General features: G+C 39.1%; 3 protein-coding genes and 2 long non-coding RNA genes across 10 annotated transcripts in view; 3 read left to right on the forward strand and 2 right to left on the reverse strand.

The window, feature by feature from the left end:
- Positions 1-5826: 5826 nt before the first annotated feature.
- Positions 5827-65791, reverse strand: LOC124879420 (ectonucleotide pyrophosphatase/phosphodiesterase family member 2). The gene is made up of 25 exons (XM_047383986.1): positions 65482-65791; positions 56528-56630; positions 56006-56155; positions 55366-55491; positions 55210-55270; positions 53546-53643; positions 53355-53434; positions 52932-53051; positions 47793-47848; positions 46607-46672; positions 46052-46124; positions 45845-45953; positions 41147-41272; positions 41024-41055; positions 39903-40030; positions 39580-39658; positions 39190-39277; positions 38639-38811; positions 38454-38514; positions 37348-37487; positions 36276-36417; positions 36054-36131; positions 32416-32548; positions 31540-31693; positions 5827-8088 (listed from the first exon to the last, which is right to left on the reverse strand). The coding sequence occupies exons 1-25, from the start codon at positions 65497-65499 to the stop codon at positions 7918-7920; spliced, it is 2565 nt and encodes an 854-aa protein (XP_047239942.1). The 5' UTR covers positions 65500-65791; the 3' UTR covers positions 5827-7917.
- A 13094-nt stretch (positions 65792-78885) lies between these two features.
- LOC124878895 lies at positions 78886-87719 on the forward strand. The gene is made up of 4 exons (XR_007040886.1): positions 78886-78945; positions 79098-79206; positions 84628-84768; positions 87456-87719. It is a non-coding gene; the product is annotated as an uncharacterized LOC124878895 (long non-coding RNA).
- A 2969-nt stretch (positions 87720-90688) lies between these two features.
- LOC124878894 (DEP domain-containing mTOR-interacting protein-like) lies at positions 90689-95203 on the forward strand. The gene is made up of 5 exons (XM_047383076.1): positions 90689-90901; positions 92307-92462; positions 92736-92806; positions 93079-93183; positions 93311-95203. The coding sequence occupies exons 1-5, from the start codon at positions 90883-90885 to the stop codon at positions 93437-93439; spliced, it is 480 nt and encodes a 159-aa protein (XP_047239032.1). The 5' UTR covers positions 90689-90882; the 3' UTR covers positions 93440-95203.
- On the reverse strand, positions 95194-97588 carry LOC124878896. Its single transcript, XR_007040887.1, has 3 exons — positions 97477-97588; positions 96017-96118; positions 95194-95563 (listed from the first exon to the last, which is right to left on the reverse strand). It is a non-coding gene; the product is annotated as an uncharacterized LOC124878896 (long non-coding RNA).
- An 11522-nt stretch (positions 97589-109110) lies between these two features.
- LOC124879176 (collagen alpha-1(XIV) chain-like) overlaps positions 109111-144179 on the forward strand; it is a 262372-nt gene continuing 227303 nt past the window's right edge. For 3 of the 6 annotated variants that reach the window (XM_047383584.1, XM_047383586.1, XM_047383587.1), the window contains exons 1-5: positions 109111-109232; positions 112016-112108; positions 120430-120546; positions 130374-130517; positions 133469-133552. In XM_047383584.1, the coding sequence (XP_047239540.1) occupies positions 112027-112108; positions 120430-120546; positions 130374-130517; positions 133469-133552 (427 nt within the window). In that variant the 5' untranslated portion in view covers positions 109111-109232; positions 112016-112026. Of the gene's footprint in view, positions 109233-111993; positions 112109-120429; positions 120547-130373; positions 130518-133468; positions 133553-144179 lie in introns of all 6 variants that reach the window. The other 3 variants (XM_047383585.1, XM_047383590.1, XM_047383588.1) reach the window with 3 other exon arrangements.

Here is a 144179-nt window from a genome sequence, read left to right on the forward strand (position 1 = left end):
TATTTATTCTTCAAATAAATTTTATTTAATCAACAATTTATTGTTTTCCTGACTTTTATTGCTATATAAATTTTTTATGTTACTCTTGTCAGTTGGTGGTTACCATAGCAACCAGTAACCGTCAGCTCTTCCCCTTTTTCTGTTGCTGTCTGTTACTGTGGTATGTATTAGGATCAGCTCTGTGTTTTCTTAACAAATATGATTTTTTTACATATATTTTAGATTAATTTAATTATATACATTTTTTCATATTCGATTTTGCCATATTTTGTAAATGTTTTAAACTGTTATCGTAATTCATGTTGTGTATTTCAGCTGTGTTTAATGTTACAACTGCTAACTGTTTTATCAACTGTTCATTTGATTACTCAGTAGTTTGTCTAGAGTTATTTATCATATTTTATTTAATGTATAGAGGCAGAAGCTGCTGGAGCTGCTAACCACCAACTTGTTTATTTGTCTCTTGTTAGGTATGTTTTACTTTTTGATACAAAGTAACAATTCAGTTGCCAATTGTACGATAGTCTTTGAATGTTAAATATTTGTGTGTACTCTGTTTCTTTTACCACAATATATGTATTAATTGCTAACTGTGTTAAATATAATGTAGAAAATTGATGTAAATTTATGTTAAAACCACTATACGATCACAGTCAGCTCTCCCCCTTTTTCTGTTGATGTCTGTTACTGTGGGGCAGAAGCTGCTGGAGCTGCTAACCACCAACTTGTTTATAGAATAAATACAGAGAACCAGAATGTGTCTGTCGTGAAGTCAACCTGCTGGATCAGAACAAACAAGATGGGTTACATATACACAGAACTCAATGATGAGTAAAGTCAAAAACAGAAGGTATTTGATTTTGTTTGTGAATTCCTTGAAAATGAAAGCCATGAACAAACATCCACCTCAAGACATTAAAAATGTTAGCTGAAGCTACATTTCAGTATAAGCATTCCAGATTGTTTCTCTGAGGGCATGTCTTCCAGGGAAGGGATTACACTGCAAGAATTCGTTTCTTGTAATTTGTCCTTATATAGTTTATTCTGTTTTGTGCTGCAGTTTTTCTGTAAAATATACTGAGGAAAACAGTTTGGAAATGGCATGCCTTTAAATGGGCATGTTAGCATAATCCATACTGTATAATTACTAAGGTTTGCTGTGAATAACAGGATTCACAAGTAAAATCTGGATGCAGATGATAGCACAATGAGAAAAGTTTCAGCAGTTTCCTGCAATGTGACATTGCTGTTTAAATAAGAACATTTTATTCACTGCCCAAAAAGGTATATTATTGAACTGTCAGTAAAATCATAAAAACTGAAATATTTTCTTTTTCTTCTTTTGTAGAAAAAATACTTATCTAGTAATCAGTTTTTTTCTATAGACATACATTGGAAAATGTACTAATGTCCAGTTAGCCTGTTTATTCATTTTGACAACATAAATGGCGTTTCATTGGGTTGATGATCATTCTACACAAGTCCAACCCCTCCTTCTTATTCCTTGGTAAATAATGAAAGAATCTGACTTCCAGGTATGTATCGTTCAGAAATGAGCTAGATGCATAAATTCCTGGTGTTTTACAATGTTTTATTGTAGAATGTCTTTTGTGATCTGCAAAACTCATTAAGCTAGCTTCGGTTTCTTTATATCCTGCTCTAAAGGAGCCAAACTTTTTGGTAGTCAGATAAAATGAGACTGGAGGAAAAAATCTCTACCATTTACAGGAAATTATTGACCATTAGCACTTTATAATTCAATTGATATATTACATACAACAACTCCTTCTCAGGTACACCAGTCCAATTGCTTGTTACGCCTAGAGACTCAAATCAAATGGAAGTAACTGACTACATCTAGGAATTTATGTTCGGTGAAGAGGAAGTTTCGGAATTCAAATTGAGCATCGAAACTGTGAATAAAGAGGATAAAGTAATTTGGTGTGTGACATTGATGCTGGTGCCAAACAGGCTGTTCTGAGTATTTCAGAAACTGCTGATCTCCAGGGATTTTCATACACAACCATCCCTTAAATTTACTGGTCCAAAAAATACAAAATATCCAGGTAACTGTACTTTTGTGAGCAAAAATTGTTTGTTGTTAGAGGTCAGAGGATGAGCAGAGTGGTTTGAGATGATTGAAAAGCAACAGTAGCTTAAACAACCACTCATTTAATTCAAATCATTTCAGTATTATTTATATAGCACCAAATCACAACAAATGTCCTCTCAAGGAATCTCTCAAAGTCAATCCAATTCAGTTCAAAGACTACAAGTCAGGTACATATATTCCAGTTAATTCCAACTATCAAGCAGTCGAATTCAGTTTATTATTCAAATTGGTTAAACGTTTTTTTACCTAAGGAAACCCAGCAGACTGCATCAGTCAGTGACTTGCAGTATTTAGTCCTCCTGGATGAGCATGTAGAGACAGTGGACAGTCACTTGCACTGACTTTGCAGCAATCCCTCAAACTTACCATGCATGTGGTGACAGTGGAGAAGAAAACTCCCTTTTAACTGTAAGAAACCTCCTCTTGTTGCAGACTTTGTTCACCCTTTTGTGGTTATGGTAGTTCCTGACAAGCAGGATAATGTTCCCTACCTCAAAGCAAAAAAGATTCAGGAATAGTTCAGGAAGCACAACAGCAGGTTTAAGGTGGTTAATTGGCTTCCAAAGTATCGTAATGTAAATCTGATCGAATATCTATAATCTACAGAATAAACAAGGCGCCTATTCACAAGTTACAGGACTTTAAGGATCTGCTGTAAACAGATCCTGCTGTTAACATCTTGGAGCCAGATACCACAGCACCCCTTCATGGTTCAGGGCTGCTTTGGCACTTATTGTGAAGTTTACGGTAAAAACATGATTTATACAAAGACCAGGAACTTGACTAATTTCTGACTAATTTCTGACACTTCTGACACTTGCTTGTTGAGGAATAAAGCTCCGGGGTGTGGCTTTTGTACACTAAGTGCCATCAGTTCAATGTATCATTTAGACAAAAGGTTACTAATGTTGTCAGACAGATTAAAGATGTTTACAATGAAATGCAGCTTCTGCATCCTCTGTGATAATCTACGGTAAATAAACAACTTGTCATTTCTTTATATTTAGCTTCCAGGCACCAAAGTTTCTGGTCTCTTTAGAAGCTAAGGGACAATTGTAAAGTAGCCCTTGGCAAAAGACATTGCAGATTCATTGCGAAAAGATTGTGCTTATGTGTTGTATTTTAAATGACATTACATACATAGCATTATATTTATACAAATGTTATATTAATTGTACAGACGAGTCATGGTTGAGCCCAGATGCAACCCAGATCTCATACATACATTTCCATAGCATATGTTAGAATTTAATTTTGAACTGTATGCCTTGGGTCAAAGGTTTTGGGTCTCCTTCCAAACACTTCCCATAATAGCTTGCAGGAATTTTGGGCCATTCATCCTGTCAGAACTGGTAACTCAGTCGGGTTTGCCAGCTGCCTTTCTCCCTCTCAACATTTCAGCTCTGGCTCTGAATTTAGTATGGAATTGAGATCAGGGGTTTGTGATTGCCACTCAACAAGACTGAATTTGTTGTCATTAATCCACTTTGTAACTAATTTACCAGTTATCTTCTAATTTAAGGTTATTTCCCTTTGAAAGACCAACTTGTACCCAAGCTTTAAGCTGCTGGCTGATGTCTTGAGATGTTTATCAGTATTTTCACATTATGCAGTTTATTTTGTGAAGTGCAGTGGTTTTCTTCAGTCTTGCAAGCTTCCACCCTTTTTACTTCAAAGGTAAGATTGGTGATTATGTACAGACTCTTGAATTTTGGTTTCATCAAACCACAGGGCATGTCTCCATATAAAGATCTTGATCACTGAATGCATTTGCAAACTGTAATTGGAGTAATTGTTTCTTCCTCTTTTAGATGACTTTCAGCCCTTGTTGGGACAGGACTTGTTTTACTGTGGATAATGAAATTCTCTTACCAGTTTTGTTCATCTTTACAAGATCCTTTGCTATTTTCCTGTGTTGAGACACATTTTTTTTTACCAGAAGCATTTATCTCCGGGACACAGAGATGAACAGTATGTTTGCTGGACATTCCCATGTTGTTGAACAGAGCAACATGACACCTTCGGAGATCTTTGTTTTAGAAATTATTTCTAAAGACAAACAAGACCTGCGGAGGACCACAATTCCATAAATGATCTCATTTTCCATGATGTCAAACAAAGAGGCATTGTCTTTGAAGTGTGCCTCAAATGAACACAAAATATGTGTATTGGCCAACAGCATACAAAGCCATGACATCATAATCTAAGATTTTCCAAATTGTTTAAAGTGTAGCATCCATCAATTGTCTATTTCCGCTTGTCCTTGTAGGGTCGTTGGTGTTGTCTCCAGAAGTCATTAGGCGAGAGGCAGCATACACCCTGGACAGTTCGACAGTACATCACATGGCAACAGAAATACACAGGACAGACAGCCATGCACACACACATTCATTGCTAAAGGCATTTTAGAGCATTCAGTTGACCTAACAGTCATGTTTATGGACTGTGGGAGGAAGCGGAAAAACCCGGGGAGAACCCACACATTCATAAGGAGAACATGGCAACTTTATGCAAAAAGACCAGAACCTTATTGCTGCAAGGTAACAGTGCTACAAGTGGCAGCACTACCAATCTTAGTGTATGTAAACTTCATAATTTGAAGAAGTAATAAAAAAATCTGTTATTATTCTTACACAAAAGGTACTCATCACAAAAGGTCTCCCCGTCGAAATCCACAGGAGAAGTGGACCCATTATTCCCCCCTCCCCCCAAACCCAGACCCAGACCAACCCCCCTCACCCCCGACCCTGACCCAGAACGCACAGAACTCTCCCATCTCCCCACTGAGCCCGCTTTTTGCTTTACTGGATTCTGATAACATGAAAGGAGCTCTTAAGATCGGGACCCAAATGGCTCTGACATCTTCTCCATTCAACACACCCAGTGGCCGAGGCCCTGCTACCAAACCAACATCTTCCAAATGCCGCAGATTCCCACCACCTCCTAATCTATCTCCTCCTAATCAGGACATTCAAATCACTTCTCTGTGATACAGTCTGGGACCCAGTGGTAACTCTATCAGGAATGAGCATGTCCAGGAAAAACTTGGGCCCCTAATAGGAGATAGTTGTAAAATCTCTGTGCTTATACGTGACAGAAAGAACAAAGCCAAAAGGATAAGAGACAGTGAAAAACAATTAAAAAAAAGCCATAAACTGTCAGATACAATCAGACACAGAGTTAATATCAACAACTAAGTTATATACAATGGCTTTACTGAACATTAGATCTCTGTCAGGAAAATCATTTTTAATTAATGACTTCATTACTGACCACGATCTTGATGTTATGTTTTTAACAGACACATCGTTACATGAATTTAATGAAGCTCCCATTCTGATAGAGTCGACGCCTCCGAACTACAATTTTCTTTGTGAGAGCAGACAGCAAAGAAAAGGTGGAGGAGTGGCCACTTTGTTTAAAGATTCACTAAAGTGTAAAAAAGTATTTCTGGGCAAATTTGACTCTTTTGAATATTTGGCTTTCCAGGTAAAGAACCTGGTCCGAACAATGTTCTTGAATATTTACAGGCCTCCTAAGTCCAAAACAAACTTTTTCAGTGATTTTAATGAGGAAATGATAGTAACACTGGAAGAACATGGGACCGTTGTATCAGTATCAGTATGTCACGTGGGTCCATAGCACAATGTACAATCCTACCTGGGAAAAAAGATGGTCACTGCATAGAAGGACAAAAAGCCCACTCACTGGAATTTGTTCTAATCTACATGGCTTTTATTTAAAAGACTAGAGGAATAAAAACTGGTTTGACTTTAACTTGACAAGCGTTCAAAGTCAAGTTTTTCTATTCTACTGATTATGTATGTTAGCAACATTAACTCAACAATAGAATACTATGAAAATAAATGAAAGAAATGCAAACAGAAGAGTTGTGACTATCTATACACAGTATGAATGCTGGCAGTTTAATAAAGCCAAAAAAAAAAAAAACAGGCAAAAAATGCAACACCAAACAAGTGCTTTTGATGCTTAAAACTTTTTACTACTTGGTTCAAAGACTAAGCAATCTTTTTTCTAAGGCAGACAGAATCTGAACCCAACAGGACACCGCTGAACCCCAGTTCAAATAATAGTCAACAAATGTTCTGACTGAAGTTTCTTAGTATTGAGGTGTTCGTTGCATGGCGTCCAAACATCTGAGTTTGAAATGTTTACATTTTAGAATTTATGGATTCTTTATCTAGATGGAGGCAACAAAAAGAAAAAAAGTTCATAATTTTAATTGATGTGAATGATGTTTGAGACATTTTTTTAAATAAAAAATATACCCATTCATTTAAAATAATTACTAGTAAAGTGGTTTCATTGACTGTGCTGTGTGCTGTCTAACCCAAAATATATATATGTTTACCCAAACATCTCTTTTCATAAAATAATGTCTTGGTGGAGGAAAAAGGTTTGCATTTGAATCTTTTTGAAGCTAAATGGGGTAACGAAGTTCCGCTGAATTATTTGTTTCACTGGGTGCTATTACTGCTGTGATGCTAAAAACTACTGTGTAAAACTAAATAATTTTTTTAACCCAAAAAGGAGAAAAAAATAAACAACTGCAACACATTTTCTGTGTTCAGAGCTCTTTTTCACACCAAAGCTGTTACAGTTGTTTACAGATTTTTTACATGTTTACAGTAAGGCATTCTTTGGGTAGATGTGTAAATGTTTTGGTTTATTTTGCATTTACTAATGACGCAGATAAAGATTTGACTATATTTATACATGTTAAACTCGAAGAGAAAGACGTCGTTGTTAGCTTTGATTCACTCAGAAAACTGCAGTTAGCCACCAAGCTATCTATTTTATGAAGTTAGCTTAATTATTAGCTTTGAATTATGTGTATAAACTTTAAGCATTTCAAATGAGGTGGACATCAGTTTATGCTTCTGCAGATTTAAATTTTATAGTATTTTTACAAGAGGTGGCTAACTTTGGTTAACACAAACACTCGATAAGTAAGGCGTAATCGAGTTGGCTATGTCCTTCCTTTTGGTAGCTACAAAAAGGTCCTTTTTAATTGTATGCAGATCACAGGGGTTGTTTTCCTATTTCCGGTAATATGCGTAATCAGTAGCTATCATTTTTTGTCCATATTTACCATACAGTCTGCATAAATGATAAAATCTCTTTTGGGGCTTTGCTTTGCTTATCTTTGCTCATATCTAACTTCCTTCAGCTTCTTATTTCATGTTAGAGAACAGTTAATCATATTCAGAATAACTGATATGACACACAACTTTAAGCTATGTATTTCTAAATATTTCAGTTTTTTTTTAAAGAATTGTTTTATCACACTACTAATTATTTAGTTTAGCCTGCAAATTATGAACACTACTACTTTGCTTTATAATTTCATGTCCATATATTTTATTTCACTTTACAGTTTGTTATTTCAGGTTTATGTTGCATTAAATGAGCTACAGATTCTTTAAAGCAAAAGCTATTAAATATTTTCTAAGATCTGAATGCATGGGAACTTTAGGTAATGATTATTTATACTTACAGAGCCACGCTGTTATAGTGCTTTATGCGTGTTGGAGAATGTAGCTATATTTTTTAAATCTGCATCTCAGCTAGAGCTGTTTTCCTGAACTTTTTAACGGTATTCAAGAATCTCTAATAAAGTTCTTTTAATTTTTTTTTAATTATCAAAATGTATCCCATTGTTAAAGCTCTTCTTAGGCAGTTCCTTTGGAGCAAAATATCTACACATCATCTGCCCAGCGAGCATGCAGAGATATTACAGGGCTTTCATGACATCCTGTGCATGTGTGTCTGTGTCTGTTCAACTAGTCGTCACTCTCGAAGGTGTTCAAGTAGGTTTTGAGGCTCAGAGTGGTGGTGTAGGTAAGGTTAGTGGATCTGTACAGGTCCAGGCCCGTCAAGATCTCCACATCTCGAACTCGGGCCGTGTGGTGCTTCAGCAGGTCTTCAACCCACTGGGACTCATCCTCAGCACTCTGCAAATAAAAGCAGGAAAAGGGTTATTAACTGCAGATACAAACTTACCATAATGACTTCCATTTCATTGGAAAGGAATTTTTCATAACACAATTAATACCCCTTGGTGGTTTTCAACCAAAACTTTCCAGGATAGCAAAATTGTATAAAGCTCAGATTCTTTGACGCATTTACATATCATTTGACACATTTACATACCAGAAACCAGCTGTGAAAAAATTCACACAGAAATTAACCTGGAACAACTGGAGAGCTGAAACAATCAGAAAAAAAACAAGGGCCGAATGACCGCAAGATGTTTGATTACCATCGTAGTCATTTAGATCATAGAATACATAGTTGCCTAAACAGAAGGTTATCATGAGGTTTTCTTAACTGCTAGCCTCCATATAATGTTACCTAAACAGAATTAAAATAAGTGAAATATGTTGAAAAAATAACAGGAAAGGAAGTTACTCTATGAAAAAGAATAATGCAGAAAGCAGTGAACTGGTAAGTCGCTGAACTGAAAATGAAGTAATACAAAAGACAGTTTTAAGGTGAGTCTATAAAGCAAAGAGATCAAATTTTTATATCTAAGTAGACAAGCTGGATTCAGCAGAGAGAAGCCAAAAATTGAAAGCTCTACCCCCTGTCTAAGAGGGAGGCTGCTTCTTAGGTAAGCCATTTAAAGGTGAAGGTGATGGTTTAGCTCTAGGACTTTTACAAAAGCCTAATGTACAATGGACAACAATTTATCATAAGTGTAAATATAACTAATAATTGGGTGGACACTTCTGAGATTATTATGGATCTTTTCTAATTTACACAGGGTATTGTCCAAGCTACCGCACCCTGTTGGCGGTCAGACGCCTCGAAGCTCCTCCGGCCCTTGGTCCCCAGAAGCAATCACACACTTTATCTAAAGATTCTTAAATGAACGACTCTCATACAGTTTCTAACTTTTAGCTCCTTTAATCTAAATTAGGCAGAGGAATGATTCAGAGATCAGCGCTGAGGCTCCCCTCTCCGACCGTTGCCGTCTGTAAGAGGATGACGAAGAGCCTCAATAGAAGGTCACATGTAGTTTAATATCTGGCACTTCAATGCAATGGATGTGCTCAGTGTTTATCAGCAGACTATGTGTCACCATTGTGGTGTCTGTCTGTTGTGTAGTAGCGAGTGTCTACGTGTGCTGTGGCTTTCTAATCAAACCAGTTATTCCAGCTGCTCCACTATCAAACCCAGTGCCCCAGCCTCAGGTTGTTCATGACAAACCTTGGGAACATTTATCCATGGAATGTGTGTCGATGAGCATTCTTATCCTATTCTAACAAAAGGGAAACATTAGAACTTATGCTATCACTATGGTATAAATGGGAAAAACAGCTATGAGTGATATTAATAAAGGTTATTCCTAACAGTATACAGGCTTAGATATCTACAAACAAATACCACATGTCCCTTTATTGCAAGTTTCACCTTGACCACAGGCTTTCAGCAATCTTCTAGCATAAACGTGGCTGGTTTGGTCAGTTAACTTGGACTTGAACTTTGGTTTCCTGTCATGGATCCAGCTTTTAAACGTAAACCTTAAAGTTTGAATAGGTTTCAGTCCAGGGCATTGAAAAGGACACAACCTTAATGTTAATGCAAGCTCCAGCAAAACAATATCAGAGATGTGTGGACAGGGATGAAGAAGATCACAGGCTTCAAGCAGAAGGATGATCAGACCGATGGACGTCTGGACAGAGCCAATGAACTGAACGTATTCTTCAATAGGTTCAGTTCAGAAAGAAGCTCAGCATCCTCCTCTCCTGCTCACAGCCAAACAGACATCCCACCCTCCTTTGACCCACAAGACCCACAGCTGTCCAGTAACACCTCACATTTTTTATGTTCCACCTCAGCCCTAGACCCTTCTACATGTTTGCCATCAACCATATCAGAAGATGCTGATGCTTCCTTTGCTTCCCCCTTCCACCTGTGTGTCTCACGAAGTCAGGTGAAGAGACAACTGGAGAGACTGAATAGGAATAAGGCTGCAGGTCCAGATCATGTCAGCCCTAGAGTCCTGAAGGCCTGTGCAGAGCAGCTCTGTGGGATTCTGCAGCACCTCTTCAACCTTAGCCTGGCCCAGAAGAAGGTTCCGGTGTTGTGGAAGACCTCCTGTCTTGTTCCGGTACCAAAGAAAACTCACCCATCAGTCCTCAATGACTATAGACCTGTTGCCCTGACATCTCACATCATGAAGGTCCTAGAGAGACTCCTGTTGGCCCACCTGAGTAAGCAAACAGTAAACCATCAGGACCCCCTTCAGTTTGCTTATCGCTGTGGAGTTGGAGTTGAAGATGCCATCATACACCTGCTTCAACAAACCCACTGTCATCTGGACAAAGCCAGCAGCACTGTGAGGATCATGTTCTTTGATTTCTCCAGTGCATTTAATACAATCCAACCTGATTTGCTTTGTCAGAAACTCCAGAAGACTCAGGTGGAGGCCTCAACAATCTCCTGGATTAAAGACTACCTGACAAACAGACCACAGTTTGTGAGACTGAAGGGTTGTGTGTCTAACCAGGTAGTCAGCAGCACAGGAGCACCACAGGGGACTGTACTCTCACCATTCCTTTTCACTCTGAACACCTCAGACTTCCAGTACAAGACAGACTCCTGTCATCTATAGAAATACTCGGATGATTCTGTAGTCGTGGGGTGGATCAGAGATGGACAAGAAGCTGAGTACAGGATGGTGGTGGACCGCTTTGTGGCATGGTGTGGAAACAATCATCTCATTTTGAACGTGACTAAAACAAAGGAGATGAATGTAGATTTTAAGAGAAACAGGAATAAGTCAAACACTATTTCTATAATGGGAGAAGAAGTGGAGGTGGTGGAGGAGTATTAATACCTCGGTGTTCACCTGGACAACAGACTAGAGTGGAGATGCAACTGTGAAGCCATCTACAAGAAGGGACAGAGCAGACTGTACTTATTGAGGAAGCTTAGGTCATTTGGTGTTTGCAGCAAGATGCTGCATATCTTCTATAAGTCTGTTGTGGAAAGTGTGATCTCTTCTACCATCATCTCCTGGGGAAGCAGCATCAGAACCAGGGACTTAAAAAAGCTCAACAAGCTGATAAAAAAGGCTGGCTCTGTTCTGGGGACTCCTCTGGAACCTCTGGAGATCATTGTGGAAAGACGGATTCTTCATAAAATGAAGAACATTATGGAGAACTCTGAGCATCCTCTTCATGAGACTGTCCTACAGCAACAGAGTGTCTTCAATCAGAGGCTTCTTCAGATCTGATGTAAGACGGAGCGCTACAGGAGATCCTTCCTGCCCACAGCCATCAGCATCTACAACGGCTCTTTGAAGAAACCTACATAGTATGAGCTATAACAACATTTAATTTCCCTTTGGGATTAATAAAGTATTTTTGAATTGAATTGAATTGAATAACCATTCTACTTCCTTTCCAAAATGAGTTTCAATGTCTGTTTGGGATCATTATTTTGTTGGAGCACCCACATATTTGCAGGGCTCAAACATCAAACATCATTTTAGATAAAGTTAGGGAATCTAGAGGTAGCCTTTCTTCTTTGTTATTCAAAACAGTTGTTGAAATGCACTAGCCCCTCTTGAAATGACATAGCCCCACAGCATTATACTGCCACTGCTATACTGGTATAGATAGTTCTTAGCTTTGAAAGCCTCACCTTTATTCCTTTAAACACATTCTTGTTCCCAAATAGCTCAGTCTTTTTCTCCACAACCTTGTTGCCCTAATGTTGCCATAGTTTTATTTATTCTTTTTATTTCTTTGATTCATTAATTTAGCAGTGATTGAGTGGCCTTTGCTTTTATGTTTGATGTGGAGACGACTTATCCAAGGAGCGGAACCAGCTGGCTATTGATTTCTCCCGACAGGAGCTTTTAGAACTAGATGAAATTTCCAAACATGTCGGGATGAGACACAATATTCTGTTGAATTTGCAACAAAGGAGATGTCGGAAAATGCAAGTGGGGGCAAAAAGAAACAAGAGGCAGAGAGCAAGACCATGGAGAGAGACTTATTACCTGCCTTTTTCATCTATTGTTATGGGTAACATTCGTCGCATGAAGAATAAGATGGAGAAGCTTCAGACTCTCAGCAGGAACCAGAAAGTCTCTCAGAAGAGACAGAAGAGGAGCCTAATGTGTTTCACAAAGACGTGGTTAAAGGACTGCCTACCGAACAGTAACACAAGCATCAGTAGTTTTCTGACGATATGTGCAGATAGGGACACTAACATGCTGTAAGAGGAAAGGAGGGAGTCTGGCTCTGCTGACAAAATATTCGCCCATGTCATTTCCTCTCTGGAGATTGTTACCATGTGTCCCTTTCCAGCACACTGACAACTTTTAAACAGTTTGTGTTCTGCTGAAACAGAGGAATGTCTACAGGACTGCGTAGAGCTCACAAACTGGGATGTTTCCTGTGAATCTCATGGATATGATATCAGTGGATTTGCTGACTGAACCTCTGATTACATCGAGTTCTGTGTTGACGTTACTGAAAACCCAGTAGACGGATTGTTGCTTCCTAAACAATAAATCCTTGATCACTAAGAGCGTGAAAGACTTTTTCCTCTTTATTTTTATTTCATTTAAATAAAAGTGGTACATGAAAATGGAAAAAAAATTAAACCACAATTTCTTCGGACATAAAACACAAAAAATCTAACAAAATTAGTAATATAAAAAAGCAGTAATGTTAACAGCAATCACAGAAAAATCCCAGAATTTCAGATAACATACATACATACCCCAATATACAGGGGTTGGACAATGAAACTGAAACACGTGTCATTTTATTGTGAGAGGTTTCATGGCTAAATTGGACCAGCCTGGTAGCCAGTCTTCATTGATAACACATTGCACCAGTAAGAGCAGAGTGTGAAGGTTCAATTAGCAGGGTAAGAGCACAGTTTTGCTCAAAATATTGAAATACACAACATTATGGGTGAGATACCAGAGTTCAAATGAGGACAAATTGTTGGTACACGTCTTGCTGGTGCATCTGTGACCAAGACAGCAAGTCTTTGTGATGTATCAAGAGCCACGGTATCCAGGGTAATGTCAGCATACCACCAAGAAGGACGAACCACATCCAACAGGATTAACTGTGGACGCAAGAGGAAGCTGTCTGAAAGGGATGTTCGGGTGCTAACCCGGATTGTATCCAAAAAACATAAAACCACTGCTGCCCAAATCACGGCAGAATTAAATGTGCACCTCAACTCTCCTGTTTCCACCAGAACTGTCCGTCGGGAGCTCCACAGGGTCAATATACACGGCCGGGCTGCTATAGCCAAACCTTTGGTCACTCATGCCAATGCCAAACGTCGGTTTCAATGGTGCAAGGATCACAAATCTTGGGGTGTGGACAATGTGAAACATGTATTGTTCTCTGAGTCCACCTTTACTGTTTTCCCCACATCCGGGAGAGTTACGGTGTGGAGAAGCCCCAAAGAAGCGTACCACCCAGACTGTTGCATGCCCAGAGTGAAGCATGGGGGTGGATCAGTGATGGTTAGGGCTGCCATATCATGGCATTCCCTTGGCCCAATAGTTGTGCTAGATGGGCACGTCACTACCAAGGACTACCGAACCATTCTTGAAGACCATGTGCATCCAATGGTTCAAACATTGTATCCTGAAGACGGGGCCGTGTATCAGGATGACAATGCACCAATACACACAGCAAGATTAGTAAAAGATTGGTTTGTTGAACATGAAAGTGAAGTTGAACATCTCCCATGGCCTGCACAGTCACCAGATCTAAATATTATTGAGCCACTTTGGGGTGTTTTGGAGGAGCGAGTCAGGAAACGTTTTCCTCCACCAGTATCACGTAGTGACCTGGCCACTATCCTGCAAGAAGAATGGCTTAAAATCGCTCTGACCACTGTACAGGACTTGTATATGTCATTCCCAAGATGAATTGACGCTGTATTGGCCGCAAAAGGAGGCCCTACACCATACTAATAAATTATTGTGGTCTAAAACCAGGTGTTTCAGTTTCATTGTCCAACCCCTGTACGTCACACTTAACCACTCATCTTTCAGATAAAAAGCTAGTGGTGAACAGATCTTAAGAGTTCTTTAAGTTGTCATGATTTGAAGGTATTTTGTTTTGGGTCTTAGGTCTGATTGTTGTTGTTTGTGTTTTCCAGGTGGTGCTTTAAGTTAATTCCTTACGTTTGGTTCCTTAGTTATTTGTGTGTGTTGTTCATGATGCATTCTAGTTTGTTCTGTAAGAGTTTCTTATGGTTAGATCGTATCACTGTTCTCTGTTTAGTTCCAGTCATGTTTTCTGTCAGCTGCTGCCATTGCAATCAGCGTCATTTGCGCCACTGTTTCCTCCTTTGCAATGCTCTATAATGGCCCTGTCCCAATACCCGCACTTCCACCCTTGAGTCCCTGAATTGCGCGTTCCCGTTGATGGGTTCGAGTGCGTAGTGTGTCCCAATTCTCCAAAGTGGTCCTTAGCCCCGCCCCCTTTGTGCCCCACATTCACCCTTCGGCGAAGCCCGCATCTAAGCGGACTTCGCCGAAGTATATTACCCACAATTCACTGCTGCAGATGACGTTCTGAGCAAAAACCAATCACAACCGTCAACGTAACCAGCCATCAAATCAGAATAATAAGAACTGCGTAAACTTTAGACAGTAAGCCGACAAATATATTTTTTTACTGGTTTTCCAAGCTCAACATTGTAAGATACCACTGGGTTCAGAGTGAGTCTGGGCAGTCAGTAGGTCATAAAACTGAAGTTACCTTTCAAACAAACACTGGCACAGCGAGAGTCTGGTGTATAAGCCTCCTTCGCTTCCTGCACTGTCTTCTTTTCAAAACAATTGCTTGTTGCAGCTTCAAATAGTTTTTTTTAGCAGCAAGACTGTGAAAACAGCACTGGTTTGATGTTGCAGTTACGGTGCAGAGGTGCAAGTCGATGACGTAACCCCTACTGTCCCAATTCTCCAATTTTGCACGCTTGTAACCTGCGCACTTCAACCCCTACATGCACTTGTACAAAGTAAACACTTCATAGAGGGGCTTAGGGTGTAGTGTGGGTATTGGGACAGGGCCAAGTACTCTTCCATTGTGTTTGCTCCATGAGGAAGTATACTGTATGGCAAGCCCGTACACGTCATTCTCTGTAATCATGTCAAGCCTGTTCAAGCCATAATTGCTCATGTTGTGGCCTAGATGCAATTTTATTTTATTAAAACCTTTTCTAGTCACCAAACTACCTGTTCCTGCCTGTCTGCATTTGAAAACCATATTCATGACAAAGTACCTTTGAGTACATAATAATTTCTCCAATGCTAAAATGGATATAAGCTTCAACTACCACAATGCAATGTCAGGTGGCTCTTTATCTAACAATTTGTTCAAAATGCACAGTTCTGCAGCGTATGCAGCAATTCTTCAAAAATGCATATGCTTATGTTAAAGACAGGTCTAATCCTTAAACTAGGCGATTTGGATTTAAAGAAATATCAATACAAAATATATTTTTAATACCACATTTAATAGATTTTCAAAAAACGCGTGTGTGTGTGTGTGTATAAGATATACATTTGGCTGAAAAAGTACGTTGCATGTTTTATATTATCGGGGCCACGGTTGCTGGTAAGTGATATGAAGTGCATATCACAAAACAACATTATGCTGAAATAAAGTGAAAGTTTATTTTGAATATTGTTCAGTTAAAGGTAGTTACTTTTTTGATGAGTGTTTTTTGATCACCGATAGCTGCATTGATTTTAAAAATCACTCAGATAGTTCATCTTTTCTTGGAACTCGAGTTCTTTTCTTGTACTCTTAGCAATCTCCATGGGAACCTGGATCAGCTTGGCTTGTTTACTCACCCTACTCTTCAGATTTCTAACAGCTTAAAGCTGCGCCTCAGCACTGCCTTAGCTCCTGGCACAGCTTTTGTAACGACTATCATAAGCCCAAACTGGATCTTCTTAACAAGCTTCAAACATGACATTTAAGAATTGGCTCAGTCTCTACATTCAGTTGCCAGCCTGTGTTGATACTCACTTCTCTACTCCATAACTTCGATATAAAATCACAGTTTGCATGCCTCTGCTGCCCTCTTGAATTTGTGTGCTTTATTGTACACCTTTTAATGCAAGCAGCTCAACTTTTAGCAAAATACTAGTAAAACGAGCATGACAGAGCAAGACTTTACAAACTATCCACCTTATTCAGCCTTGCTTGTTCAATATCAGATATAGTGACCACTGGTATTAGACTTGAGGTGACTTTGGCTGCACTGGGCCTTCATGTCTCCCTGATATATTAGATAATTAGCTCACTAAACAATGTGCTTATTATATGAATCATTGGTATTTGTTTAGAAAAGAATAAGAGTATCTGAAACAAATATTTGGCAAAGGATGTTTTCCAGTGACGTAAGATGGTGAATCGAGCTCTTACAGATTAGTCAGAGATCTTTGCACAGAGACAAGAATCTCCTTATTTTTGTTCCACTTTTACAGAAAAAAAAGCTCAATTTTAAATCAACTCTGAAAGAAGACTGGTTTCTTGCTCTTCTAAAAACAATCTAAAGTTGATTAGTTGCTTGATAATAAAACCAATATTCCAGCTAAGTTTACATAATTGTCTGATTAAATGAACTCCTGCCTTGGAGACATTTTAATTGGCTTGTAATACTTTCTTGTGGGTGGAAGTTGTTGCTGCCATGTATTGTCAACGTTAATGACACAAATTCAAATGAATTTTAAAGAGCTGTTTCTTCTCAATCAGAGGAGTTCCAGTTTAGTATATTTAAAAGACATTGTTCCCTTTTGATTATATGGAATTTTGTCTGAAGAACATCGTTTGCTCACATGTTTCCACTGAACTTAATGAACAGTGCTCTCAATAACTGTTTGCAAGCCTTGCACTGTCTAGTAGTGGACAGCTTTCACAGGAAAACACACAGCACATTAGACAACAGATTTTTTTTCCAAATAATAATAGTTAGCATTAATTTGTTATGCAGAAAAGACAATAGTAACAAAATATTACTGGGTTTATCTCTGTGAATGCTTTACAGGAAATCCTCACCATGGATCTCACTTCGGAGCTATAGTTAGATTAAAAGAAGAAAAGGAATGGCAAATGAATATCCATTTGATTCTATTTTTAGGTTTCCTTTATTTCCATCCATCCATTCATTTTCTATACCCTCTTCTTCCGTACAGGGTCACGGGGGAGCTTGTGCCTATCTCCAGCTGCCTACGTGCAAGAGGAGGGGTACACCCAGGACAGATCACCAGTCCACCGCAGGGCAACACAGAGACACTCAGGACAAACAGCCATGCACCTATTTACACATAGGGGCAACTGTGAGAGACCAGTTAACCTAACAGTTATGTTTTTGGACTGTGGGAGGAAGCCGGAGTACCCTGAGAGAACCCACATATGCACCCAACATCAAAACCCACTTGCTGCAAGGCAACAGTGTTCCCAACTGCGCCACCGTGCATCCCTGTTTCATTTATTTGTATAGAAAAATATTTTATTGAAAATGTTTTAGGTAAATATTGTCCAAAAGTGCCTGCAACTAAAAGTGGCATTGGCAAAATTTATAACTTTTTCCTTTAGATAGTGTGACAAATTTTACAATTATCAGACATAGCTTTATTTTATTTTATAAAATGTGTTTCTTTGAAACCAGGTTTTAATTGGGCAGGTGAGATAATCTGGATTCTTCTTTAAATATCAGATGAAAACAAATGTCGGTGAATCATATTTAGATAACACACTCTCTGATAGCCGTAAGGCAATCACACCAAGCAATTAATGAGTAAATGTCATATAATGCTGAGTTTTTGTCGGACCAACATGCAGATGAATGATTGGGAGCAGCAGGATGAGTTGAAGACCTTCACTTTAATAATAATAATAAGAAGAAACAGGAACAATCTTGCAAGGGTAACAAGACTGTGCAAATGGACATGGAACAGATAGCAAACAATAGGCACCGGTGACAAACAATGAAAACCAGAGAAAATAAAAACTGAGGAGAGTGAAGAAATGGACCAATGAACTGAGGAGGGAATCAAGGAGGTAATCGGATGCAGCTGGTGGAAGAAGGAATGCTGGAGAACTGAGGGAGAATGGCTAATAAACACAGATGAGCATGGAGAACAGGGAAGTAACAAGAAACTAAACAGAATCAATCTAATGAGCCTAAGTAGACTGAAAACAAAGCAACATTGTAGTGCAAAAAAGGTAAACAGAACTTAAACCCAAAACCTAACACAGGCAGATTCTAAAAGTTAAAGGTTTAGTCAAAAATGTTGTTTTTAATGTTGTGATTATGTTTGTCCACACTGCTTGCTGTTGCCACAGTTATGTGGAATATCCAGTAGGTGTCACTGTGGTTCGTGGTGTTTCTGGTTACATACAGTTCTTCTTCCGTACTGGTTGCTGACTGTATGCAGGTTTCCTTATATTGGCTGATAATAAATGCCTGACGCGCAATCACAATGGACTGGTGATTATAAGCAAATCTACAATTTTGAATGCAGCTTTTCTCCCTGGTTTTACCTGTGATCTACAGAATGTGGTTAAAATATTTTTCCTGTCACACCAAGGCAGAGAAAAGGCACATTCAGGGCCCCACCCTCACCTACCACCCTGTTTGCAATGGTACCTTAGCTAAAGGTTCCTCCCTGCTGTCACAGTGTGTGTTTTTGGTTGGTATTCGTTTATGTTTAGTCAGGTGTTTTTTCTGTTCTAAGTATGGTTAATTCTTGAGTCCTCGTTTCTGGTGTTTTATCTTCTAGGTTCTGTTCTGTTTACTGTGTTAGTTGTGTTCCTAGATCTGTTATCTTCCTGTGTTCTGGTTCCTTTGGTTTGTTTACTGCTTGTCTTGTCGGGCTCCTCGTGTTCTTGTTTATCCCTATCTGGTTCACCTGCCCCTCTGTCTTCCAGCATACCTGTGTCTGTTTTCCCTGATTACCTGCCCTATTGTTTTATGTCCACCTTCGTCTGTATTTAAGCTCATCTTTGTCCTTTGTTCCACGCGGTGTCTTTAGTCTATTTAGTCTGTCTGTTCTAGCTACGTTAAGGTTATGCTACAACCCAGAAACCAGGACTGTTTATTCATGAACTTTGTTACCTGGGTCTCCTGTTAAGCCTGCATCGGCATTTGTATGTTGGCTCTCCTCATTAAAGAGTGATTATCTCATCAACTGTCTCTGCTCGTCCTGCACCTCTGGTCCACCACTAAATTGAAGTATGACACCTGCAGGAGAATGCCCCATTTGAATAGGACTTCCTGATACATTTTCGCTTTATAGCTAGGCTTTGCTATTTACCATTCTAAGTCTGACCTATCCCTCAGGTAAATTTGCCATGACAGACTCTAGACTCTATGAGGCAGTATGAGGCAGACCCAGAACTGCCTAGAGGACTGTTTATCCCTACTGGTCTGGAAACACCTTTTGATCCTCCACAATTAGCTATGCAGACCTGATCCTTCTCCTCAGGCATTTCAAAAACCATTAAACATGTGACACTCACCAAACATGTCGGTTTTGTTAAAAAAACATCCCGCAAGTGATGACAACCCAGATTGATCATAAAATCTGGATCATGTGACCTGTTAAGTATTATTTTCCGAAAAGTGATGAGGCAGAAACTCCCAAATTAATGATCTCACCAATGATCTCAAGAAACCCATGATAAGACGAAACAATTTTCTACACTGACTTAATCCTTGCAAGGTCATAGGAAGGCTGTTACCTATCTCTATCTGTTACCTAACTTAACTTTTGCTTTGCTGACTTGTGATAGGGCTGACTTTTGACATCTAAGTGAAGAAGCTCCTCATTTCTAGGCAAACAGCACTTTGGCTTTGTGTAACTTTGTGACTGCAATGTAAAATCTACAGATGTTAATGCACTAAATAAAAATATTACAGTAGTTAAAAATGTGAAATTTTCAAGCAACATGATTAGCCGCAAAATGTGTTTTTTATTTTTCATTTATGTAATTTGAATTAGTTGCATGTGTCCTTGAAGTACGTTACGCCAATTTTCCCATTTGGGTTACAACAAAAAGAATAATTTATATTCGAACAAATATTGCTTAATGAAAGCAATAAAATTGTATGGGTGAAAAATACAAATATACATACAGTCTGATATGCAAAAATCACAGAAACATCACATTTTTCCATTGCATTATTAAGCTCAGTGAGCAGTGCATGTGTATTTCAGATTAAATTAGACATTTTTAAGAGAGATGGATGACTAAATATTACTTTTCTTAACATTTACAAAATGAGGTGTTTCTGTCTTTCTGGGTTTTTTTGTTTTGTTGTTTAGGTTGCTACTAGAGAGGGATCTCTGGAGGTTGTTAAACTTGTTTACAGTTGTGCTAATGGCACTAATGGCTATCTGCCAGAGCTGTCTTCCAACTTTCGGGCACGTTTATGAAACTTTGTGGTTAAGCGCTAGAACAACCCTTGATGCACGTTCCGAAACATTTACATAATCTGAAAATAAAACGAATGCATATGTTGCTGAGATAGTTGTTGCTCATGGAAGAATCAGTTTTACTTAATACCTCATTCTAAATTTGGCTTTTCTTGTTTGGTCAACTGTCCTTTACTTCCTTATACAGGTCCTTCTCAAAATATTAGCATATTGTGATAAAGTTCATTATTTTCCATAATGTAATGATAAAAATTTAATATTCATATATTTTAGATTCATTGCACACTAACTGAAATATTTCAAGTCTTTTATTGTCTTAATACGGATGATTTTGGCATACAGCTCATGAAAACCCAAAATTCCTATCTCACAAAATTAGCATATCATTAAAAGGGTCTCTAAACGAGCTATGAATCTAATCATCTGAATCAACGAGTTAACTCTAAACACCTGCAAAAGATTCCTGAGGCCTTTAAAACTCCCAGCCTGGTTCATCACTCAAAACCCCAATCATGGGTAAGACTGCCGACCTGACTGCTGTCCAGAAGGCCACTATTGACACCCTCAAGCAAGAGGGTAAGACACAGAAAGAAATTTCTGAACGAATAGGCTGTTCCCAGAGTGCTGTATCAAGGCACCTCAGTGGGAAGTCTGTGGAAAGGAAAAAGTGTGGCAGAAAACGCTGTACATCGAGAAGAGGTGACCGGACCCTGAGGAAGATTGTGGAGAAGGGCCGATTCCAGACCTTGAGGGACCTGCGGAAGCAGTGGACTGAGTCTGGAGTAGAAACATCCAGAGCCACCGTGCACAGGCGTGTGCAGGAAATGGGCTACAGGTGCCGCATTCCCCAGGTCAAGCCACTTTTGAACCAGAAACAGCGGTAGAAGCGCCTGACCTGGGCTACAGAGAAGCAGCACTGGACCACCTGCTCAGTGGTCCAAAGTACTTTTTTCGGATGAAAGCAAATTCTGCATGTCATTCGTAAATCAAGGTGCCAGAGTCTGGAGGAAGACTGGGGAGAAGGAAATGCCAAAATGCCAGAAGTCCAGTGTCAAGTACCCACAGTCAGTGATGGTCTGGGGTGCCGTGTCAGCTGCTGGTGTTGGTCCACTGTGTTTTATCAAGGGCAGGGTCAATGCAGCTAGCTATCAGGAGATTTTGGAGCACTTCATGCTTCCATCTGCTGAAAAGCTTTATGAAGATTTCATTTTTCAGCACGACCTGGCACCTGCTCACAGTGCCAAAACCACTGGTAAATGGTTTACTGACCATGGTATCACTGTGCTCAATTGGCCTGCCAACTCTCCTGACCTGAACCCCATAGAGAATCTGTGGGATATTGTGAAGAGAACGTTGAGAGACTCAAGACCCAACACTCTGGATGAGCTAAAGGCCGCTATCGAAGCATCCTGGGCCTCCATAAGACCTCAGCAGTGCCACAGGCTGATTGCCTCCATGCCACGCCGCATTGAAGCAGTCATTTCTGCAAAAGGATTCCCGACCAAGTATTGAGTGTATAACTGTACATGATTATTTGAAGGTTGACGTTTTTTGTATTAAAAACACTTTTCTTTTATTGGTCGGATGAAATATGCTAATTTTGTGAGATAGGAATTTTGGGTTTTCATGAGCTGTATGCCACAATCATCCGTATTAAGACAATAAAAGACTTGAAATATTTCAGTTAGTGTGCAATGAATCTAAAATATATGAATGTTAAATTTTCATCATTACATTATGGAAAATAATGAACTTTATCACAATATGCTAATATTTTGAGAAGGACCTGTAGTAGAAACAAACATATAACCTCCTGGTGACTTAACTTCCCTTTTTAACGGTTCCCCATAAGGCTATTTCTGTGCATTTCAGGGGGCTGGTGGTATTATAGTGACACACATAGTCTAACAGTAAAATATAATAATTTAAACCCTTTTGTTAGGTATCTTTTCAAAGTGCGACATGCCGTGTACCTGCAAGTTCATAGTAGCTGGGTGTAGAGAGTAAAAGAAAACATTTGGCTTCTTTGGAAAATCATGCCAGAGGCCTCAAAACGTATGTCTTCTGTCAGTGAAAAAATCTGCAGAAGGTAAGCTAAATTCCCCAGGACGTTTGATAACAAAATCTGTGAAAGGCGAACAAACCTACGTGCTTTTTCATTTCTGAATTTAAGAATCATCCACGAATCAAGTCGCACTCAACTCCGACTTGATTCGTGGATGTTTTATCAGATTCAAAGTTCATCATCAGCGGAAAAATCTTAATAGTGTTGATTTAATTATTACATTAGATGCTAAAAGTGATAATCTAAATATAGCTTCCAGGCTGAAAGTTGAAACCAGATTTTAACATGAACACTGTTTACAAATACATACATCTTCCTTATTGTCTGACATTAAATCAGGTTAAGCCTGTCCTGTTTCATTAAAAGTCAAAAGCAATAGAATATTTTGAATTTTGTTTTTTAAATGTTGTAAACTTTCTTCAAATGTTTTCTTGTTCGTCCTTAGTATATGATGGAACTGCATTTTATTTGATCAAACGCTATGGGTATCCTTGCACAATCTTCTCAATATAGTTAGCTGGAATTCGGGCATGTTTCTCCTGACAGAACTGGTGTGGCCGAACTAGGGTTAAAGGTCACCTTGCTTACACACACATTGTCCTTCTGTACACAAATGCTCTATGGGGCTGAGATCACGGCTTATCATCATCACTAAAAATATTACTTTGTTGTCCCTGAGTCACTTTCTAACTAGTTTAATGGCGACCTTATTGTTTTCTATTCAGAAGATGATGTCTTGATGTCACTTCAGTATTTCCATAGTGTTCTTTCCTCTTAGGCTGGTAAGCTTCTAGCATTTTTCTCTGAATGTAATGATGGTCATGATCATCAAACAACTAGATCATAGTTTCATCACACCACAACACGTTTCCAAAAATTTAAGTGTCCGTGAGTTAACTCACAAACTGTAGTCGGGCTTTTCAATGTTGCTTTTGAAGTAATGGCTTCTTCTACTCTGAGTGGTCTTTCAGTCCACGTTGGTACAAGGCTGATTTCATGAAGGATAATGAAACTCTCTTATCAGCTTCATAACACATTTATCACTGGAAAACAGAACCTGCTTCCTTCCTGGTATGATGGCCGGACATTCCAATGGTGTCCAGACATCATATAGTATGACTGTATTGAACAGATGACCGTGGCCCTGTCAGGCATCTGGAAGTTGTAGCCAGCTTTTTTCTTCCAGTTTTTTGTCTTCTAGTGTCACTTCCAAGTTAAAGCCCACAGTGGGATTTCTGAAACATGCACAGATCCAGTTTAATTCCAAATAAAGGGATAATTTTGAGATAACTTGAATCCTAATTTGGATTTAGTGCAATATAGGTTTACACATCTGGTCAAACTGGCACGTATTTAGACCAAAACCATGAATAAAATAATTTAAGAAAATTAAAGAAATTCCTTATTTTATATAACTAAGCATATGCTTTGCCTAAACAAACACTGATATACACTCACTAGCCACTTTATTTGATACACCTGTCTAACTGCTCGTTTACACAAATCTCTAATCAGCCAATCACATGGCAGCAACTCAATGCATTTAGGCATGTAGACAGGGTCATGACAATCTACTGCAGTTCAAACCGAGCATCAGAATGGGGAAGAAAGGTGATTTAAGTGACTTTGAACGTGGCATGGTTGTTGATGTCAGATGGGCTGCTCAGATTATTTAACAAACTGCTGATCTACTGGGATTTTCATGCACTACCGTCTTTAGGATTTACAGAGAATGGTTTGAAAAAAAGAAAATATCCATTGAGCGGCAGTTCTGTGGGCACAAACACCTTGTTGATGCCAGAGGTCAGAGGAGAATGGCCAGACTGGTTCGAGTTGATAGAAAGGAAACAGTAACTCAAATAACCACTTGTTACAACCAAGGCATGCAGAACCGCATCTCTGAACGCACAACACGTTGAACCTTGAGGTGGATGGGCTACAGCAGCAGAAGACCATACCGGGTACCACTCCTGTCAACAAGAACAGGAAACTGAGGCTACAATTCACACAGGCTCACCAAAGTTGGACAATAGAAGTTTGGAAAAACGTTGCCTGGTATGATGACTCTCAATTTTTGCTGCGACATTCGGATGGTAGGGTCAGAATTTGGCGTCAACAACATGAAAGCATGGATCCATCCTGCTTTGTATCAACGGCTCAGGTTGGTGGTGGTGGTGTAATGGTGTGGGGAATATTTTCTTGGCACACTTTGGGCCCCTTAGTACCAATTGAGCATCGTTTCAACGCCACAGCCTACCTGAGTATTGTTGCTGACCATGTCCATCCCTTTGTGACCACAGTGTATCCATCTTCTGATAGTTACTTCCAGCAGGATAACGCGCCATGACATAAAGCACGAATCATCTCAGACTGGTTTCTTGAACATGATAAAGAGTTCACTGTACTCCAATGGCCTCCACAGTCTCCAGATCTCAATCCAATAGAGCACCTTGTTGAATCAATGCCACAACTGATTAAGGCAGTTCTGAAGGCAAAAGGGGGTCCAACCCGTCACTAGCAAGGTGTACCTAATAAAGTGGCCGGTGAGTGTAGTTGAATGTCTGCATTCTTAATTGCTACTGGCAACAGCAGTAAATATGGTAATGTCAAAATGAAATAGCAAGTGAAAATGAAAACACGCCTAAATATCAATAAAGCTAAAGATAGAACCAACCAAAGAAATTATTGGGACATAAACCACCTCACCTGGTGAATCAGAGGTATTTATCTTTTTTTCAATACTGTGCATTTCTATAACAATGTCCCAAAATGTAATGTGAAAGGAAAACCCAATATTATCATTGCCTTTGTAGAGAGTTACTTTTGTTCTCTTATTATGCTTTTTTAAGTTTGTTTTTACAATTTTAAGGTTTTGCCTATTTTACAGCACAGAAACCAAAACCTGTCAAAACTTACTTTTAACCCACATCTATTACATCTATCACAACCACTTTAAAAGTCAAAGTGTTTGTCACCTCCAACTAGTGGCTTTGTTATTGTAGTCTATTTTTGGCATCTAACTGAAGAAATTCTTTCTAAATGAAGTCATTAGGAAACAGAAGGAATGATTGATACATGCTGCATTCCAACATAGAGACTAACCTTTTTGTGCTACATGAAAATGCTGTGTGTAGCAGAAAACCTACTGCAAATCACACTGAACGCAACATCACCACTGTGAAACACAGTGGTGGCAGCTTAATGCTGCAGGGCTGCTTTCCTTACAATGGACAGGGGACCTGGTCAGAATTGATGGGAAGATGGGTCGAGCTAGATGCGGACAATTGTGTAAGAAAACCTGTTAAAACCCTTAAGAAACTGGAGGAGGTTCACCTTCCAACAGGACAACAAACCTGAACATACAGTCAGACCTGCAATGGAAATGTCTGGATAGAAGCATATACATGTGTCAGGCCCAGACTTGAATCTAATTGTAATTTTGTGGCAGGACTGTTCACAGATTACTTCCATCCTGTCTGACCAAGCCTGAGACTTGCATCTTTATTGGCAGTAAAATGTGGTTCTACAAAGTGGCGACTTACAGATGCATGGCACACTTTTCAGATCTCTATTTGTAAAAATGTATATAACAGTATGTCATTTTCTCTTCACATCACAGCTATGCACTAATTTGCGTTGGTCTATCATAAAATGGCAACATTTAATGTGTATGAATAGGTTTGCAAGGCAACAGTTTCAAAGTTTAGTAACATTAGTTTTAACATGTTAACATGCAAAAGCATGTTAACTAACTTTGCATTTATTACATCACCTTTTTAAATCTTTGCTTGTTGCATGAATTCATATTGCAGTATTAGGAAAGAAGTACAAGTGTGGCCTGACATTTGGTAGGAACTGCCTCCTCAGTATTAGTTTTAAAGCTCTAAACTGGATTAAAATGACCACAAAAACAATGAAGCACAGGAATGGCCTCTGTATATACTGCTAAAACTAAATAAATATAATGATGTGACGACAGCTCCAGTTAAATCCAAACCTTGCTATCTATCTATCTATCTATCTATCTATCTATCTATCTATCTATCTATCTATCTATCTATCTATCTATCTATCTATCTATCTATCTATCTATCTATCTATCTATCTATCGATTTAACTACACTGAAATAACATAACCAAACAAATCTTAAGTAAAAAGAAGTCAGTTTAACCTATCCCTTATTTTTACAAACAAAATTAAAGAAATTAAGAATTTCTGAGTCCGATATAACTTCAATTTTCTGTGCAGTTGCTCTGAGTTTCTTCCACTTAATTAAAAAAAATATCAGGTTGTCATTCTCTTAGAGAACATGATATACTGTTTTAACTCTCAGTTGTAATGATGTCATAATGTTTCCCTGAGTCATTTCCGGAAATGTCACGTGATTATGTATCAATACTTAAAAGGTTTTGGATATCACATTTGACATCACAGTGTCAGCAGTAAAGTATTTTTCATCAGCTCACATGGCAGATACTCTGCTGTATTTGTCATAATCATTAAGATAACAATCATACATTTGCTTAGGAGATGACAGCTAGATAATTTTTCTTCAACGTCACATTGTTTGGAGCTGATTTTGCTGTTATTTGTATGTGAGCATGATTTTTTTTTTTTTTTTCTGCTATGGGCTCTTTTTTATTCAAAGTAACGCATTTTACCTGCAGAGACATCAACCTCCGATATACAGACCAGAAGTTTGGACACACCTTCCCATTCAAAGAGTTTTCTTTATTTCCATGACTATGAATATTGTAGCTTCACACTAGAGGGTGACACGGGAGTGGATTTTCTCTCCTGTCCCATCCCGCTCCCACAGAAAAATGTCTTGTCCCATCCCAATCCCAGGTCAGCATAACAAAAAAAATCCTGTCCCGTCCCACTCCTGGTAAATTGACTCCCACTCCCGTCCCGCTCCCATTCAGAACGACTCCCACTCCTGTGCCACTCCCATTTTTGTTTTCTTCATTTAGTCTTTTGGCAATTTGTTTCTTTAAAGGACCAGTTAGGTCCCTGTTTTTAGTTGTAGTAAAGGCCAGTTAAAGTAAAAAGAATAATAATGAAAAAATAATAAAATATTAAACAAGGAAACAGACCATGCCTATCTTAGTTGAATAAACAAAATGTACATAGTTGTATTTTACTTATTTATTAAGTGACTGTTTCCTTTGAACAATGACATTACTTTTATGTTTCAAGTTGCTGAAACGAAAGAAAAATGCACCTAGTAAGAGAACTGTACTTGTTGAACAAAAGGCCAAAAAGGCATTACCTTCACAATTTAGAAACTGTACCTGAATGGTTCACAGCCCTGGTCCTCAGGGACCCCTTCTCTGCAAGTTTTAGATGTGTGTCTGCTCCAGAACACCTGATTTAAATTCTGACATGACCTTCTATACAGGCATCAAGAATGGAGGGTCACACTGGACAAAATTAATACAATAAAATCATCATTAAATAAATAAATGTTGTGAATGTCCCATAAGTGAAGTAAATGTAACATGAAAGAAATGTAACATTAAATGTGCCATTAAATTAAAGGTACCATTTATTTATTTAATACATCATTAGATACAATAAATGTACCATTATATCATTAAATGGACTATTATGCAATTAAATGTGCCACAGAATAATTAAGTATAATTTTAAAGATGACATGACGTAATTAGTGGTGCACTTAATATTTAATGATGTATTAAATAAATTGTACATTTAATGGTACATTCAAGTTTTTTCTATTTCACAACATATTTATTTAATATCTTCCCTTGATGAAGCCTTTCTACGAGGTCCGCGAGGGGACATGGGGAATTTTTTCTCTTTTGTGTCCCCACGCAATAGTCTTTGCGTTATTTCGCAATACTTTGTGGGATAGTTTCCAAACCAGATAACTGCAAAATTGAAACAAACACTACACCTGTTTTGAGATTTATTGAGTTTTATTTTGAAATCAGCCTTAAATAAAATTATATTCAATCAGACTAAAAGACAGTTTTTATCCACAAGCTGTCAAACTACTGAACTCTGGACCATAAAACTGCACGAAACCACATCTGTGACACTTTATTTCCTTATTACTGCTGCATGATGTGTACTTTTTTTTTGTACGCCATTAGTGTTTTAGTTTTTATCGTGATTTGAACGGTTCTTCTTATCCTAAGCATTTCATCGCATTGTTTACTGCGTGTTAACCTGCATATGACAAATAATCCATATCAATCACATATCAGTGCTGTTTGTTTTATGAGCAGTTTATCATCTGTGCTGTTGCTCCAAAATGCCGAACGCAAAAGTATTGCGTGGAGACGCAAAATAAATAAATTTCCCCAGGTCCCCTCACGGGCTTCCGTACCTTACCTCTTAAATCTTTAGTGAACATGCAGCAATTTTGTTGGTCAGATGAGACTTGACACATGTTGGTACTTTTGGTTTGATGAATGAAGAGATGCAGGGTTGATTTAATCCAGAATCTGTTTTACAAGTGTCCCTTAATCACTGGTGAACTTGATTACGACTAAACACGTTTTACAAGCAGCAGACTTCGTGTTAACACCGCTACATTCAACTCTCCTGAAGTCCGGTAATATTTGCAACTTTCCTGTCAGCTCTATGAGTTTAATAGATAAGTCCTTATTTCTGACTTTACGTTACAAATCCAATTTTACCACGTCCAGTTCTCCACCTGCGTTTGCTCCCTCCATCCTGAACGCAGGTGGAAAACATCGAGCAGAAGCACTGTTGGCTTGTGGGTCGTGTAGTTCGTTTGACTCACATTATGGTATAGGCTTCTTGAAAAAAAACTACACAATGGCAGCGTCGATTCAAGTTTTTTTTTTCTTAAAGTTTATAACAAAGTCTCAGTTTACATTTCCAAGGACAATTGATCCTAGTTTATTTTCCCTCCTATTAGTTAGCTCCCGCTCCCGTCTGCTCCCGTTCATTTTTTATCCTGCACCGTCCCAATCACGGGATCTTTACTGATGCTGTCTCCCGTCCCGCGGGTTTCCCGTGGGAATCCCGTGACCCGTGGGACTCCCGAAAAAATTTCAGCCTCTACTTCACACTGAAGGCATCAAAACTATGAATTAACACATGTGGAATTATATGCTGAACAAAAAAGTGTGAAACAACTGAAAATATGTCTTGTATTCTAGGTTCTTCAAAGTAGCCACCTTTGCTTTGATTACTGCTCCACACACTCTTGGCATTCTGTTGATGAGCTTCAAGAGGTAGTCACCTGAAAGGGTTTCACTTCACAGGTGTGCCCTGCAGGTTTAATAAGTGGGATTTCAAGTCTTATAAATGGGGTTGGGACCATCAGTTGTGTTGTGCAGGAGGTGGATACAGTACACAGTTGATAGTCCTACTGAATAGACTGTTAGAATTTGTATTATGGCAAGAAAAAAACAGCTAGGTAAAGAAAAACGAGTTGCCATCATTACTTTAAGAAATGAAGGTAAGTCAGTCCGAACAAGTGGGAAAACTTTGAAAGTGTCCCGAAATGCAGTCGCAAAAACCATCAAGCGCTACATAGAAACTGGCTCACATGAGGACCGCCCCAGGAAAGGAAGACCAAGAGTAACCTCTCCTGCGGACAATAAGTTCATCCGAGTCACCAGCCTCAGAAATCGCAGGTTAACAGCAGCTCAGATTAGAGAACAGGTCAATGCCACACAGAGTTCTAGCAGCAGACACATCTCTAGAACAACTGTTAAGAGGAGACTGTGTGAATCAGGCCTTCATGGTAAAATAGCTGCTAGGAAACCACTGCTGAGGACAGGCAACAAGCAGAAGAGACTTGTTTGGGCTAAAGAATACAAGGAATGGACATTAGACCAGTGGAAATCTGTGCTTTGGTCTGATGAGTCCAAGTTTGAGATCTTTGGTTCTAACCACCGTGTCTTTGTGCGGCGCAGAAGAGGTGAACGGATGGACTCTACGTGCCTGGTTCCCACCGTGAAGCATGGTGGAGGAGGTGTGATGGTGTTGGGGTGCTTTGCTGGTGACACTGTTGGGAATTTATTCAAAATTGAAGGCATACTGAACCAGCATGGCTACCACAGCATCTTGCAGCGGCATGCTATTCCATCCAGTTTGCGTTTAGTTGGACCATCATTTATTTTTCAACAGGACAATGACCCCAAACACACCTCCAGGCTGTGTAAGGGCTATTTGACCAAGAAGGAGAGTGATGGGGTGCTGCCCCAGATGACCTGGCCTCCACAGTCACCGGACCTGAACCCAATCGAGATGTTTTGGGGTGAGCTGTACCGCAAAGTGAAGGCAAAAGGGCCAACAAGTGCTAAGCATCTCTGGGAACTCCTTCAAGACTGTTGGAAAACCATTTCAGCTGACTACCTCTTGAAGCTCATCAACAGAATACCAAGAGTGTGCGGAGCAGTAATCAAAGCAAAAGGTGGCGACTTTGAAGAACCTAGAATATAAGACATATTTTCAGTTGTTTCACACTTTTTTGTTCAGAATATAATTCCACATGTGATAATTCATAGTTTTGATGCCTTCAGTGTGAAGCTACAATATTCATAGTCATGAAAATAAAGAAAACTCTTTGAATGAGAAGGTGTGTCCAAACGTTTGGTCTGTACTGTATGTCTAGAATATTTCAATCTTCACTTCACTGTCCACTCCAAAAATACTGAGGATAAAACACACATTCAATCTACATGTATATCATAGTTTCTGCTAATTCATTATTAGTCTAAGTACTCTGCTAAAGCTTTAGTGTCTTTCACTGCTGACTTAACATTAAACTAACTTTTGAGCAATTTTTAAAAATAATGAATTCTGGTAAAAATATTTAATATTCGTCTTATCAAAACTCATAGCTGGTGCAACACTGCCTCCTGCTGGTGTTATAATAAACTTACATTGCAGGTTTCACTGTTGTCTGGCCTGTGAGGCAGGATGAAGGAAAACACCTTAAGCGCCCCATCACACTCATCCACTGTCTGATTCATCTCCTGGCAGCTTGTCACAATGGTGTAGAAGTGGGAAGGAATGGGCGGTTTGTCTGCAGAAAACCTTAAGAAAAGACAGTTGGATAGTCAGATTTCAGGTAGTAAATTATGGGCCTTTTAGAGCAGAGAAAACATCTAAAATTCACCATTTTGAATACATAGTGCTTAACATGGTTCATTTAATTTGGACATGCGATCTCAACACTAAGCATACCTTACTTTATAAAGTATTAAAAATAGTTCCAGACATTCAATCTGCTTGAAATCGGAAATATATTTGCCTGTATGAAGGCAATCTATAACTGGCAAATAGAAGTTACAAAAGTCTGGGATGATTTATTAAGGATGTCATGGCTGATAGTTTGGTTTTGTTTTAGTTAATATCTCCATGACGTCTTGTTTTTTTGTTGAGTATTCTCATTTTACTTTTAGGTCATGATCCGTTGTTAATTTATCTCTTCAAGATCTGTAAGTCATGACTGACTTGTTGAATTTGATATCACCTCTGATTCTGATCCTTTATAACACTGGGATGCTGGTTGAATTTTGATATTTAAAACAAATTTGAAAACATTCATTAAAAAACAGGCAGTCTGGTGTGATGTAATGCCTGTTGCTATGTTAAAGACTGATTTTAGGCTAACACATGTAACATAATATATGCTGTGTGGCATTTTGAAACAGTAATTACTTAGAACATTTTTCAATATTTCCTCCTGATGTCATAATTTTCAAATATGGGGCCACACCATTTGTTATATTTACGAGCTGCTCTGAGAAACATACTCTTTAATCTGCTCTGTGGTGTCTCGAAGGCCGTCGTAGTTATAGTCGAAGATAGGCCCACACAGAACATTAACACCATTGTTTTCCTCACTGTAACGTCTCAGCAGCGTCCCCTGCAGGTAACTCCATATTCCTACGCACACAAAAAAAATAGAAAATGAATAAGCAAATACCCTTCTCTTTAGAAACGTGGGGTATATTTGATTTGAACCTGCTTCCTAAACACAACAGTTTAATTTGAAATTAGTAAAAAAAAAAAGCATGTTGCGCAATGTAGACTGCATTGCAAGCTGAATTCATGCAGATGTGGGAGTTTGAACCCACCCTGCATCTCATGCAGGTACAAATGCATCCCCAAATAAACTAAAACATTAGTTTTACAAACAAAACTGGAAAAATGTGTTTGACTTTTGAATAAAATAAGATCAGCAATTTAACACCATAGTTACTTGTGTTGAGTCGTCTTTGGTTTTATATATTTAGAAGCGATGTGTAAAGGTCAGATATGGGTAGAGTAGTCAAAAATTGTATTAAAGGGAAAGGAACGTTCAAGATAATACAACTGAATAAAATGTAAAAAGTAATCATCAAAATATTACTCTATTAAGAGTTAAAAAGTATTTGGTTAAATTATAAAAGTATATACTAATGACCCAAAGCATATAGTGAATTCCGGCAGTTTCAAATAAAATAAAAAAATGGGTAAAAACAAAATAACAAATGAAAGCACAAAAATCAACACAAATTTCCAAATCATACTTTTCATAACAGAAAGCTTCTGGAAACAGATATACAGTAAGTAGCTTATATATCTAAACAGCCCAAACTATTCCCAGTGAAAACGTGCAGTTTACTGTATATATATTTGCTCTCCAAATACCACAGCAGGCTCAGCAGACTTTACCATAAACTGTGTGGAGATCATTCTTTATTCAGTGAAGTGACCAGAGATGGGTGAAGTAGTACTTAAGTAAGAGTAGCATCACTTCAATATAATAATACTTAAGTAGAAGCAAAAGGTGTAGAAAGCCTCCTCTTAAAAGTACTTTTTACTATGAAGTAACTAGAACTTGTTACTACCCACCTCTGGTAAAAAGGAAAATGCTTTTGACCAATAAAACAATAAGACGTTTGTACAAATTCAGAAAGATCCATGTAGCCACTTGTCTTTCAGTGATACTGTTCAAATATCCTGTGGCACCATTTAAGTGTTTGAAACCCGCAGCCATCATAATAAAAGATGGAGGACTAATTGATCAATATTGCTACATTAAATCTGCAATATGTTTACTTTTCCAGAAATGGACCACTGCCCGCTGAAAGTTTTTAAAACAGTAGAAAAGGGAGACCATGTGTTTACACTTTCATATGGTGCGTCCACAGAAAACTAGTTTTGCAGAGTTTCTCTACAAGTACTAAACCCCATTGATCCAATACACACACACACACACTCAGATTTGAGGACAATAATAGATGATCTGTCTGTGCTTAAGGCAGCATTTCAGAAAGAGTTCATGTTTTGTCTGATAAGTCCTTTCTTTCCACATAAACAATGGGTATCACCCTGCCCTCACTCAGACCTCACAGCCACTTTATTTCTGTTTTATGTGACACAGCTAAACCTCACTGACTTCAATGAAGAGTGAAAGGCTGATAAAACATTAGACAGCCTTGACAGAGAATCAACAAACACCTTGACCCAAACAAATCTGATGACAATAATACATTATCTGTAGTTGAATTGCACACTGGTTCAAAGAGGGAGGCTGTGTTGTGTCCTGATAAGTCCTCTCTCTCTACATAAACAATGGGTATCAGTATGTCCTCACTCAGAACTGATGTCACCGCCTTTCGGTCCTTTTCCTCATGTGACACCACTGAATGTTGCTAATGCAAAGGAAAAGAGAAGGATACTTAAATCTACCACCCCTTAAAAACATAAATGTGACACTTTTCTGTCAAACTCAGCAGTATAAATTGCTGGAAGGGGTGAATTGCACATTCACTATGTTACAGTGTTAATTAGTGGCTTAAATCTCTCAATTTTCCTTTTTCACGATCATTACTATTGTAATTCATACCAAGTTAGAAGTAAAATATCATAATAAATGTATCTTTTATCATAATAGATTGACCTCTTAAGGAAAATGTAAGAAAATCTAACTTTTAATTTGAGTACATTGATTACATCCAGGCTGCACAGTGGCGCAGTTGGTAGCACTGTTGCCTTGCAGCAAGAAGGTCCTGGGTTCAATTCCTGACCGGGGGTCTTTCTGCATGGAGTTTGCATGTTCTCCCTGTGCATGCGTGGGTTCTCACCAGGAACTCTGGCTTCCTCCCACAGTCCAAAGACATGCCTGTTAGGTTAATTGGTAACTCTAAATTGCCCTTAGGTGTATGAATGAGTGTGTGCATGGTTTTTTGTGTGTTGCCCTGTGATGGACTGGTGACCTGTCCAGGGTGTACCCTGCATCTTGCCCATAGACTGCTGGAGATAGGCACCAGCCCCCCTGTGACCCACTATGGAATAAGCGGTAGAAAATGACTGATTACATCCAGAAAACACTGAGCAATATATATTTTAACATAAAATGTGTACCCATGGTGTATAACACTCTTTGACCAATAGGAACACATTTAGTTTGTTCCAAACATCTCACAAGCTTGGAGCATTAAAGATGAAATGTTTGACCATTTGTTTTTGCACAGTCTCCAGATCATGCAGAGTCCTGGCTCTTCCCATGTGATCTCTTATGTTCAGCTCCCTTTGTTGGTTTTCTGTGGGGTTTAGGCCTGGGGTCTGACATGACCTTGAGTCATTATTCTGCTGAAAAAACACAATGATGACCCAGTTTCACATTTCTGGCAGTAGCCACGAGATTTTTGTTTAAAATTGCTTAAATTTCCAATGTTTGCTTCTCAGGGCCTCTGAAAGAGAAACAAGCATGCAGCATCACCAAACTCACCTCTGTTTATTTAATAAAAGCCCAATCTTAGAATCATCTGACAAAGGCACATGGTCCCAGTTAAAGTCAAAGTGCTGTTAAGCAAATTTCACATATTTACTTTTATAATGATACAATTCAGAAAATATGTTTTCTTCTCTTGCCTCACAAATAGCTGGTTGACATCTAATGGTTGTTCTGAAAATTTGGTAACCCCAAGATCCAACTCTTTGCTGCACTTGCTCTCTAACAGTAAGTTTTAATGAGTTATCTTTAACACCCTGCTCATTGTACGAGGTGGCAAAATAAAGTAGGGTCCTTGTCCGGCCTTGTTTTCACAATTCATGTTTTAAAAGTTTAATTATTGCTCTGACTGAAGAGGAAGTAGGTATTTTCTAAAAGCCATTTCCTGTCTTATGAAGACCAACACCCATCTTACTTGAATAAACTGTTCTCTCTTATTTTGAGAGAGTTGCTACAAGAAATGTAAACAAGAACGTGAAAAATCCCGATATATTTTCCTAAAGTGGTTTTTCTTACAGGACTTACAGTTACGTACTGTAAGTTCACCAAAAATCATGTGAATTTCTGAGTATGTCACATGTTACAAATAACCACACTGGGTCTTACTCCAATTAAAGGTGCTTAATGAAAGCTTATTTTTCACTGTTGCATTTTAAAGCCATCGCTTACTTTTGAAAGCGGGGTACATTGGAACAGTGTTGGTGATGAGCGAAGAATCGTATCTGGACTCTGGAGATGTTGCCAGTTCTGTTGACATAAAAACATCATAACAGCATTTAAAATATTGTTGCTTTTTTAATGCTTGGATTGTGCATTATCCTTTCTAAATCAAAACAAATGTTTTTCAAAAACCCCTCCACAGAACATGCTCCATCCAAAATGCAGCTTTACCTGGGGGAAATAGGAAGCCATAGGTGAGGTACTTGTTCTGGTTGTAGGCTGTGCAGCTCTGACTGTGAACTGGGGAAATTCTTGGGTCGACTCGGATACAACTGGCAGAGGGTGAACCCTCCGGAATAGGAGTCAGATCCTCCTGTTAAAAAAAAACATCAAGGGGCTGATATTCAAATCGTTTGGGTGTACAAAAACACGTGTAAACTGTATGGAGTGCACAAAGATGATCAACAATCCAGGTGTAAATCAAATTGTGTGTAAAATCAGCAGAACGGCGGGTGCAAACATTTTAACCTGTTTGCCCTGATAAGAATGCAAAACTTAAGATAATGAGCCAAATGCAAACATTTATGCGAGGGGAATATGCAAATATAATCCTTTAAAACCACCCATAATGCGATTTATCAAACCTGAAACCCTAAAAAAAGTGTCTTTAAGGTAAACAAATGCTCATCAGGTGAGAATGAGCACAGACAGTTCCTATGTATTACAATGGAGGTCCCCTCTTGGATATGTAGATGTCCTTTAAGGATCTGAGTCCCCTCTTGTCAATTTCTCAAAAAAAATTAAATAGCACATTTGCTGTAATATTATGGTAAGAGACCTTAAAGGTAAATTTTGTATTATATTTACTTTACTTCAAATGATTAGAAATACAGGTCCCACTTGGCAGTTTACATAGTCCACTGATAGTCCACTGATGTGTACGTGTGTGTGTGTGTGTGTGTGTTCCTGTCTTGGCATCACAGTGAGAACCATTTTCCTGATTTCACCATCAAATTGAGGACCGTTTGTACCAAAGTGAGGACATTTTGCTGGTCCTCACGACCTATTTTGCTAACGGTTAGGTTTAGGACTAAGGTGTGAATTGACTTTAGGTTAAGGTTAGGGTTAGGCATGCACTGGTAATAGTTAGGTTTAGGGTTATTGTCAGGGTTAGGGCATAGAAAGGGTTGAAAATGACTGAAAATCAATGGAAGTCAGTGGGAGTCAACACATGGTCCTCACTACATGTAGAAAAACAAGAGTGCGTGTGTGTCTGTGTGTGTGTCTGTGTGTGTGTGTGAACCTGATGGGGCAGTGTGTATGCTGTCCAGAATGGCATGGCCAGTTCTTCGCTGTATCCACTGATAAATTCCACATGATGAAGTAGGCTGTACTTAGTGTTGAACATCACTGCTGGCCGACCAAATGGAAGATGGGTGCTGTCTGCAAATATATAAACACAAAGTTAAGTAACAGGAAGTTTGGTTTACTTATTACTCTCAATTTGATTTCCTAATTCGCTAAATTATCAATTTCTGATATATCTTAAGGCGGTCCTAAAAAAAGAAAAACCTACAATCAAGTATCTATTAGCCCTGATGGGGTAGCCTGGGGACTAGTGTTGACTTGAGGCAGAACACAAAGTTCATTTACCAGCAAATGTCCATGCATGCTATCTTTTATTGACTGTAACTATTTTTTCCAGTATTTTCTGGTAAAGTGGGAAACTATTTTTTGTGCAATGTGTCTCAGTCACCTTGACCTAAAGACCATTGAGCAACCCAAAGACACCCTGAAACTTTGCAACCTCCAGCAAGCTAGGTAAGGATTTTGTAGATGTGATGAAAGGTTTTGCAACAAATCTCCAAATATTGTGCAACAACTTGATGGCATGAGGATTGTACAGGTCATATACTTGTTCTTCATGTTTTTTATTCCCTATTCTGGGGGTGTAAAATCAGTATTTTTATAATGGAACATATGTTGGTGTAACACAGAAAAAGTATGTCCTATAAAATAATTAAAATCTGTAAAAACTATATTAAAAATGGTTTGAGGAAAGGTTATGAAACTGAACCTTTTTAGGATTAAAACTAATTAATTTAGAATTAAGATGGAAACATAGTTAAAATGTATGGATACATTTAAATATCATGGCATGTTTTTGCTTTTCTTTGTGATTATAGATAATATAAGGGTAGTTTAGACAAAAGATATTTGAATGTATTCTTGTTGCATGTTGCAGCATTAAATGTGAATAATCTAAAATGCATTTTTATAATTTTACATCCTGTTGGTAAAGCAACTCTGCAAATTAATCAGTGCATATTTTCTCAGTCACAACATACACTCAGCTGTTACACAGTGAATGCTTTGATACTTTAGATTCACAAAGGAGAAACAACTCACTGTAACTGTAGACTCCGGCTGCTGCAGGAGTAAAGGTTTCAATGATTTCCTCCACCCTGTTCTAGAGTAGGAGGCAAAAAATGAGCATATGGCAGCTCATTTTAAAAGAACAGACTGTCTCAATCAATACTGCATCTATTTCTGAGTTATTTATTTATTTATTGTCTTTGATGCACTCATCTGACCTCATCTTCACAGCTGCACCCCAGATCGTGGGTCATTATGTTGACGTAGTTGGGCGCCGGTGACGGAGGTGTGACTTCCTCTGGCACAGTGGGCTGGAACGGTGGATCCTTCAGCATGTCATTCAGGCTGCCATGTGTTCCATTGTTAGGAGCTGGCTTCAACCCCAGCAAATCTGATGTCAGAGACAAATATAAAGACAAAAAAATTTGGTATACAGCTGAAATGTTCACCTGAAGCTAGTGTCTGGGAAGAAAGCTTCTCTTTGAAGAACCTTGTGAGGCCCTAAAGAAGGATCATAAATAAATCAGCCTAAGAATTACCAACAACATGGTGTCATATTTTCTGAAGTCCTACACATCAAACATAATCAGAAATGAATATGATGCAGTTTAATATTTTACATCTGTAACAAAACATTAATAAAGCGCTCAAAAAAACTGCTCAGGTGTGATCACTCTTCACAGGATTTACCCTCACTGAACTAAACAGTAAAACCAAACCTTTTAACTGTTGAGAATCAAACTAAGTCAAAGAGAAAATGTATTCTTACCACACATGACGTTGTATAACTCTATATTGTCAAACTCTGGCACACTCTTCTGAAATTTGAAGCTTGGTCCATGGCCGATAAAGATCGTCTGCATACAACAAGAAAAATTGTCCGAGTCTAATTCCCAAAACTCCACTCTTTAAAAACGCTAAAATTTCACTCTGCTTTCTTTAGATCTAGTGTTTTATGCAAGATCAAACAAAGGGACATACAGATTTTCTAGGTCGATCTGTACAATACAAAAATGTATGCCTCTATATCTGGGATCTCTCTCCTAGTGTCCTGTGGCTTTATTTCTTCCAATCGTCAAACATTCTACCTAACATCTTCATGAGCATAGTGTAAGGTGGAAAACATATAGGACAAGAATGTGTATCAAAAACTTGTTACCCTCATGCTGGTTATCTTGTTGTCGAATCCATGGTCACCAAAGAAACCACACCGAGGTCTCGGTTTTTCTGGCATTTTTCTGAAAATAATTATTTTCAGTACTAAAATTCAGTGCCAAGCAGCACTGATTAATTTGATTTTACAGAAAACGCAGAATATGATTTATTATTTGGTTTTTAAGGTATTTCAGGATTCTGATTCGGGCATGTTGGGTCTATATCCAGCAAAATCAATCAATTAAAATGTTAAATCTGGAGCAAAGTCTCCAGTGTTTGGTGGTTTAAAATCTTCCTACATCACAGTATAACTTTGTCTCTGGTTACTTAGCAATGTGCCATTTCCTCTCCATCACCAGCTGGACATCCTCAATCCTGCGGTTGTTGGCGTAGTGAAGCCTCTTGGGTAAATGCTGCTTCAGGTATGGTTTAAAGTGCTGGGTAGGCATTTTACACTGAAACAGAAATTCTGTAGGTGAACATCTTTGCCCTTTATCCACTGGCTCTACTTAGGCTGGTTCCACTCCACTCAGTCCGCTTTGCGAACGTTTCCTTTACTGTTTGTTCCGTACCCAGGCTGAATAGTGACTATATGTGACGTGAAATGAGAAGGTTTTTTATGTAGCACAGGAAAAAGTTCATTAAACTCAAGAGCGACTACAATTGTATTAAAGACTATAAAAGCCAGAGCAGATCAAACCGAAATATAATTTTACTATTTACAAATCATAAACCATGCTTGAAGGCTGAAAGAAAAGAAAAAAAAACCCCACAACCTTGTGAATTACATGCAGGTAGGAGGCACTGTATTTAATAACATGCTAAATCAGCGGATCCAGCTGTTCATATGTACCACCATTAAACAGCACGTTTGGTTCAAATATTTATTGACAGTCCTTAAGCGAACCATGTGTTTAGGAGGAGGGAGCAGGCAGAGAGCAGCTGCCCATTATCAGACTGACTGCATCCGCTCAAACAGGAGGAAGACCCCACTGAATCTGCAGAGCATGAATATCCAATATCCAACCTAACACTAACTTCAATAATCATCGCAGTGGATCATGAAAAAAACAAATACAATACATTCATGCATACACAATAATACAAACATTATTATATTTTGATTGTTTACGTTTTTATTTATTTTTTATTTATTTTTTTATATTTCATGCAGATTACTTTATTGTGACAATGTCATGTTAATAGCAGCACAGCGCACTACACTGACGGCTTGAGGCGGGGCCTTAAAGCCATAGATCCAGCCATCAGTGGATCAGTGGAAACACAACAGGTTCTGTGCAGAGTAGAGGCAGACCAAGTGGAGGGTGAGCTATGCGGCCTAAAATAAAGCCAGTGCATAAGGGGCATTTGACCTTATTTTTATTTGATCAGCAAACACACTAGGTTTTGGTTATATCTGCTCCATACTATTATGTTGCAATACTTACAGTAAGGTTTCCAACCACAACCTTTGGGTCATCTGAAAAATGAAAATGAAGGTGTAATAAACATTGTTTTCATCGTAAAATTATTTCAAAGCATATACTCATTTTTAATCATTCTTATCTTACATGTGGTGGATTTGGCGTCACGGGGGCGTATTCTGCCAATGGAGCCAGGGATGAGCATGATGTCATCTAGATTTAGAGGGTAGCTGCTGAGAAACTCTGTCCTGTCACAGTGGGTTTCTTCCATACCTGTCCGAAAATTATGTCACAAGTACATATTCTGTGTTACTAATAAATCAGCTCAAATTACTTATAACAAACAACAGCATATCCAGGGAACCCTGCCCTGTGGTGTGCAGGAGCACAATTCTACCGCAGGTGTGATGGAGTGGTAGTGCTCATGATTCAAGCAGAATCATGTTGGACCATTTGTTTGCTGAATGTTAGACCATTTGTATGCCACTATGCCTTCCGGCATCACCGGCCATTTTGTACCCCAGGATGCTACTACAAATCCCAGCGGGTATTGCGGCTGATAGGAAGGGACCATTGCAGCTCTGATTTCACATTGGACTATATAATCATTAAGATACCTCTCAGCTTCGCTTTTCACGCTGGAAACCGAGACGTGGTTACCACGCAACTGGAGCATCATTCTGGAGAAGAAAATCCCACGTGGACTTTCATTCATTCTCCCCCAATGGCCAACGAGAAGACATTTTCATGAAAGAAGTTTTTGGAATAGGAAGGCCAAATTTCACTTTACCGATCGTAGGCGTGAATTCAACACGTAACAAAAAAAAACCCACGGAGGTTTCAAGGAGATGGAATTGCCATCCTTGTTTTTGCTCCAGTCGACCGTTGACGGTCTGTCATATTGTTCCTTTTCGCCAAGGAGGCCAGAGGACGCAACTAACCGCTCTCCTGAGTTATCCACGGACGCGTGGAAACTTTTTCCCCCCCTTCTCTCCCTCCGCTCAAAGGAGACAGGACCAAGTAATCCCTCGTACTCGTACTCGTCTCGTACTCGTCGTCTTCCGCTTTGCTTTTCGGCTCAGATCTCTCTTCACCACAACGGACCGGCACAGCGACCCCATTAATGTGGCAGCCGCACCGATCCGTCTGTCAATCTCCCGCTCCATTCTTCCCTCACTCGTGAACAAGACCCAGAGATACTTAAACTCCTCCACTTGAGGCAGGAACTCCCCTCCAACCTGAAGAGGACAAGCCACCCTTTTCCGGTCGAGTACCATGGCCTCGGACTTGGAGGAGCTGATCCTCATCCCAGCCGCTTCACACTCGGCTGCGAACCGCCACAGCGCATGCTGTAGGTCTTGGCTAGAGGGGGCCAGCAGGACCACGTCATCTGCAAAAAGAAGAGACGAAATCCACTGGTCCCCAAACCAGACCCCCTCCGGCCCTTGGCTGCGTCTAGAAATCCTGTCCATAAAAGTTATGAACAGGACCGGTGACAAAGGGCAGCCCTGCCGGAGTCCAACATGCACCGGGAACAGGTCCGACTTAGTACCGGCAATGCGGACCAAACTCCTGCTCCGCTCGTACAGGGACCGGATGGCCCCCAATAAAGGGTCCCCGATTCCATACTCCTGGAGCACCCCCCACAGGGCATCACGAGGGACATAGTCAAATGCCTTCTCCAGGTCCACAAAACACATGTGAACCGGTTGTGCAAACTCCCATGAACCCTCAAGTACCCTGTAGAGGGTATAGAGCTGGTCCAGTGTTCCACGGCCGGGACAAAAACCACAATGCTCCTCCTGAAGCTGAGGTTCGACTATCGGTCGGACTCTCCTCTCCAATACCCTGGCGTAGGTCTTACCAGGGAGGCTGAGGAGTGTGATCCCCCTGTAGTTGGAACACACCACCCCAGTCTGCCAGTCCAGAGGCACTGTCCCCGACCGCCACGCAATGTTGAAGAGACATGTCAACCATGACAGCCCTACAACATCCAGAGACTTGAGGTACTCAGGGCGGATCTCATCCACCCCCGAAGCCTTGCCACCGCGGAGCTTTTTAACCAACTCGGTGACTTCAGCTTGGGTGATGAAAGAGTCCAACCCCGAGACCCCAGCCTCTGTTTCCACCACGGAATGCATGATGGCGGGATTGAGGAGATCCTCGAAGTACTCCTTCCACCGCCCAATAATGTCCTCAGTCGAGGTCAGCAGTCTCCCGCCCCCACTATAAACAGTGTTGGCGAAGCACTGCTTCCCCCTCCTGAGGCGCCGGACGGTTCGCCAGAATCGCTTCGAGGCCAACCAGTAGTCCTTCTCCATGGCCTCACCGAACTCCTCCCAGGCCCGGGTTTTTGCCTCTGCCACAGCCCGGGCTGCAGCACGCTTGGCCTCATGGTACCCGTCAGCCGCCTCAGGAGTCCCACAAGCCAACCACAGCCGATAGGACTCCTTCTTCAGCTTGACAGCATCCCTTACTGCCGGTGTCCACCACTGGGTTCTGGGATTGCCACCGCGACAGGCACCGCAGACCTTACGGCCACATCTACGGGCGGCAGCATCGACAATAGATGCGGAGAACATGGTCCACTCGGACTCTATGTCTCCAACATCCCCCGGGATCTGGTCGAAGCTCTCCCGGAGGTGGGAGTTGAATACATCCCTGACCGAGGGCTCCGCCAGGCGTTCCCAGCAGACCCTCACTATGCGTTTGGGCCTGCCAAGTCTGTCCGGCTTTCTCCTCCTCCAGCGGATCCAACTCACCACCAGGTGGTGATCAGTGGACCGCTCAGCCCCTCTCTTCACCCGAGTGTCCAAAACATGCGGCCGAAGGTCTGATGATACGACAACAAAGTCGAACATCGACCTCCTGCCTAGGGTGTCCTGGTGCCAAGTGCACTGATGGACATCCTTATGTTTGAACATGGTGTTCGTTATGGACAATCCGTGACTAGCACAGAAGTCCAATAACAAAACACCACTCGGATTCAGATTGGGGAGGCCATTCCTCCCGATCCCGCCTCTCCAGGTGTCAATGTCGTTCCCCACGTGGGCATTGAAGTCCCCCAGCAGAATAATGGAGTCCCCGGGAGGGGCACTATCCAGCACCCCCGACAGGGACGCCAAGAAGGCCGGGTACTCTGCACTACCACTCGGCCCGTAGGCTGAAATGATAGTCAGAGACCTCTCCCCAACCCGAAGGCGCAGGGATACGACCCTCTCATCCAATGGGGTAAACCCCAACACGAGACGGCTGAGCTGGGGGGCAACAAGCAAACCCACACCAGCCCGCCGCCTCTCCCCGTGGGCCACTCCAGAGTAGAACAGAGTCCAACCCCTCTCAAGGAGATGGGTTCCAGAGCCCACGCTGTGCGTGGAGGCAAGCCCGACTATTTCTAGTCGATATCTCTCAACCTCTCGCACAAGCTCAAGCTCCTTCCCCCCCAGCGAGGTGCCTAGAGCCAGCCTAAGCATCCGGGGATCAGGCCGCTGAGGTCTCCACCTTCGTCCGCCACCCAATCCTCTTTGCACCGGTCCCTCACGGTTCCCCCTGCAGGTGGTGGGCCCACTGGGGGATGGCCTCGCGTCTCTCGTTTGGACTTGGCCCGGCCGGGTCCCGCGAGGAGCAACCCGGCCACCAGGCGCTCTCTGACAAGTCCCGACCCCAGGCCTGGCTCCAGGGTGGGACCCCAGCTCCGCCGTACCGGGCGACGTCACGTGCCTCGATATTTTGTTCTTCATGAGGGATTCTTGAACCACTCTTTGTCTGACCCATCACCTAGAGCCTGTTTGCCATGGGAGACCCTACCAGGGGCATTTAGGCCCCAGACAATATAGCCTCTAGGATCATTTGAGCACTCAAACCCCTCCACCACGTTAAGGTGGCGGTTCAAGGAGGGGACCAAGTAATCCCGTTTAATTTAAAAAATGTTTTTTTTTTTTTTTTCGAAATAGCTTGGGCAGGATAGACTAGGATTTTAGGATGATTTAGAATACCCACGTATAGTCCATTGTGTTCTAAATTGTATGTGCATGTCATGTTTCATTAAACTTGATTGCTGTTGATTTCTGAAAGCCGCCGAGCTTTGAAGTGTGTGTGTATGTCTCACGGTGTGAAAACCTGAGCGCCGGTGTACTGTAAAATTTAATTGCTATAATCTCTTGGTGAAACTCAACCATTTTTCTTTGTCGTCACCTTCGTGTTTTACTGGTTGCCGCCAAAAGTTTTATTATCCTTTGTTTCACTGAATTCCAACTTTAGGGGGTTTTATGATACCTGGCGCCTGGTGGGTGCCGCACCCCAAAGCTTCGTTCAGCACCATATTTCTCTTGTACTTTGCCATAACTGCCATAGCTGCTGATTTGATTTCATACACACTCAATGCTGTTTTACTTTTTTAGTTAGATATTTTACCCCTTTTATGTAGAACTTTGCATGTTTGATTAGGTGAAGATTATTGAATTGGAATAGTGAGGTGTATCAGGGCTGTTGATTTAATAAGTATTCACGCAGATAAAGAGAGAGCGTTTGTATTTATTTTGAGCAATAGTGATTTGTCTGTCAAAATAAGGTCAAAGTTCTTCCACCTTCCGTTGAAACGGTTGATTAAACAGTGACATCTAGTAATGGTTATCAATTATTACTGAGAATTTAATAATTGTAATTATCAAAGGCTTTGAGCCATAATTACAACACCAGAGGTCATCTCTGATTTCGATTCGTAAGTGATGATTTTTGGTTAAGAAATTCATGTTTTTAAAATTATGATTTTAAATTATAATTCTTGATAAATATTAATTAATCAATAATCAGAATTCTTACAATCAGAACAAGGTCAGGAATTACCGTGATCTCCTACAATGATGACATTGACACATCGGTGCAGATTCATCTGCTTGAGTCCATTCATGAGCTGACCAATGATGTTGTCGATTTCCCTCAGAGGGTTGTCCAGCTGAGGACCAGAAACATGATCAAACCGTTTGGGAAAACCTATTACGCAACTGAATCCAGAGAAATTTTCTTAAAACATTTTTCATGTTTCATACATACTTCACTGCTAAGTGGTCCAAGACGATGACCAAAGGTATCCGGCTGCTCTGAGTGGACTGCATAAACATATGGCCTGAGGAGTAAGGAATAACACAGTTACTCTTTAAATTAAGAATTGTCTTTGACATGGGAATATTGTGGGTTCAGTAAGATAAGACAAAAGCCTTCGCTAAGCTTATTGTTTTAGAGCATCTCAGTTCCTTTCATCACTCCCAGCTAATTACATGTTATTTGCCATGCTTTATCACCTAAAATAAGAAGAAAAACAGACCTGTTTTTATAGATTTAACAAACTAAATAGCCTATATTTCAAAGTCACAAAGAGATGTGGGACTAGCACTTGTTTTTGCTGTGCTACCCAAAAGCTGAAACATTCCAAAGTCATTCAGTTTTTCACATACTTGACTATAAAGAATGCTCAAGTCCACTGACAAAGAAACAGGCCTGATTTTTGAAGAGCTACAAAAGGGTAAATCTGTCTGCATCTGCAAATAGACCAAGAGTTCATATCCACATCGGCCATGACTGAAATGCCTGAAGAACAGTTTTAAATACCTCTCTTTATCTGAAAGCTTCAGCCAACGGAGAATTGTCAGAATCCTTCTTTCAAGAGGAATTACCCTAGAAAAAAAATCAGATTGAAGAATTTAAACATTTTACATGATAGCAATTGTGTGCTGTTTTTATGATTCTTGGGTGTTGTTGTGGTTTTCTCCTGTGTTTTTTTGTTTCATGCAGCAAGCTCTCAGCCTTGGATGGTGCCTTCCTGTTGGGTATACCTACATCAGATGCTAGGTATAAAGGATCAGCTCCTCTAGTCTTGTTGCCCGATTGTCCATTTGGTCATAGTAATTGTGCCCTCCCATGATTTTCCTATGTGTAACTTACCTGTGACTAATGTTCAGTGTTTCCCCTGGTGCTTTCAGATGATCTAGACATATTTTAGATATGTCTCTGCTCGAGCACAGCTCATTAAAATGACTAAATTAAGTCAGCATGGTATGAACTTCTGCAGCAGCAAATTATGAACCGTCGAGTTGATAAAATTGGGTTGAACCAGGATAACATGGAAGACACATGCCCTTGAAGACTTACTTTGCTAGTTTAATCAGCACAAATTCTACATAAAAATCTTCCATACCTTACCTACCTCCATCTCCCCATCCATATTTAAAGCTGTAAGAACTGCCTATCTGACAAAGCCTGGATAGGTAAAGCGGTAAATAGGAGCCTTCCTGAGAAACAATAATCATCACGTCAGAATGCATGAAGAAGATGAGTAAAAGATTGTTTTTTTGGCCGACCATACGATACTGCTAGCAACGAATACCTTTCCAAAGAGTTCTGGGAAAATAATAAATGCTTTCTTCGTAGCAGGTGGGTTCCAGGTCATCTACTGAGTATAGCTATCATCTAGAAATTTTCTTTTCAAATAACTGTTCAGGAAACTCTCCTCATCACAATGAATCACTGTATGAGACTGAGATTACTTTAATGGCTCCCCGTTTCAAACTCCCTGCTTCCCTTACAGTGCATCCTCTACATTCCACGTTTCTTAGGTTAAACCTTTTCTTGCCGGGGGTATTTCATACACAATATCTAAAATTACACAATATCATCTAATAATTGTTATATTTAATACTATGTTAAGGGAAGAAAAAGTATAAAAAGCAGTGATACTGGAAACAATTCAAGAATCGCTTCTTTAAGAAAAACAATTCAACAATTTGTGCTAACGTACCATGGCCAGAAGAAAGTTCCTGCTTTCACTCCTTGTTTCTCTGCTGTAATCCAGATCTGCAAAACAGAAAGATTGCAGTGAGAAATTGCGAAGGGGATTTTGTGATATTTTAACATTAGTCATCTCTACTTTTGAATTAAAAAATATTTACATGCATTCATCAGTTTTTTTTCTTAATTATAACAACACAAAATACTTCACTCACACAAGGAATTTGCAACACAAACACATACAATTCCTTAAAGGGTCATGGCAAAAATGCACACGGCTACCATTTAAAAATTTCCCTCAATATCTTAAAAATTCAACATTTCAATTGTTCTAATCTAATCAAAGATTATAATGAACTTGACTCCTGAAGCTTCATTCTGACACGTGTAAAAGCCTTCTGGAACTAAAGACGGAAAATCTAAGGATTCTTTAAACATACAAATAAACATACAAATAAGAGTTCTTGCTTAAGAAAGTTTTATATATCTTGATTGTAATGTGCTTCTGATCTGAGTTGCACAAAATGAAATAGTTACTGTGGAAATGTGTCTTATTATATTCTTCCAAATGGTTTTTGACCACATAAGGTATAAAACTTCCCATGTATTAAGCTGTATTGTAAAGAATAACAAAATGTTTATTAGAAAGTCATTCCACAGTGATTTTCAATGTCATCCTATTGAAAAAGTGTTCTGATATGGATCTTACATGGGACTAGTTATTGTGTGCATGCCAATGGCTTTTAGTGTGAACTTTCTTTACCATTATTTCTTAGTATGGTTGGTCAAATATGTTAAAATCGTTTATGAAAAATGTTGTATTTTCTTTGACTGTAGCTGGAGGTTTATGCAGGCCCAGCATTAGGGGAACTAACAAGAGGGGACGTGTCATAGACAGTGGGGAGGCAAGTCTACTCATTACTCTACTAAAATAAAACATAAAAAAGTTAAGAAAAACCTATATTGCACATTGATTAAACTTATTTCTTTTCATCCATGGGAATGGGAACGATGATGGCCTGCTTCAATATTAATTGTGTAAGGTTTATTCACATTTACAGTACAGACCAAAAGTTTGGACACACCTTCTCATTCAAAGAGTTTTCTTTATTTTCATGACTATGAATATTGTAGCTTCACACTGAAGGCATCAAAACTATGAATTAACACATGTGGAATTATATACTGAACAAAAAAGTGTGAAACAACTGAAAATATGTCATATTTTAGGTTCTTCAAAGTAGCCACCATTTGCTTTGATTACTGCTTCGCACATTCTTAGCATTCTGTTGATGAGTTTCAAGAGGTAGTCACCTGAAATGGTTTTCACTTCACAGGTGTGCCCTGTCAGGTTTAATAAGTGGGATTTCAAGCCATATAAATGGGGTTGGGACCATCAGTTGTGTTGTGCAGGAGGTGGATACAGTACACAGCTGATAGTCCTAATGAATAAACTGTTAGAATTTGTATTATGGCAAGAAAAAAACAGCTAGGTAAAGAAAAACGAGTTGCCATCATTACTTTAAGAAATGAAGGTGAGTCAGTCCAAACAATTGGGAAAACTTTGAAAGTGTCTCCAAGTTCAGTCACAAAAACCATCAAGCACTACATAGAAACTGGCTCACATGAGGACCGCCCCAGGAAAGGAAGACCAAGAGTCACCTCTGCTGCAGACGATAAGTTCATCCAAGTCACCAGCCTCAGAAATCGCAGGTTAACAGCAGCTCAGATTAGAGAACAGGTCAATGCCACACAGAGTTCTAGCAGCAGACACATCTCTAGAACAACTGTTAAGAGGAGACTGTGTGAATCAGGTAAAATAGCTGCTAGGAAACCACTGCTGAGGACAGGCAACAAGCAGAAGAGACTTGTTTGGGCTAAAGAACACAAGGAATGGACATTAGACCAGTGGAAATCTGTGCTTTGGTCTGATTAGTCCAAGTTTGAGATCTTTGGTTCCAACCACCGTGTCTTTGTGCGGCGCAGAAGAGGTGAACGGATGGACTCTACATGCCTGGTTCCCACCGTGAAGCATGGAGGAGGAGGTGTGATGGTGTGGGGGTGCTTTGCTGGTGACACTGTTGGGGATTTATTCAAAATTGAAGGCATACTGAACTAGCATGGCTACCACAGCATTTTGCAGCGGCATGCTATTCCATCCGGTTTGTGTTTAGTTGGACCATCATTTATTTTTCAACAGGACAATGACCCCAAACACACCTCCAGGCTGTGTAAGGGCTATTTGACCAAGAAGGAGAGTGATGGGGTGCTGCGCCAGACGACCTGGCCTCCACAGTCACCGGACCTGAACCCAATCGAGATGGTTTGGGGTGAGCTGGACCGCAGAGTGAAGGCAAAAGGGCCAACAAGTGCTTAGCATCTCTGGGAACTCCTTCAAGACTGTTGGAAAACCATTTCAGGTGACTACCTCTTGAAGCTCATCAACAGAATGCCAAGAGTGTGCGTAGCAGTAATCAAAGCAAAAGGTGGCTACTTTGAAGAACCTAGAATATAAGACATAATTTCAGTTGTTTCACACTTTTTTGTTCAGTGTATAATTCCACAAGTGTTAATTCATAGTTTTGATGCCTTCAGTGTGAAGCTACAATATTCATAGTTATGAAAATAAAGACAACTCTTTGAATGAGAAGGTGTGTCCAAACTTTTGGTCTGTACTGTATCTCCATGTTAATATCATTAACATGTGCAGATGTTTGGGCAGCACTTTGTCTCAATCCTTTAATCACGTCGGCAGTGACTTGGTGCAGCCTTGGCCCCTTTCCATTATTTTTTTCTTGAACCAACAGCTAGTTACAGTAATTTCTTCTTCAGAAGCATACTGCTAACTAGCCCCATTGCAAAGTGTTTTATTAAACAGCTCTTAGTATTTAAAGTAACTCCAGCCAAATGAATAGCTAGTGTCGAACTATACTCACTGGTTGTCCTCCCCACCAGCGGTGGTTTAAGCAGGCCCAGCATTAGGGGAACTAACAAGAGGGGACGTTTCATAGACAGTGGGGAGGCAAGTCTACTCATTACTCTACTAAAATAAAATAAAAATTAAAAAGTTAAGAAAAACCTATGTTGCACATTGATTAGAATGTATTTTCCAGAAATAATACTAAATGTCAGACATATTATTGCACACTGTTGCAGAGTATATATTCTGAGCGTGCATTTACATGACGCACATCTTAAAACATTAAATGCATGCATTTGCAACAACCACCAAATACAATTAACTTTGAATAACAAAGTGATAACTCGTTTGAGCTTGGCATTTCAAGTAACATCAGTTACAAATAAAATTGTAGCTTTCTCTTCTGATATGTAGGCTACAATAAAAGAAATGGTCCTGAATAAACTTTTTAATCATAACTTTTTATTTTTTTTACTTTTAAAATTCCACGTCACCATTGTGCAGTTAAGTTGCAGTCTTCTTGTGGCTGTTGAGTTAAATCTCCTCAGGAGACGATCCTTCCACTCCACTCAAAAGCCAGTCTTATCTGGTTTGCTTTTTACCTGTGTAGCAATGTGCGTCTGTGCTCAGAATAAACGCTCCTCCATATGGGAAAATAGTTTTCTCACACAGCTGTGGAGGCAGCTTGATCCACAGGCATGGTATCCAAAACAGTGGAATATGTTGAAAGAAGTTGCACAAGAGTTGATGTTTCAGCACCCTGGATGTCAAACCAACTTCCAAAAAACTGTTGAGCAAAGGTAAATTCAGACTCATTCATTTTAATCTTTGTTAGCTCCAGGAATGATTTCACTTTTTGAGGGTTTAAAAAGTTCTCACAGCCAGGGTCCAGTGCTCCCAAAGCATCCATGTACTTGTGATTCCATTCACTGAAACACACAGCCATTTCTCCAAGAAAACAGTCGATAATCCCAAAAAACATCAGCCTTGTGTCCTGTTTGGTATCCCATTCTTGATGACCAAGTGTCTCCGAGTGCTGCAGCAATGCTGGTGCCTGGCGCTGTCTTTTGGAGGGAAACACAGTCCCTGTGTCGGCCACACTGGCGGACCAAAGTTTTAGAAACCCCTCTTCAGGCCTAAAATTTTGATGAGCTAAACTGTGGTAATGCGGTCAGTGTTTTCAGCTTGGAGCATTTTATTTGGTACATCCATCAGACCCAAAAGCTTGTGCATCACACAGGCCAGAAATCTGAATGTTGGCTCTGTAATGGCTTTATGAAGTCCGACAGCTTAAATTTTCACATCAGCACTTGTTTTTCAAGTGCCAATCTCATGCAGAAATCCCACAACAGTTGTGTGTGACTTCAGAATGACAGAAACGGTCTCAAAGTGTCCTCTCCACCGTTGTTCCAACAGTCTTTTGGGTTTTTCTCCTTCATACTGTGCACCTACTGTTGGCCTTTTCAGAAATTTGTGTAGCTGATTGCATACATTAAAAACATCTTCAACTGTGCGCTCTGATGTAATGGCGTGCATGATCACCAGGTGCAGATGATGATTAAAACAGTGAATGTATAGGATTTCCCTCGGTAATGTATTTTGAATCAGTTTCTGCATACCTCTGCTCTTCCCAGACATCACACTGGTACAATCGTAACACTGACCCAGTGTTGAAATCTCCTTCCCTGTTGAACACCACAGTTCTCTTTTCTTCCACAGAGCCATGCATTTCTGAAGCATGGCTATTGCATTACTATTACAATTACCTTGTCTCCTAAAACCCTTTGCCTTATCTGTAGCATGCTCCCAGTTGTTAAAGCCAAAGGTAGTAAATACACATCTTTGACCAACCAGTTGGTCAGAGATAGAGCTTGAACATCCTTTGTCTTAGGACTTATTTATTTTCATCCATGGGAATGGGAATGATGATGGCCTGCTTCCATATTAATTGTGTAAGGTTTAATCACATTTATCTCCATGTTAATATCATTAACATGTGCAGATGTTTGGGCAGCACTTTGCCTCCATCCTTTAATCACGTCGGCAGTGACTTGGTGCAGCCTTGGCTCCTTTCCATTATTTTTTACTTGAACCAACAGCTAGTTTCAGTCATTTCTTCTTCAGAAGCATACTGCTAACTAGCCCCATTGCAAAGTGTTTTATTAAACAGCTCTTAGTATTTAAAGTAACTCCAGCCAAATGAATAGCTAGTGTCAAAACTATACTCACTGGCTGTCCTCCCCACCAGCGGTGGTTTAATTTCTCTCTTGTGCGCAGGCTGAAGGTGGCATTGAACACTGGGTCATGCATGGTGTTTCCCACAATTCCATGGGACTCTGGGTACAGGCCCTGCAGATAAACCACACAGTGTAATGTCAGTGCAGGCCAAAATCAGGCTTGTACCAATGTCACAACATTAACAGACCATAAAAATAACTAAACCATTGCTGGCAATAGCAACTTTAATAGAATCAAAGTTCATGTACATGTTAAAGAAGACAAATTAATTTTGCCAATATAATTTATGTTTCTACTTAGCTTTCAAAAATGAGGGTATTCATTAACAGCCTGGCTTTACTATCCCTATACTATATACAAGAGCTTTGGAAAGTAGACGAACAATTCACTCAACATTATGTAAGGGTCACTTACTGTGGCTAGGGTGTATAAATTTGGAAATGTCTTTGATGGATAGACTGGTCGAATGTATGGGGGAGATACACCACATGATCCTAAAACAAAACAAATGAATAAGACTTTAAAACCAAAATATAACTGACATATCCTATATATACACATTCTCTCTCACAGAAACAAATAGAAACAATATAAGGAAGGCATACTGAGTTTATGTAAGTTGGGGATGACAAATCTGCTCTTCTTCATGTAGGAGGCTCTGAACCCATCAACAGACAGCATGATGAGAGGAGGACGAATGAAACTGTAAAGCACAAAATTCCAGAGTGTATGAATTGAGAGATCGGCTAGGGTTAGATGGAGGCTTGTCAAATTAGTATTGAACAACAAACTGCTAAAAAACTTACATTTAGACAAAACATTGACAATTTATGTCCATCAGACATGTTTAAACAGGTTCAGAGTACCTTTCTAAGAGTCTTCAGTTCTCATTAAATGACATGTTATTCTTAATGACAAATAAAATGCTTTTTGTACTTGGTTTTTACTTTACCTCTAAAGTTGTGAGTTCCAACTTGGTCTTAAAGATCCAATATGGTTTCCTAATAAGTACTATAAATACTAGTTTATAATTAGGCAGTTTCTTTTCAGTGAATCAGTAGAACACACAGTACTGTTCAACTTCTGTAAATGAATATGCATCAAAGACATAAACAGGCTTTGAATACAAATGGTGCGTATAGTAAATCTACAGTTAATCATCTATATCCCATGAAGATGTTTTTTTACCAACATGTTTCATCTAAATGGAAGTGATATTAACATTTTGCAGTGGCCTAGCCAGAGTCTATAGTGTCTATAGAATTTAGGGTGATGGCAAGGAAGTCTTTTACAGCTCAAAGAGCTCATTACCAAAGATAAATTGTCAAAATATCTACTATTGGAAGCATGCTTAATGCTGGTCAGCAATTATAAGGAAGTTGGATGCTATAATGGCATAAAAGATTTTTCCACTGGTTATTGAAAAATAACTAACTGAAAGAAAATTCAACATGTTATGTTTTAATAAATTGTAAACAAAAACAGATATTTTTTTGCCAAACTGAAAATAATTACATAATTTAATTTACCTTTGAGAGATGCCTGTATCTTTGTAAGTAATGCTTCTCATGTTTTGTTCATTGGAGTTCCAAAGCATTAGAAATGGTTTTTGAATTCCTTTTGATCGGGGCATTAAGTGTTGCTTTTCGAGACCTTTTAGTCTACTTTCTGATGTCTGCCCAGTTCTATTTAGTTGATTTCTTGATTCTGCAGGTAGGGCAGTAATCAGGGCTGGGTGTAGCGATCTTTGTCATACATAGACATTTTTTAAGATGATCTTTACCATTACAAAGCAGTAAAGCAGCAGGCAGCGAATAGCTTTTCTAAAACCCAATTCTAAAGAAGGCGATTCCAAACCCTAACACAACCATAACTATTGCTATTTAGTTATATCATCCTTATTATTATTTGATATTTTACTTTATTTAGTAAAGACAATATTTTTTGAAACTTTTCCAAATTGTTTGCTTGTACTACTGTATATAGCATAGTTATTTCTCAGTGGTACTATTTGGTCTTCTTTTTTGTCTAAATATTAGGTCACCTAACCTGATCAGAAAGAGGTGTTACCTCACTGAAAATATTTGTTTTTATTTAAACAATAGTTAAATATGAATTTGTGCAATAGACACAAAACAGTCCATAATTCGGAAGGTAACTGCAAGGTTTTTAACATTTATTTACAAATAAAAATCTAAAGAAGAGCCCTTGTATTTGTATAATTGATACTTAATTGTTCAAAACCATAGATTCACCATAGGAGTCTTACCCTGCAGGACATTCTGGACTCTTGATCTCTTCACAGCTGTCTTCCAACCATGAAGTCTCATCTTAAAAGAAATGACAAGCAACAGTCTCTATCCACTAAGAATCTGGATTAAATTCTATTCCTGTTTTGCTTAGCTAAATGCTTAATGGTGTGCACCTTTGCAGGTGGATTTGTAGTTAGAACAGCAGTCTCCTTTCTCCAAGCAATCCTCTGAGCAGTGGCAGGCATGGTCTTCATTCCTCTCCTCCCCGCAGCGATCATGTGTACACTCAAACCCCCCGGCTAAGAGAAGAAAAAAGCTAATTAAATTACAATCACCTTATTACAGCACCCCCTGGCTCTTATTGGTTATAACGCTTCCAAAAAAACACTATGAATAGGTTATGTGGTGGAGAATTTGATTCAAGGTCCCTAAATGCACTAAAAAGAATTCAAGTGCAAAATGATTTATGAATTACAACATCCCCATTTAAAACCATTCATGCAAGGCAGGATAAATCCATGTATTTATGTATTTCACATACACTGATTGTAATGTATTGTTTTCTTAAGCTAGTGCTGCCATTCAATCATCTCTAACCAGTCTGCCCTTACTCCCCTGACCTGACAATAGCGTGTTTGTCCACACAACTGCCACTCATAGCGGATATTGTCTAAATCTGAAAAAATGGTAGTGCATAATATTCTCAGTAGATCAGCAGACTCACAGCACATACGTGTACCTAATCAAGTGGCTGGTGAATATATATCTGGCTTAGGGATAAATGATTACAAGGAGTGAGTGTGTAATACTCACCTGTTTTCAGGCAGTGAGCATCGAAATCAGAGCAGCAGCTGAGGTAAGTTTTACACAGATTGTCACATCTGCATCCTGGAGGATCTGCCACCTCCAGCTCAAAGCACCTCCCCTTACAGGAACCTGCTGTGCTGACCCACTCTGATATGACTGGAAAGCATAGAGACCCATAGTAAGAAACAATGGGTGCACTCCATCAGCAGAATTGCGTCTACTGTATAATATTAAATCTCATAATTTGTGTTTGCTCTTCTCCACCATTTAATCTGATCAATTTCAAAAATCCTTGAGTGATGTTTTTACTCAGTTCATTTTCTTGTGCAATGAGCAGAACAGCCAGATAGGCTTGAAATAAATAAAAAGCATTTGCTCAAAAAGCAAGGGCAATATGCCTTCGGTTGATTGGTAATAGAACTTTGTCAAAGGAATCGTATTGTAGTAAAATGACAAATATCCAATCAACAACTTAGTTAACTAAAGTATATTCTGATGAGAGAGTGAGAAAAAAACATCTGTTCTTACGTTTAGTGACAGGTGGCAGGTTATCTCCTTCTCCAGGTCTTGTGGCTTCAAATATATGAGCTCTACTGACATCCGTTCCCAAGAGACAGAACACCAACGCTATCTGCAGAAAACACAAACTATTATTTTTTCAGTCTACTTTCCATTTTATGCTGCAGCATAACTTGTTCAGGCATAACATTATGACCACTGAAGGGTGAAGTTAAAGACATAGACTATCTCTTCATCACTAAGTCAAATACATAGATTATCTCTTCATCATTGTACCTGTTACTGGGTGAGATATGTTGGTCACTAAGAAAAACAATTGTCATCAAAGCTGATGTGTTGAAAACAGGAAAAATGATGTAGAATACAGATTTATATATGTTTTATAGGGACAAAATTGTGAGAGCTAGACACTAAGCTTAGACCCACTAAAAGTGGTCCAAGGAAGGAACAGGATAACATAGCCTGCCACAAACATGTATGGTTCAGGAATGATTGAAGTAGCACAACAAGTAGTTTGATTTGCTGATTTGGCTTTCAAAAATTCCAGAACACTATCAAATCAAGCTTCTGGGCTAACAAGTCAGATCCACTGAGGCTGCAGCTGATGGCTAGTAGTACTTAAAGCAGAACAGAAAATAAATAAATAAATATATACAGTACAGACCTAAAGTTTGGACACACCTTCTTATTCAAAGAGTTTTCTTTATTTTCATGACTATGAATATTGTAGCTTCACACTGAAGGCATCAAAACTATGACTTAACACATGTGGAATTATATACTGAACAAAAAAGTGTGAAACAACTGAAAATATGTCTTATATTCTAGGTTCTTCAAAGTAGCCACCTTTTGCTTTGATTACTGCTCCGCACACTCTTGGCATTCTGTTGATGAGCTTCAAGAGGTAGTCACCTGAAATGGTTTTCACTTCACAGGTGTGCCCTGTCAGGTTTAATAAGTGGGATTTCAAGCCATATAAATGGGGTTGGGACCATCAGTTGTGTTGTGCAGAAGGTGGATACAGCACACAGCTGATAGTCCTACTGAATAGACTGTTAGAATTTGTATTATAGCAAGAAAAAAGCAGCTAAGTAAAGAAAAACGAGTGGCCATCATTACTTTAAGAAATGAAGGTCAGTCAGTCCAAACAATTGGGAAAACTTTGAAAGTGTCCCTAAGTGCAGTCGCAAAAACCATCAAGCACTACATAGAAACTGGCTCACATGAGGACCGCCCCAGGAAAGGAAGACCAAGAGTCGCCTCTGCTGCGGACAATAAGTTCGTCTGAGTCACCAGCCTCAGAAATTGCAGGTTAACAGCAGCTCAGATTAGAGAACAGGTCAATGCCACACAGAGTTCTAGCAGCAGACACATCTCTAGAACAACAGAATGCCAAGAGTGTGCGGAGCAGTAATCAAAGCAAAAGGTGGCTATTTTGAAGAACCTAGAATATAAGGCATATTTTCAGTTGTTTCACACTTTTTTGTTCAGTATATAATTCCACATGTGTTAATTCATAGTTTTGATGCCTTCAGTGTGAAGCTACAATATTCATAGTCATGAAAATAAAGAAAACTCTTTGAATGAGTTGTGTCCAAACTTTTGGTCTGTACTGTACATATATATACACTGTATTGCCAAAAGTATATGTCTATACTTTTACATGTACATGAGCTTTGATGGCATCCTATTCTTAATCTATAAGGTCCAATTTGTTGATGGACCAACCGTTGTCAGCGATAGCAACTTTAACTATTCTGTTAACATCTTCCACAAGGTGTTTTCATAGTTGGATGAGGAAACCAGGATTGCAGCCTTTGCTCTAATTCTAAAGATGTTCATGACGTTTGATCAGAACTCTCTTTCTCCACACCAAACTTTATACACCTGCAGCCATGGAAGTGATCGTAGCGCCAGATTTCATTGATTTGGTGGTGTGACCCAACACCTTTGGCAATTTAGTGAATATAAATGCATATATTTTGTCTTACAACCTGTTGTTAAAACCTCTGGCTTCAACAATAGCTTGACGTATGTATGTTATGCAATCTGAGATTTGTTTTTTACTATTGTTCTGAAGTTGTGGCCTGTGTGCAAGTTTTCTAAATCAGAAGCCCTTCTTTTCTTTTGTGAACATTTATGCAGCAATTGTCAGTAACACTAATGTAAATCTAAATGTAAATAAAGAGTGATATATATAAATGAAAATATGATAATGCATTAAACATATCCAACAAACATTTCAACGGATGGCATCTTGAACAGAAATTACAACTTCTAAACTTTTGGCCTGTAGTGTAACAAAGCCTTATGTCATCACACGAAAGGTGACCAGGTTCCACACCATTAATACAAAGAGAAGGTTTAATAGGAAAGAATGGTATTGATGTAAATTAATGCATTATGCCTAAAGAGGGCACTTGTACAGCCAGAATCCTACAAGGAAGGTAAACATATAGCATAATCTGCTGAAAAATAAAAGAAATTTTAAATTCTGAAATATACCTAACCTTGTACTGTCACAAGCCATAAGGACAACCAAGAAGGAGGTAAGGATAACAGCAGACTGTACCTGAATAATAATAATAATCAAATGGATTTTGTGTGCAGCTTTTAAAGCTGTCCTCAACACCCATTTCCCAGCTACTGGTGTGGATGAGAGATCAGCTGATTAAGATTGTGAAGCTTTCACAAGCAACACTGGTTGTTTAAAACAATTCAATTCAGTTTATTTATATAGCGCCAATTCAAAACACATCATCTCAAGGCAATTCATAAAAGTCAGGTACATACATTCCAATTAATTCTAATCATTGAACAGTGCAGTCAGATTCAGTTATTTATTCAAACTGGATAAAAGGTTTTTCTATCTAAGGAAACCCAGCAGATTGCATCCAGTCAGTGACTTGCAGCATTCCCTCCTCCTGGATGAGCATGTAGAGACAGTGGACAGTCACTGGCGTTGACTTTGCAGCAATCCTTCATACTGAGCATGCATGTAGCGACAGTGGAGAGGAAAAACTCCCTTTTAACAGGAAGAAACCTCCAGCAGAACCAGGCTCAGTATGAGCAGCCATCTGCCACAACCGACTGGGGGTTTGAGAGAACAGAGCAGAGACACAAAGAAAACAAAGAAGCACTGATGCAGGAGTCCTTTCTATGGGAAGGAAAAGTAAATGTTAATGGATGTAGCTCCTTTAGTCGTTTCACCTAGAAAGAAAGAACAGATAAACTCTGAGCCAGTTTTCAAGGTTAGAGTCTGAAAAAGAACACATAGAGTTAGTCACAGTAAAAGCTCAGTCAATTGCCATGTCTAGGAGAGAGAAAGCGTTAAACACTGAAAGACAGGGCCATGCGGATCATCGGTAGAGGGTGAGCATTAAGTTGTTGCCAGCAGAAGCTCGGACGATACCCCCATCCAGAAAGGTGTCACAGGTAGACACAGAGCCAGGCCAGATGTAGCTTCTAGGAAGTGAAAAAAGAGAGAACAAAGTTAAAAGCTGAAATAACAGCAAATAATGCAAAATTGGAGAGTAGTGTGAGAATGTAACGAAGAGGGTGAAAGTGGTCATTATGTCCTCCAGCAGCCTAAGCCTATAGCACCATAACTACAGAGATAGCTCAGGATAACCTAAGCCACTCTAACTATAAGCTTTATCAAAAAGGAAAGTTTTAAGCCTAGCCTTAAAAGTAGACAGGGTGTCTGCCTCAACAGACTAAAACTGGGAGCTGGTTCCACAGGAGAGTAGCTGATAACTAAAGGATCTGCCTCCCATTCTACTTCTAGAGACTCTAGGAACCACCAGTAAACCTGCAGTCTGAGAATGAAGTGTTCTGTTAGGAACGTATGGAACAATCAGATCTCTGATGTATGATGGAGCTAAATCATTAAGGGTTTTATATGTGAGGAGGAGAATTTTAAATTATATTCTGGATTTAACAGGGAGCCAATGAAGGGAAGCTAAAGTAGGAGAAATATGATCTCTCTTTTTAATTTTCATCAGAACTCTTGCTGCAGCATTTTGAATCAGCTGAAGGCTTTTAACTGCATTTTGTGGACATCCTGATAGTAAAGAATTACAATAGTCCAGCCTTGAAGTAACAAATGCATGGACTAGTTTTTCAGTGTCACTCCTGGACAGGATATTTCTAAAAAACAGTGTTGATACACTAAGGTAGTGATATTATAGCATCTGTTTGCAGGGATACCAGATAAATAATTTTTGTGTGGTTAAATTGTCTCCACATACTACTAATGCTACTATCCTTCACAAAAATCACAAACTAAAACAGAAGCAGGATCAAACGTTAACTGAATGAGATATTTATGATGACATAATGACATAACACCGACGTGGCTTTAATGATGAAACACAAAATTTAAGCACCACGTGTAAAAGCAAAGTTCATGGAAGTAAACCAACAATTTTTACCAATTTTGCCAGAACAAACTGTCAAAAAACCAGCGAGCATTATGCCAGGACCTTCTTGATGGCTACAAAATGGTGTGTGGTTTCTCTTTAACTTGGTAAAGGACATTTAACCAAATATCAGTGAAGGTGAAATTTGAGTCCATATGTATGTTTAGGCTGCTTGGTCATCCTGTATGTATAAGCTTGTATAGACCATGGATGGATGAACAGATGTATAATTAGGATTCCAACAAAAGTGCAAAGAATTCACCCAGCTTCACCCAGTTCTTTTATGTAAAGAAATTGAAATTTTATTTCAAACATTAGTTCAGACTCGCAAAAACAGCAGTTTAAATGTACTGTTTGAAGCACAAAATTTAATGTGTTACTAATACCAATGATGAGTGTATGTAAACTTCTGACTAGCACCGAGTGAATAAACATAATTATTATATCCATGTAAAAAGGTTGTAGGTCTTCTTTTAGCTATTTAAATATGAGCCCAATAAATGTAAAACTATTCATGAGATTTAAGTTAAAGAAACTATTTTTGTTTTTCAGTCCAACGTAAAAGATAGTTAGTATAGGCAAATTAATAATGCACTTAGTTTTTCATTTAATTCATCATAGTAAAACAGTACTAAGCTGTTACCATATTGCTTTTTGGCAGGTTTTATTTCAAGTTGAAAAACAATCCATTGTTTAAATACTCTATAAACTTCCAAATTTGACAAATGTAAAACAGACTTTGTTCTTGTTTATGCTAGGTCTCCCCCCATGAAATGTGGACTGGAAACAACTGTTACGACATTGTATGAATGGATCCTTTGTAAACTGTGTTTGGATCAGTTTTCAGAGAAATCTTACACACCACAGTGTCCCCTTTGCAGTCAGTGATGCTGACATAGTAGTTTAGCAAGTTCAGATTTATGCAAGCTACAACTTGGTACTTCTCAAACCATCTGTAATAAAAACTTTCCCAAGGATCATAAATTTGTCCTGGGTTCTGCCAGCCAGGACAGCTTCATCAATAAGAACCAACAAACATTAGGAGTATCAGTCTGTCCAATCTACACTCTCAGTTCAGGAACAAAGATTCAAAGATACAGTTGCAGATTCAGTAATGTGGAATCACATCTTAAACAGATTTTCTTAGTAAATGTGTTACAGATGCATCTCCAGGAGGTTTCCAACTAAACTCATGTTGGACAGCAGCATTTCTTTTATTAAAAATCATAATCTTTTTTCCATAACAGAATCCTGGTTTTCTTTAAATCCATTGTTCTCCAGCAGTAGTGCAAGTGGCAATGGTTGTATTTAGGTTGCTTTTAGTGGTATTCAGAATGAATAGTAATAACCATCATTTGCAACGTAATTGGAAGCAAATTACAGTGGGGCCAAAAAATATTTAGTCAGCAAATGAATGTGCAAGTTCTCCAATTTAGAGAGATGAGAGAGGTCTGTAATTTTCATCATAGGTACACAACTATGAGAGATAAAATAATAATAAATAAAACAAATCCAGGAAATCACATTGTAGGATTGTTAAAGAATTTATTTGGAAATTATGGTGGGAAATAAATATTTGATCAATAACAAAAGTTCAACTCAATCCTTTGTAGCATAACCTTTGTTGGCAATGACAGAAGACAAACGTTCCCTATAAGTCTTCACCAGGTTTGCACTCACTGTAGCTGCTATTTTGGCTCATTCCTCTTTGCAGATCTCCTTTAAAGCAGTGATGTGTTGGGGCTGTTACTGGACAACACAGACTTTAAACTCCCTCCACAAATTCTCTATGGGGTTGAGGTCTGGAGACTGGCTAGGCCACTCCAGGACCTTGAAATGCTTTTTACGGAGCCTCACCTTTGTTGCGCGAGCAGTGTGTTTGGGATTGTTGCCATGCTGGAAGACCGAGCCACGTTCCATCTTCAATACTCTCACTGATGGAAGGAGGTTTTGGCTTTAAATGTCATGATACATGTCTCTATTCATTCTTCCCTTAACATGGATCAGTCGTCCTGTCCCCTTTGCAGAAAAACAGCCCCAAAGTATGATGTTTCCACCCCCATGCTTCAAGTAGGTATGGTGTTCTTGGGATGCAACTCAGCATTCTTCTTCCTCCAAACATGACGAGTTGAGTTTGTGCCAAAAAGTTCTATTCAGGTTTCAACTGACCACATGATATTCTCCCAATCCTCTTCTGGATCCACCATATTCTCTCTGGAAAACTTCAGACGGGTCTGGACATGTACTGGCTTAAGCAGGGGGACACACCTGGCACTGCAGAATTTGAGTCCCTCTCGGCATAGTGTGTTACTGATGGTAGCCTTTGTTACTTTGGTCCCAGCTCTCTGCAGGTCATTCATCAAGTCCCTCCGTGTAGCTCTGGGATTTTTGCTCACTGTTCTCATGATCATTTTGACCCCACAGGATGCGATCTTGCTTGGGGCCCCAGATCGAGGGAGATTATCAATCGTCTTCCATTTTTTTACATTTGTTCCCGTAGTTAATTTATTCACACCAACCTGCTTGCCTATTGTAGATTCACTCTTCCCAGCCTGGTGCAGGTCTACAATTTTCTTCCAGGAGCCCTTCAACAGCTCTTTGGTCTTGGCCATGGTTGACTTTGGGGTCTGACTGTTTGAGGCTGTGGACAGGTGTCTTTATACAGATAACAAGTTTAAACAGGTGCATTAATACAGGTAACGAATGGAGGACAGAAGGGTTTCTTAAAGAAGAAGTTACAGGTCTGTGAGGGCCAGACATCTTGCTTGTTTGTGGGTGACCAAATACTTATTTTACAACAATCCTAGAATGTGATTTCCAGGATTTTCTTTTCTCATTTTGTCTCTCATAGTTGAAGTGTACCTATGATGAAAATTACAGACCCTTTCTCATCTTTCTAAGTAGGAGAACTTGCACAATCAGTGGCTCATTAAATACTTTTTGGCCCCACTGTAACTGTGATGCTGGGCTAATAAGCATCAACAGTTCAAAAGATGAATTGTTCAAGGACTTTCTTCATCAGAAATTACTCAAAAGAGAAGTTCAGTAGCAAAACATACTGAATTCACGACACAAACTGAAGTGGACAACAGAATGACCAGGAACTGCTTAACTGTGTTCCAGTTTTAAGTTGAAAAATCAGTGGGAGTGTTATGCTCAGCTGCTGAAAACTCCAGGTTCTGTTGTATAACAGTTTTAGAATCTCTGTAACAATAGCAGTATTTGTAATGCAAACGTAGTAGTTACTGAGGTACCACTTGTAAAAAGCTTGAGAACCAGTGGTTTAAATGAATGATTTCATCAGCTTCTGACCCAAATAATGGTGAAAGAGGATCATCAGTTCTACTAATTCAGTAAAATGGGACTATAGTGACAGCATCTATCTATTTATAGTTATTGCTTTTATATATATATATATCTTCTAATATTTATACCATGACTATGCTTCACCATGATAATTTTTATTTATTTTGATTTCTGAAGAGTATCTCAAGACCTTGTTAGCATTGTGGCCCCAACTCTCACTACATACTGACCTGCACTAAACACTTCATCCACCAAAGGTGCAATATTTTGCTCACTTATAGGTGCAACATTAAGGACTACCTCATGCTTTACATGTGTATTCAGTACTTCGCAAAGTTAATATCAGCTTCACTATTTCAATGTGTATAAGTAATTTTTTTTCTGCCCTTTGCTGCATATATTCTTACTAATTGCTATTTATTCTGAGATTTAGCTTTGCATGTTTTAAGCAGTTTTCTTTTTACTTAGATATTAGACTTCTTAGCTGGGACCGAAGTCCGAATTTCGTACCTTAACATAAATGTGAGCTGGTATGACAAAAAAAACCCCAAAAAAAACCTTGAACTTTGGGATGATTGTAAAGCTTCAGTAGCAGGTCAACTGACGAGATGTCAGGTTGATGTTTGAAAAACTATTAGGCCTATTAAAAAGAAAACTTCTATACCTATTTAATTTAAAAAGGCCATAAAATCTTTCTGACAGATAACGTTATATTGCGTGTAAATCACTACCATTACTGCATACTGATAAGCATAGTAACGTCAACCTGTTAATTTCTCATCATATTTAAACCCACGCTGTGGTACATGGAAACGAGGTCATCCCACAGTCTAACCGTTAACCTACAGCTTGTGTTTACCTTTAACGCCCCCAGGTAAACACATCTGCGCAGCTGTTGACATTAAGCAACACTGAAGTAATCCATCAGTGTCAAACATCTTGAGTCAGAACAACAGCAGCCAGTCATTCCTACCCCCTAATTGAAATTCATCCAAGGATGAGTTTTATAATTTACCTCTTCTGTTAAGGCAAAGCCTCAAAATGGTTCTGCTTGCGCTGATGTGAGGCAATAGCACTTCTCTCAGTTGGCAGGTCGATGTGTCAATTCTCCCACAGCGCTATCTCTATTTTTGGGGGGGAGGGGAGGGGGAGCTGGGAAACCTTCGGGCATGCACATGAGAGCCAAAGCTCAGCGAAATGGGGATCAAGCACAAAACTGTGACAGTCTTACCGTACCAAATTTCCCAGCAGCATCCTGTTCCAAATAGCAGATCCACCTTTGGCATTCCAGAAGATCTAAAAAACTCAGAAGTCCGTGCCCAGGGTCTGATAGAGGATCCTCGGTGCACCTCTGCAGATCGATGGAGCAGAGCGAAGGGGTCCAGCTCTTTCTCTCCCCCCTCCCGTTGTTTGCCTTTGCTCAGCCTCTGTCTCTCTCGGTATTGAGCCAATAAGCATGAAGTAATGGTGACAGCTGCGCTGTGGTACAAGAGTGCGTCAGGTCGGACAGACGCTTCGGAATCCAACACAGTCAGCAGCACTGAGTTGATCACACAGAGAGAGGGGGAAAGAGAGGCACTAACAGGGAAAGAGACGGTTTGAGTAATCTCTCTTCGATTGTTTCCAGGCTGAACTAATGGAAAAAGAACGAAGCTTTGACCTTTTGCACAATTTTAGTAACATCATAAGAGCAAAACAATATGGTTTTGATGAATCCATACGTTCATGATAAAAACCTAAGTTGTCTACAGTTAAAAAGACAGAATATTACAGTACTGTAATGTTTCAAAGCACAGTTCTTCAAAATTTGAACAGTTCAATTCATGGGTTGAATGTTGAAGGACTCACTTGATTGACATGTAATAAGTTGTTGCCCAAGTTTTAATTGATTAAATGTTTTTTGTTTTTTTTCATTCACAGACAAATTTATATATTCACCTATATATTTTAGAGGTGTTACTGAGTGTTCAAACTGCATTTTAGCTCTACAAGGCAAAGGCCTGGCAAGTGATCATGATTGAGCGCAGCTTTTAGTTTGAATGGCTCTGTTGCCTTGCAGCAAGAAGGGCCTGGGTCCCCTGGCTAGGGTCCATCTGCATGTATGTTCTCCCTGATCATGCATAAGTTCTCTCTGGGTACTCCAGCTTCCTCCCACAGTCCAAATTAATGATTGTTAAACTATATTGCCAAAGGTGTTGGGTCACACCACCAAATCAACGAATTCTAGTATTAAAATCACTGCCATGTGGGGAAAACAGTAAAGGTGGACTCATCAGAGAACAATACATGTTCTCTCAAACCCCCAGTCGGTCGTGGCAGATGGCCGCTCACACTGAGCCTAGTTCTGCTGGAGGTTGTCTCCAGGGAGTTTTTCCTCTCCGTTGTCGCTACATGCATGCTCAGTATGAGGGATTGCTGCAAAGTCAATGACAGTGACTGTCCACTGTCTCTACATGCTCATCCGGGAGGAGTGAATGCTACAAGTCACTGACTGGATGCAATCTGCTGGGTTTCCTTAGACAGAAAAACCTTTTATCCAATTTGAATAAATAACTAACTCTGACTGCACTGTTCAATGGTTAGGATTAATTGGAATGTATGTACCTGACTTTTGTGAAGTGCCTTGAGACAACATGTGTTGTGAATTGGCGCTATATAAATAAAACTGAATTGAATTGAATTGAATGTTTCACATTGTCCACAGCCCAAGATTTGTGCTCCTTGCACCATTGAAACCAACGTTTGGCATTGGCATGAGTGACCAAAGGTTTGGCTATAGCAGCCTGGCCGTGTATATTGACCCTGTGGAGCTCCTGACGGACAGTTCTGGTGGAAACAGGAGAGTTGAGGTGCACATTTAATTCTGCCGTGATTTGGGCAGCCGTGGTTTTATGTTTTTTGGAAACAATCCGGGTTAGCACCCGAACATCCCTTTCAGACAGCTTCCTCTTGCGTCCACAGTTAATCCTGTTGGATGTGGTCCGTCCTTCTTGGTGGTATGCTGACATTACCCTGGATACCGTGGCTCTTGATACATCACAAAGACTTGCTGTCTTGGTCACAGATGCGCCAGCAAGACGTGCACCAACAATTTGTCCTCTTTTGAACTCTGGTATGTCACCCATAATGTTGTGTGCATTTCAATATTTTGAGCAAAACTGTGCTCTTACCCTGCTAATTGAACCTTCACACTCTGCTCTTACTGGTGCAATGTGCAATCAATGAAGACTGGCTACCAGGCTGGTCCAATTTAGCCATGAAACCTCCCACACTAAAATGACAGGTGTTTCAGTTTCATTGTCCAACCCCTGTACTTATATAATGTAGGTTAACTGGTCTTGGATGAGCTAGAAAAGTTTTCATGAGTTGTTGAATTAAACCTTAATACAAGCAAGAGGGAGGTAGAAGCAGTTTTGGATCAGATAGAAATCAGATGGTAAAATATTTACACAAAACAGCAGGAGCCCTAAAGGAAGCCAACGAGCCAAAAGGTGGAACATGGGAATGACAACAACAGGATTTGTCAAAAACTGAGTACAAATCTGCAGATTAATACAGAGGAGGTCAATTCATGGGATAAGGAATCATGTAGTCTAATTACACAGATTTTGTAGCTGTGAGGAGAGCAGGAAAGTGAGGTACTGACTGAGAATGGCTTGTAAATACTACATGTGGAATACAGTGGAAAACAACTGATCAAAACAGATCATGAAAACATGGGAAAACTGCAGACGGAATCAACACCTTAAAGCTCAAATGAAATGAAAGGCTAATCAATTAATGTTCTGTATTAGCTTTATTTAACGAAGTAAAGTAAAATTGAGAGCAAGATCTGACTAAAAGGTCAGCAAGCTCCTTCATAATAATTTAATGTACAAAAGACAGATTACAGAAACCTACAGAAACAGTCAATAGGTAGTCAATATTTTGGCATTCTACGTAGTTTAGCAGTTGCAAAGTGCACGCATAAAAAAAAAACAGATACTGTTTAATGGATTCACATTTTCTAATATTTAAGACAGAATGAAACACCTCAAGTAAGATTAGTTCAGATATTTGTAAAGTATTTGTAAAGTATTTCAAGCTGAGGGGATGGCAAAACTCAATGCTTATTTCCCCATTTCCCTTTGAACGCTGGTAAAACTTTTACGTACCACAGAAGCACAAAGCATTGTGGCTGTTCCCTGCCATGGTAAGATATGGTTAACAGAGAAAATTAATGTTTCTTCAAGGTTCGGGAGCAGGATACAGAACTGTACAGGGGAGAGGCAAGTGGTTATTGTATGAAATTATGTTTGACAATATGCTAAGTTGTTGGAGAGTCTATATGCACAATGATGACATGGATTAAAGTATTTGTTTAATAAAGTGAAACCCAAGCACCTAAATCTTATTTTTCTGCAAAAAATATTGGTAACTATAGATGACTATTGCAAATTCATTCCAGATATCACCACAGTTAAGCTATTGAACAGGTCATCATACTCTCCTGTTATTTTGGTATTGCAAGCTTAACCTTTTGTGAACTTTTTTAATGAAATAACCACAAACCACCACACAGACATGTATGCGTATGTATACCACTAATGCCTGTTGGTGTATTTTCAGCACATACCAACTTTTTTACACCGAAAGCACTTTACTGCCACCTAGTTGTTGGAGTTACATTGTATTATGCCCAATTTTGCAAAGGGGCAGAGTAAATACCTGAATTTGTATGTGTGTAATAAGTTAAAATTACATATCTATACCTAATTTAATATCTGACTGATGGCAAAAACACAAATAATTTATTTTTATATAATTGAAAGATACAGTCTTAAAGTGAGGGGTTTAAAACAAAATCAGATTTTTTTTCTCAAATAATTAACTCATATAATTAAAGATTTCTTTATTTTTATTTCACAGGAAATAGAAAAACACCTAAGGGCAGCAGTAAGTACAGCATTCTGATGAGGGTGACTCAACCTTCTTGTTCTTGTTTTTATTAATTTGATCCTATAGTTCTCTGTCTCTTGCTTTTCACTCCATTCAACCTTTTGGTAAGAGTTAGCCAGCAGATTTTCTTTTGTTTACTGCTAAAGTATAACATGCTATGAATCAGAAAAAGGCGGACCCAAGATTCAGCCAGACACAGTAATGAAAGTTTAAAAGGTTTATTCAGCCTCAGGAAAACGTCACACTCCTCACAGCTTCCAGGAATCACTGAGGCAGAAAGAGGGATTAGTGACTTGTAGTCTCTCCAGATTTTGCAGGGATCAGAAAAGCCACTAACCTGCTTTTGTCTTGAGTGGAACTCTAAACCCAGAGGGGAAACCTCAGCGGGCGGCAGGCAGTGATCTCCACAGCACAGGTAAGAAGGGACTCCAGGCTCAATAATCCAAGGACAAAAACAGGGTCAAGGATCGGAACAAGAGGCGTCAGGCAAGGGGCAGGCAGAGGCATAAACCAGATGCAGGAAACAAGGTCGACAACCAATATCCAAATAGTCCGACAGGGAGCAGGCAGAGAGGCAAAAATCCAAGTCGGGGCTCCACGAAGGGCCTGACCTGAGAAACGTGGAACGTGGGATGAATCCTCATGAAGTTGGGTAATCTCAGTCGTACAGCGACAGGGTTGATAATCTTAGAGATTGGGAAAGGTCCAACAAATCGGGGTGCCAATTTCCGGGATTCTACCCTTAATGGGAGGTCCTTGGCGGAGAGCCAAACTTTCTGCCCAACCTGGTACTTAGGGGCAGGGATCTCCTGGCCTTTCTCCATATTCTTTGGCACCTTAGGGCAGCCGCTTGGGCGGACGGAACATAGCTTCTCTCTCCTGAACTGAAAACATGGGTGGCTGGAAATCAAACACAAAATGAAAAGGGGACAAACCAGTGGCACTTGATTGCATAGAGTTCATGGCGTATTCAACCCAGGGCAAATTTTGTGACCACTTGGTCAGGTCAGACTCACATAAGATACGAAGTTTGGTTTCAGCTTCTTGGTTGGCTCTCTCGGTTTGGCCATCAGACTGAGGATGAAACCCTGAGGAAAGACTAACAGAAATTCCCAACAAAGAACAAAACTCCTTCCAGAAACGTGACACAAATTGGGGCCCTCTATCGGAAACAATGTCATTTGGGATTCCATGGAGCCTGAAAACCTCTCGGGTCAATATCTCACCCATCTCCTTAGCAGATGGAAGCTTCTCCAACGGCACCAGATGAACCATCTTTGAAAATCTGTCAATTATGGTTAGTAGTACAGAGTGACCATTAGAAACCGGTAGACCTGTCACAAAATCCATCGCAATATGTGACCATGGGCGAGGGGGAATTGCCAAAGGGTGCAACAACCCCGCAGGGGGCGACGAGAAGGCTTGGCTCGACAACATTGAGTGCATTCAGCAACAAAGTCTTTGACATCCTTGACCAGCGATGGCCACCAAAACTGAGTTCGAACTGTCTGAATGGTTCTGCTGATTCCTGGATGACAAACTAAACGAGAGCAATGACCTTAGGCACAAGGCGTTCAGGGACAAAACAGCGGTCAGGTGGACATGATGGTGAGATAGGCAGATCTCTAATGGCTTCCTGGACCTCCCTTTCCACCTCCACTTGGGACACAGACAACCTGACGGTTTCAGGAAGGATAAACTCCTCTTCACCCGCAGACTGAGATTCTTCAGGCTCTCGAATCCAGGATAGGGCGTCAGGTTTGCCATTTTTACTCCCTGGTCTGTAAGATAGGGAGAAATTAAAACGACCAAAAAACAAAGCCCACCTAGCCTGTCTGGGGTTTAGCCGTTTTGCTGATTTCAGGTACTCCGAGTTCTTATGGTCAGTCCACACCATAAACGGCTCCTTAGTCCCCTCCAGCCAATGTCTCCACTCTGTCAACGCCAACTTGACAGCCAATAACTCTCTGTCTCCCATGTCGTAATTCCGCTCAGCCTGTGACAGAGTCCTTGTAAAGAAGGCACAGGGGTGAATACGATCATCCTCACCTCTTTGGCTTAACACAGCTCCGACCCCAGGGCTTGAGGCATCCACCTCCACAATAAACTGTCTCTCTGGGTCAGGAGACTGTAACACTGGAGCTGACACGAAGAGTTCCTTTAACCTATTGAAGACCTTCTCTGCATCCTTACTCCACACAAATTTAACCTTGGAAGAGGTAAGAGCGTTTAGGGGAGTAGCAACCAGGCTGTAATTTCTAATAAACCTCCTATAGAAGTTTGCGAAGCCCAGAAATCTTTGAAGCTGCTTGCAATCAGTTGGAACAGGCCATTCCAATACGGCCTTAACTTTGGAGGGGTCAACAAGCACTTGATCTGGGGAAATGATGAAGCCCAAAAAGGAAGTGGTAGTTATGTGGAACTCACATTTCTCTGCCTTGACGAACAACTGGTTTTGGAGAAGACGCAGGAGAACAGCTCTGACATGTTTTCTGTGGGTTTCCAGATCTTGAGAATAAATCAGTATGTCATCAAGATAAACAAATACGAATTGACCCACCATGTCTCTTAGAACGTCATTGACCAATGACTGAAAATCTGCAGGAGCGTTAGTAAGTCCAAATGGCATGACCTTGTATTCATAATGGCCCGTAGGCGTGTTGAAAGCCGTTTTCCACTCATCTCCTTTTCTGATTCGGACCAGATGATGTGCATTCCTTAGATCCAGCTTAGAAAATATCTTGGCTCCCTGGATCTGATCAAAAGCTGTGTTCATGAGTGGTAAAAGATATCTATTTTTAACTGTTATCTCATTAAGGCCTCTATAATCAATGCATGGTCTCAATGAACCATCCTTCTTCCCAACAAAAAAGAAACCAGCACCTGCAGGAGAGGAAGAGGGTTGAATGTGCCCTGCCTTTAATGCCTCATCAACATAACTCTTCATGGCCCTGTGCTGTGGACCAGACAATGAATAGGTTCTGCCTTTAGGGGGTGACAAAGAAGAGGTTTGAAAATGGGCAGGAAACAAGAAGGAGGAGGCAGATAGTTGACTTCGGCTCAATAGAGACCTCCCTTCCTCTGCTGAGCCTGTCCTTTTAGTGGACACCTGAGTGTTAAATGTCCCTTCTCTCCACAATAAAAACAGAGCTTGAATCTTCTCCAACAATCTTTCTCCTCAGGGGTAATCTTGGTTCTGTCCAATTGCATAGGCTCACAATTATCATTTTCCTCAGTGAGAGGTGACCGACTCCTTCTCTCATACCGGTGTGCAGAAACCTGAGTTAATGATGAGCGACCCTTCTCATGGCACTTCTCCTTCCTTCTCTCTGCCAGCCGAATATCAATGCGAGCAGCCAAATCCTCGAGTTGTTTCAGGGAAGAAGGATAGTCACGGGTCGCTAGCTCATCCTTGATGTCTTCGATTAATCCTTTCATGAATGCATCCATTTGTGCTGCCTCATTCCAACGGCTCTCTGCAGCCAACAAATGAAAGTCAATTATATAGGTCGAGACAGGCTGATCACCCTGTTTGAGGGACAATAATCCTCTTGCGGCCTCACAACTTGGAATGACCTGGTCAAAAACTCTAATGAGTTCCTTGGAAAAAGTTTCATAAAGATTACAAGATGCAGACCTGTTATGCCATTCAGCAGTTCCCCACTGTTTTGCCTTTCCTGCCAGCAGAGATATAACAAACGCCACCTTGGAACGTTCAGTGGGAAAGGATGACGGCTGAAGCTCAAAATGAATTTCACACTGAGTTAGGAAAGCTCGACACTGGTCTGGGTCTCCCCTGAACATCTCAGGTGGAGATAGGCGTGGCTCCCTTTGTGACGGTGGCAGCTCGGAGACAAGATTGCCAGAACGTAATGTGGAAAATATTTCCTCCATGCTGGATCTCAACCAGAAAAAGGTCTCATCAATGTGGGTGCACCTCTGCTGTGCTGGCGATGGGTCCATTTTTTGGCCAGATTTTTCTGCTATGAATCAGAAAAAGGAGGACCCAAGATTCAGCCAGACACAATACTGAAAGTTAAAAGGTTTATTCAGCCACAGGAAAACGTCACACAGGTAACACGCCTCACAGCTTCCAGGAATCACTGAGGCAGAAAGAGGGATTAGTGACTTGTAGTCTCTCCAGATTTTGCAGGGATCGGAAAAGCCACTAACCTTCTTTTGTCTTGAGTGGAACTTGAAACCCAGAGGGGAAACCTCAGTGGGCGGCAGGCAGTGATCTCCACAGCACAGGTAAGAAGGGACTCCAGGCTCAATAATCCAAGGACAAAAACAGGGTCAACGATCGGAACAAGAGGCGTCATGCAAGGGGCAGGCAGAGGCATAAACCAGATGCAGGAAACAAGGTCGACAACCAATATCCAAATAGTCCGACAGGGAGCAGGCAGAGAGGCAAAAATCCAAGAGGTAAAGCAAGGTCAAGAACAATGATCAGACAGGAAGGAACGCTGGATATCTACTCACACAATGGCTTTCAAAAATCTGGCACCGTCTGCTTGTCAGAGTCAGTATATATCGGGGCAAACACAGGTGCTTACCATTCCACAGATTGCACTACACTGCAGCAGCCACCAGGTGCATCTAATTTGCTGATTGCAGCCAGGGAGACAGGGTAGAGCAGACATGCCAGAATCATAACATAACAAGGTTATATGCAAGGCATCATTGACTGTGCCAAACCCATATTTATTAACCTAGGGTGCAACATTGGTTCATTGTATCCACTGTTTAGCTAAGCGAATGTGGCCAGTGTACAAACTAAGTTTGGCTTCACGTGTAACAAAGTCAACATTTGTATTTATTTTAGGTCTAGAAACAGGATATTTCAATTCCATAAAAAAGTATTTTATTTTTTCTTTGCAAGCTCCTGGATTTTACATAACATCAAACATCAGATTTCATCTGAGCTATGATAACATTATAGGAACAAATGCCTAAATAGCGATCCACAATCTTTCATAACTGCACGGATAAGGGGGCACTACCAGACGGCTTATGTGTCCTCATTTCAACATCAGTGGTTTTCATTGACGTCAGCTCCCCAAATAAAAAAAAAGAAAATATGGATAAGCAAAGTCGGATCAAGAAAAAATTTATTCAATTTCGTTGTTTCCTGCTGATATAAGAGAAAAATATCTATAGCCTACGGCGAGCAAACAGCATGTACTGTGGCAGAGATGTAAACATCTTTTTTTATTTTCAATTAATGTGACAAATGTTATTACTGAAGTTGCAACAAAGTTTGCAAGACTTTGTTGCAAATACTTCCAAAAGAGCTTATTCAAAGAGAATGAGCCTACATAAGAAAATTATCTGCTCTTTGATTTTTAGGGAAAAAGCACATAGAGCCATAGTATTTGCTTCTATTCACAGCAGCAAGCACATCAGGACCTCTGATGTTGAAAAGCTCTGCTTTTGCTGACGGCCTGCTCTTTGCTGGAAACATTTTGTTCACTGGGGGAACCAAATCTTTGCTCTTTGAAAGTGATCTGTACATCCATCACCACAGGGGGAGAAACTCCTTGTCTTACAAAGACCACACACAGGCATAAACACTCACATATGCATGGGCGTAGATACGTACAGAGGCATGCCAAAACAGCTCTTAAACACACAAAGGTTTTTGCAGATGAACTCAGAAAGGCTGCATGTAAAGCAATTGATTTGATTTGAAAACTGATGCCAAAGCACAATCACCTAAACACCAGGATCCCCCCAGCACAGATTACAATCAACAGGCGTATTGCCAGCATGCCTGTTTGACCCGAGGGAATGTCTTGTGAGTAATTCTGGGAAGAAGAAAGTCTGCAGCTCAAGTTTCAATGCACCTGGACTCGGAACATGTTGCAGAAACTAACAGTGAGACATGAACAGGTACATAAACAGGCTGGGGAAAACAACCACAATCTCTGAGATAAATGTGGTATGCAAGATTGACTTGCAAGATTTACGTTTATTTTACATAATCTTATTGCCTATCACCTACCATCTTACCCATAACAATACATAAAGAACAAGAGAAATTAAGAAAAAGCAGATTTAAAAACACATGTTTTTAACTGGCTTTGAACAGACACCACAGAGTCCATAGTGCTGAAGTCCAAATGAAGAGACTGGAGCCCACTGAAAAGAATATTCTGTCTCCTTTTGGTTTCATCTTAGTATAGGGAACAATCAACAGGCCTTGGTCACAGGACCTCAGGGACCTGCCAAGGATACGTGTGTGCAGAAGCCCTCTGATATAACCTGGTGCCTGTCCATGAAGAGCTCTCTAAATCAATAAAAGAATCTTATAATTACATTCTAAAAAAAACAGGAGTCATTGTAGTTGCATCAAGTCCTGCTCTTATCATTAAGACAAATTGCCAAAGACACACCATTTAATTCAGGAAATCATTTTGACATATTAATTTGAGCTTTAATTACAACCCGTTTAGATTACTGCATTGCTGTGCTGAGCCAGTCATTAGTTAATTGACTTCAACTGGTTCAAAATAGTGCTGAACACCGTTTAACTGATTTCAAACAACAAGAACACATTACTCCTGTTTTAGCATCACTACGTTGACTTCCAGTTCGTTTTGTGATTTGTTTTTAAATGTTTACATAGTCTCGCCCCTCAGTATTTATCCGACCAGATCCAGCTGTATGCTCCCTCACGCTAACTCAGGTCAGCTGAGCAGTTACTGTCGGAGGTTGAGAGGTGGTCGCGCATTTTCAGATGCTGTCCACAAACAGTGGAATGAGCTGCCTTTGCAAATTAGAAAGGCTGACTTACTTCCTGTTTTTAATTCTTCTCTTAAAACACATTTGTTCAGTTTGGCTTTTAACTCAGTTTGAGATGCTGGCTATTATCGTTTTATTAAATTGTCCTTATTGTTACTGTTTTCATTGATTTGTTTTTATTGCTGCTAGAACTTTAAAGTCTTTGTATTTTGTGTTTTACTTTACATTGGTCAACAGTGTGGTTTTTAAAGTGCTTTATAAAGCTGTTTTGTATTGTATTAGAAAACTGTCTTTTATCCACTGTTTCACAGACTCTAGGCACTGTGCATGAAGGTCAGTTATCCTGTTACAGCTACCCTGAAAGTAAAAAAAAAATTATTTAGGAAAACTGTGGTTAGCACTGTTGCCCTGAAGCATGAAGGTTTTGAATTCAAATCCAGGCGAGGGATGTTCTGCATGAAGCTGGCATGTTCTTTCTGTGCATTTATGGGTTATCTCCACATACTCTGACTTCCTGCCACAATCTAAAAACATACATAACTGTTAGGTTAATTGGTCTCTCCAAATTACCCTTAGGTATGAGTGTGTGCATCCGTGATCGTTTGTCCTGTGTGTCTCTGTGTTGCCCATTTATGGACTGGCATCCTGTCCAGGGTGTACCCCGTCTCTCACCCAATGACCACTAGAGATATGCACCAGCCCCCCTGCAAGGACAAGCAGGTTTAGACAAGGGATGGCAGTATTTCTGAAGCTGGAGTATGCATGCTTAGTATGAGGGATTTCTTCAAAGTAAACTCTTTGTTGCAATTAACTGTGCACATCGCTTCATGTTTGTTCTGGAGGTGGGAAAGTCTGTGATTCTATGCAGTCAACTGCGTTCCCTTAGAAAGAAAATGTTTTTTTTACCAATTGGCACAACTGAACTAGAGTGCATTGTTTCATAGGTAGACAAAAATTGGAATGCATGTAATTGTAAATGAATCTGTCTATGATTAGATAGAAATTACTGTAAATGACTATATTTCTATGTCTAAATGCAATCATTAAATCAAGCTTCATTTATAGAGTGCTTTACACACCCAAAGTGACCAAAGTGCTGTACAGGTCCATAGAAATAACAGGTCCATAAAGAAATAAAAACATAAAATAAGACATAAAAAAAACATTTACTTTAAAACAAAAAAAGACTACTAATAAAAGCAGCCTGATGCTTCCGTTCAGCTGGAGTTAAAAGCCAAATTAAAAAGAAGAGTCTTCAAAAGATATTTAAAATCATTCCCAGTACTGGCCATCCTTACATTGAGTGGAAGATCATTCCACAGCTTGGGAGCTGCAACAGAGAAAAGCTCAGTCTCCTCAGCTCACGAGGCGAGTCCTAATAAGTTCTAAAAGCAGCAGGTTACCTGACCTCAGAGGTCTACTGGGGACATGGTGGTGTAACAGCTCTGATAAGTAAAGAGGTGGCTGAATGTTTAAACATTTAAAAACTCAAAATTAAAATATTGAAAGCAACCCTGAAATGTTGCCAGCCAGTGCAGGGAGGACAATATAGGAGTAATATGTTCATGTGTTGGAATTATGAATCTGAGAATATTATTTAATATTTAATATTAATATTTTATCAAATAATATTTCGGTCTGTTAAGGGTTATCCTGTGAAAACCAGCCCAGTAAGGCGATGGTATTAGGACAAAATAGAAAGGTGTGAGACGAGCTCTGACATTATTGAACAGCATAAACTCTGCACACATGGAATAAATTCACACAATTTCTTAAAGAACAAGAATTTATTAACAAAAATAAGTCAACTCAAAGTCAAACATATTTCAATCAACAAACTCTTTACTATGCTAAAACAATCCAACTAAACTACCAAGCAGAATTAAAGAATAATGAAGACTAATGGCTATGTACAATATAAACAAGTTGATTAAAGATGGTTGAAAATCATGACCAAAAGAGTGATGCAACATTACCATTCAATGTTATTTATGTTTGAGAACCAAGGATTATCTTGAAGAATCTGGAAATGAAGTTAAGTTAGTCTTGGAACCAACTTACACAATAATCAGCAATGTTTAGACAACCATTCACAATGCAAGATCAGATAAAATATTATTTTAATAAAATAATGTTTTAAATAATGATCTGCAGAATAAAACCAACCTTCTGTATGACCATTTCTCAACAGTGTCTCATTAGCTGCCTTTATTTATTAAAAACAATATTGGAAGAAATATTATTAAGGGAATATTTTGGAAAGAGCCAAATCTTTCTGGAGAAATGGTGCTTAATGGTGTTTACTTAGTTATCAAATTTAGTAAAATGATGTTAGGGACACATTATTTACTGGATTGAAAACTAAACCTTTCTGGGTAAATATTATTTAGCAGCAAGCACATGTCCTTAGCTGTTAGCAGTTAAGCTAACAAAGGAGCGGATAGCTTAGCACCAGAAACAAACACATACCTTTAAAATACCTCGGTTAATATAAGGGCATGAGCGCAGATGGCGCATTATGAGCAATCTTCTGTGTTTAAAATCACCCTTGAAGTAAAGTTTGACTTAACTTTAAAAACATACAAAGAACACAACCTGAACATGTGTGCTGCAGATAGCCTGCTAGCACTAAGATAGCTGAGTTCAACACAAAAAAACTTCATAAAATGAAAAACGTTTAGATCATTTCATTCTAAATCTGTCTCTGTCCAAAACACCTAACCTCATGAACCATGGTGAGGAAACGTTGTCCAAAGGGCAAAGCTTGAAGAAACGTCCACAGTCAACAAGCGGTTGGCTTTCAGCTAACATCGGGGTTGAAGGTGCGTTCGCTCTGTGAACAAAAGGGTTTAGCTCCGGAGCTGTAGCTGGGCGGCTCGTTCTGTCCGTCAACCAGCTGTGCATTACCGTAACCATGGTGATGCGGGCCGTTGTCCTTCCTTCAGACTCGGCTTGTAGAAACAGCTTCTCTGCTGGGGATTTCTCTGCGACACAGTTTTGGCAGGCCTCTGAGAAAAAGTAAGCAATGCTTATACCTTAATTTCCCCTCTTTATGAATGAAATCACCAGGTACACAAACAGTGCTTCACTCATACTTAACTTGTGCATATGATTGTGTGATCTTATGACACTCTTGGATCCAGTTTGAAGAATTTATGTCTTTTTGCCAGCAAAAGACATTAGCGCGCTGGGCCTCTCTTGACCGGTCCCTCTGGAAGGCCATGTGGAAGTGTCTGGACCAGCTGCAGGCCAGAAGACAGTTGTCCATCCCAGTAAAGAGTGAGTTGCTGTTGTCCAGTCTAAACATAACAAAAGAATGAAACACATTGTTAAGGGAACTATGAGGTAGATAGGGATTGATTTTAGTGATCAACCTCAGATGTTAGAAGCTAAACTGGACTACTGCACAAACCTGTTTATCAAATTTAAAATTATTATTAATAAAAACATAGGGTCTATTTGTTTCTTAGAGTGCTCTGAGCTTTTTTTTTGGGGGGGTGAATCTACACTACATAAATAAAGTTAATTAAATTGATTTGTGGGTTCAAGAAAATGTTTTTCCATCTTCCACATTGTATTTTTGCCACACTTTGTGTAGCAAAAGTGAAGAAGTTCATATCTTTTTTTACCATGTGACACTGACTTAACAAAATGAATATTCAGTCATTGTGGTGAAAGGAGGAATGTTTGTAAGCTAAGCAGTCCTGTTCTGGTGTAAATATTCACTATAAACAGCCTAAACTTGAATCCCGTATGCCTAGGAAGCTGTTTTACTTTTAAATTAAAAATACCTGCTGAAGGACACAACCTAATGTCCTTTTAACAATCTGAAGTTGTTGTTTTTTTTATTCATTTTTTAACTACATTTTTATTTGTGAAATAATTCTGCTTGAAAATTTCTAAAATCTAAAAAATTCTTTTTTGGACAAACATGGATACATGCATACATAACTTTTCTAAAAATGTCCTGAAAGTAAATGAAGAACTTAATTAGGCATAAAATAATTTTCTGATTGCTGAAATATTTTTTTGCATTCTCTCTTTCACAAGTGTTTAATTTATTTAATATATTTTTTATTTTATTCATTTATTTGTTTTATTTTCATGCATTTTATTTACTTTATTGTATTTATTTTTTAATTTATTCAAATCCACTGTGCGTGTGCAGAGCTACATGACATCAAAACTGGCCTATTTAACAATAATGTAAAAGACAGACTTTCTAACAGAAATGAGGTTGTCTTTTGCTGGGGTTTTTTTTCCATCTATGTTGTCCTCGGTCCATCTTGACTTGTATTTGCTCTTATTTGTCAATAACAAAAATCCAAATAAATAAAATAAACATGTTAATGCAAAAAGCCTTTACCACTATTTGGAATATTCTGCACACAACTGCAGTTTGATGCCCACCCAAGACCATAAATTAACTCCCCTAAAAACTACATTAAATGCATTAAAAAAAAATTTCTAAGCTTTTTCTCCAATGGACATAAATGTTTTATTGCTGCTATTTGCAAAGGTTTTATGGAATTGATATAATAAATACAGGTCCTTCTCAAAATATTAGCATATTGTGATTAAGTTCATTATTTTCCATAATGTCATGATGAAAATTTAACATTCATATATTTTAGATTCATTGCACACTAACTGAAATATTTCAGGTCTTTCATTGTCTTAATACGGATGATTTTGGCATACAGCTCATGAAAACCCAAAATTCCTATCTCACAAAATTAGCATATCATTAAAAGGGTCTCTAAACGAGCTATGAACCTAATCATCTGAATCAACGAGTTAACTCTAAACACCTGCAAAAGATTCCTGAGGCCTTTAAAACTCCCAGCCTGGTTCATCACTCAAAACCCCAATATTGGGTAAGACTGCCGACCTGACTGCTGTCCAGAAGGCCACTATTGACACCCTCAAGCAAGAGGGTAAGACACAGAAAGAAATTTCTGAACGAATAGGCTGTTCCCAGAGTGCTGTATCAAGGCACCTCAGTGGGAAGTCTGTGGGAAGGAAAAAGTGTGGCAGAAAACGCTGCACAACGAGAAGAGGTGACCGGACCCTGAGGAAGATTGTGGAGAAGGGCCGATTCCAGACCTTGGGGGACCTGCTGAAGCAGTGGACTGAGTCTGGAGTAGAAACATCCAGAGCCACCGTGCACAGGCGTGTGCAGGAAATGGGCTACAGGTGCCGCATTCCCCAGGTCAAGCCACTTTTGAACCAGAAACAGCGGCAGAAGCGCCTGACCTGGGCTACAGAGAAGCAGCACTGGACTGTTGCTCAGTGGTCCAAAGTACTTTTTTCGGATTAAAGCAAATTCTGCATGTCATTCGGAAATCAAGGTGCCAGAGTCTGGAGGAAGACTGGGGAGAAGGAAATGCCAAAATGCCAGAAGTCCAGTATCAAGTACCCACAGTCAGTGATGGTCTGGGGTGCCGTGTCAGCTGCTGGTGTTGGTCCACTGTGTTTTATCAAGGGCAGGGTCAATGCAGCTAGCTATCAGGAGATTTTGGAGCACTTCATGCTTCCATCTGCTGAAAAGCTTTATGGAGATGAAGATTTCATTTTTCAGCACGGCCTGGCACCTGCTCACAGTGCCAAAACCACTGGTAAATGGTTTACTGACCATGGTATCACTGTGCTCAATTGGCCTGCCAACTCTCCTGACCTGAACCCCATAGAGAATCTGTGGGATATTGTGAAGAGAACGTTGAGAGATTCAAGACCCAACACTCTGGATGAGCTAAAGGCCGCTATCGAAGCATCTTGGGCCTCCATATGACCTCAGCAGTGCCACAGGCTGATTGCCTCCATGCCACGCCACATTGAAGCAGTCATTTCTGCAAAAGGATTCCCGACCAAGTATTGAGTGCATAACTGTACATGATTATTTGAAGGTTGACGTTTTTTGTATTAAAAACACTTTTCTTTTATTGGTCGGATGAAATATGCTAATTTTGTGAGATAGGAATTTTGGGTTTTCATGAGCTGTATGCCAAAATCATCCGTATTAAGACAATAAAAGACCTGAAATATTTCAGTTAGTGTGCAATGAATCTAAAATATATGAATGTTAAATGTTCATCATTACATTATGGAAAATAATTAACTTTATCACAATATGCTAATATTTTGAGAAGGACCTGTATATAAATATGTGTTATATATAAATATTTTTTTCTCTTCAGATTTGAATAAAACATATTACTGAATATAATATTACTTAATAACAAACACAATAAAGCTTCCATTCTCTAAGCCATGAGTTTGGGTGCATAGGAGTAATAATGAATCATTTAGCCAAACCAACATGAATCATTTGAAGAACATTTAAACGCAAGGAGTTTTTCAAACACAATTTCCTTCAATGACAAGTAAAAGTGTTATCATCCACTCTGTCAGACAGTTATCTATCTTCTGGAGCAGAAGCAGTAATGACTCACAGCAGAGGGAGATGCTGAGCTATTAGCTCCTTTTACAGGAAACATCAATATATTTAGCTTACTGGTAACTTTGGACTTCATACTGTTACATTACAACATAGTGGGACATTAGTTCATGAAACTGGCATGTATCGATTTGTGTCCTGGTACATGACTCTTTATTTTCTTATACGTGTCTACATAGACATGGAACTGCCTTCATGTTGAGAAATAAACTAATTTTATGAAACTCATTATAATGGGGCTGTTGACCTTTTCCAAAAATGTAACTCACAAACATCCATTTTAATTTGCTGAAAAAACTATGTGGAAGCTAACAAAAGAGTTTATATTCCCAGCAATTGGAACAATATGGGTTATTAGTTTTACATTTTCGTGTATATTTAAAAGCTTATACAGTATGACCCTTAAAAACCTTCTACCGAGATTGTATTTCAGAAACAACATACTTTGTACTTTATAATTTGCTTTACTATGTTTGAACGCAAACAAATACTCAAACACACCTACGATCCTGCATTTAAATGTCCACATTTCTCTTCAAACTGAACATACTGGTCCTTCTCAAAATATTAGCGTTTTGTGATAAAGTTCAATATTTTCCATAATGTCATGATGAAAATTTAACATTCATATATTTTAGATTCATTGCACACTAACTGAAATATTTCAGGTCTTTTATTGTCTTAATACGGATGATTTTGGCATACAACTCATGAAAACCCAAAATTCCTATCTCACAAAATTAGCATATTTCATCCAACCAATAAAAGAAAAGGGTTTTTAATACAAAAAACGTCAACCTTCAAATAATCATGTACAGTTATTCACTCAATACTTGGTCAGGAATCCTTTGGCAGAAATGACTGCTTCAATGCGGCGTGGCATGGAGGCAATCAGCCTGTGGCACTGATGAGGTCTTATGGAGGCCCAGGATGCTTCGATAGCGGCCTTTAGCTCATCCAGAGTGTTGGGTCTTGAGTCTCTCAACGTTCTCTTCACAATATCCCACAGATTCTCTATGGGGTTCAGGTCAGGAGAGTTGGCAGGCCAATTGAGCACAGTGATACCATGGTCAGTAAACCATTTACCAGTGGTTTTGGCACTGTGAGCAGGTGCCAGGTCGTGCTGAAAAATGAAATCTTCATCTCCATAAAGCTTTTCAGCAGATGGAAGCATGAAGTGCTCCAAAATCTCCTGATAGCTAGCTGCATTGACCCTGCCCTTGATAAAACACAGTGGACCAACACCAGCAGCTGACACGGCACCCCAGACCATCACTGACTGTGGGTACTTGATACTGGACTTTCTGGCATTTTGGCATTTCCTTCTCCCCAGTCTTCCTCCAGACTCTGGCACCTTGATTTCCGAATGACATGCAGAATTTGCTTTAATCCGAAAAAAGTACTTTGGACCACTGAGCAACAGTCCAGTGCTGCTTCTCTGTAGCCCAGGTCAGGCGCTTCTGCCGCTGTTTCTGGTTCAAAAGTGGCTTGACCTGGGGAATGCGGCACCTGTAGCCCATTTCCTGCACATGCCTGTGCACGGTGGCTCTGGATGTTTCTACTCCAGACTCAGTCCACTGCTTCCGCAGGTCCCCCAAGGTCTGGAATAGGCCCTTCTCCACAATCTTCCTCAGGGTCCGGTCACCTCTTCTCGTTGTGCAGCGTTTTCTGCCACACTTTTTCTTCCCACAGACTTCCCACTGAGGTGCCTTGATACAGCACTCTGGGAACAGCCTATTCGTTCAGAAATTTCTTTCTGTGTCTTACCCTCTTGCTTGAGGGTGTCAATAGTGGCCTTCTGGACAGCAGTCAGGTCGGCAGTCTTACCCATGATTGGGATTTTGAGTGATGAACCAGGCTGGGAGTTTTAAAGGCCTCAGGAATCTTTTGCAGGTGTTTAGAGTTAACTCGTTGATTCAGATGATTAGGTTCATAGCTCGTTTAGAGACCCTTTTAATGATATGCTAATTTTGTGAGATAGGAATTTTGGGTTTTCATGAGCTGTATGCCAAAATCATCCGTATTAAGACAATAAAAGACCTGAAATATTTCAGTTAGTGTGCAATGAATCTAAAATATATGAATGTTACATTTTCATCATGACATTATGGAAAATAATGAACTTTATCACAATATGCTAATATTTTGAGAAGGACCAGTATTATGTCACATCTCAAAAAAATCGTTTTAGAAGTGAATGATTTTAACACAAGTTTCTCTGATTTTTCTTCCCCAAAATAAAGGAAGCATAAGTGAAAAATGAAACAAACCAGGCTTGAAACTCGGAGGATGTGGTGAGGTGAAAACAATAACACAGAATCCATGACAGATGGGGTGGAACCATGAACTGAGGAGCTGAGGAAATGTGACAGATCAACATACTGGTGAGAGAAAAGTAAATAATATTTCACAAGAAAGCACTTAGGAAACGGAGCAAGTACTCAGGCACATAACTAAACTTAAACAGTCTTCAGGATCAGGGCAATAATGCAAAAAGTGTTTTTCTGGACACTGTGAGACAATTTTGGGCAAAATATATTGAGTAAAACCCTTTATGCTAACACTGTAGGAAAAAAATTGAGCTTGTACAGCAATAATTAAACCTTAAACCTTTTCACATTTTCTCACATAGTGACAGGCGTTAGTGCTTTATTGGATTTTTGTAATAGGTGCAGTGCTGTGAAGTGAAAGTAAAAGGCTATCTGGTTTCTTTACAAACAAAAGCTGAGAGGTATGGTGCAAACGCACAGCTCCTTTTACTTGTTTACCTTAAACTACAATTCAGATAAACCAATTGCCTCCAGTAGTGATATGATTAGTAAATACAGTCCATCTGTATGTGATTTAATCTCAGTATTAACGCTGCTGCTCTGTGAAGACTTAAGGTTTGTTAGAGAGAATGAGCATTATGATGACCAAACGGCACACCAGTCAGGCCTGGGGTTAGTTGTGGAGAAATTTAAAGCAAGGTTAGGTCATAAAACAGCATCCCAATCTTTATGTTGGAGAACTGTTATAGAAGTATGGCTCAGCTGCAAACCTGCCAGAACAGACCAACCCATCTAAACAGAACATCATGCGTTCCTCAAATGTCTACTGTGTCAAGATTTTTTTATTATTTGAAAGACAAAAAAAACAATCAGATTGTCTTTAAGATAGTTTGCAAACAAAAGACTTGCAGCAGCATTTTTTATAGGAAAGGTACGGACAACTGTTTTAATGCTTGCACACTTGTTCGCCCTGTTAAAAAACGAATAACTGAATAAAGCTTATTGCACTCTAGGCAGTTTTACTTGGATGATACTTTCATGTTATTTTTCTGTTTTTCTTTGTTTTCTTTTTACCATTTCAGCCTACTTTCTTTCTGTTTATATGTTAAAATGCATCTTATTTTATTTTTTGTGCCAATCTATGCAGCAACTATACTTTAAGAATCACTATATTTAACAAGTATGAAAATAAATTATTTAATTTGGAAGCTGTATAATGGCCTTACAATCTTTGCCTTAAGGGCTTTTCTTTGCTTTTTCCATTCCTGCGCAGTTTATCTCTTCCAGGGATCAAAGGCCTTTAAACTGAAAAAAGAATAATCAAATTAACGAGTTTTTATTTTATTTTAAAAGCTTTAATGAAACAGACAATAAGTCAAATGTTGAAAGAAAAACAACATTATTGGATTTCTGTGTATAATAAATATTACCATAAGTGTGAGAAAGGCTTTCATCCAGCAGAGGGCGATATAGTATCATATTACTGTAGGTTTTAGGCACATGACAGATGAAAGTGAAATGATCAGTGTTGGTTGGCTGTGACACCCACCTGTAAATCAATATGCATTTATGTTCTTTATTGAATGGCAGTTTTATCAACTTAGGTAAAAAACAAACATGTTTTAGAAAATGTGTCATTTGTTTTTTGGTGTTGTTTTCCCAAATTAGCAAACATTTTTTTATCAAACTGTGACATCGAGCAAAAAACAGTCATTTAAGTTCCTGCAGAGTACCTCAAAATAGTATGAGGCACACTGCCTCGTACCTCGTAAAATAAACCAAAGGACAATTCTACAAGCCTATCAAAGGGTTTGCAAGATTTTCAAAATCACTTGTAGATTTCTATCTGCATGTGCAAACACCAGAAAACGTTAAGATGTCTTTCTTTATGCACGACCTTCCCAACAGTGGGGGATTTCTACAGTGAAAAGTGTAATTTACATTTAAACCAATCCAATCAGTCAATGATGAAACAACACGTTAAGTCTCTGTGGTGTTCTCAGCGCTGAACACAATGATCTTATTGATTTATGAAATCAATGGATCACAGCAATATTAGATCACCAAGTGTTTGAGTTTATGAGGACAGTCCCAGAAGGGCATGTCACAGATTGTCCCAAGAATAGATTTTTGAGGACAAACATTTACATTAAGCATCTCTTTCAAAGCACTTATTAGATTAAAGTCTTGGTTATCAATTAAAAAAGGGAGATTATTCTGTTATTTTCAGCTTCATTTAAAGATCAAATATCCAGCATTTTAAACCTAACACCTATATATTTTACACCACAAAGCCCAGGTTATTCCCTTCTGTGTGCTTTGAATACTACAACAATCTAGCTTTATTCCTAAAATAGTGACCAATGATGCCCTATTGTTGTAATCTGCCTATGAATTTGGATATGCAGAATGCCACAACCCAAACACCTTAAAAGCTTGGAACTGCTGCCTCCCAAGCTTTGAACCAAGAGAGTCCTGCGAATGAAGAGCAAAATGTCTTTAATTACAAGAACTGCAGTCTAGTTGGTTTGTTTTTGCTAACCTTTTTTTTTGGATTTGTTTGTCAGGTTAGTAAACAAATAAGTCAGCAGACACATACATGCGCTGGATGTGTGATCACGTGATCTTTAGAGGTGTGGGGTCACTGTGTCACAGATATATGAGAGCTTGTTTTGGTTGTCTGCCGGTTAGATGAAGAGTTCCTAACCTATTTGCAATATTGACATACCATGAATGCCAAGAAATCCTGGTAAATAATCTGTTTAACATTGATTAACGGAGATAAAGTAATTATTTTACAGCAGATAGAAAAAGCATGGGCTGGACTGAGGTGCAGCAAAAAGGTCCTGGGTTCGAATCCCTGCCGGTGGTCTTCGTGCATGTAGTTTGCATGTTCTCCCCATGCATGCGTGGGCTCTCTCTGGGTACTCCAGCTTCCTCTTAGGTATGAATATGTATGTGCATGGTGGTTTGTCCTGTATGTCTCTGTGGTGCCTTGTAATTTACTGGCAAACTGTCCAGGCTGTGCCCTGCCTCTCACTCAATGACCGCTGGAGATAGGCACCAACCCCCCCAACGACCCTGCAAGAACAAGCAAGTATAGACAATGGATGGACGGATGGATAAAAGCATCAGGTTAATTTAATCTCTTCTACAAACAGTAGTCTCAGTTTATGTATGAAAACCAAATGTGTATTGAATAGTGAAATTAACATTTTTGGGATAAAAAGAAAGTCCACGACATTCAGCAATAATCCAGAACTTCAAGAAATTTCAATAATGTAGATGACCTTTGGAACAGCAACAATTATTGATTTCTACATTTAAAAGCAAAAAGTTGAGTCATCAAAGTAGAAAAGACAATAACTTGAAGTTGGCAGTGAGTTAGAATAGTGGAGGAAGATGGGCTTCATAATACTTATAATGCTGTGCAACCAAAAAAACACATAGCAGGTAGTCTTTTAAATAACTTTCATTTTTTGACCCTCCTTGTTTTAAATGTACAATTTAAGTTACATAAGTGTCAAAACAAGAAAAATAGTTTCAGTGTACATGAGAAAATATTGTATAATCATTTGTACAGCTCCGGTCTAGTTACTGGGAATTTATAAATTTTTAACTATTACTGTGAAGTATATACAGAATTTTAAGTTTGCACTTTAGTAAACTTTGATCACCCAAGGACAAAATCTCGGTCTTTGTATTACATAATCCTTTCACCTTCATGATGTCTCAAGGTTCGAAAGAATGTCTCTTGTTTTGTTGGGAATTCCTATCTCTATGTTGATTTCATTAGTCATGCTGTTTAACACATGATCAATCTCTGAAATAGCAACACTGATTGACCAATAGAGTAAAGAATGTTCCTCATATAGACAGAATAGAGTGCAGAGTTATCAGGGGCGTGTTTATTCTGTCTGCAACATGTTGTTGATGTTGTTGATGATGGTGATCCAGCCAGCAAGTTTCGGCCTCGTTGTCTCATTGAATCAGCTGAAGGCTGAAAGGGATCATAGCAACACAAATATATTCATTAGTCATTTGTCACTTTACAAACTTATAAATTCTATCATGGATGATTTTTATAAATTTTCTTTATTACTGTGTGACATCAAATCCGGCAAACCCCTGTTTGTGCTTGGTTAGGAATAACAACCTAGATTTTGCTAAGTGCAAGAATATTGAGGAAAATATTTTTCTTTAAATGTAGAGGTTTACATGAATTTATTTAGCATTTGGTAGAATTTCCTTTTAAACTATACAACTTTGGTCACTTGGATTTCCTTCCACAATCTTCTCAAAATAATTTGCCGGAATTTTGGCCAATTTGTTCATGACAGAACTGATTTAACTCGGTCAGGTTGGAAGGCTGCCTTGCGTTTTCAGCTCTACCCACACATTTTGCAAATGATTAAAATTAGGGCTTTTTGATGGCCATTCCACAAAACTGACTTTGTTTTCTTTAAGCCTATTTATTTGTAACTAATCCAGCAGTGTGTTTATGGTCGTAGTCCATCTTCAAGACCAATTTTTGATCAAGATTTAACTCTGGTTGATTTCTTGAGATGATGTTTCAATATTTTTACATGCTGTTCTTTTCTCATGATGCAATCTATGCAGCAACACCCACAAAACATGATGATACCAATCCTAAACTTTACAGCTGGTATGATGATCTCAGGCTTAAAAGTTTCTCCCTTTGCCCCTCAAATGTAATGATGGCCATTTTGGAGAAAACCTGGAACTTTTTATTTCATTAGACCACTGAACATGTCTACAAAATTCAAAGTATTTGTCCCTGGGTGCAGTTGCAAACTGTAATCTGGCTTCTGGTCCTTCTGGAGTAATTACTTCTTCCTCTCTGACTGGCTTTTCAGCTCATGTCCTTAAAGGACTTATTTCACTGTTAATGACAAAACTCTCCCACCAGTTTCAGCTGTTTACTTCCTGAACCATATGATGGCTGGACTTCGGATAGTGTTTCTACTTACGTTTAATCCTTTAAACAGATTATGTGTTTAAACGTCTGAGTTTGAAGAAATGAATGAAAAACCTCTAAAAAGATTTTCTTCTCCATTATTCCAGCATTTAGCAAATAAAGACAAATTTTGTATTTTGTATTATTTGTAAAAATTACTAATCTCTGTACTCTACATGCAAAATATTTGGGTTTAGCACTAAAATGTCTGAATCAAACTGATGTATTTCTTTAAAACTGACACATTGCTCTGTTTATTGTTCTGTATCCATCTCAGCTTGAATAATTTGACTTTTTTCCCTTTCCCCTGTCCACCTGCACCCTCCTATGCTCTTCATGGCAACCAAGCTGCAGTCCATGTCTGGTACATTGCTTCAAGAATGCATGCAGTGTTGCTCCTTGTAGTTTTTTATGCTAAAATGTGCCATTTTATCAATGAAAATCCCCAACTAGCTTTCAGGAATCTGTGGAGCAAAAGTGGATATTATTTATATGCCATTACCTTTATGTCTTTATGAAAAAAAGCAAATTGTTAAAACAATTTTTTTATAAACACTTGACAGTTTGGTACCGGGGAACTGATTTTGCCAAGTTACTTTTGCTACAAATCAACAACTTGAACAACACAGTCTTCAGCGGGTTATTTCTATTTATAAACTTGAATGCTGATATTTTTCCCTCATGCTAAAGTATGACCTTTTTATCTTAAACTTGAAATTATTTGTGAAAATGTTTTTGTGGTCATAGTGCACTTAATCTGTATTTCTGGCTCTTAAATCACAACAACATTACTCAATGCATTGATTAATTTATTTAAATAATCTTGTCATGATTAATTGTCATGTCATGATTAATTGTCATGTCATGATTAATTGAAAATTAGCATAATCATCCTTAAGCCTGAAATCAGAACAATATGTTTTTAGATTTTAAATGATGGTGTAATGAACAAAAAAACTTAACATTAAAGGTGTCTCCTCCCACCTCCTGCAGACAGCTGGCTTGTTTGCTCTGGGGTTTAATATTTAGCTCACCCACAAGCATTTTTCCAACCAGTTTACTAGCTGTGCTTTCACGAAGAACATTCAAAGTAAAGGCTTAGTTAAGAACACTTTGCTGTTGAGGTCTTGAAGAAAATTTCTTTAACAAACTGTTCCATCAGAGTTTTTGTATGTGTGGACGAATTGAGAAAATTCATCCTTCTCCACATTTATCCATAGTTAATCAATTTGATGAACGTCTGAAAAGAGATGGGTCCCCGTACAGCAGGTAAGAACTGTTCAACATATGTTATAACAGATGCTTCAAGTTTTGGGCTCTATATCCTAGATGCTACAGCCACAAATATGAGTTCAACATATTTAAATGAGTTCAAAATATGTATGTATAATAGAATGAAATAGTTAGAAGTAAATGATAACCAATGCTAGTGTTGAAACTGCTATTTCTAATAATTAAGTATAATACGCCAACTTTAATTAAACATTGAAAACTAAAATGTGATGTGGATATGCACAAAAAAAAAAAAGGATGGAATAAACAATTTGAAGTTCTATTAGAACTCAGTGGTTCACACACAAAAACAGGGCAAACTGCCCTTATTCAACTCAAACATGTCCTTGTGAGAGAACAACCTGGATATCTCAGTCTCACACACAGGAAATGTTGCTGGGGTAATAGGCTCTACACCACATAAATATTTATCAAGCATTAAACAAACAAACTTTATTATTTTATTGTCATATCAGTATGCAATGCATCATTGTGTTCCTATCCAATAAGGCTATATAACGCTGCCCTGAACTTAGGATTTACGTTTTGATAGTTGCTATGTATTTTCTGGAACTCAACATGTCCTTCCATGGAACGTTAGCAGAAATTAATAGCTACTTACTGGAACTTACAAGGCACTGCCCTGGAAATGTAGATTACTTTCTGGAGCTCATAGTTCTTTCTAGACCATTCCCTTTCTGGATGGGAGTCACACTTATCGCTGACCCAGCAGATGACACTGTAATTACAGAAGTGACAATTTAAAAGTGATTGTGATGTGTGATTAGTACGTACTATGAAAGTTCCAGGAAATTACCTAGTAAGTTCAAACAAATTCTGGGGAAAAGACACACGTTTGGGAAAGTAACCTCAATGAAACATACCTGGCAAGTACTGTAAAATTAGCCAGTTAATTTTCATGAAAGTTCCAGAAAATTACTTGTTAGTTCTATCTAGTATGTTCCTTAAAGCAGTAAAAGTAACCCTAAAACTCTAGAAAAGTACTTGGTAGGTAGGAAAATACCTGTAAATTTCAGTGAAAGTAATCAGTAAGTTCTGGAATTTACTCAGTAAGAAAAGTAACTGTTAAGGTAAGTTACAGGGAAGGAAACCTGGTCAGTCCTGGGAAAGTCACGTTTCAACAAACTCTGAGAAATTTAAATACCATAATATCTCAGGAAGATTAAACTTTTGTTTCCACATCATTTTGGTTTGGCTAGGAAAAACAACTAAAGAACAAGGTAAAGAAAACAGTGTCTTGAAATCAAAACCACTTGGTTTGAATCAGGATAAGATCATAGGCCATAAAATTATTTAGTAAATGATAAAAAAGACAAAAAAAACTTTTATTTGTCTATGTTAATCAACATGTTCCCTATAATGTGCACATTTGTCTCGTTAGACAATGCTTCTAAGAATGAAAAGGCCACCACGAGTAGTTGTGTCGGTCCAGCAAAACCCCGGCTGAGAAGCAGCAGCGATGGAAACATTTACACCAGAAGGGCAGTTGGTGGCCACAGTTCATCCTCCTCCTTGACACTCTCCAGCCCTAAATCAGGTAATGTTAAATATTTTCAGTGCAGGTGCTATGTTTTATTAGAGTTCATGTATCTGCAGTATCCAAAGCAAATAACAGCAAAGGAGTATTGTTAATCTAGTGGACTGTAGGGTAATAAAGGGTAATTTGACAAGGCAGGCCGACAATCTATCATCAAAATGTTATTTCTTATTACTATTTCTTTCCCCTATATCGTTATCCCGTTGAAAATGGAAAACCATAGTTTTCCATTTTTGTCTTACAGTTACTCCTTTTTTTTTTGTATGTTCTCAGTCCTGAAAAGACCAGTGAGCACGGAGGAGCTCATAACGCCAGGAGGCCCCTACATCAAGAAAACATTTACAGTACGTTCCACATTTGCCCAAATCAAAAGCCTTTTTCATTAACCCGGATGGAGATAAGATAATACTTGAAATCTTTCTGTCGCTATTAGAAGAAATAAGTAGTTGTGTTTTTATGAAATGTGATACGAGTGACCAACATCTGTCCTTAAACAAGTGCAGATGCGCAGTGCAGATTCACAGGGTATTTCAGGTTTAAATACAGTTTTCTCTTTGATGTGTGCATAAATTTCAGTACTGTAAAAGTTAGAATCGCTCTCTGTTCTTCACTGCAGATTGTGGGTGATGCAGTAGGCTGGGGGTTTGTGGTCAGAGGACAGCAGCCATGTTACATTCAGGCTGTGGAGCCTTTTGGTCCAGCTGCTGCTGCTGGAATAAAGGTAAAAAAAACAACAACAAAAAACATGTTTACCTAAAGAGGTTTTTATGTTAATGGAACTATAAATCAAACCATCTTCTCCGTGTTTTTGCAGCTAAATAATGCTTGAAAACCTTCAATATTTACAGGTACGGCAGTTTGTGGTATCTGTGAATGGTCTTAATGTTCTCGATCTGGACTACCGGACAGTCCGCCACCTGATTCTGACCGGACCCAAAACTGTAGTGATGGAGGTGATGGAGGAAATGGACCACTGAGGAGCAAAATAAACACAATTTACACAAGAGACAAAACAGAGAATTCTTTTTAAAGATTTCTTGTGATGACTTGTACACACCCGCTCTTCACATTCTGGAATGGATTCTGTTTAGTTTACTGTTCATTTCACTTTCAAAGCAGGTTAGTTTCTTTGGTCTGGGCCGTTTTCAAACAGCATTTTCAATTCAACTTGGTAGTACAGAGACCAATTGGGTCATGTATTCTGAGTATTATAAGATTCAGTTGTGGCGGGTCATGTTTTTAGTACTCCAGTAAGGTGCAAGAAGATGCCAATCATGGTCCAGCACCAGAAGTCTGCATAAAAATGCATTTAGAAGTCCAGTTGGTCTTACAGGAACACATTGGCCATTTTAACACTGATCAACAACCTGTTCAAAAACAAGATTTCTAGAGTTCCCAAAGGTTGTTAAATATAGAGAAAAACTAAATCAACACAAAGGACTAAAAGACTGAAGTGAATGGGTGTCATGATTAAAACCAAGAGCCCAATCCTTGTCATTCATGGTGGCAAGAACTGGTACAAGTTGTAAACTCAAGCCTTTAAATGGTTGGAAAAGGATCTCCAGGGGAAATTAAATGCATTGCATTCAGCTGTAATAACTGCCTTTTTATAACTTGTTGATTGCAGCTCAAAAGGATCATTGCCATGAAGAGTAAAACAAAATCGCTTAGATATCTTTAAATAGGAATGAAATAATCCTCCGTTTTAAGAGAATTTTGTCAGATTATCAATTGAATCTGACACAAAAGGTTGCAGTATGACCTACAAATATAAATATCTATGAAGGACTCTGCAAAACATGTTGTTTTAAAACTGAAAGTGCTCTAAGTATCTGATAAAAATTGGCTAATTACAATACATGAAATTGTAAAGCGCTTTAAAAATGTTTTCAGTATCAACCATATGGTGTTAATGATAAACTCAACTCTTCAGAAGTAACTCCACCACTCTTGTGTTTCCTAGTTCAACATGTGTGTTATGAAACATTTTCACCTCCTTAAAATGCAGACAAGTTTAAGTAGGGTGCTTTCTGTTGTGTCATGTTTTAAGGATGTATTTATTATGTTCAAGCTAATTTCTATCATTAATTGTTAACCCCTAACTTCACGGTGATGTGTTGGAAACAGGTTGTGGAATTAATCATGCTGCTGACGTCCCTTTTCCGAGGTTAGCTGGACTTTAAACTCTCTGCCACTTCACTACCTGTCTGCTCACAAACAGTATCAACAGCAGGGACATTTCCACTGACCTGCTCACAAGCATACATGTCTGGCAGCAAAAACGACCCTTCTAGGTTCTCCTGTGTGTTTACCTTTCCACCCACTCCATTCTGGTTCACCAAATAAGGAAAGAACAGGTGTGTTGTAGAGGTGTGATGCAGATCAACAACCTAACAAAGAAACAGATTGTAGCTCAACTGTTTTGTGTGAAATATTTTTGTACAGTCTGATATTCCATTAATATTTTATACCTTTATATCCATTTTGTTTTGTGATTTTATTTTGTGGCATTTTTCTGTACTAAGGTAAAAGCTTTATCAGCATTTGATTCCACAGCCTCCGTGAATATCTTGCCTCCACTTGTGTCTCTTATCGTGAAGACAGTGTCAATAAATATAGTTTTGAAGGTTTCTAAGATAAGTAATTGTCTTCATGAAATGATGTTATTCTACATAAATATAATGTTTCTGTCTTTTCTCTTGTTCTTAAAATACTAAATAAAAAGGCAATGTGGCAAACAACTTATTTTTATTATTTCACATGTAAAAACATTTTTTCTATTTTCCTTCTTTTTCTAACCTCTTGTGTTGAAAGATTAAGAAAACCTAAAACAATTTATACTTATCAGTTTCACACAGACATTTTCCTCATTCAAGGACAATATACACAAATCCAGGAGATTAACAGGAATTCATTAGAGTCATAGTGTCCAATTAAAGTAGTTTTCAATATTTATTTGTAGCAAATGAAGTTGTGTGTGCTGTACTACCAGAAGGTGACACAATGGGCTAAATTGTGAATGTTGAGTCACATCATTTTCATCTTTGCCACACAAATGTTCATCTACTATTCTTTAAAACAGATGTGTTCCTCAGGTAAGCCTATAAATGCAAGCACAAACAATTATTATCATTATTATTATTATTATTATTTTTATTATGGATAAAATACACAAGTTACATTTTGTTACATCAGCCTCAACAATAATAGGAACAAGGATTTTTCTTTCACTGATCTTACAGGTCCCATCAATGTATAGCTTTAAGGACAAAAAAAACTGCATACCATCATTGAGTCACATTTATAATATTGCAATTCTACTGTTTGTTAATCTATGTATTTGTTTATTTATGTTCCTCACGTCTGGCAGAACCATAAAACATGAACACATGTGTTCCTTTTAACCATGCATGCCCTGTGAACCAAGAGCACATCATGTAGACAACAAAATCTTTTCTGTTTTTTTTTTTTTTTTAAACCAAAAGGTCAACAGAAGGCAACAAGGAACAGCAAAATCTTAATCTCTGACATTTTCGAATGTGCCCTTCACTTACTCAAGGTGTCATAAATATGTGAAACCAGCAGCTTGTTGGGAAATTAGTGTAAATGTTGGCCTTGCTGCTGAACTGTTGAACTCTCTCCAGAAGCTCTAAGTGCTTGAAAGGATGACAGAAAAAGAGCAGAATTACTGTCATTGCTTACATTCTCTACTGTCAGCAGGGAATCCTCTCAGTGATTGATGAATATCCATAAAGGTTAAAAGGTTCATGAGTAAAGGGAGTATAAAGGGTTGAAGAAAGTACATAAAATATTCTAGAAGAAGAAAGAAGAAAAATCCAGGTTTTGATCAGTAAACATTTTGAAAGCATGTCTCATTTGGAGTCTTGCCATGCAGAGAAGTTGCAGATCACACTTTCTTCTGTGTCAAAATCACAATTCCACAGTTTCTGCTGTCAGAATCACACCATATCTGTGATAAGCATCAGAGCTTAGGGTTTTTGTTGGAGATCCCAGGTGAGTGGCTCTGACTTCCAGCTTGTACAGGCACATTGCACAACAACAGGAAGATGACCAGATATAAGGCTGAGGATTTGCAACAGATTTCAGACCAACATTCTCACTCAGAAAATGAAATAATGATAGTTTGTTCTATTTTTTTTTTTTTTTTTTGCCAAAATGAAAAGAACAAATTATTTAAATCTATTTTTTAAAATTTCTTTACTGTCTCCGGTTATTGCAGATCTCTCCCTGCTTTCTGCTTCTGCACTCTTTTCTGTCATCACTATGTAGTTTTTTTTTTTTTTTTTTTTATCCAGTTCTTCTCTCTGGATCTTGCTAGCCTTGTTAGATCAAATAGTTTCTTCTTGAGCTAGAGTGCTTTCAGGATTTCAGATTTTTTTTGTGCCAACATATGTTTCAAATCCAGTCTCACAAAAGTGTTTCTTTGCTACCTCACACCCAAAGTCACTGCTTACCTTTTGCACGGGCTCTTTCTGCTATAGCATATACTTACTCCAACTTGCAATTTTGTAAGAGGACAAAAAGTAATAACAGATGAAATCTAAGTTTTGCATATTATTTCTGTTTACGCGTAGCAGAGTTGTTATGGTCTAAACCAGCTAATTGCCTACAAAAAAAAAGATGCATAACCATTCTTTCTCTCTGTATAATAGGTTGAAACTAAACGTTTTATGTTTTAGGTCTGTTTGGATTACATAAATTCTTTCTACTGGATAAATGCCAGAATACAGGAAAATGTATACGTTTGAATTTCTTTAGATGCAGTTTAAAAACACTAAGATTACTTGGATTTTAATTTAGGAAAGCCTAGATGATTAAGGCACTGCTTCCTAAGCTTCTAATTCACAATGTTCTTGCTAGATGTATTTGAAGACACACTTTAAAAACACTGCAACTTGTGTCACATCATGAAAAATCAAAAGAAATCTGGCAAGATATCAAGAAGGGAATTCTAGACCTAACATTTGTAGATAGAAATTAGAATTAGTCTTACATTTAAATGAACAAAGAGGGAAGTCCATAAGCCTGAGAACATCACCCAACTGTGGGGCTCAGGTGGTAGGGGTTTGTCCTGTTGCCGATTGTATGGCTGCCGCACTTCTTTCAGTCCGCTACAATGTAGCCAACCACCTTCAATGACAGTGTGAATGTGTGGATCCCTGATTGTAGTGTAAAGCACTTTGGACTTGATAAAGCGCTATACAAGCGCAGGCCATTTAACTGTGAAGTACAGGAGTGGCAGCGCAATGCTATGAAGATGTTTTGCTAGGAAGGGCAAATAGACAATGACGCTGAGCATTTCATATTAGTTACAGTGGTTTACGTGGTTTAAGGACAACAGATTAAATGTTTTGATCACAAAGCCCTGATCTTACCCCCACAGAAAATCTATCAGTAGATCTAAAAAGGCCTGTGCGAGCAGCTTACAACACTGACTCAGTTACACCAGAAGGAATGGGCCACATTACAAGTAAATTGTTGTAAAACTTGAAGCAAAAATATTTGCTGTCTGAAAGGCAATTTGACCAAATACCAAGGAAATGAATTTAAACTTCTGAATTCGAAGAATGTTTGAGAGCAAAATTTAAAAAAAATAAAAATGAGAACAAAATCTCACAGAGATTACCTCACTTATTATTCTGGCATTTAGCGGATTGATATAATTTTGTCAACCTTAACTGTACTAAACAGGAATAATTTAATGTTAGCCAGTGAGAAAAAAAAACTTGAAGTCTCAGTGTATGTAATTACCTGTTTGCAACTGTGTTAGCACATCTTAGGTGCCTTTGGACAAAATGTGTTTTAAGTTGACGACTGTGGTTATTTTAATGCTCCTGCCATAAATACTCTTCACGGAGGCCTATATAACTATATAACTAAATAAGCAACCTCAGACAAGGCAGAAAAATTAGAAACCTGGGGAATCTTCACATGAAAATGTGTTCAAAGAATCACAGAATATAATTGAGACCTTGCTAAACAAACAGCAAATCACTCAAATATATTTGCTGTTGTGAATGAAAATAAAATAAGATTATTTGCTGGTGTCACACATAACCGTAATAATAACACAGAAATACATGGTGAGCAATAAATAGCCTCCAGTCTATATCATAAGCTAATCTTTGATCAACATGTTATCCTAATGAATTATTTGTAATGGTTTTTAATTTAATGGAAATCATTTTCCTCGGCTCCTTTTTGGAAAGGTGAAGCTTTGATCTATTATTGATTTTACTTAATAAATTCACTGTTGTAATGAAAAGGAAATGCAAATGAAAGGACAGAGGAAGGTCAATGGAAGATTTTCTTTAGGACTTGACACAGATGAGACATAATCATGCAAATCAGGTCAGTATCTTTCAAAACACTGCATTGGATTATACTAAGAAATGGACAATTTCATTGTATTTGCATAGATACTTAATATAAATACCCAATGAGCATAAATGATTGTGAAAAATTGCCCAAAACAAAAATAAATACATTGCAGAAACTAAATATGGTATTAAAAATGAAAAGATTGAAAATGACAGAAAATAATAATTTCTAGGCCCACTACTCAGATCCTGACAGAAGTGTTGACAGGTCATCATAACAGAGTCAAAATCACACCTAGCGCTGTGGTTACAGCTTTATAAATATGTTTCACGAGTGATTTGGGTCACTGTGGCATCAACACCAGCATCACCTTGTGGTGCAGTGATTGCTGTGGACAGCTGAATAAATGCAATGTAAACAAGTCACTGCTGTAGCTGCTGTGGAGGCATAATTAGAAAAACTGAGACTTTAGAGCCAGAAAAACACTTAAAGGCTGATGATGTGAGGATGATGTGAGGATGCTCGGTAATTAAAAATACCTTCTGTAGTAGTACTTCCAAGGGTGGGCCAGTAGGGACAATAGTCTCACATCATTTTGATTTTGTTCACATTTGATTTGTTTATGAATATGAACTTAAACAAAGACAGGACTCGTTTTATTGAGTTGTAAAACTTTTTAAATTTATTTATTGATATTCATTATATGGTAGACTTGCGAAAGTATTAGATATCTTATGTTATTTATATAAAAATGTTTTGACCTTGTACCAAAAGCGATTTGCTGACCTGCTCATGCTGGACATGATGTCAACCTTTGATTCTGTTGACCATTGTTTCTTGTTCAATAGACTGAGGTAGTGAGCTGATGTATCAGGATCTCCTTTGAATTCTTTTCTTTATATCTATCAAACAATATTGTCAGCTTTAAATTTTGGTGTAACCCAGGGTTTTGTTTGGGAGCCATTGCACTATATAATTGTTTTAAGCCTCATAATGTGTGCACATTGCATTTCTTGGATTCTCAAGCTTAGACAAATAAAAAAATGCAATTCTTGCTTGTGCTCCAGATAAAACTGTACTTCTGTTCATTTAAACTCTTGGTCCTCTTTCATCAAGAACCCTTGGGTATACTTTATACCCTTGGGTGTTCATCATGTCCAATGTTTGGTTCTACTCATGTTTTACCACTTAAGAAATATGCAAAAATTATTAGTGTGTGCATTTAAAATCTCTAATTTTATTGATGCTTAAAACGACTTGGAAGCAATGTAGTATTTTAGTGGGTATTGATACTCAAGAGTGACAGAGTAAAAAATGTTCAAAGTTTGTGTCTTATTCAGCTTTAATAACACTATGAAAACAGATGAATGTCTTACATTCTCACCTTGTACACTGTTTGCTACAAGTGGTCCTCAAATCCTTCAGTGTTTCTAAAAACGCTCATTCAAAATCAATCAAAGAGAGATCAAGGAGAGAAGCTTCCAGCATTATTCATGAGTTGGTGAGTGTGATGTGACGTGATGTGGAAAACAAGACTTGCACTGGGCATGTACTTGGACTGGTGCACCAGTCCAGTTTCACATGCTCATTTTTTAAAACCATGCAATGCCACATTTTATTCAAAAAACACTACGTTTCATTGTGTAAGATATTATGCATGTGTGGCTCACACTTTGTTAAAAATAGATTTAAAAAATTCCAGCTGCTGCCAATGCTACCTACAGAACAGTTTTGTACTGCCCCCTACTGGATAAAACATGTTCTAAGCCCAAGACAAATCACAATAAATAGTTAAAAGGAAAAATAGAATATAAATCAGCATAACTTGGCCCCAAATGGTATAGAAACAACTTTAATGCAACCTAGCATTGATTCTTCAAGGGTGTGAAGCTGTGCTTGAGGAGAAGAAAGGTGCTCCTCCATCATTCTTTCAATGATTTAGTCATTTAATGTTGCCATTAAGATCCAGTAAAAACACTGAACCTCATACATTTCTGTATTGATCTAGAGTAGGTTTAACCCTCCTGTTATTGAAACTTTACCTTATAAACTATAAAATGGTCGACAAAAGCATGAATGGGCTAGAGACATAGACATGGTCACAGAAATAACTTGAATCTGACAAAAGTAATAATGAATAAAAATGAATAAATGAATATAAATTCTATGAAAATGAACACAAATGAAAAGTCAGACATTGATTTTCAAACATGCTTCAACAAAATTATTTAAAAAAATAAACTCTTAAAACAGGCCTGAACAAAAATGATGGTACCCCTAAAAATTATGTGACCAAACGGACATGTTAAATCAGGGTGTGTCCATTAATTAGCATCACAGGTGTCTAAATTCTTGTAATCAGTCAGTGGGCCTGTATATAGGGCTACAGGTAGTCACTGTGCTGTTTGGTGACATGGTGTAGACCACGCTCAACATGGACCAGAGGAAGTGATGGAAAGAGTTGTCTCAGGAGATTAGAAAGAAAATTATAGACAAGCATGTTAAAGGTAAAGGTTATAAGACCATCTCCAAGCAGCTTCATGTTCCTGTGACTACAGTTGCACATATTATTCAGAAATTTAAGATCCATGGGACTGTAGCCAACCTCCCTGGACGTGGCTGCAGGAGGAAACTTGATGACAAAACAAAGAGACGGATAATACGAACAGTAACAAAAGAGCCCAGAAAAACTTCTAAAGAGATTAAAGGTGAACTTCAAGCTCAAGGAACATCAGTGTCAGATCGCATCATCCGATGTTGTTTGAGGCAAAGTGGACTTAATGGGAGACGACCAAGGAGAACATCATTGTTGAAAACAAATCATAAAAAAGCCAGACCGGAATTTGCCAAACTACATGTTGACAAGCCACAAAGTTTCTGGGAGAATGTCTTATGGACAGATGAGACAAAAACTGAACTTTTTGGCAAGGCACATCAGCTCTATGTTTGCAGATGTTAAAATGAAGCATTTGAAGAAAAGAACACTGTCCATACTGTGAAACATGGAGGAGGCTCTGTTATGTCCTGGGGCTGCTTTGCTGCATCTGGCACAGGGTGTCTTGAATCTCTGCAGGTATAATGAAATCTCAAGACTATCAAGGGATTCTAGAGAGAAATGTGCTGCCTAGTGTCAGAAAGCTTAGTCTCAGTCGTAGGTCATGGGTCTTGCAACAGGATAATGATCCAAAACACTCCGCTAAAAACCCTCAAGAATGGCTTATAGGAAAACATTGGACTATTCTGAAGTGGCCTTCTATGAGCACTGACTTAAATCCTATTGAGCATCTTTGGAAGGAGCTGAAACAGGCCGTCTGGAAAAGGTACCCTTCAAACCTGAGAAAACTGGAGCAGTTTGCTCATGAGGAGTGGGCCAAGATACCTGCGGAGATGTGCAGAAGTCTCATTGACATTTATAGGAATTGTTTGATTGCAGTGATTGCCTCAAAAGGTTGTGCAACAAAATATTAAGTTAAGGGTACCTTCATTTTTGTCCAGGCCTGTTTCGTGAGTTTATTTTTTAAAATACTTCTGTTGAAACATGTTTGAAAAGCAATGTCTGACTTTGGTAGCACTGTTGTCTTGCAGCAAGAAGGTCCTGGGTTCGATTCCTGTTCGAAGGTCTTTCTGCATGGAGTTTGCATGTTCTCCCCGTGCATACGTGGGTTTTCACCCGGTACTCTGGCTTCCTCCCACAGTCCAAAGATATCAGAATCAGAATCAGCTTTATTGCCAAGTTCGTACATACAAACAAGGAATTTGCCTCCGGTACACTTTGCTCTTGTGTTCTGTTTTTGCATTACAGAATATACAAATTTACAATGTACAATATACACATATCTAATAAAAAAGGGGCATTTGCAACATCTGTACGCTGTTGTTTTGTACTCTATTGAATGTTCAACAGAGAAACAGCCTGGGGGAAGAAACTGTCTCTGTGGCGGCTGGTTTTAGTAAACAGTGCTCTGTAGCGACGGCCTGAAGGTAAAACTCTAAACAGTTTATGTGCAGGGTGTGTGGGGTCTGCAGAGATTTTAGCAGCTCTTTTCTTGACCCTAGACCTGTATAAGTCCTGGATGGAGGGAAGGTCAGCTCTGATTATTCTCTCTGCAGTCCTGATTATTCGTTGCAGTCTGGACCTGTCCTGTTTTGTGGATGAGCCAAACCACACTGAGATGGATGAAGACAGGACAGACTGAATGATGGCAGTGTAGAAGATGACCAACAGCTCCTGTGGAAGGTTGAACTTCTTGAGTTGCCTCAGGAAGTACAGTCTCTGCTGGGCCTTCTTTCGAACAGTGTCTATGTGTGAAGACCATCTCAGGTCCTCAGAGATGGTGGTTCCTAAGAACCTGAAGTGGTCCACGGCCGATACAGTGTTGTTGAGGATGGTGAGGGGGGTGTATGGGGGTGGTATTCTCCGAAAGTCCACCACCATTTCCACAGTCTTGAGTGGGTTCAGTTCCAGGTACTTCTGACAGCACCAGTGTACCAGCCGATCCACCTGCTGTCTGTATGCAGACTCATCACCGTCCTGGATCAGTCCAATGACAGTGGTGTCATCTGCAAACTTAAGGAGTTTCACGGACGAGTCCGATGAGGTGCAGTCATTTGTGTACAGGGAGAAGAGGAGTGGGGATAGAACACACTCCTGGGGGGCACCAGTACTTATTGATCTGGATCGGGAGAAGATGCTCCCCAGTCTCACCTGCTGCTGTCGGTCCGTCAGGAAGCTGTTGATCCACTGACAGGTGGAGGCTGGGACGTTGAGCTGTGTGAGCTTCTGGTGGAGGATGTCTGGTATGATGGTGTTGAAGGCCGAGCTGAAGTCTACAAACAGGATCCTGGCGTACGTCCCTGGGTGGTCGAGGTGTTGCAGGATGAAGTGTAGACCTAAGTTAACAGCATCATCTGCCGACCTGTTTGCTCGGTAAGCAAACTGCAGGGGGTCCAGCAGTGGGCCTGTGATGTCTTTCAGGTGCTTCAACACCAGCCGCTCAAAGGACTTCATGATCACAGACGTCAGGGCTACAGGCCTGTAGTCATTTAATCCTACGATGGTGGGTTTCTTGGGAACCGGGATGATGGTGGATCGTTTGAGGCAGGAGGGGACCTCACATTTCTCCAGTGATTTGTTGAAGATCCTTGTGAAGATCGGAGCGAGTTGATGTGCGCAGGCTTTCAGGCATGATGGGGAGACGTTATCAGGTCCTCCAGCTTTCTTTGTTTTCATGCGCTGAAAGAGCCTATTTACATCTTCCTCGGAGATCTTTAGTGCAGGCAGAGGATCTGATGGTGGGGGGTTGGTTGCTTTATGGGAGGAATTTGTTCCTGAATGGGATGTAGAGGGGATGATTTGAGGTGTGAATGGCTTCTTGTCATGTCTGCAGTAGAAGCCATTCAGACGGTTGGCCAGGAGACGACTCTGTTCAGGATGGGTGGAGGGGCTCTTGTAGGCAGTCAAGTTTCTCAGATCGGTCCATACAGCTGAAGTGTCACCAGTATGCCTGTTAGGTTAACTGGTCTCTCTAAATCGCCCTTAGGTGTATGAATGAGTGTGTGCATGATTGTTCGTGTGTTGCCCTGTGATGGACTGGCGACCTGTCCAGCGTGCACCCAGCCTCTCGCCCGTAGACTGCTGGAGATAGGCACCAGCTTCCCAGCGACCCACTGACTGACCTTTGTCAGATTCAAGTTATTTCTGTGACCATTGTGGGTTTTTCTTTCATTAACTGAGGGGTACCAACAAATTTGTCCACCTATGTATGTATGTATGTATGTATGTATGTATGTATGTATGTATGTATGTATGTATGTATGTATGTATGTATGTATGTATGTATGTATGTATGTATGTATGTATGTATGTATGTATGTATGTATGTATGTATGTATGTATGTATGTATGTATGTATGTATGTATGTATGTATGTATGTATGTATGTATGTATGTATGTATGTATGTATGTATGTATGTATGTATGTATGTATATATATGGAATAAACACAGAAAATAATTCCAGATTTAATTTCATGCCCCGAAGTCGACAAAAGGACATTGCTGGATTATTGTTTCTGCCTGCATGACTGCTACCAGACAGAACCTTTATGATGAATTGATCTATATTTAACTAAACCTATGTTCTCCTTTTGAATAAGATGAAGCACATTTTACAAGCTAAACATTGTTGATGAGTAAAATCTTTAACATTCATAGCATGTGATTTGATTCTATGCAAGAAGTAACAGTCTCCCAATGCATAGCCTAGTTTTTGTTTTGTTCGTTTTTTCTGTTATTTTGTTTGTTAAGCTAATTACTCTTTAATTGTTGTTTCATTGAGCAAACTGATCTCAAAAGTAAAAATCTAAAGATTTTTCATTGCTTCTGTAATATATGTATTTGCCAGTAAATGTTCTTACAGCTTTTGCTTTAGAATCTATATCATCTTTAGTCTGCTCCACTGTGCATTACACAGTAAATGTACCCAGTTTGGACATAAGCTACTGCTAAAGACAACTAAGGAAGGCGTGGTGTGCATTGAAGTTGCATTTTGGGAGTTGTGCAACTCAGCATTTGAAGGGAACACTAAATTTTCTGTTAAATATTTATGAATATGATAATGCAAGAGACTTCTGGGACCTTGATTTCTGCTGTTAAAGACAACATCCACAGCAAACAAACCCATAATAACTAAGGCAAAGATAGGTCTAACCCTGACCCTTAGCAGACACAGGCCTATTATGGTTTCAGGGCTCTGTAGTATCTTAAAGATAAGAACACCTGCACATCCAGAGCTGCAGCTCATTGTGGTCTCTGTTCTGTTGATATAAAATATCTAAAGGAATTTAACTCATGTAATACAGGAGGAATCATCTGTCTTTGAAGATGATAGTTAACCTTTTTGTGTAGAAAAATATAGCATGAAACACTCATTAAACAGCTGCCAATAAAATAAATACAGGGGGAAAACATTTTGCACCTGCTAAATCACAAGGCAAAACTGTGGTATTAACTTAGTTTGCTATGTAAAATAAAGATCAGCAAGCCTAGGTATGCAACCTAGACTTCGTACAACATCAGTTACAAAAAGAGTGTTTTTATGCTGAGTTTAAATTGTCCTAAAATGCTTAACTTGGATATGGGAAAGAAGTTACATTGGAGTTGGGCATATTCTGGTATATGGTTGCTTGTCAGATTAAAAGTACCTTTTGAAAATAACCTTTAAGCAGGTATTAAACATAATAATTTATGTGTGAGAAATGTTCTTTATTGGTCTGATGTAATATTCTAGTCTTAAATGCTGTTTTCATTGGCTGTAGCAGAAAATCATCATAATTAACAGAAAAAAGAAAAAGGGCTTGAAAACATCAGTCTGTCAACTGTAATATGAGAAAGTGGTTAGCTGAAGTAAAGTCCAAATGAGGTGCAATAAGTTATTTAATTTTTTGATTCTGAGTTGATTTATTGTAATATGGGAAACAGCTCATAAAGTTAAACCTCTCATTTTGATTTATTAACTACAATTCTTTCTACCTTGACCGTTTCTATATTTCTCAAAGGCTTGAGGCAAATCTAAAAACAATTAATTGTCATCGTCTCTCTATACTATGAAAGAAGTATGATTTACAACAAGCACCTGCCCAGAACTAGGAGAGAGAGGCGTATTAACTGGCGCCCCTGAAGAGTCTTACAGCATGCACGGCCAGGGGTCAGAGAAATACACATTATATACCTGCAGCCGCTCAACCCGCCTGCCACTCAAACACATTTTTCTGCAGCCGCGCCTTGCATTAAACAGAGGAAAAAGAATGAGTAGCTGGAGGGGTGAATTGTAAATGAAGCGGGAAACACCCATCAGCATGTTGCAAGTCTCAACTGAGTGGAGACTCAAGATAAGGTGACCGAGAAAAAACATAGTCAGAAGAGGGAAATCTTCAAATCTACCCTTCAAATTAAAAGAAAAGCTTGGCAAATAAATTGCGGAAAGATCCTCCTTGGAAAATTAAGTTATGCTTGTGGGGCAATCTAACAGCCCTGGATGCATTCGCAGGGACAAGTAGAAAGTGACATCTTAAAAGTGTGAATGTGTTTATTTTTCTCAAAACAAAAACAAAAAACAATATAGGGACGTTGCTATAAAGCTTACATTGAACACTCGTTAAGTGAATCAGTTTGGTCTATTTCAAAGTAAAAGTACTAAACAATGTTCATTATTGATGGCTCTTAACAGTGGAACAATCTGAGCTAACATCACAAAAAGGATAGCAGTTATTTTGAATATCTGCATAGAAATTCAGCAACAGAAGATTCTATTTCTTTTTCAGTGCAATCTTGTACATTCTTATCTTTAGTTTGGGATACAACGATTCCAATACTTATGTGTTTGACATTGTTTCTTTCATGGACAGATAAATTGAAGAACCCACTTCTTGAATCAACTGTTTATGCAATCTTTGTTTTTCATCCTATAGATGTACTGACTTAGTCATTCTTTGCAGTAGATGGCTACTCAAACTGAGCCTGGTTCTGCTGGAGTTATCCTTCTGTTAAAAGAGTTGTTCCTTTCCACTCATGCTACGTTCTTGCTCTCATAAAGGGATTACTGTAAAGTCAATCACTCGATTAAACTGGCTTGGCTTCCTTGGACAAATTTTTACCAGTGGGCAATCTCAGTTAAACTGTCTTGTATGAAAGACTTTGTTTCATTTGTTCTAATCTGTTTATATGACTGGGTGGTATTAATAGGAGTTTATTTAAAAAAAGAAAAAAAAAAATCTTTAATTTTTTTATGTCTTTCTGTATAATTGGAAATGAATCAGGCCTGTTTTTCTTGTAATGTAACTTGAGAGTGAGAGTGGTAATCTAGTGGTTAGGGCAGCTCAGTTGCCTTCTGAGAAATCTACAGGTGCCCGGTTTGATTCCTACAGTCTGGCACTTTGGCAGTTTCCTGAGCAAGACCCTTAATCCCAAAATGCTCCCTATAGGATGGGTTAAATACAGAAGACAAATGTCATTGGAAAGTACAATTGCAATGACAAATATAATACATATTTTTATAATAGGAATGAGGAGCTGCACGGTAGCGTAGTTGGTAGCACTGTTGCCTTGCAGCAAGAAGGTCCATGACTGAGTTCTCTCCGGGTACTCCGGTTTCCTCCCACAGTCCAAAAACATGACTGTTAGGTTGATTGGTCTCTCTACATTGCCCTTAGGTGTGTGCATAAGTGTTTGTCCTTTGTTTGTCTGTGTTACCCTGTGATGGACTGGCAACCTGTCCAGGGTGTACCCCGCCTCTTGCCCATAGATTGCTGGAGATAGCCACCAGCTTCCACGCAACCCACTATGGAAGAAGTGGTAGAAAATGACTGACTGACTGACTGACTGACTGGAAGGACATTTGTTCTGTATGTAAACTGAATTCAAATGAGTTTATTTCACACATGGTGTGATTTATTTTTCCAAGTATCTTTTGTAAATACAGAATGGAGTTAACTGGTCAAGCACCATATCACAAAAACGCTTCCCTTTAGGAAGTTGAAGCCACCATATGAAAAAAGAACAACAACAATAATAAATAAATAATAACAATACATTTTTGTTTATAAAAATAATAATAATAATAACGGTCTAGAAATGTTTGGGTTTTGATTTTCCTTTGTGTGTATTTATATGATTTCCTTGTTGCCATGTTAATTTTTCTGCGTTCATTATAGTGGGGTCTTCATATTAGTTTATTCATCTGTGTTTAGCTTCCTAGTTTATTCTTGTGTTGTATGTATTTTAAATTATGCTCTGTTAGATCTCTTTTAGATCTTTCCCTGGGTTTCTTTGTTTCTCTGTTCAGGTCCTTTCAGATTAATTAGTCTCCTTCCTTCAGCTGCCTGCTTTCACTCTGCCTCAGCTGTTCTACATTTTACCCTGATTACGCACATCTGCATTCAATGCCATTTTCCACCTGTCCTTCAGTATATATACTCATCTGTTCTCATTTTCTTTACGCTGAATCTTTTGTTGTTTTTGCTCTTCATTCTATAAATCCGACAATATTTGTGGAGACACATGTCACTTTAAGCTGCAACTTTAAAAGCACCCAACATCAAACAGATTAATATGATTTTTAGCTCTTAGCTCTGGAGTAGGATTAGGGGCAGCAGAAGGAGGGGCTTGCCCAGGACTTGAAACGCCAAGAAATGAGTCCAGTATAGGCCTTTAGATAGTAAATCCTGGATTTGGTACCCTTGGTAACTGCGAGGTTTATTTTGAAAATTTCAACCGGAAGTTCTGTTTGTTATTCATTCTGACTTGACTCCAGGTCGGCAGCTGAGAGTTGTTGAACGGACTGAATCTGGGAGTCGGTGTGAGACCAACGAGCCTGTCACTGAGCTGTCCGGAGGGAAGAGGCAGAACCTGGAAGCATATGATCTGAGGAGGTAAAACTGATCTCCATTCACGCTGCACATACCTACAAAATCAGCTCTCAGAACGCAACCTGGGAACCTTTTTATTCCACCTCAAAGCGCTGCTTAGTTGCGCTGCTGATGGCGAGACGAGATCTCACCTTCGCTCAGATCAATTAAGGACAACTTCCGTTGCTTTTATCCATCTGAAACAAAACACAGAGTCGGAGAGCAGATGTCTTATTACAGTTCTTCCAGATGCTCTACTTGTTTTCATTGCGAAATAACTACTGATTGATCTTTTAGATACAATGAACTCGGTAAAATATATCCTTAATGATGCCAAAACGCAAATTAAAACTGTAAGCTAAGAATGTAAACGTGTATGCCATGAGGGATTCATTGGAAAGTTTTTTTTTTTTGTTCCTTTCTCTTTCTAATTAAGGTGCTCTCAGTGGTAAAGATATTTTAAATCGTAATTCTGCGTTTATTGCCACCAGTAGCTTGTGGTAATGTTGACGCAGAAAAATACGGAGTATTCTGAATCATGTAGGTGCACTGACGTTTTACTTCTGGAGAATACTTGTTTCCCCTGTGCATTGTTAGTGGTATTAATCAAAGTGAAAAGGCAGCTCTTACAGGTGACAGCTGTGTCTGCTGCTGCGCCTCTATCCCCCTGGAGTAACATGTTTCATGCTTGATGCAGCTTGAAAGACTCGCATGAAGCTCATTCCATGCCAGATCACCTAACCCTCCTCAGTTCATGTCAAGAATTTTCTTGACTAAAAAGTAATACTGATTGGAGGAAAACCGCTATTAAGATCACAGGACCTTGTAAAATCCTAAAGCTTGCATACTTCTCTGTGGTTCTTGCAGTTAAATTTCATCATGTTTCAAATTCAAACTGGTTGCTAACTTTTTTCTGGATTTTATTAAAATGTGTGCTTAGCACAAATAAGCATTTGATAATAAAGAAAAGTTTATAAATGCTTTAGATTTTAATAATATTTTTCTGCCAAAGTGAACATGCGTTTTACCTTTAATTTGAATTATTTTGAGTAACCAAATCTTGAATATATCTTGAATCAGTTTAGTTTTGTCATATAAGGAAGTTGTTTGTAAGTGCCACATGTGTTATCATGTGTTATATATATATATATATATATATATATATATATATATATATATATACACACAATGCATTGCAAAAGTATTTACACCCCCGGATCTTTTTCACATTTTGTCATGATACAACCACAACCTCTATGTATTTATGGGGTTCCTGTGAGACAAACCGTACAAGAAGAGGATTACACTAAGAAGCAACCAAAGGAAATGTAGAACTGTAGAAATTCCCATTTCAGGTGGCAGAATGGGCTGATGGTGCGATTATTAGTTGTGACCTCCACAAATTTGGTCTTAATGGAAAAGTTGCAGGAACAAAGATATAAATTAAACTTTTAAATGTAATTAAAATGCTAATGAGTGACAGAAATCTAACACTGGTCCTCCCCCTAAAAACACAATTTCCACAAAAGATATGTCGGTGGTGGCATCATGCTGTGAGGACCCTTTGGTGGAAAAATGGATGGAGCTGCAGGGCAATCCTAGAAGAAAACCCATTAGTGGTTGCAAAAAACTTGGCACTGGTGCAGAGTTTCACCTTCCATCACATCCTAAGCATACAAGCAGAGGTCCACTGGAATGGTTTAGATCAAAACATATTCATATGTTGTATAAAGGCACCAAGATTCTCTCGAGTCAATCTGATGCAGAGAAGAATGGATAAAAGCTTTAGTAGTTAGGTGTCAAACTTAGTAGAGATTCATTGTAGGAGACTTGAGGATGTAACTGTTACAAAATGTAACTCTACAAAAGCAAGTTTGCCACACTCCTCAAATATTTAATTGTTCTAAAAATGAAAACATGTCTACTTTTTTCCACTTTACAATTATCCAGTACTTTATGAGGTTCTGTCAGTCATGTCTGGGTAGATTTGCTGTTGTGCCTTACTTTTTGAATTTTTAGATGGACTGAACAGTGAACTATAATCCTGCTTGAAACCTAACCATACATTTATCCTAGACCTGTTTGGTGTGTTCCTTGGTCTTCCTGATGCTGTTTATTTACAAATGTTTTCTTGCAAATTTCTAAGGCCTTCACAAAACGGCTGTATATTCACCAAGTTAAGGTGATTTCTGAAGGGAATTATTGCACTGGATTTCTTTATTTTAAAGATTTTATTTTTAAAACCAACCTTAAAAATGCTATTCTACCCCTAATTCACATTTAATATGTGTTGGTCTATCACATTTGAATTTCAATAAAAGCAAGTTTTAAATTTTAACAAAAGTTTCTCATTGTAACATAAGAAAATCTGAAAATGTTCACGGGTTATAATTACTTTTACAAGAGGCTGTATACTTTAAAATGACGTATATGTTTCACTGCTAACTGGAAATTCAGTGCTTAAATGCACGAGTAGGTAAAACTTAAGCTTCTTCCTTCTCTGATTAAGACTTTGTCAAAAAGATTCTAGTAATATTTAGTTGTTATTAAGAGATAGATGTACTAAGTTGCAGTGCATTTAAAAGAATTGTGACTTGGTTCACCACTAAATAGATTAAAGAACATGAACAGCTGCCATAATCTATGATGAGATACTCAATGGATGCTAAGTGAAAAACTGAAGTCCCCCCTCTCTCCTGTTTCTAATCATTTTATATTTTCTATCCTTCCTTCCTGTCTTCTTTTGTTACTCCCCTTCTTCCTCCTACACCCCGCTTAAACTCAGGTGTTTTGTGTCCTCTGTTCAGCTGGAATCAGGATGCAGTTTTCAGTCAGACTGAGTTTCTTCCTGCTGGGCTTTGTTCTCATCGCAGTGTTACCTCACACAGCAAAAGGCCAAGGTAAGTACCTCTGCCTTACTACTCATCAGTGTCAGCAAGGTGAAAATGTCTTTACAGAATAGGACCAAACATGACTGAGGTGGGCTTTTAATAAAAATGATACGCTGGATAAATAGACAGTATGAACTTTCCAAGACAGTGAAAACATTTAGGGCTTTGAAAGAATTGTTTCCATTGCAGAAACTGGACCAACATTAGGCAAGGTTATGTGTTTTTTTTTCTATGAAGAGTCACAGGGCTTTCTGTGTTCATTTAAGATCAAGTGGTCCTCCAACATTTTAACTGGAAGTAAAGGCTAAAACTGTCTGAAGCTCCTGCTTCCCAGGGCTACAGGTAAAAATGGCAAGCAGGAAGATCCTGCAAGATCTGCACTAAATAATCACCACACACCCTAGTTATGACAACTATTTAAAAGAGAAAACTATGATACAAAGCAAGGTTAAATGGGATAAATATGGAAACTCTTTGGGGGGTGGGGGGGTCCAGACTTTAAAGTTTTATTTCTTTTTAATGTATTTCCTGCCAATGTGCTCTCATCTCTCTGTTTCTATTAAAGGGAAAAGCCTTGATACTATAGTCATTAAAAACAGGTTGCTCCAGCCGTTAAAGATGTTATTGGTGCTTTCTTTCACCTCCTCAACTCTTTAACTCCACCATTTGAACGTGCTGATTTATGTAAAGGAAGTGTGTAAGGTCAATTCTGGTTACAAATCTTGAATTCAGGTTGCAAATGCGGAATCTGTTATTTAAAAGCCTAATCTGAAGCAGCTTTGCTGTTTTAGTGGGTTTTGTACACTTAACTTTGTGTTTAAATGTCTTTTATTTTAAGTCTATTGTCTTCAGCTCATTTAACATTAAAGCAATTAAATAACCTCACTTATTACCTGATTAGGACCAAATGAGTTTCCTCATCATCATTATAATAATGACCTATTATAAACATTAACTTTTTAAAAGCTTTTGTTCCTGGAAAGAAAGCAATGGATTGGTGTTCCAGTTTAATGAGCTATGCTTGTTTTCCATCATTTTAAAGATAACTGAACTTTGGAGCTCGGATAAAGTTTTCAGTTTTAACATGTTGGATGTCAAGTGTTATGTGAGGCACAAAAAAAACAAACTTTTTGCCTTGAGGCTATGCAGGAGTTTTATTGCACTCTGACACCTCCCGAGTTGGAGCTCTCCCAAAGGTTTTTGGAATTGGTGAACCTAAAACAGGACTGAACTGAAACCGATTTTAAATTGATGCTTGCTTCTTAACCACACTCAGAATACATATGCTGATGGTTTGCCACGTCATAAACCCTTTACAGAGGGAAAAAGGTCATTGTGAGATATAATTCGTTTAAAGAGATTTATGTTATAGTAATTTCTTTTGGTATTCCATACAAAAAGAAAGGGAACCTGGCCAACCTCGTTGCCACAGCTTATTTAAGACTATAGGCAGCTGCAGTGTCTGTGTGCTGTGTGTTGATTGGTTGTAATTAAGCCATATTTCTACTGCCTTATTGAATGTGTTGTATCTTTGCCAAGCTACTTTTGCTTATTTTTGCACATATTTATAGCAGCCTCCACAAATATTGCTAGCCTTGTGAAAGACATGTACAAAAGCCTTAAAATGTGTTCTTGTGCAAGGCTTTGTGATTCCAAAATGTCTAACTTCACTTCAGTTCTGTAAGAGTGATTTTTTTCTTTACTTTTCACCTCCCTTGCCATCCTCCTCACTGTGCATTGAGGCAAGACAAACTTGGGTCTTCATCTAGATACAGTTTTAAACTTTTTAAACATTCCTCTAACTGCAGATGTGAGGAAGATTGGGTGGGTAGTGACTTTTTTTGCCATCTAAAATTCAAGTTAGTTTATTTTTATTTCATAGTATTTAACAAAATGACTCAGCATTGTCAGAAATCGTCTCATCTTTACAGTTTTGAGGATCGGCTAAGGGAAACAGGCTTCCGTGCAACGTCATGTTTATATACCAGGGAAGGAAGAAGTCACCAATTACTAATTAAATAAATCATAGACACAACTGAAGTAAAAATAACAAAATGCTGCAGTCACGTTTACTTTAAAAACAATGATTTAGGGGGTCAATAATGGTGCCATCTGTGATTTTTGATTGTTGTTTAAAACAGTTCTTTCTTAATGTGTTTTTTTTCTCCACACTGAAAAAGTGATTTCCCAATACAGGTTGTAACTTTCTAAAATTTTCAGTTTGAGTTTTTAATCATGCTTTAGCCAAGAAATATGAATTTATTTCAAGACTTTGTACACATCTTCTTTTAAGCGTGGATGCTAATAAAACATTATGTTTACTTTATATTTGTATCAGATAAAATAAAAGTAATAAACGTATTACCATTTAGGAGAATTTACATCTATTCATTGAGTCTGCAAAATAAACAGGAGCTAATTGTTCCAGCTTTGAATGTTGGTATGCTTACCTCTGGATAATTTGTGCACCGGTCAGTCTGGACAGACAATTGGCTCAGTGAATCTTTGCAACAGAGAAAGTCTTGCACAGCATGGACAGTTGCTAGGTTTTGGGCTGAATATGAGAAAACTGAAAACAACCACAGCATTCCTCAACTAAAGGCATGGTGTGCTAGCCTGGGCTACAGCGGCGACCCGGGAGGAGCCAAGACTTATGAGTTGCTGAGAAACCCCTCCTTTCCTGTGGAACCTTTGTTTTCATATGGGTCAGACAAGGTGAGAGGCCTTTTCGGCTGAATTGACATGTATTATAAAAAGGTTACGGATTGTTAAAACATTTGACTTAAATTATTGCATGAAAATATTGCCAGATGTCTTTGTTAGGCTCATCCTGTCTACCCAGTTTCCTTATGTCTCAGTAAGGGCTGTGATTAAGTAATTACTTAGTCTGCCTTAAATCACTTTCTAACATCTGACAGAAAATCCCAATTTCAGAGGTTAAAGGTGAAATTTCAGTGGCTCAGTGAAGGATTTACAGAGACTTCTCATGTTTCCCATCCCCTCTATAGAAAGACTAGAAGAAGTATCCTCGGGTATAACTGTCTGGAAGGAGGGATGTGATCAAATGTCAGCGCTGCACTGTTACTTTTTTGGTCACATATAAATTGTTAACATATTAATTTGATCTGAATTATAGTCCAAAATCAGAACCTTTTACACACTTAAGTTAAAAGTAATCCAAGTCTCTGGAAATATTTACACATTTAAAGGCTTTAAAGCAGTTATTTCTTCTGATTCCATGTTGTCAGGTGTGGATTAAAAATACAGATTGCACATTTTAAATTTATCTTCTCTCTTGATTTATTGATGATTAAAATCCACATGGTAGCAGCATAGGTCAGTTTTTGCAATGGCAATATAGATCACGGATTATTTTCTAAAACACACTCACGTCAAGGTTCCCTCGCTTACATATGAGTTTTCTTGTTTTCTGTACTCAGCTCACTGCTGTTCTCTCCCCTGATACCACAGCCCACCTCAGAACACTAACACTTCATTTAAAATGCAGTCAAATCAGCATTTTCGACTTGCTGCACAACTCACGTTGGGTGTGACGGACACTTGGCCCCTGCTGTTTGCACGAGATCCTCGATGAAAAATAGATGAGAATTAAGTTCCTATCTCTGCTCGTAAGGCCTTTTGTCTGTCTTCACTGGGCTATTTGCACAACATTCAATATTTTTCTCTGTGTGAGAATCCAATCTCACAGAGAAGATTCAAAGCTTTGTGAGTGTGTGTAACTATATATATATATATATATATACAGGGGTTGGACAATGAAACTGAAACACCTGGTTTTAGACCACAATAATTTATTAGTATGGTGTAGGGCCTCCTTTTGCGGCCAATACAGCGTCAATTCATCTTGGGAATGACATATTCAAGTCCTGCACAGTGGTCAGAGGGATTTTAAGCCATTCTTCTTGCAGGATAGTGGCCAGGTCACTACGTGATACTGGTGGAGGAAAACGTTTCCTGACTCGCTCCTCCAAAACACCCCAAAGTAGCTCAATAATATTTAGATCTGTTGACTGTGCAGGCCATGGGAGATGTTCAACTTCACTTTCATGCTCATCAAACCAATCTTTCACCAGTCTTGCTGTGCGTATTGGTGCACTGCCTTAAGGATACAATGTTTGAACCATTAGATGCTACCGAACCATTCTTGAGGACCATGTGCATCCAATGGTTCAAACATTGTATCCTGAAGGCGGTGCCGTGTATCAGGATGACAATGCACCAATACACACAGCAAGACTGGTGAAAGATTGGTTTGATGAACATGAAAGTGAAGTTGAACATCTCCCATGGCCTGCACAGTCACCAGATCTAAATATTATTGAGCCACTTTGGGGTGTTTTGGAGGAGCGAGTCAGGAAACATTTTCCTCCACCAGTATCACGTAGTGACCTGGCCACTATCCTGCAAGAAGAATGGCTTAAAATCCCTCTGACCACTGTGCAGGACTTGAATATGTCATTCCCAAGATGAATTGACGCTGTATTGGCCGCAAAAGCAGGACCTACACCATCCTAATAAATTATTGTGGTCTAAAACCAGGTGTTTCAGCTTCATTGTCCAACCCCTGTATATATATATATATATATATATATATATATATATATTTATTTATTTACATTGTTATGTGTGTGTGAAATGCTGCAAAGGAACCGGCAGGATTTTTAAGAGGCAGCAGAATTAAAATAAACAGCCACCAATGGTTGCATTGTGTGTGTGTGTGTGTGTGTGTGTGTGTGTGAGTGTGTGCGTGTGTGTGTGTGTGTGTGTGTGTGTGTGTGAACATCAGAAAACACGTGCTTCCAGCTGTGGACAAACATGCATAATTTATGAACATACATGCAGATACGAAGGCACAGTACACAGTTGAGCGACACTGCAAAGAGCGAGGTGCGAATTCTGCATCTTGAATCATTTGGGATTTGTGCAGCTCTCTTCAGACAAGAAAGCTAAGCCCTGAGCTGAAATCTCATGCAGCCCTCATTCTCATCCCCAGGTTGGTGAGATAATTGGTACTGTATTTTATTTTTTCCCTGTGTTTGCATATTAACATATATTTGCCTGAATGCACGGGCTTTTCATTTTCTTCACTGGAGTCAGAATTATCCTTCCTGTGCCGAACTGTGCTGACGTTTCTTTGCATACCTACATAAGTGGTTATATGTCACTGATCTATAGCATAAAAGAGGTGGTTCACTCAAAACCCTTCAGGGCTTTGTGGGTATTATCAGTGTTACTCAACCCAGGGTTGCATAGAAAGATGTAGGGAAATGCAGAAAAAAATCTAAAATAGACCACTAAAGTCTCTTCAAATTGATGCAAAAGGACAGGGAACAAAAAGTTAGAACTGCTTTTTTTGATGATTTGTTTTTCAAAACTAAGTTAATGAATGTGTGAGGGGGGTGAATACAAAAGTGCATTCTGAGGTTTTCACATTGTTTTGTTAAAACGTAATTTAACACCATGTATTATTTTATTTCCATTTCACATTTGGGCACTACATTTTGTTTATCGCACAAAATCTTTGACAAGGTGCAACAGTTTGCGTTTCAGGACTTTTATAAAATGTATCTATCTGTTTAAATAACAAAGTAGATCATAGGGAGTGGTGGAGACATCGTGTAATCATAAAGAACTAAAGTGTCAGAAAAATGTGGGCTTATGGATATTGTCATCACAGCTTTCAACAAAATTGTACATTCATGGGTTGGTATGAGATTCTGACAGATAACCCTGAACAAAAGTAACACAGCTTCACAGTACTGCATTTCTAAAACAAGAATTTAAACCAAACATTTCAGACTGTATTCCATGAAGTAATTGTTTTATTTGAAAAAAAAAATGTAAGCACTGTTGCTACTCATTCCTTTTCACTTATCATTAATGTAAGTAATTTAAAATTAAAACTTTTTAGCACCCAAATAATCCAAGTGGTTGAAGGTCATACAAACATAGGTTACTATTACAGCAATGCCGCCTGTCCAAAGTCGAATGCATGTTTGATTTAATAAAGTCCATGACGCAAATAGGAGACCACCTTGAGATATCCTCTTTGCAGAGCAAATCTGCCTTGGCTTCTCTATATGGTATGCCTGAAATGCCAAGACAGGACACGTGAAAAAGAATAATAAATAAATAAAAGTTAAAATTATGTACATTTTTCCTTTTCACTTTTGTAATGTAAAATTGGGAGCCTGATTAGCTTCTGATTATGTATCAGTTAGCCATATTTTCTGCTCTTTAGGTAGCTTGTAGAAAGTTAGATTTTTTCTTTTTTACTATTTATGATATACCTCATAACCGAAAACTGGCCAGTGTTTATTTTCATGTTATGTTTAAAGGCAGCAAATGTGCATATTGTTCCAAACAGATATGCAACATCAAAAAAATATTTTAAATGGAGCATTTTTTAATTCCCATTTGGTTGTTTTGAGTGAACCCTTCTTAAAAGCCTCTTGTGTATTTTGCTTCAGAGCATCAAAGCTTCAGGAGGCGTCAGTCATTGTGTAGGTATTTAAAGAAGTTGGCAGCAGCAGACTGTTCACCTCATAATGAAGGCACAAACACAGAAACTAGTTTGTGGGCTTTATATCTTATTTTACAACCCCTGGGTTTTTTTTTTTTCTTTGTAGTCAATTAAATTTAACAAGGGAATGTGCTCCGTCTAGATGCATTTTTGTTGTGCGGGATTTGGCTCCTGTGGTGTGGAAATGATAGGGTGGTTGTTGATCTGGTTTTGTGGTTCCTTTCATTGTTTTTCTTTACAATAACCATATTCCAGAGTTTTAACCTGTGTCTTTTATGAAAACTTAACAACACTGCAGAAAACCAGTCAAAAGTGGTTATACCCTCAAATGTTTGTATAAAAACTCAACCTACAGTGTTGTTGACTTTTCTGTAAGTCTCTACACAGGTGAAGGCAATTGTAAAAAGTTTCGGGTTTTGTGGAGTTTATTTGATCACGTTATTCTGTGATTTACATCTGAATTATCCTGGCTTGGACAGGAGAGGAATAGCACTGGCATTGCTATTCCAGTGCATTTCCCTTTGGTACCTTTTGTTCTTTAAGTTTCTTTTAATTTCCCTTTGGGTTAATAAAGTATTTTTTTGAATTAAAGTCACATTCTCTCCTTTTCATTGTCCTTCTCTCCTCTCTCATGGATTTCAAAGCGAACAGACGTCCTGAGATCAGTAAAGCTATGGATCAGTCATATGAAAAATGGCAGGGGGACAGATGAGGAAATGCTAAGAGAGTGCCCGCTGGTGAAAATAAATGAATATGAAAATAGTTGGGTGAAAAGTGGGGGTATAGGCCTCTAGACATCTAAAAGGGCCAACAACTAATCAGAATGACAGGCAGGAACGTCACTTTGATATCGATAGTAAGAAGAGCACAACCAAGACCTGTCATACCCCACAGAGACAAGCACAATTAAGGAAGACAAGAAAGAGGACGAGAATGGGACTTTGGGGCCTTTTAATGTGACATCTGTTCTATCTAATCTCTGATGTGTATCCTCCACATGGATGAGATACAGTATATCCTGTTTTTTCCATTTCCTGACAAAAACAGAGTGATTGTCTCAATGGCACCATAACTCTGGAGGGAGTTCAATCACATGTACTGTAAATCTTTTACAGTTTTGTGCTCGGTTTGACTGTGCTTGAGTGAAAATTGATGGAGGGCACATTCTGCAACTCATGCAGCGTAATGATTAACAGTGTTGTTCAAAAGTATGCACACCCTTGTTGTTTTTCATATAGAGGGCAGTAGTGGAAGAAAACCTAAGCCTAGAGTAAAGGTTTACCTTCTAGTAGGACAACAATACATATCAAAGCATATCAATGTTAGAGCTATTCTGCAAAGAAAAAAGGAAAGATCTCTACAATTCTACATCTTATCTCTACACTAAAGCTGGTAAAGAAAAACTCCAAATTCTAAACCATGTATCATTTTCCAGTTTACAATTATGTAATACTTGGTGTTGGTCTATCACAATATATATATATATATATATATATATATATATATATATTTCAAATTGTTAGAAAAAATTTGTAAGGCACTGGTTGAAAACTAGTAAGGATCATCAGGGTTTTTTAATAACTTGTGAGCATAACGTTGAACTCCCCTCAATGTTATGGTACAGACATTGATGACAACTGAAGTTTTCCAGTATTAACCAAAAATATGGAAATTATCTGATGCATGAGACTGTTTTATTGAAATTTGCATTGGATACAGATTCTTACATAATATTTCTGATCGTGCAGTCATTTAATACAGCTTATTTCGTTTTTTCTGTGACCAGTCTCATCACCTCGGAGATTTCGTGTAAAAGTCCTGGGACAGGACAAGCTTGAGGTATCGTGGAAAGAACCAAAAGGAGATTTCGAAGGCTACAAGGTCATTTACACCACACGTCCAGGTAAGATTAGGCATAGAGATCCAATCTTGTTTTCATCTTGAAAGATGTGTATGTTTCCCATGATCCTTTTCTTGGTGTTTGAGCCAAGTATTTGCACAAGCATGTGTTTATAACATAAAATTAAAACAAGACAAACAACAGAAATGCTGAAAGAAAACCTCAGCAAACCCAGCCACATTTTTTTTCTCCATTTAAAGCCTTCCTGTTTCAACTTGATCAGTTCAAAGAAATATTACAAAGAATTGTTAAATAATATTCTTCTCCTGTCCGGTCCTGTTCACACTGTTAACCCCTCTTCATACCCAGTAACCTGGCAATAATTTCTCAGACAGCTGGATTGGCTAATGCTATATTTAAGGGCCCCTCCATTGTAATTGTTGCATAAAGGGATATTTTGTTTAGTGAAAATTAAAATATTAATACATTTTAGTAATAGATTAATTAAATGTTTGTCTTTTCCAGGTTCTTATAAATGTTGTTATGCAACAGTAAAATGCAAAAGCAAAGCGCCATTCCCTCAGGGAGAATTAATCAGCATTTTATCTGTGTGTGAGTTCATAAGTCATTTTGCAGAAAAAGTGACACCTTACAGCAGACAGGGTGGAATATATTTGATACTCCAGTTACATTGGCTGCCATGGTACAAACCTGTGACCAACCTGAGTGAACGACAGTGAAAATGTATTAATGTACCCTTCAAGCGGTTTGTTTTCAAACACTCAACAGTTAATCATCCATTGAAGATTTGTCTGAATACTTTTTTTTAGTCTTGAGAGGCTACAGTCAATACAGGCTTTTCCTCACAAGAAGAAGTTGAATTACAGTTAAATCTAATACAATCAAATGGATTAAAGCCTGAAATCAGTGATGGGTTTTCTGTTTTAAAACCAACAATTAGAATAATTAATTTTTGATTCATATTAATAAGTGCTGAGCAATAAAACAAAAACAGTATTTTTTGTTCTTATTGCCCTTTGTAATCTTTTGAAAGATTGATTAGATCATCAAACAAAGGCTTCTTTCCCACTTGTTAAGAGTAATTTTCTAAATTGACTGTGCCAGACAAAAAAATATACAAATGTTCTATGGGTCTGTATGTTTTAGATGGTTTCCTGCTCTAACATTCAACATAAGACTTGGCTTGTCTGCTTGTCAAGCTCTGCAGCCATCTAATAATGACTCATTCTCTTGTTCTTATCCTCACTGCCATATTATGCATTAAGCTACAGACTAATTTGGCTCATTTTGTTGGGATATTTATTAAGATCTTGGCATTTGAATAGAATAGAATATTCTTTATTGTCATCTTCAGAAATACAATAAAATTGAAAAAATTCTATCTGGTCAGTGCATACAAAATTTATAATTTTTGTAAATAAAAAAATAGAAGTAATTGGTTTAAAACATAAAATAAAAACACAAATACACATATTTATACTGATTGTACTACTACTATTATTGCATTTCCCTTCAGATTCTGGCTGTACAGATTTAGCTATTGCTGTTGGAAAGAAACTGTTTTTGAATCTCCTGTGGGGTGAAGGCAGTCGACAATCTTTTTGAGTTGCGTTAATGACCCTTACCTCTGTGCCTTTGTACAGCTAGTGTACCACACACAGATGCAGTAGGTCATTATGTTCTCAACAGAGCACAGATAATAGGACACCAGCGGTCTCTGTGATGTTATTTTTTCTAAGCAGCCGCAAGAAGTACAGTCTCAGCTGGACCTTTTTCAGCAGCTCAGAGGTGTCCACACATCAGGTCATGTTCTCCTCGATGTGCACTTCCAGAAAGCGGAAGTCAGCCACCCTCTCCACACCAGTGTGTGGGGATGATGGTATTGAATGCTGAGCTATAGTCCACAAAAGCTGCAGCTGCACATAACTCAGCTGCTGCTCTAGATGGGACTGTGCAGCATGGAGGGCTGTGGCTACTGCATCCTCAGTGGATGTATGAGCCCTGTGGGCAGAGTGGTGGCGGCCAAAGCTTTTGAGGACAAGTCATGTGATGTGGGCCCTGACCAGATGTTCAAAGCATTTAATGACCACTGTTTGAGTCAGTGCCACTGGCCGCAAGTCAATAAGACTGGCAGGCCCGGGACAGCCATTTGCCTGGACTGCATTCAACAGTCATATACTTCAGGTCTGAAGAGCAGTGACCGTCTACAGTCATTGCTAGTACACCAGCTGTTATTAATGTCCACACAGACCCCCCCCCCCCCCCCCTCTGTTCTTACTGTAAGTCCCGTGTCCTGTTCAGGCACTGTGCAGTGTAACCTGCTAGCTCAGTCGCAGAACCCGCTATGGATGAGTGTAACCAGGTCTCTGAAGTAAAGGGGCAAATGGAAACATGGTTTTCAAATTTTCTCACTAGCTTGTGAGCTCCTGCAGAAGAAGAGCATCCCCACAGCATGGTACTGCTACTACCTTCTTTTACTGTTGAGGTGGTGCTTTCAGGGTGCTGTGCATTGTCACAGAAGCATCTGCCTCACCAACCTAAGCCTAAACCTAAGTGTTCCAAAAACCAATCATTATGCATTTTCATTTGGCTTACTAGCACATGTGGGAGGCATATTTGATAAAACGCTGGTCTGTTTCAAAGGTATCACCGCCTAAGAAGTTGGTTTCTGCTACATGTTTCCTTGATTGATGCCTCTATGTTGTCTATTTTTCATTCCTCGCTGCCAATGCCAAACCATGTGCTTGATTCCTTGGCGAGGTGTGGGGATGAGTTAAGCTTGCCATCATGTGTTGTGTCTGTGCTTCTGCTTCATGCTTCTCAAGTGGCTCTATGAAAACACACTTTCCAGACTGTTCTGAACAATAATACTGAGCACATCATGTGTGCATAATGTGGCATAAATGAAAAAATGCCCATGCAACAGAGTCATTAAATAATTTAAATATAATAATTTTTATTTATTGAAAAGAATAATTTAACAGTGATAGAGCATCTTGAGACAGTTGAGATAGTCTTTATTTGTCTTAAAAGTTGACTTATTGATTTTTACCGTTGCGATGTAAACCTTAATAACAACATTTTCAATAAAATAAACTTTTTGAAAACAGCCCAGAACACCTAAGCAAAGCAGACCCTCACCATGATGCTACCTGCACCATGTTTGACAGTTGGTCCATTGTTCCTAGAGTTAAAAGCCTCTCTTTGAGTATCCCAAAAGAAACTTCCTGCTATTGTTACCAATTAGCTCAAGCTTTGTCATCTATAAAACTCTACCATATGTAATGTATTTGGCTTGTCCCTGTGGTTAGCTGTAGATTCCAGTAATGCTTGAAGTTGTCAGTTTTGTACTGGGGATTTCGTTTTTGGTCAGGACCCTCATGTTCTGTAGAAAACCAGCTTTGCTGTCAGCAACATCACTGTGGTTCCAGCAGTTTCCGGTTTAGGGCAGGAATGATACTTGGTGTGGGTTCTGGATTTCGTCTGAGCATCCTAACCTTCCATCAGTTTGGATCAGATGCTAAAAACTTATTGTTCTGGTGTGGCTTTCCCAAAGCTCAGTCCCAAACTGGTCAAAAATCCAGCCACAATTGGGCCAAAAAACGTTTTCATAGCAATACAAACCCTGTGGCTGAGGTTCTAAAGAACATTTAACCAAATATTATTAGTATGTGTATGTATGTTTATGATTTGACCCTTTGTGGATTAAACAAAATCACAATAAATTCAAATGTATCACATCGAAAACACAGCCATATTAAAATATACTAAACTGTGTTGGAATGAATAATGCAGAAAAGTAGTTTTCTGTGATAAATTACATCTGTTATACATCAGGTCAGTGTTTAAAACAGTTTTTTTTTTCTGCAACCTTAGCTGCAGTTACAGACTTGCTGGATATCAGTAACTTTCCCTGTTTACCTCACCACAGGAGGTAATTCAATCTCACCTGTTTTTTCAGGGTGTATGTCATCCTCTATGTTATTAGTTTCACTGTCAGCCAGCAGCAGAGTAAACCTGTAGCTTCTGGTGTTGCTTGGTCTATCTGCTTGATGACATTAATGGAGAAAATGTCAGATAAGGTGCAGTGAGCCCAGGTAGTTGTCCCCTGAGACCACAGGGAGGCCTCGGTTAAATAGAAGGAGTGACATAGGAGTGTAAAATGATGGAGATGCTAGAGGGCAGGAAGAAGGATGGAGCTGTAGAGGCATCAAGGCAAGATAAATGAAACGAAAAAAAAAACAAAAAAACAGAACAACTTTTGGACCTAAAAACAAAAACGTTAATGTTTTATTTCCATGTTGCCTTGTATGTTTAGCCTCCGGGCATTTTTTCTGGTTGTTAAATTGAAGCCTTGCTTCAGTGTTTGTCACATTTTTAAAACCCTCTACTACTGTAACTTTGCATGTAAAAGCTGAAATATCATTTCTTGTAATATTTTTAATATTGCCTGTTTGTAGAAACGTACCAATTAAAATTTGGCAGCCAATTTTTAATATCTGCATTTTGTAAAGTTTTCACCTGCCAATACTGATTTGAGACAGTTCCAATTTCTTTTTAGTACTATATTACAAGAAATTACTGTATAAGAGCAGCTTTATTTTTTTTTCTCTTTATCTTTTTTTCTCTTTACTTTAATAGGTTTCTCTCTCAAATATTTGCAAATACACCAAGGAAGGCCTGTGCTGCTCATTTAACAAAGAAAATTGCTTAGTACAGACATTATTTAAAGAAAAACAGTTAAAAACAAGAAATTTGAACTGCATGCTTTTATTAGCTTTGCTTTGCTTTAGCTTTTTTATTTATTTATCTATTTATTTATTCACTGAGTCAATCATTAAATAATTTATTGTCAACAATACAGACAACTACAGACAATATTGTCCCATTTTTCATTTTTTTAAAAACTAATAATGAATTACACGTTTGTAAATCCATACTTGCGTTCTTCCATAATTTAACTCTAATAACACAAATACACCTCTTTTTAATCTCTTTTCTAGATTTTTTAGTGAATTTACAAACATATTTAATTGACAAGGCAAACATTTTCCTGACAATGAAAGAGGCTAATTACTTGGGTATAAAGTGTTGCTGTTTACCAGAAGTAGGTTTGTGTATTTTATGTTGTCATAGTTAAAAAGGAAACAGGACAATCTTACTTCCTGAAATTCAGGCCGAAGTGATTATTATAATTTTATTTAAAGCCTCACTTTTAAGAAATCTTATTTTAAGGATATGTCTTCTTTTCAAAAAAGTGCTGAAGCAAGTTGGTCTTTGCTGTCAGTCATTTTACAGGAGCAGCAGCTGGAAATTAGATTCTTGAAGAAATTGGCTTTGGTAGCTGTCAGTTCAAGAAGATTTATTGATCCCACCTGGGATGTTTTGTTCTATGGCAACTGAATCAAGCAGCAGACTAAATGACAAATTGAATTTAATCACATAGAAAGCTAAGAAAGAATAGGGACTTCTCTTTCATCACAAACTTAACTAAACAGCTTTGTTACTCCCGGACTTTTCAGTTAATGTGTTTTGGATGTAATCTCTTTAAGTCAGGAAGCAGAAGCGTTTGCTAAAGTCAGTTTGCAAACTGCTGACTTGTGCATTTTCCATACCAGCAAAGCCAATTTTGCTAGCTTAGATGTGGAATACATATTTCTTTTATTTGATCTTTATTTGCGGTTAATGCTTTCTTTGCGCATTGGGTATTGGTTTATACATTTCCCTGTTTGTTCATATTTCCATCTGTTGTACTCTTTGCTGCTAGTGTAAGCTGTCATTCCCCCAGGTACTAATAAAACCAAACATTGCACTCCTTAGATTTGTGATGCCACAGGGCTTCAAAATGTCAAAGATCACATCACTGTCAAATAAAACCATCCAAAGTGAGCTTTTTTTCCTTATTAGGTGATAGTTTCAAGGTTTTGAGGAATGCAAAATGGTATGAAGTGGGTTTGTAAACTGTGCTTCATGGTTGCTTAAGAAACAGCCGTAAAGTAGAATTTTATGTTAAAACTTTCATTGTAGCATCTTTGAAGGAAGCAAGCCTAACTGGCCAACATGCTGCTGTGTCAAAGATCTATTGAACCACATACATTTATAAAGTATTTGGTAAAATTAAATAACCATTAGTATAACAGTTTAGTTTTAGGGATATGAGGAAATTCTGCCTCACAGTAAAATATCAGGATAACAGGATAACTGCAGTTTCTTCTGCTTAAATCTTGCCACACTGTCTGCAGTCTTTGTTTGCCTATATACTGAGAGAGCTGATTAGAGGGGTGTTTGCAATGTTGTCCGAGTGAACCTTTCACTTGGACAAATTCAAAGTAGTTAAAATCACACATATTAAACCCAGATGTTTCTCAGTCAACATTTTAAACACAATTTCATCCCAACATAAATTAGTTTCTGATTTTATGTCATGAGATGTATTCTGATTCATCCAAATCCTCATAAATGTGATCTTATTTACTTAATAGTTTTGTTGTCATAAAATATACCCGATATATTTAAAAGCAGGCCTTTCATTAATACGTTAAATAACTTTGGGATAAACATCAGTCCTAAACACTGTCTGGTTACCCCTTATATCACAGTTTAATATTACCTAATTTCATAGTTTTTGTATTGAATCCTCAACCCCCCATTACTCTGTCTTTTAGTAATAATTAGGGGGAAATCCCCCACCCATATTCTCTGCTTTATTTTCAAAGTAGGCATTTGCATCTGAATACAACGTTGTCAAATATTACCAGGTTGACATACCCCTACTTCAAATTATGTTTTAAAAGAATCCTCAATAATCTCAAAATTCACAAAATTCTAAAGAATACTAATACTATGCTCATTTAAACCTGCTGGTGTAGATTGTGTTTTTATGTTAGTCAAACTTAACTAAACAAAATGTGCAAATTCAAAATGTTGCTCATATTAAATTATACCCTGATAGAATATAAAATTGTTCAACTACTTTATCTTACTATACTTTGCTATAACTTTAATGAAGGCTGCATTCATGGGCCAGTATGTCCCCATATGAGTGCATAGTGACCAACTGCCTTACACTTCAAATTTTGTAAGTCTTTTCTTATTTTATTTTTCTGCTTTCATAAATACTTTATACCTACAGTTCCTTGCGAAAGTACTCGGCCCCCTTGAACTGGTCAACCTCTTGCCGCATTTCAGGCTTCAAACATAAGGATATAAAATTCAAATTTTTTGTGAAGAATCAACAAGTGGGACACAATTGTTAAGTAGAATGAAATTTATTGGATGTGTCAAATAAAAAACTGAAAAGTGGGTCGTGCAATATTATCCGGCAGAAGTTCAGTGAGGATCTCTGAATGATCCAATGTTGTCCCAAATGACTGATGATGATAAATAGAATCCACCTGTGTGTAATCAAGTCTCCGTATAAATGCACTTGCTCTGTGATAGTCTCAGGGTTCTGTTTAAACGCAGAGAGCATCATGAAGACCAAGGAACACACCAGGCAAGTCCGAGATACTGTTGTGGAGAAGTTTAAACACACACCATCCCCACTGTCAAATATGGTGATGGCAGCATCATGGTTTGGGCCTGCTTTTCGTCAGCAGGGACAGGGAAGATGGTCAAAATTGATGGGAAGATGGATGGGGCCAAATACAGGACCATTCTGGAAGAAAACCTGTTGGAGTCTGCAAGAGACCTGAGACTGGGACGGAGATTTATCTTCCAACAAGACAATGATCCAAAACATGAAGCCAAATCTACAATGGAATGGTTCACAAATAAACGTATCCAGGTGTTGGAATGGCCAAGTCAAAGTCCAGACCTGAATCCAATTGAGAATCTGTAGAAAGAGCTGAAGACTGCTGTTCACAAAAGCTCTCCATCCAACCTCACTGAACTTCAGTCTCTCGGTGTGCAAAACTGATAGAGACAAACCCCAAGCGACTTGCAGCTGTAATTGCAGCAAAGGGTGGCGCTACAAAGTATTAACGCAAGGGGGCTGAATAATATTGCACGCCCCACTTTTCAGTTTTTTATTTGTTAAAAATAAATAAATACTTTTCCATAATTCTGTAAAAGGGACATCTTGAATTTTTTCTTTATCTAACTTCATTTGTGTGCTTTTCTTCATAATTCATCTTGTTTCACTTGACTCTTTTTCATTCAATAAAACAGATTGTTATGATCCACTCATGTTCATAAAGGACTTCCTTATTGGCATGACCTACACTTCACTGTGCAAATGTCTCAAAATCTGATTTTTTTTATCTATGTAATGCAAGCAGACATTCAGGTTGCATTGTGAAGACGTCCTGTTTAGAAGGATGTAAATATTTGGCTGTCAGGTTTAATTACTGTTTGAGAGATAAGAAGATTTTCTATCAAAGATTTTTCTTTCTTTCTTTAGATCTTTGTTAGAAAAGAGAACAGTGTCTATTCTGATTTTAAATCTATATAATTACATGGAGATTACTAAAGTTCTGTGAACTCTGTAAAGCTGTGGTCACATTAACAACAACATCAGACAGTAATTTATTCTGAAACTGATTTTAATAGCAAGGAGAGGGAAAATGGAAGCAGAAAAAAAGAGGACAAATTGTGTCTCATCTCAGTAATTTGTCTCAAATATTACAAGGTGGTGATACACAGAAACGTGTTTCTGAAGACAGTAAAAGCAGAAGCGTGTTGTTCATTTGATCTTGTGTCATTTTTTATGATGAGCATGAACAATGAATGATGTAATTGCAGGCTAAAACTGTTTCAATGAAAGCTGTGTTTGCCAAAGATGTGAAACATTGACAAATTTCTCCTTGTCAATAACAGATTTAAATTACCAGTGCTACCACCTTCATTTGCATCTAAATGTATTAATTTGGATATCTTTCATCCTTTTTTTTCCGACTGCTGTAAACAGGTTTGAAATTCAGGATCTGTCATGTTCTTGGATGAGTGGGCCAAATCATTATGAATGCAGCCTGTACAGTTGAACATGTCAAAGGGTCTTCATGAATATTGTTGATTTGTTTTCAGCCTTTTTGAAATGAAAGTTTTGGATAGTGTTGGGGAAAGATTTGCAAAGAAGGATGTTTTTAAACCCCCACTGTCCAAGATGATGGGGAATAAACTTTTTTTTTCACTTTTTGTCACATTACAGAATTTACCTTAGTAATAGAATGAGTGTGTTAAAATAAAGTCTCAAGTCTTGCCACAGACTTTTAATTGAATTTACATCTGAACTTGGATGTGACTGCTTTAACACACGACTAAACTTCAATCTGAACTATTCTGTTGTAGCTTTGGCTGTTTGTTCAGGGTCCCTAAGCATATAGCTAGACCTACTGGAGGATTGCTGAAGAAAATCATCAACACAATATGATGCCACCACTATCATGTTTCCCTGTGGGGATGGTGTGTTCAGGGTGACGTTCAGTGTTCAGTGATTTGCTTACCTCCCACATAGCTCAATGCATGGGACCAATAAACTTAAGGCCTTCACAGAACAATTGTATGTTTTCTGAGCCTGAATTATAAACAGCTAGACTCTGTTTACTAATTAGCAGACTTTTAAAGGCAGAGTGAAGGGCTAAAACAAATGCATGCCACACTTTTCAGATTTTTATTTGTTTATATAATTATTATTTTCCTTCCACTTTAAAAAACTTCTCCTTCCTTGGACTACCAATTTTTGGTCTATTTTATATATAAAATCCTAAAGAAATATAGTGAGTTTTGTGTTGCGATGTTACATTGCAACCATAAGGTGCATAACTAATTTTGCACAATATTGTAAAGGACCCTCATGATAGATGTGTGGGACCTTGATTCTGGTTATTTAACATTTGTCCTCCTGTTTTGCTTTTCTCGCCCTGAAACAGGTGGACAACAGAAGGGGGTTGAACTAGCAAAGCAGGAAACAAATCTGGTTATCAAAGATTTTGACCCCTCAAAAGAATACAACTTTAAGATCTTCGCTGTGAACAAGGGGAAGGAGAGCAAACCTCTTCAAGGAAAATATGAAGGTATGACACTTAAACTCTGATCCCAAACCCTGAGTGCTACAGAAGCTGAGAGCTTCTAAAGGAGGAAACAGTACTTCAGTTAATGTGGCTTGTGTTGAAAACTCACCAGATAAATGCTAATATTCCCTTTTTTGGGGTTTATGTGAATGTAAAGTTTAAGAAAAATTGACCAAGTGAAAATGTTTAAAATGTGACAGAAAACAGCCAACTGCACTTGATGTGACTCAGCTTAGCTCAGCACCAGTCAGTAAAGGCACAGGTGGCGTTCTCCATCAGCTGTGATTAGCAGAGTACCTGCTGTCTGATTGGGGTGTGACTACTAGACCTGTAGGCCTCACAGTTTGGAACTGTACGCCAAGAGCACACAGTGGGGGCTTGTCATCATAATACAGCACAGTTGTTTCTTTGCTCAGTTGCGTCTCATCTTCGCTTCTCTGTGAGGGATGTTAAACAACCTTTGTTTCCTCAGTTTAAGCTGCATCACAAGTCCCCACAACCCACTGTAGAATCTCATCGAAGTGTTTAAAACACTGTAAAATACTCAGAGATTCATTTATGTGGTGCTGTATCTCTTATGAGCAAATTGCCCCTTGATGAATGTAATGCTCCAAGGGCAATATACCAAATACACTGCTAAACGGAGGCACCCTTTAATAAAGACTGCTTTATAAAAAAAATAAAAGAACACAAATAAATTGAAACACCCTTTTTTATGTTTTTAGAAGATCTTTTCATCAGGGTGTTAAATGTATTTGTCCCAGGAGACATTAGATCTTCATTTTACCCATATATAAAAAAACAGGCACCATGGTGTAGGCACAAAAAACAGTTAAGTTAAAGTTTCTAAGAGAACATTATCTAACATTAGCCGATGTATAAGTGTAGGGTGTTCTAAAAACGAAAATCAGAGTACACCTGCTTGTATTCCTTTTGACAATCTTCCCATTTTGTTTTGAATGACCTCGAATTTGAAACGCATCTGCCTGGATTTACCCTCTGGAAGGAGGACTGCAATCATTTGTTACTGTTCCAGCTGCCAGCTCTATGTTGTTGGGACCATGTTTTCTGTCAATCAGCCAGCTGCAACAGCTCACTGAGGTCATTAGGCTTATGCTTATTTAACTGCAAACTCATTTGCATCATCAGACTTAGAAATGTACATTACAGAGTGATTCTGTTTTGTCTGCTTGTGCAAGGAGGCATTTCTTGTTAATTCTATTTTTTTATCTGCTTTTCTAGAAAAACGTGTGCCTTGTAAATACAATTTATTTATTTGATATATGTTTTACAAAGCTTCAGTTTTAAGGTGGTGATTATGCTATGTGTTTTTGATTTTTGTGGTACAAAGTGAAATAACATCCTCTAAAAGTATTGATTTCCTTTTTTTTTTTTTTTTTTCAGTTTTGGGTTGCAGAGGCATAACAACAGCATGTCTGAGTTTACTGTGGGTTTTGGGAAATATGCAGAAATAGGCCAAGTGTTTGCTTTGTTTCAGACACTGACATTCATAGACTTGCTGGCATTTCCTTGCTGTGCTGGAAAACAGAAATCAGTACACGCTGAGCATCTAAACTGTCTGTCATGCATAAAACCACAGGTGCAAAGGGGTGGTTTTATATAGCTTTGATTTAGCCCTGAATAATCTTATGCTCATGGAGAGTAGACAGATAGCATTGCATAACTGCGCATTTGTTGATCTCACCTACTTACTCGTCCATTTATTTGGTGCAGTGCCTTAGAAAATTTATTATTCCTCAACTTTATAACATTTTAAATGTACTGAATTCATATTTTATGCGATAAACCAACACAATGTAACATACAGTTGCAAAGTAAAAGTAAAATACATCCAAATCTGAAAAATGCCGTATGCATTTGTATTCAGTCCCCATCAGTCTGAGAGCCCAAATAAACATTCAGAAGTCATCTTAGTACAAATAGATTCCTCCCGTGTGTAACGTAATCTCATTGTAAATACAGTTGTTCTGTGAATGCCTCATAGGTTTGTTACAGAACATTAGTGAATAATTAGTATAATGGAAACCAAGGAAAACTCTGCACAAGTCAAGGTTAAAGTTGTAAATAGGTTTAAAGTGTTCAAACTAAACACACCATCCACATGGTAAAACATGGTGGTGACAGCTTTATGCTGTGGGGATACTTCTCTGCAGCAGTTTACAGCTGATAGGAAGATGGATTGAGCTAGATTCATAACAATTCTGGGAGAGAAGCTGTAAATGCTGTGACAGACTTGACACTGGGGCAGACGTTCATCTTCCGGTAGAAAAAGAAAATTGGCATACAGCCAGAGCTCCAATTGAATGGTTTGGATCTAATCATTTGTCTGTGTTGGAATGGCCCACTCAAAGTCTAGATTGCAGTGAAATTGAGAATCTGTGACCATCTGGGTATATCAGTTTTCCCAGATGCCCTCTGGCTAATCTATTTGAACTGTTTTGCTAAACACTTTGCTAAATAATCTCAGTCTTTGATGTGCAAAGCTGGTGGAGGCATGCCCCACACTACTGGAGCTGTAAAGTAATGGCTCGGGGAAATGCATGCCTCACTTTGTCAGATTTTAATTTGTAAAAACATTAAAAGTAAGTTTGTATTCCACTTTACAGATTTTCACTACTTTGTGTTGGAACATCATTAACAGAACACTTTAAGGTTTTTAGATGTAATGTGACAAAATGTAAAAATGTAGGTTATTCTTTGGTGTGCGATGCTAGCCTAAATTAATTAAAACATGTTGTATTTTAGTTGTGCTAATTTCAGAGAAATATTTCAGTTTTTTGGGCCATTGTTTTTCTGTAAAATATGATTTAGTTTAATAAATTCAGTTTAGCCAAGGACTAAACATTACTTTTTTTGTCTTTTCTCCTAGTTTATTTTATCTCCTTCCATTCATTAACATAGATTTTATTTTCATTGTGTATTCTTCTTTCCAGCTCAGCAATTAGGCTCTGAAACAGCTCAGACCCTAGGGGGAAAAAAGAGCGATGTCACACGAGAAAACAACGAGATCTCGGAAGGTAAGATGCTCAGCGGGAAGCAGAAGGCAAACCGAGTGAAGTGACACACTGAAATGAAAAAAAGATTGACGGGTCCGTCTGCTTTAAGTCTCCTATCATCTCGATTGCGGAATTCTGTTTTGAAAGGAGCAAAGTGGAAGCTTTTGTACATTTTCCCTAAAATAGATGCTGCTATTGTGAAAGTTAAAATGTACTCTGTTACCAGGAATACAGCTTGGATCCTTACCCATTTTTTTAAGATGAAACTTTGGCACAAGACATAGAAACAGAGTTATTCAATAAAATGAGGCAAGTGGAAACTAAAGAGTGGAAATGTTTTTTGACTTTTTGCTACCATTTCATGATGACTTTTCATTATCATTATTACTCATTTATCACAAACCACTTGTAAAATTCACTGCTCCTGCACTTATACAAACAGTGCATCTCTTGTCCAAGAAAATAACAATTATGGAAATGAAATTAGGCAGAAAAAGAATAATAATATTTTAGAAACCAAATTGAGAGAAGAGCGTAAAGAAGTCATTTATAGCTTTGAGAGTGATGGTAAGGACTGCCTGCTGAGGCGAACAGCCCAACGCCACGGGGAGCTGTAGAAAGAAGGAAAAAAAGAAAGAGGTAAGTCCTATTTTTCTCTAACCACAGTAGAACTGCATTGAAGTATCTACTAGAGTTAGCTTGAAATTTTGTAATTTCTTATCAACATCTATCTGCACGCCTGATAAAGGTGTGTTATTGCAGTAGCACTGAAGAAAAAAAATCTAGTCTTTAATTTGATTTCATATTTTGAGTGTGGAAAAAAAAAAACATGGTAACTGTTCTGTTCTCCGATATGTCTATCTAATATAATATTGAGGCTACACAGAAGTACGTGTGAGACAACTCCATCTTAGCTGGTGCTCCTTTTATTCTGCCCACCCCCCCCCTCCCCTCCAAAACACAATACAGCACAAAGGTTCCTATCCACAGATAACCCTGATACTACATCCCCCTTTCCGAATTGGATTTGTTATAAAGGTCTATATAAGAACATGTAGAAATGTAAACTTAAATAACACACCAGAAAGATGCATCCTGTGGGATACCCAAGATTAACTCACTACCTTACTAGTATTTTTCCACAGCAGAATGTGCTAGAACCTAACTTGTTATTACTGTTTATCTATTTTACACTAACAGTGCACAAACTTAAATCTCTTTCCAGTCACAGTCCAGCATTAGAACTAAGATATATATAAATCTCAGAACATTAAAGTAATCTCTATAACATTTAACTTTAGCTACTAAGAGAGAGGGGTGGACTACTCAAATCCTCTATCTGAGCGTGGGGATTATTTTGCCCCATGCAGGAAACTCACTCAGTTCCTATGAACAAAGATAATCATCCAGATAGGCTGAGGGTCTCCTACTTCTCAGTGAAACTCGACTCTCAGGTGGTGGAGTCTGATGGCTAACCTCCTGCTGGTCTTCATCTGGAACAGGTGTGTTTTTTGAGAATTGTGAAGATTTTCTTCAGGTAGTGTCTCGTGTGGAACAACGGATGTTCCAGTTGCTCCAGGAGTGTGTGAAAGGTGGTAGCTATTCCTTCTCAGAATGCCTCTGGGTGTCTCGATGATGTAGGATCGAGGTGACACTGCTCCAGACACTACTGTTCCTCTGGTTTGCAGATCTGTCTCCCACACCTTCTCCCCTGAATGTAGGAGTGACATGTTGCAGGCTTGGTCCCTCCGGTTGTAGTTTTGTCTTTGTTTCTGTCTATAGTTGTTTTCTGCAGTCCTCAGCTTTTCTATATCAATATTCTTTGGTGTTAGCTGCGACTGAGTAACAGGAACAGTTGCCCTTATCCTCCTTCCCACGAGAAGCTCAGTCGGACTGAATCCATTTGCTAATGGAGCGGAACGGTAGGCCATAAGAGCAAGATACGGATCCCCCGCCTTTTTAAGGAGAGTCTTGATAGTTCTGACAGCTCTCTCAGCCTCCCCGTTGCTCTGAGGAAAATTTGGGCTGGATGTTTCATGACTGAAACCAAATTCTTGTGCAAACCTTCTGAAGGAATCCGAAGCAAACTGTGGCCCATTATCAGAACAGAGACGCCCTGGTATGCCATGCCGTGCAAAGATGGACTTACAGTGTTCGATCACTCCCTCTGATGTTGTGGAAGTAAGCTTTGCAACTTCAAAAAATCTGGAGAAATAATCCACAACCATCAAATATTGTTTGTCCTTAAATTGGAAAAGATCAGCTCCCACGATAACCCATGGTCTTTGTGGGAATTCAGTGGGCAGTAGTGGCTCTTTGTGTTTAGTTCTCTCCCGACAACACGTGTCACAGGTCTCCAACAACTTGATCAGCTCGCTGCTGAGACCTGGTCACCACACTGAATGTTTGGCCCTTTCTCTACATTTAATTATCCCCAAGTGACCCTCATGTAGCTTCGATAGAATGTCTTTTCTGAGAGAAGCTGGAATCACTATTCTGCTACCATAAAGAAGCGGGCCTTTTTGAACAGTAAGTTCACCTGAAAATGTCAGATAAGGTTGGAATCCTTTCTCAATAGAGTATTTATCTGGCCATCCTTCCACACAGAACCTTTTCAGCTGTTTGAGTATGCTGTCGCCATCCTGATGTCTTTGGATTTCCCTCAGTCGTGGTTCCGTGGCAGGTAAACATGCAATGACTTAGTCAACATACAAGTTGACCTCCTCTTCTTGCAGTCCTCCCGACTCGTTGAGGATTGGAGCTCTGGACAAAACATCAGCTATAGCAGTAGTTTTTGCCAGCCACATGGGAAGTACTGTAAGAAAATCTCATTAGTCGCATTCGTAGTCTCTGTATGCGAGGAGGAAGCTCGTTTAGAATCTTCGACCCCAGCAGCAGAACTAGTGGCTTATGATCGGTTTCAATATGGAACCTCTTCCCGGTCAGAAACTCTGCGAACCTCTCACAGGCCCACGTTGAAGCGAGAGCCTCTTTCTCAATCTGAGCATACCTCTGCTCTGTGTCGCTGAAAGACCGTGATGCATATGCCACTGGCCTTCATCCTGTATCAGAGTGTTTCTGGAGAAGAACTGCACCGAGTCCATACGATGATGCATCTGCTGACACACATGTCTCTGCATTTGGGTCATACAACGCTAGTCCTGGTGGGCTCCTCCATGGCTCTTATAGCACTCACTTTATCCGGGTCTGGGTTGACTCCTGATGCATCAATGACTTGTCCCAAGAACTTTATTCTGCGTTTAGAAAACTCACATTTGTCATTTAATGTTACTCTCGCCTCCTGGAGTCGAAACAGTGCCTTCCTCAGTCTTTCATCGTGCTCCTGCTGCGTCGTCCCCCAGATGAGGACATTATCCATCTGGCAAAGGACTCCATCAAGGCCCTCCAGAATCCGTGTCATGCGTTTCTGGAAGTGCTCTGGTGCCGATGAAATCCCGAAGCAGAGCCGATTGTAGCAATAGCGCCCAAAAGGTGTAATGAAGGTGGTGAGCAGGGAAGACTTACTTGACAGTGGAATCTGCCAAAATCCAGCATTGGCATCCAATTTGGAGAACACTTTTGCTCCTGCTAGCTGTCAGAGCGTGTGCTCTACTGATGGGAGTGGATGTTTTTCTCTCATGACATATTTATTCAGTTCTGTGAGATCAATGCATATCCTCAACTTGCCCGAGCTCTTGGGGACAACTACCATAGGTGCACACCAATCTGTTGGCTCCTCCACTCTGGTGATGACCCCTTCCTGCTGCATACGTTTGAGCTCCTCTTTAACCTTAGGCAGTAGGGGGAGGGATATCCGCCTCGGCGTTGACAGGGAGAAAGGTTGCGCAGCTGGTGACAGAACAATACAGGTCCTTCTCAAAATATTAGCATATTGTGATAAAGTTCATTATTTTCCATAATGTCATGATGAAAATTTAACATTCATATATTTTAGATTCATTGCACACTAACTGAAATATTTCAGGTCTTTTATTGTCTTAATACGGATGATTTTGGCATACAGCTCATGAAAACCCAAAATTCCTACCTCACAAAATTAGCATATCATTAAAAGGGTCTCTAAACGAGCTATGAACCTAATCATCTGAATCAACGAGTTAACTCTAAACACCTGCAAAAGATTCCTGAGGCCTTTAAAACTCCCAGCCTGGTTCATCACTCAAAACCCCAATCATGGGTAAGACTGCCAACCTGACTGCTGTCCAGAAGGCCACTATTGACACCCTCAAGCAAGAGGGTAAGACACAGAAAGAAATTTCTGAATGAATAGGCTGTTCCCAGAGTGCTGTATCAAGGCACCTCAGTGGGAAGTCTGTGGGAAGGAAAAAGTGTGGCAGAAAACACTGCACAACGAGAAGAGGTGACCGGACCCTGAGGAAGATTGTGGAGAAGGGCCGATTCCAGACCTTGGGGGACCTGCGGAAGCAGTGGACTGAGTCAGGAGTAGAAACATTCAGAGCCACCGTGCACAGGCGTGTGCAGGAAATGGGGTACAGGTGCCGCATTCCCCAGGTCAAGCCACTTTTGAACCAGAAACAGTGGCAGAAGCGCCTGACCTGGGCTACAGAGAAGCAGCACTGGACTGTTGCTCAGTGGTCCAAAGTACTTTTTTCGGATGAAAGCAAATTCTGCATGTCATTCAGAAATCAAGGTGCCAGAGTCTGGAGGAAGACTGGGGAGAAGGAAATGCCAAAATGCCAGAAGTCCAGTGTCAAGTACCCACAGTCAGTGATGGTCTGGGGTGCCGTGTCAGCTGCTGGTGTTGGTCCACTGTGTTTTATCAAGGGCAGGGTCAATGCAGCTAGCTATCAGGAGATTGTGGAGCACTTCATGCTTCCATCTGCTGAAAAGCTTTATGGAGATGATTTAATTTTTCAGCACGACCTGGCACCTGCTCACAGTGCCAAAACCACTGGTAAATGGTTTACTGACCATGGTATCACTGTGCTCAATTGGCCTGCCAGCTCTCCTGACCTGAACCCCATAGAGAATCTGTGGGATATTGTGAAGAGAACGTTGAGAGACTCAAGACCCAACACTCTGGATAAGCTAAAGGCCGCTATCGAAGCATCCTGGGCCTCCATAAGACCTCAGCAGTGCCACAGGCTGATTGCCTCCATGCCACGCCGCACTGAAGCAGTCATTTCTGCAAAAGGATTCCCGACCAAGTATTGAGTGCACAACTGTACATGATTATTTGAAGGTTGACGTTTTTTGTATTAAAAACATTTTCTTTTATTGGTCGGATGAAATATGCTATTTTTGTGAGATAGGAATTTTGGGTTTTCATGAGCTGTATGCCAAAATCATCCGTATTAAGACAATAAAAGACCTGAAATATTTCAGTTAGTGTGCAATGAATCTAAAATATATGAATGTTCAATTTTCATCATGACATTATGGAAAATAATGAACTTTATCACAATATGCTAATATTTTGAGAAGGACCTGTATTATACTCGACCTCCATCAGTTCTAGTCCTGTGAAAAGTTTAGGAAACTCCTGCTTCACAGCATCAATCAATCCAAACCTAGTTGGTTTACCCTGGCAACCAACTTTATTGCCATTGCAGCACGCCCACTCAGCAATGATGTACATAAATCCTTCACAACATAAATGTCCTCCTCAGTACTAACACTGTTGTTGCTGAGTGTTGCTGTAAACATGCCTTTCACTTTTAATCCGGTGCCTCCCTGTCCCTGCAGGATTTTCTTTGGCTTATCTAATTTGCCAAATTGGTACTGAGAATACAGTGTTTCTGGCACAGCAGTGACATCAGCTCCTGTGTCTATTTTAAATACAGTCTTATGTTTGCCTATCAGTATGTCATCCATGGATTGTCTTTAACTTCTGCCGAAAGCGATCCCAGAATAGCAACATCATTGTTATATTTCTGCAGACCCTAGCAAAATGTCCCTTTTTCCCACAATAATTGCAGGCTGCTTCTCTAGCAGGGCATTGCTGCATACTGTGTCCTTTCGTGTCTCCATATCTTCTGCACTGTGCCTTTTTATCCTGTGTTGCTTTTGTGATGACATATTTGTGCGCCGCCTTCGGTTGTCTGGAGCGCACGCTTCCGCTCGCGTGAACGCGGTCCAACTGCGCGCCAGCAATGTCTGACTTGAAGTTAGCATGAATCATTTCCTGTTACTTTTTTACTAGCTCGCTCTGACGGGCTCTGTTTAACACCTTCTCTAGTGGCATTTCAGCATCCATTTGTAGCTGTTCTGATAGTCTTTTATCTCTCAGACCCACGACGAATCTGTCCCGCACCATCTCATCATGCAATGTCCCATATCCACAGTATTCAGCCAAACAGTGTAACACGGTGTGAAACCCGTCAATGGACTCATCTGTCTCCTGTTGGCGCTGACTGAATTTCGCCCACTCAAATATAACATTCCGGCGAGCTACGAAGCGAGCATCCAGCCATCCCTTAACAGTCTCATACTCACTCGCTTCTTGCAGAGTTAGATGCAGGGAAACCAGTATATCCTCTGCCTCATTCCCCATGGTGTATATCAGTGTATTTACTTAGTTTTTGTCCACTTGTGTCTCCAAACCAGACGCAATACGAAACCTCTCGAAACGCTTTATCCGTTTCGGCCAGTTTTCAGCTCTGAAAGTGAACTTTTCTGGCAGGGCGACTTGAAACTGGTTCATGGCGTTGTCCTTCTTGTTTTTTTTTTTTTGAGCCCTCAGTTCTCACTTGTTCTCTCTCACTCTTCACTAAGTAGTCTATACTTCTGACACCATGTTCTGTTCTCCGATATGTCTATCTAATAGAATATTGAGGCTACACAGAAGCACGCGTGAGACATCTCCATCTTAGCTGGTACTCCTTTTATTCCGCTCCCCCCCTCCAAACACAATACAGCCCAAAGGTTCCTATCCACCGATAGCCTGATACTACAGTAACAATTTTATGTGTTTTTACTAAATCACTTGTGCCACATTTATTGGTACCCCTAAAAATTCCTATACTTGTAACTGATGATTTTGTTATTTCTCTTTTAATAATGATAAGGGTTTCGGCACTTTAATTTCCTGATCCATGACTTCCTGTTTTCCTTAGGTATGAACATGATTTCTAAGACACTCAACAAAATAGGCAAGACAAGGGAACAAGTTTTGTAAATACATGTGTTGATCTTTCTATACGAAGAAATGGCTACAAAAATTGTGACACATGGCTGGACAAGGACCTTTGTTTCACACTGCAAGGCAGATCTTGGGGTAACCAAGTCTCAATAACAGCCATTAGACAGCGTTTACCAGCCAGCAAATGCCCTGCCACTATAAAGGTAAATTTGTCAAACAATAATTGGGATTTTTTGAAATTCTGTTTTGGTTACCTAAAAATAATGGCTCGTTCACACCAAACACGATTTCTGCGAAAGGAGCAGCCAATTTACATGTTATCCCTATGTAGAGGCGCGGTCAGGAGCGGAGCAGCGCGGCGCGAAGGAGGCGGGGGGCACGGCAAGCGAAGCGGGATTGAAGCTGGAGCGGAATGGCGCGATGGACGAGTTGAAAAATTTGAACTTTTTCCTAAATTCGCATCGCGTCAACCAATCAGGGACTGGATGTGGCTGTGACGTAGGGTGAAAGACCGCAGCGGAGAAGAAAATCATAGTGGCGGTGTGTGGCAAGCCTGAGTTGTATGACTCAACTAATTATTACTACAGAGACAAGTACAGGAAGGACCTGGCCTGGAGAAGAGTCAGTGAGGAGACTGGAGTAGCAGGTAAAACTTTAAAATAGCGCCATTGTACTACTGTCTTTTGGCTAATTTATATCGGTATGTCACTTGCTAAAGTGAAGCTGTACCCTGTCTGTCGTTGGGCTAATTTTTAAAAGGGGGAAATATTCTCTATAACTTTTAAAAGTAAAACTCATAAAAGCATAATAAGAATAAGACAATATCACGATTCATCCGTGAAATGGCAACCGCAAACAGGCTACAACTGCACTTCCAACCCCCCCCCACCCCCCCAAAAAATTGAGGGAAAACCTGCTTGTCACCGATTGCCTCTTTCTGCAATACACAAATATTCATGTGACTTCATCTCACAAAAAATCCCTATATTTTCAGAGGACATGTGCCGAAAAAAGTGGAAGGGTTTGCGGGACACGTACCTGAAGGAGAGAAGGAAGGAGCTGGAGAAGAGGAGTGGAGCAGCAGCAGGTGCGGGAAAAAAGTGGAGGTTCTCTGCCGTCCTCTCATTCCTTGACCCCTTTGTGGCTCCACGGCCCACCACCAGCAACATGGGCCAGGTCGAGGAGATGGCAGAGGACCTACCTGCTCCACCCCCAGAAGAGGAGACGTCGGGGACAGAAGGTACGTTGCCAAAAAACATTTAATAATGAAAAGGAATACATTAACTTTGACTAATGTTAATATTGCACTATCTTGCCATGTCTTTTTTGACAGACACAAATGGTGAGGACACAGAGGAGAGGTCCACTCCATCAGAAGCACCTGCTGCCTCATCTGTCTCCGACTCTGCTCCTTCATCCTCTGCTGCTGCACAACCTCCCGTAGGTGTGTACATGTCAAAGTATACAGGAGTAGACCTGCACATCAACACAATAGCTCAGTGTGGTATCTAATTTAAGAACTGTGTAATCTTGCAAGAAGGAGGAGGACAGTGCGACCCCGGGAGGAGCCATCTGAGGTGGAACTGGAGCTTCTAGAAGCTCTCCGGAACCAGCCACCACCTCCACCCCCGCGGGTCTACTCCTCCATGGCACACTTCCTCCTGGGTTTAGCTCCATCCCTGGAAAGACTGCCACTAGAGAAACAGGAATTAATAAAACTCAAATTAATGCAGATGATTTTTGAACATAGCACAGTTGTGCTAAATTTGGACCATGTGGACCCCAAATAATGTGACATTTTTATGCATGTGGCAGTTTCTCCAGGGATGAACCTAAACTTCCTCTCGCTCCTTCTCTCCATGGCACTCCATCCCTCTTCTCAGTACAAGGTCCTTCTGTACTTGTCTCCCTCAGTGTTGAGTCATACAACTCAGGCACTTATGTAAATAGTTTTGTTATTGCAATAAATTTTGTTTCTTGCAAATATTGTAGCTCCCATCATTCCTGAAATGCATTGCACTCTTAACGACCTTGGAAAATACTACAGAAACGATAACTATAATATCAATAATATATATATATATATATATATACACACACACACACACACACTACACACACACACACTGAATAAAGGGAAGACTTAAACAACACAATATAACTCCAAGTAAATCAAACTTCTGTGAAATCAAACTGTCCACTTAGGAAGCAACACTGATTGACAATCAACTTCACATGCTGTTGTGTAAATGAAATAGACAACAGGGGGAAATCTTTGGTGATTAGCAAGACACACTCAATAAAGGAGTGGTTCTGCAGGTGGGGACCACAGACCACTTCTCAGTACCTTTGCTTTCTGGCTGATGCTTTGGTCACTTTTGAATGTTGGTGGTGCTTTCACAATCGTGGTAGCATGAGCCTGGAGAGGATACCAGGAGACAGGCCAGTACACCAGGAGAATGTTATGATAATTTATTATAAATGTTATAATAAACAGTAGCCAAAGGGAGACACAATAGAGGACCTTTAATTGTCAGGATGTGCATTGAGTTCCGGAGTATTCCTTGCGGAGAAAGAAGGAAAAAAAATCGGCAAACATCACATATACAGAAGCATTTATGTACACATAGGATGAAGGAAGGTTTGCTTAAGGTTTGTGGGTGGCTTTGAAAAAAGCCGTTTTAATTTAGTCCTGAAAAGGACTGTTCAATCATGCTGTGGGCTGCCATGGTACTGCTCCCTCCACCATGAAGTATTCTTTGAGGGTATCCCTGACACGCCTTGCCTCTGTTGAGGAGTTGTTGGCAGCTACCCGACCCAAATCATGCAGTGGCAGTTCTGCAGCTGCTGGACCCCTCACAGCAGGTGGCTCTTCACCCGCTGAAGCACGCATGAAGTTGTGAAGCACACATGTTGCTTTCACACACAGCTCCACAACTTCAGCGCGTACCTCAAAAACACGGCGATACCACCTCCACTGTGAGGTCAGGATGCCGAAGGAGTCCTTCACCACAAGGCGGGCCCGGGAGAGGCGGTAATTAAAAACCCGCTCCTCGAGGGACAGACGACCGAGTCCGGGGAAGGGACGCATCATGTTCCTCCTCAGGGGGAATGCCTCGTCAGCCACGAAGACATGGGGCTGGGGACCTCTTTGCTCAGCTCCAGGCAGGTGCTGGTCAGGGGGCAGATGGAGTGTGCCAGCCCGCAAAGCCTGACCGAAGGCAGAGTTGGCCAGAATGCCGCCGTCACTGGTCCAACCATACCCCCCAACATCGATGACACGGAACCGATATCTCGCGTCCACAACTGCCAGGAGGACAATTGAGAAATCCCCCTGGTAGTTAAAAAATTGGGATCCAGAGTTGGGGGGTGCAGTCATCTGGACGTGCTTGCCATCCACAGCACCACAGCCCAGAGGGAAGTTCCACCTGTGCAGGAAATCCTCAGCAATGGACCTCCAGTCTTCGGTCGAGGGCACCGCCATGAACTCCTCCACCAGGGAGTCCCAGATGGCAGCCACCACCT

Source organism: Girardinichthys multiradiatus, chromosome 13 (genome assembly GCF_021462225.1).
Source record: "Girardinichthys multiradiatus isolate DD_20200921_A chromosome 13, DD_fGirMul_XY1, whole genome shotgun sequence".
In the NCBI taxonomy this organism is placed as follows: domain Eukaryota; kingdom Metazoa; phylum Chordata; class Actinopteri; order Cyprinodontiformes; family Goodeidae; genus Girardinichthys; species Girardinichthys multiradiatus.

Bases quoted from the DNA above. Each gene is read 5' to 3' on its own strand.
- LOC124879420 (XM_047383986.1), bottom strand. The intron at 53,435-53,545 runs GTATGCCTTCCT...GTTTTGTTTTAG, and splicing joins CCCCAACTTACATAAACTCA to GATCATGTGGTGTATCTCCC. The intron at 47,849-52,931 runs GTGAGTATAGTT...TCTGTTTTGCAG, and splicing joins GCTGGTGGGGAGGACAGCCA to ATCTGGATTACAGCAGAGAA.
- LOC124878894 (XM_047383076.1), top strand. The intron at 92,463-92,735 runs GTAATGTTAAAT...GTATGTTCTCAG, and splicing joins ACTCTCCAGCCCTAAATCAG to TCCTGAAAAGACCAGTGAGC. The intron at 93,184-93,310 runs GTAAAAAAAACA...CAATATTTACAG, and splicing joins CTGCTGCTGCTGGAATAAAG to GTACGGCAGTTTGTGGTATC.